The sequence below is a fragment of the Carassius gibelio genome, chromosome A24, assembly GCF_023724105.1.
Source record: "Carassius gibelio isolate Cgi1373 ecotype wild population from Czech Republic chromosome A24, carGib1.2-hapl.c, whole genome shotgun sequence".
Classification (NCBI taxonomy): Eukaryota; Metazoa; Chordata; class Actinopteri; order Cypriniformes; family Cyprinidae; genus Carassius; species Carassius gibelio.
The window spans coordinates 18,992,989-19,129,743 of record NC_068394.1 but is presented as its reverse complement, the minus strand read 5'-3'; the positions used below and the strand labels follow the sequence as shown (position 1 = coordinate 19,129,743).

The window sequence follows — 136,755 nt, the reverse complement described above, 5'->3', positions numbered from 1 at the left end:
TGGGGATTCGCTGGCCCCTCTACAGGGTGGGCAGGCTGGTTCTCAGTGCCCCCTTCTGGTGCCATTCTTCCCGTAAGTGAATGAGGAGCTCAAAAGATTGTGGAAGGCACCTTTTACTGCCCAAAACAAGTATTGCAGTTCCTCCACTCTCACCACTCTCGATGGTGGTGCCACTCTGGGGTGCGCAGGCATTCCCTCAGTCAGTGGCCTTGCAACTGTGTCAGATGGCTGCTGCCACTCTGCAGGGTGACCTGTGTCTCCCATCACGGGCCTGTTAGTATTCATCAGGCTTACAGAGCTTGTGGGGAGGCAGATTCTGCGCTCTATTACTCTATTACTGCAGGTCCATCAGGCCAAAGCCCTGAAAGACCTGCACGAGGGTGGTCATGACCATGCAGTCCTACATGAACTGTGTGCTGCGACATAAATCGCTCTTCGAGCGACGAAGGTGACCGCACAGTCCCTGGGTCATGCAATGTCCAATGGTAATCCAGGAGCACCACACTCTGGCTGTGTCTGGCCTGCATGAAAGAGCATGGTAAGGTGCAGTTCCTAAATGCTCCAGTGTCTCATTGTTTTTGTTCTCAAAACTTCAATTAAAGAGCGGTTTACTCAATCTCTGGGTCTCAAAAGGAGAGGAGTTGTGAATTGTGTATCACAGGGTCACTTCCCTCCTTCCAAATGGAACGGCACAGTTTCCAAGTGTTATCCAAGTCTTAATGTTGGGTTGCGAGGAGCAACTGTAGTTTGACCTTCTCTCTGTAGATCCAGGTCCTATTGTCTACCTTATAGGAAAGATCAGGAGGTCTACACAGGGCACTGGAGGGGTCAGCATATGTGGCGTGTTTGTATGGATCCCAGTTCGTCGTGCATCACCAACGTGACGTCGAGAGTGACTGATTGAAAGGGAACACATGTAACCCTCATTCCCTGAAAGAGGGAACTGAGATGGCAGGTCCTGTCACCACAGTTGCTGTACCATTACTGAGCTGCCTGGTCACCGGCTTAGCTCAAGCATGAATGAATGCATGAATGAATGCGGTGCACCTGCTGCCTATACTCACGCTGTGATCAGCTGCAACTGGATGCAATAATTGCATGCCAATGTGCATTGGCTCATTTATTTACACTCAAAGTGGATTGGTCTCTCAGATGAGATCCCAATTCGTCAGTCATCACCAATGTCACGTCTACTTTCCCTCTTTCACGGAACGGGGGTTACGTACTGTACACAACAGAGGTGTAACACCAAAGTGCAACTTTATTTCCTTTTCTTCATTTAGATATTTCTAACATATAATAAAATATTTTCTGATGCCTGGACAACAGAAGTGCTTTTAAATTGTTTTTTATTCATTTGCTGCATTGCACTTCAAAACAATATTCAATAAAAAGTTCTAAACTTTTTGAACCAAACCGACTAGCTCTGAAAAAACAAAAAAAACAAAACAAAACTGATGTTCAAGACTCCATTTAAGTGGAATTATGAACAAACTCACTATACTAAGATAATTAAATCTTTTTTTTTTCCTCTTTTGGGAAATATATATATTTTTTGTTATTAAAATCAAATCTTTTCACTTGTAAGTAACTAACTAGTAGTTCTGCCTACTGTTCAAGATGTCTGTTAGAGATTGCATCATCTGCTGTGTACAAACATCTGATAGATGTCTTTAAGATGTTATAAACCATAAACATATTAAAGACATTTTCTAAACATCTATCTGACATCTGATATGAAACATACTATAGACATATTGCAGATGAGCAAACAGTAATAAATATGACTTGCAGATAAATGCAGACGTTTCTGTGATATACATGTGCTATTGGAATGGTATGATTTTCATTTCCAATTGAATTTATTGTCATTTAAACAAATCTGGCATCCTTAAACTTGGCTAAATGATTGTTATTATTGTCTTTTAAATATGCCTTCTTTTCAGAAAACATTTTTATTTTCATTTATGCTTTAACTCTACCACATCCTATTTTAATCTGCTAACATTATCTAGATAGCCTGCCACAATTATGTTTGCCGTTTACATGGTAATAGTAACTTGTTACCATGATTTGGTAAATTTAGTTTCAGGATTCTGGGTAGTGTAGTTCTAAGCCAAACTTGTTGAAAAAAAGTGGACCACTTTGATCATTATGGCATCTAAAAATCATAACCATTGTCATTAACCAGCTATGTAGTTTATGGTACAGTAGATTATTCAGTTAAAATGCATACTGTTTCTTTAAAAACTGCCTTTTTAAAAAATGTTGTACTGTTCTCTGGTCCACGTATAATGTTATCAAGAATTTTACATAAAAAATACATCATAATTTATAAGTTATAGGCTATTTTCTGTCCTGTTAAGATCAAGGGAATTTTGATTTCTCAGTTATGACATTTAAGAAATGTCAAGTGCCATTCAAATTATACTATGCGTGCAGAAAGAAGTTTTACTTTAGCTCTGAAGAGATTTTGAATGCAGTTTCTGCCATGCTATTTACACTGTGCTGTTAGCAAAAAAAATTTTTTTTATATTTTATAATATTACATCAGTATTCACAAAGGCCATGCCAAATTATTATGATTTACTGCAAGTAAATGTTTATACTTTTACAAATGGTTATGTAAGTCTTGTTCCAGCTTTTATAGCTTGAAGGGTATGCAGTCACTTGATTAAACCTACTTGTGGCAGTAAAAGGAAGTTAAACCAACAAACCATGTTTAACACAAGTGTTTAAGTTATAACCATGAAAAACGTGTACATCGTAAAAAGTGTTACTAACTTAGGAAACACATAGACATTGACCTCACATTGCTAGCTCCGGGTTCTGAATGGTAAAATAAAAAATTACCTCTCTGGGCCCGGTGTCCTGACTAACCTTACAGACTGCAGACGTTATAACTAGCCATATATTACTTTCTGTTCTCACAAAAAAAAAAAAAAAAAAAAAAAAACCTGTATATGCTTGAAGGGAGAGTTCACCCAAAAATGTAAATTACCCCGTGATTTACTCGCCCTCAAGCCATAGGTGTATTCAGTATGACTTTCTTTTTTTCTGCCAAATACATTAGAAGTTATAATTATTTATTTATTTATTAATTAAAGTTAATAATTGCAGTGAATGGTTGTTAGTTTTCAACAGTGCAAAAAAGTCCAATAAAATTTCCATCCATCATAAAAAGTGCCTGCACGGCTCTGGGGGGTTAATAAAGGCGTCCTGAAGCAATCAATATTATATTAATGAAACAAAGAATAGATTTCTTACAGTTACAAGCATTCTCTTTTTTTTTCTTTTTTTGTTTACTCCCACCACAAACTTATACTTATTTTTGTATAAATGTAATACATTTATTTATTACCATAGCATAATAAATGAACATCTGCCTTTCCTACTGAATGAATGAGATATAATGAATGAACCAGCTCAACAAGGACAGGAACATAAATGAATCACAGTGTAGAGATATTCGATTGCTAACTCAGCAGTTGTACGCCTAGAGGAAAATTGAGGTTTCATAGATATCCAGGACTGCTTATATCAGCAGTAATATCCGTCAAATTACTACACTTTCATATTTTTAAACAAGAGGGGCTCTGGGTGCCCTTGTTAGTCTTAGACAAATATAGCAGAATGCAGCAATTATTTAACAAATTATTTTCTTACAATGTGCTCTGACTGGATGTTTAAGGGCACTGCAGTTTTAGTGTTGTAAGTAAGGTAACAATGCAGGGAAATTTGCTATATTCGCAAGGTGTTGGCAGGAATAAAACATAATGTTTAGCCTTGACTGGCAGGTGTGTGAGGAGGAGTGTAGGGAAATAGGCCCATGGCTGGATGAACAGGGATAATTGCAGGTGCCAGTCTGTCTCCTGCTCTTTAATGTGAACCTGTGGGATTAAAGTGGAAACTGCAGAGAAGAAGAATGGACTGGACACGGCTGCCAATAATTTGGGATTGTTATTAGGGACTATAAATTAGAGTGCCAAATCCCTGTAACAAAAGTTTCTCTCAAAAATTTAAGTTTCACCAAATTTATATTGTGTCATATTTTAAACATCTTTCAGGCAATTTTAAATGAGTTTTTTCTTTCTTTCTTTCTTTCTTTTTCTTTCTTTTTTCTTTCTTTCTTCCTTTCTTTCATCAGTTTGTATTTATGATTTTTCTTCTTTTTTCTTTTTTTCTGCGCACATCAAAGAGTAGACTACATCACTACTCAACTTCAGAGGTGTCTATTATTGGACACTTTCATTCTGGAATCATGGATGACTGGATAACTTTGATTCTACTATGACATCGGTGACTGATAACTATATATATATATATATATATATATATATATATATATATATACCGGTGTCATTCATTTATTGTTGTAAGTGAATGTTGATGTAGCTGATCTCTTCATCTCCTCCATATCTGTCTTTTACTAAACAATTGCACTGCTAACTACCTCCTCAGAATAGCATCAAAGATACATTTTCTAGAATGGGTTTAAGGCTGTATTGTGGGTGACGTGTTCTTTTCCTTCTATTTCTCTTTGATGAAGAGTCCATTTCTCACATCTGGGAAATCACTGACCCTGAGAGGGTTGTGTGTGAAATATGATATGAGACTGTTCTCTGAGAGCCCCTATGGGCCTGGACTGACAGCTGAGTGACAGGGGCCTGGAAGGCTCAAAACTACGGCCTGTTAAAGGCTGGAACAGCACTCTTCACTAGCCATCACAGCTGCACTCAACCATGCAGGGATGATTTTTTATTTATTTTTTTTAAATATAAAAAATCTTGGAATGGGTTAGAAGAAAGGAATATTTTATGAGAAAGTAACAGAGGCAGAAAGTTTTGTATTCAAATTGCAACATTTCCTAATTCCAAAATCAAAGGAAGTGATCAGACAATAGATTAAGATGAGTCTGTTTCTCCGCCTTGTTTGTTCATTTTTAGCTGCGTTTCTGATTTCATTCATCATCATCTTTTTTATTTAAATTATCTTCTGCTAAGGCCCTCATATTATTGCTGCCCTGCTGTAAATGGAGATATCCATAAAGTCCAACTTAACTGTAATATCTTGTGAAATGAAAAGCTGTGTGTTTATAATTAATCATTAAGAATCTTGCTTCTTTCCTCTATGCATAATATTGCTTTCTCCAATGAAAAGGTCATTTTATCTGAATCTAATAAATTACAATTTTAAAATTACATTAAATTAACAAACTATTTATTTTAAATAGTTATTTTAAATAGTAATCATATTTCAAAATTTCACTCTTTTTATGAAGCTCTTATGGGGAGGGTTAAAGGGGTCATATGAAGCAATTTATATTTTTCCTTTCTCTTTGGAGTGTTAAGAGCTCTTGGTGCATAAAGAAGATTTGTAAAGTTGCAAAGGCTAAAGTCTCAAATCGCTGCCCAATGTTCACGCAAAGAAAGAAGACGTAACTATTATTCTCACTTTAGTCTTGTTGTTGCCACCTGTGCCATGTTGTGGAGATGCTATGTTTCATTGTGAAAGCGAAAATACTATGTTTGGCCTTACAAAAGAGTACACAACTAGAAATCAGTGGTAAAGTTGTATATACAACACTGTTTCTGGAAAAGTTCAACTCAAATATTCAGATATGTCCAGCACATATTACAGAAGACGAGGACTGCTTCCTGAAAGAGTAGCCTACAATGCTGGTGTCTGTTTCTATAAAGTGAGGCAGTTCCAACTTTGCAAGGACAGTCTGGCGCTTCTGACATACAGTCTGTAAGTACATTTCCCTATCTGTAGGTCACTACGAGTTATGTTGAAGGACATATGGGGTCTCACTTGGGAGGCCAATCATCTCTGAATTTAAGAGAAAACACCAATGAAAATTGGCTAGTGGATTTAACATACCGGAGCCACTCCCTGTGCCAACGGGTATTCATAGGGCGACAGGTGCATCCGCTCATTAGATTTTTGCTTCGGAGCCAAGTAGTTGATGTATTTAGTCTCTACAAAGCCTTTATCTGTGTGGTCGAGAGCTGTTCCTGGTCGGTGTGACTGCGCATTACAGCGGTGCCCCTGTGACGGCGATTCCCCTGGGCGCTTTGGCTAAAAGAGCAGTTTCTAAAAGAGCAAATCACAGACGATTGCCGTGTTTTTCAAGATTCATTTCGTCCGTGTCCTTCTGGCTGCGCTCGTGGATTATTCATGCGTATATTGTGGGCGTATGAACATGGCAGCGCTTCGATCGCATCTCTCACTCGTCAAGGAGAGTGCAGAAGACCCCTCTGTCACCATCCGTCCCGATTTCTCTGGCTCAAGCATGGGACCGCCGGCTGGCACTCTGGGAGATCTGAGGGTTACAGATAGAGCTTCTCTGCCGGGCCACACCCCACAGACCTCTAACTCCTCCCGCAGCGCATATCCCGTGTGGCTGCGATTGATTCTGCTGGGCCATCGTATAGCGGCCCCAGCGTGTCTTTCGGTGTGCCGACCGAGGATCAGATGTCGATTAATGCATCGGGGGAAAGGTTATCGACCTCTGAGGATGAGGATGAGGCGGGGCTGCCCCTTCAGGTGGTGTCGCTGCTGCCGAATCTGACTTGGAGTTGTCGGCCATGCTTGCCCGGGCAGCCGTGAGTATCTTATTTGCCCGGGCAGCCGTGAGTATCAGTATTTTACAGCCAGAAGCCAGTCGTCTCCCTCTTCCATCCTCACCACCCTCGATGGCAGGGCAGCCAGGGGGTACGTGGACATTTCCCAGGTGGAGAGAGCAGTTGCAGTGCACCTGTGCCCACATAACGCCACCACTTGGAGGAATCATCCGTGTCTCCCGTCCAAGGCCTGTAAGCTGTCGGCTGCTCTGGCTGCCAAGGCTTACAGTGCTGCTGGCCAAGCTGCCTCTTCCCTGCATGCCATGGCTATCCTGCAGGTACATCAAGCCAAGGCGCTAAAATCAATGCATGAGAGTGGTACCGACCGAGGTTGATGCAGGAACTGTGCACGGCGACATGCCCGGTCAGAGTTGTGCTTTCTTTCCTGCAAGAAAGTTTGGAGCATGGGCTGTCACCCTCCACCCTGAAAGTTTATGTGGCTGCCATTGCAGCCCATCACGATGCAGTGGATGGCTGGTCCCTGGTGAGGCATGACCTGATCGTTAGGTTCCTGAGGGGTGCCAGAAGGTTACATCCTGGGACCTCTCTATTGTCCTGGCAGTACTTCAGAGGGGTCTCTTTGAGCCACTGGATTCAGTCGAGCTTAAATTCCTGTCTCTCAAGACAGCGCTCTTGGTCGCGAGCACTTCCATCAAAAGGGTCGGGGACCTCCAAGCATTTTCGGTAAGTGGAGAGTGCCTTGTGTTTGGGCCGGCCTACTCTCACGTTGTCCAAGGTTCCCACCACTACCTTCTGAGACCAGGTTGTGAATCTGCAAGCGCTGCCCCTGGAGGAGGCAGATCCAGCCTTGGCGTTGCTGTGTCCCGTAAGAGCGCTTCGCATATACGTGGACTGCACCCAGAGCTTCAGAAGCTCTGAGCACCTCCTGGTCTCCTTTGGAGGTCAGCAGAAGGGGAAGGCTGTCTCCAAGCAGAGGTTGGCCCACTGGATAGTGGATGCCATCGCCTTGGCATACCATTCCCAAGGCGAGCCGTGCCCCCTGGGGGTGAAGGCCCACTCCACATGGAGTGTGGCCTCCTCCCATGCGCTGGCGCATGGCGCCTCTCTGGCAGACATTTGTCGAGCTGTGGGCTGGGCGACACCCAACACCTTTGCGAGGTTTTACAACCTCCATGTAGAGCCAGTTTCTTCCCGTGTGTTGGGTAACAGGTAATTGGCGGGGCTGGCTGTTTATCATGGTTGCTGGGCCATTCCCTCTAACACGGAGATGTGAGCGCCTTTCTTCTCCCAGTAGAGTTCCCGGGTTGGCGTACCCTGGTCGAGCATTCTCCAGCACCCTCGGCAGTCAGACTTGGCGGAGCAGTCTGACACCAGGCCCAGTACTGGTGTTAGCATGCCTGAAGTTCCAGTCAGCCCCTGTACAGATAGGGAACGTCTCGGTTATGTACGTAACCCTCGTTCCCTGATGGAGGGAACGGAGACGTTATGTCCCCATGCCACAACCTTGAACTAGTCGCTTTTGCCAGGACACGTTCTCAACTCCTCAGCATAAAACCTAATGAGTGGATGCACCTGTCACCCTATTTATACCCATTGGCACGGGGAGTGGCTCATGTAAGTTAAATCCACTAGCCAATTTTCATTGGCGTTTTCTCTTAAACTCAGAGATGATTGGCCTCCCAACTGAGACCCCATATGTCGTTCGACATAACGTCTCCATTCCCTCCATCAGGGAACAAGGGTTATGTACGTAACCGACACGTTTCATATGTAAAGGATTAGTCACTGTTAGCCATTTGTTGCATCCAAAATATTTCATAAAAAGTCATTATAAGTCATTATAATCAGTATTTATGTCCCCAGTGGATGCAACAAATGCCCCGTTTGTAATGGGTTTTATTGTTTTTGTCTCGTCGAGCCGGGACACACGGCATCACTTTATGGTAAGAGGCGTAACATTTCCATCACATGCTTCAGTTATTCAGCCAATCCCAATGCACTGGATAGCTGGCCAATTAGAACACGCCTCGCTTTTCAGAACGATGAGCTTTGTAAAAATCGGCCCGTTTTAGAAAGGCGGGGCATAGAGGAGTTCTAAAAATATTTTTGAAATATTTAATATAAAACTTAAACAATTATTTAATTTGGAATATTTTTAACCCTTGTTTAGATTTAATTTACTAACAGTAATCTTTTCTTATAGGCATTGGTGTTGATGACATGTTCATTATGATTTCCAACTGGCAGCAGACTAAAGTAACTGATCCAGTGGAGAAGAGAATGGCTGAAACCTTCAAAGAAGCCCCCATGTTACTACTATCACTACATTGACTGATGTACTTGGTTTCTACATTGGGCTCATGAGTGAATTTCGCTCAGTTCAGGCCTTCTGCTTGTATACCAGCACATCCATTATCTTTTGTTACATTTATAACATCCTCTTCTTTGGAAGTGTTCTAGCCCTAAATGACAGGAGAGAGCAGAGTAACAGACACTGGCTGACCTGCTGCAAACTCCCAACACAGACTCCTAAAGGAAAATCCCTGGCATATGGTCTCTGCTGTGTAGGTGGCGACTATGACCAAGAAACCGGTGCTGAGAAACAACAGCCCATAGCACACTTTTTTAAATCCTATTATGGTCCATTCCTGACCACTGCATGGAAAAACACCACAACTTGACTTTTGTCAATCAAAATCTATCTTTCTCCTGGTTAGACCTTTACTTACAATTTGGTCAAAGCAAAAGCCTAAATCTAGACAACAAAAATATATTCATTGAGAATTTATCCTCTTTTTTCCTGCTCTATCCAGAGTTTAAGCTTGATGTTAATATCACAGAAAGCAACATCAATGCTTCAAGATTTTTTGTCCAGACTTTGGATATTTCTAATGCCAGTATGGAGATAATGATGTTCAGTGAACTCAGAAACACAGCTCAAAGCTGTAGTGCAGCTAAACTTCTAGTGTTCCACCCATCGTTCATCTACCTGGACCAATATTTGGTCATAGTTACCGGCACCATTCAGAATGTGGGCTTTACCACAGCTGTCATGTTGGTCATTGCCTTCTTATTAATTCCAAACTCGATCTGTTCCCCTTTGGTCATGTACTCCATCGGCTTAGTCGTCACCGGTGTCATTGGTTTCATGGCTTTACGGGGCATCAAGCTAGATTCCATTTCAATTATCTTCTTGGTGGTGTGCATTGGCTTCACTGTTGACTTCTCTGTGCATATTTCGTATGCATTTGTGTAAAAAAAGCATTTGCATTTGAGTAAAAAAATGACTACCAATGAGCGGGCAATTGATGCATTGTTTTCTCTGGGCTATCCGGTGCTTCAAGGAGATGTCTCAACAATAATAGGTGTGCTCATTTTGGCAGCATCTAAGAATCACATCTTCAGGATCTTCTTTAAGATCATGTTCCTTGTTATGCTTTTTGGTTTGGCTCACAGCATCATCTTCATCCCTGTGTTTCTGACCATACTGTCCTGCAGTTCAACCAAAGCTGGGAAGAGAAAAACAACTGTGCCTGATGTTATTCCAAAAGTCATCATGATTGAAAACAAAAGCATGCCTTACGATAACTATGCTTTTACTAAGGACAGTTCAAAACAGAGTACTCATATATATTATATTCCAAATAATAAGATGCCTTCAGGTTGGTGCCATGACCCTGACTTTCCATAGGAACTGAGTGTACTTTTTATGTAAATAAAACAGTCTGTATTCTTTAGTTTATCGGTGATGTTCAGGTTGCATGTTCTTACCGGGTCCCTTTGGCAGAGAAAGTGAGTAATTTCTATTGACACAGGTTGAGATGTATTATTTTTATTGAAATATTGTATATTATGTTTATTTTTTAAGTAAACTGAAGCAACATCAATTACAAAGTAATTGATAATACATCGCTTCATGCACATTTCACAACACTTTCAAAGTGCTAAACGCGGTTCTACAATCTAAATAGAAACATGAATTTGATATATTACGTTGGTTGTTGTTTGTGTCGTCGTAGTTCTAAAATGAAATGTCTTGTGAGTGGTGCTGAAAGGTTAATTAATGCTCTATCATGTTTGAAAATAACACAGCACCTAAATTAAACCCTACCCTAAACCTAAATTCTAGTGTTTAGAAACAAACAGAAAAATAAAATATATTTGCTGAACAAACCATGTCATTGTTGCTTGCTTCTACAAGTTTTTAACTTATTTCATGAGACTCATTCCTGAGCGCTCCGCAATTCAAGTGGAATCTGTACCAGGTGGACTACCGACTAAGTTTACCACATCAGAAAGCCATTCATATGGTTGTATGATAAAAACATTGAAATGTATTACATTACAAATCATGTGCTATAATAGTGGGGGTAGTGAATAACCAGCGTTCTCTTCCATCCTCAATACCACAACAGAGGTGAGACCCTTGAGCAAGGCACCGATCCCCCAACTGCTCTCTGGGCGCTGCAACATATGGCTGCCCACTGCTCCGGGTGTGTGTTCACTACTGTGTGTGTGTGTCCACTTGGATGGGTTAAATGCAGAGCACAAATTCTGAGTATGGGTTACCATACTTGGCCACACGTCACTTAACTTACCTCACTCATATTTCAGTTGGACACAGTAGTGAATTGTATCTATAGGTATATTTTTGGAATTTTGCAAAAATGTAGGAAGAGGCATGTTTTCTCAATGAGTGTTTTTACATGCACCCTCATAATGCAATTATAATGTGATTTTGACACCCTATAGGCTGTAAAATAGTGGTCTCTGCTAAGAAAACATATTTTTCAAGCATATCTTTGGGAAATCTAAGGATAAAAAATGGACATTAAGAATTACAGACTTATGTCATATCACATTAAAAAAACAAAGTAAAATTAATCAAGCTGTAGATTAAGCTTTAGAAGTATAAAGTAAATCTGAAAGCATTTTCTTGGTTAACACCCAAATTCGACAAGGAATTTCTTCACTTAATTTAGAAAATGTAATCTAGAATAAATTAAAATAAAAAATAAAAGAGAATAAAAAGTAATAACCCGGGCCACTGGTGTTAATGAAAGGTGAATATACCTCAGCAGCACAAGAATACTGTCATATGACATTAAGATAATGTAAATATTGCAACTTTTTGCATGTAATAACCAATGTAAACTGTAGATTATCAATTAACTGAGGATTGCTTTAGGAGCTGCGACATCCTATTCTATAAAATTATTATTTGCAAATATGACTGCAGTACACTCTCCTAGATAGCTTTTGCACACAAACCTAATATTTGATGATAGCAGATATCAGTCATTCCCAGAACAAAACCTTTTAGAGAGTTCTAAAATATAAGAAAGTCCTAATCTGAATTTATCATTTTTACAAATCATTTTAAGGCAAATCAGTTCACTCAGTGAACTGTGAATCTCTGGCTCTGTTTGTCAAGATTTTATTTTAGAAGGCTAGATGGGTCTATGCTAAATTATTGTATACACTGTTCATTATTAAAAAGTGTAAGGTTGTTTATAAGGGTCTGAAACCCCTCAGACACCCCTGGTCTCACCTGTCTTCTTCCTGCCTCAAACAAAGAAACAGAGGGGAGGAATGATTCATAGAATTTTTCCTCTATAAAACATGTCACACAACAGTCCCTTAAGATCGTTAATGCAATAATTTAACTTTAAATCAACACTGAAAATCGGTAACCTAAAAATTAATGCAACAATTATATTTATTTTATTTAAAAAAGGCTAGTATCTGTGAAAATAACTCTTTACTTGAACCCTTTTTTATAGGGTTCCATAAAGAACAATTCTTTGAATGTGCTATATAGATCCTTAATGGTGTTTTTAATGATAGTTTATTTTCATTAATATTAGTATATTTATATCATTAATATTAGTTTTATTAATATTATTTATTACAGTACTATTTGTTTTACACCTCTGTCTGGTCGTACAATATCTTATGGAGTTGTTTCATAAAAACAACAACAGCATGTTGTTTCAATAAGTACTTTTATTTATTGACGTGAAATTGTATAAAAAAAAATAAGCAACCGTTATTAGCAGAATACAATAAATAACAACTGACACTGAACATTAATTAAAATTTCAAGTAAAAAAAATAAAATAGAAACAGGAAAGTGTAATGAAGATTATCCTTTTCACTATCCTCGATGCCATTAAGTTCATCATTTTGGTGTGACTGAGTGGCAGTTTCTCTCTGCAGAGGATGAGGTTGTCCATTTGTTTGTTTGTAAAAACAATTATGACAATGAAGGCCAAAAGTAAAAACTGACAGAATGTGAGCCCTTCACAAAAAAGTGATAGTCATGGGATAGTTTAATTTTTTTTTTTTTTTTTTATACTAGGTCTGTTTGTGCATAAACCCAAGTACATTACATTTAAACACCACCCTTTTTCCATATTCCACTGTGTTCTTCCCTCAACTTGATATGTACCTCTCCCATCTCAGTGCGTGCATTCTATCACTGTAGTGCGTGGCGCCACTATGCTAGCATTTGGCTTAGCACCATTCAATCATTAGGATCCAAACGGATAGATTTAGAAGCCACCAACCACTAGATAACTATAATGTATGGTGGAAGAGCACTTCGCAGCACTTTGACCTAGGTGATGTAATATAAATCACTCCTGAAAACTCCTCACATTGGTTGTATTGACTGAAGTTAGAGGTTGAGGGGGAGTTTTCAGGAGTGATGATATTACTGCAATGAGGTCGAAAGTGCTGCAAAGTACTCTTCTGCCATACTGTCACAGGGCTGCTACAGGAACATGGAGCTAGGAACGAGGAGTTCATATACAAGGAGTTTAAAAACTGGGAGGCCTGGAGGCCAGTGCAAATCTGGGACAGGGCAGATCAGGAAGCCATGGCGGAGCAGGCAGTTGGGGTTGCCATGGCACATCAGTGGACCTGGGAGGCCATGGTGGATCAGCGGACTCAGGAGGCTATGGCAGATCTTCCGTGATCTTGGACCTTGGCATGGACTTAGACATAAAGCCACATATATAGACATATATATATATATATATATATATATATATATATATATATATATATTTTTTTTTTTTTTTGCAAAACAGACACCAATTTTTTACAGTGTACATGTGGAAATATATATATATATAATATATATATATATATATATATATATATATATATATATACATTTAAGTTAAACATACATACAGAATAATTTATATTTTCTGTAATGAATTAAGTTTTTGTTAAACAACCAATTCAAGAAAAGACAAGGTTTTCTAATGCACTGGCAAATAAACTGCTTCCTGCTGAATTTCGGAAGCCAGAGCATATCAAATAAAAGCTAAGCGAAAGCTGAGTATTTTGCATCATGTCCAGTTTAAATACTGAATACTGTTAAAAGTGTGATTTAAATAGGGGTTACAAGGCTAGATAGCACACTTAGTGTAGGTTATATTTTTAAGTTTATTTACTCAAAGTTCCCATTAAAGACCAGAAAGATTTAAAATGATGAAACACAAAACACTTGATTACTCAAGAGCTGTATTCCAGTGATACTGCACATTTTATGTTAATATGATACTGCACAGTTTGTTTTGGAGGATAATAATATCCCACTTTAGGTGTTTGAAACCAAAAATACTAGGTCACAGAAAACAAGCATGTGGTCAGAACCTTCTAATTACTACTATATATGTAATGTATCTATATACCCCTTGTAAAGATTCCCAATGTGAGAAGAAGCCCCTTTTAAATAAGTCCTGTCAGGACTCAGGAGCTAAATCAACATGTATGCTTGGATATATGATCTGTATATTATAACAATACCAAATGATCTTGTCAGATTGAGATTTATTGATAACGCACATACATTTCCATTTATGAACATATGGTTTAGAGACATTCGTTTCTATAGCACCAGCCTTGTACCCCTGAATAAAGGGATGGCACCACGATTGTTTGCTATGTGTGCTGTTGCAGTTCATTTAGACGCTTGAGTCATTTGCGTCCCTGACGCACGCGTTTAGATTTCGTACTGAACGTCTCATTGTTTACATATCTGGATTAAGCGCTCGTGCGGTGATGACTCATATTGCACCATGATTCATCCTCACGCAGTCGCATGAACTCATCCAGTGCTGTTCGCATCACTGCAGTATTTCCCTCAGTTAATGAAAAGCAGGACTGCGCACTTGATGTCTCCTCGAAGCAAACAGCTCTGTCCAGCTTGTGTTGTGCTTTGTTCAATTCAAGTATGAATGCTTGATGGGTATCACAGCATTGACTTGAAATTTGTATTTAAATCCGCGTTAGGGGCCGTTCGCGCACAGCGTGGCGGAGACGCGATTTGGAACTGTTTAAAACTTGACGCGACGCTTTTAGTAAAAGCGTGCCCGCATCCAAAGTCCAAGACGTCCGTCTGACGCATTTCTACCCAGACCAGAATAAACTAAATCATAGACAAAACTCGAGAACGCGTTCTGTGTGACTGTGTCTGTATCAGAAACAAACAGACGGAACGCAACATGATGGACAATCTAGAGAGATGGGGTTCTCCGAGCACCATTTAACTCAACTGGCGTCTGAAAAATAAATCAAATCAAATAAATAAACCCTTCAGATTTGACGCTGAACAAAACAGGGAGACACGACGCAAAGCTACCAAAGACGTCATCTGACACGAGTCATAGACCGACCAACAATTAAAAACCGAAGCCGAATGAAGCCGAAGTTGGTTTTAATGCACGTTTTGAACAGCTGAGGGCGTCTTAACCAGACGAGGTTAGAAATAACAGCGAGACACGACAACGGCGAAAAACGTCCGTCATACTTAATTCTGCATAGACCAAAAATAAATAAATAAATAAATAGCGCAGACGAAAAACAAGAATAAGGTCCTTTTTTTCCTCTCTGCTGATGTTTATGCAGTAGGCTATGTTTACAGCAGAGCTGTTATAAATGTAGCCTACTCCTGCCCATATCGAGCTTCTATTTGTACGGAAACCTTAATGTGATTTATGGTAGTTTTTAAGGTATGTTTTTTTTATGTATGTTTATTTTATGTCTAGTTTTTTTATGCGTGTTTTTTCTCCTTTCAGCACTGGATAGCTCCTTCAGCCCTACAAACACGCCCTCTGTCAAATGACTGACAGAAGAAATGACCATACACCAATCAAGGGCACTTTCCCAAACCTATAAGGTGATGAAGAAGACGCGATGTTTGTAGTGTTGAGAAGTCCGACTCATATCTCCGAAACGGTTCTTTCGACCAGCTTAGTTCAATGCAGCCGATTCCTAAGCCGTGGACTGGATAAGTTATCTGACCGAACAAGTCTGATTGGCGAATCGGTTCAAATGCTTCGTTTAAAAGAACCGATACAATGAATGATTCCTACGCGAATCGGACATGCACTTGGTGTTATGGCAAATTATTTCTACCGTTCTCATGCTTTAAGAATGGAGTGGACGAAAGAGGGCGGAATGTGTTTGTCATCTAAGTGTGAAGTGCAGACCCCCTGCCTCCGATAAATAGGATCCCCCCCCCCAACCCCCCCTTATTCGATCACGTCTGTTATGGTCCAGCATCACATTGTGAGGAGAGCGTCGGGGATCCTGCACATCTGCTGCGCTCCTGCAAGGAGATACAAGTCCGAGTCAGCATCACTTACACAAACAACGCAAACGAACCTGAGGGGAAAGGGATTACCGATGCATTAATTGTCTTCTGGACAGATATCGGGTATCCGAAATGCGGGAAAATTCCACAGGTGAAAATGCTGTGCTGATTTGATTCATTCTAGCTGTGATTTCTCGCATCAGAATTGGTGATCTGAAGCTGGTAAGGTAAAAGAGCGGGACTGAAGGATATGGCCATATTCCGGATATCGTTACTCTTGCAAGTGGGATTTGTTATAGGATCAAATTATAGATATGTGGAACATGATCGGGACCTAAAAGCAAAGCTGTCCATTTCCAATAAGCACAACAATCAGCAAGCGCACCTCCGGAAACTCCATTCGGGTTTAGCGCTGAAGATTGAGGAACAGGTACCCAGTGAGGTGACTGCGTTTCTGCACACAGGGGATTCCTCCACCTTAAAACACGCCAACTGCTCCAGGAGATATGAGCTGGTGGTGCTGCGAGGAAGGACTCGCGGAGACGCGCGTCACTCCATGCGCAGCGTCCTGGACACGGTCCTTCACGCCACAAACTTCCTCAACATGATCCTACAAACGAACAAGTCCAGACATCACAGCCCCAGACGCGATATGGAGTGGTACCACGCTCTGGTCCGGAGTATCCTGGAGGGAGACATCAAGATCCATCGAGCTGTTGTCACCTTGAGCACCGAGTCCCCTCCTGAAGGGACACCTGTTTACCTTCAGGCCACACGGGCAGGTGGAGAGATCATTCTCCAGGATTTATCCAGCACTGCCCACCATATATTAAAAATCAGAACGGCTGATACAGAGTGGTACCACGAGCATAAAAATAAAAAGACGACCCGTCTCCAAAAACGAGTGCTGAGTCAAGATTTTGCTTCTTTTGACGCGTCTGTGCGCAACGGAGAAAGTTATATTACCGACAAAACTCAGATTCACTGGTCAGTTCCGTATCTGGAGTGTAAAAATGGAAATTTCGTTCCCAGATGGCTCCTGACCCTGTCTGCCGGCTTCTATGGCCTTACACACAACCGAAATCCAGACTTCAGGTAATTTAGATAACATGGATTGTTCAGTTAATATAGTACGACATGATTAAGGTTATATAAATATTTTTTTTTACTCAGAAATTGCCACATTTCACAAACAGTTATGAAGAAAGAGCAAGTAACACAATGAATTAAATGTGAGATTTTGAAGTATAATTTTCTTATATAACTATCTAACAATCTTTATTTACAACTTTGAATTTTTTTATTTTTTTATTTTGTATTTTTACAATTTACAGCGCATGATCCACACAGGATCTGTTATTATTAGGATAACTGTTCTGTTTATTTGGAATTAGTATTGTTTTAATTCAGCTAATTAAATCATTATTAATTATTAATATAGTTAATTCAAGTTAATTTCAATAGTGTTTACAATACAAAGGATTTAAATCCATGTTTTAGTGTGCAGAGTTAAATGTGTCCAAACAATATCCATTATTAGAGAATTGCAACATTATCTAATGCAGTAACAATAATTGTTTTTCATAGTCTTATTGTTCAAATAGTTTGTATTTTATCCCTCGGATGATATTGGTTAGTATGGCAAACCATCACTGCAGGTGTAGAGAGTGCTTCTAAAAATAACCAATGCTGGTTGCATAGCAAGAAACCCCTTGGCCCCCGAACAATCAGCTCACTTCTCAATATACAAACACGGTCATTGGAGATGTTTGGACTGATCAGGCTAACATGGTGGAGATGTTGTGTTCAAGGATCCTCGACTCTGTTCAAAGATGAGTTAAGGGGCGCTGATAACACCGGAGCTCAGAGACAGGAATAGTTTCCTGTTTACTAATTAATCCCACAGGTACCAGCACCATGGACTTAGGTTTTACAGCCACGGTTGTTCATTATAAACTGGTATTATGAACTATAGCTTCTTTTGGGTGAATCATCTGATGTTATTGATTAGAATGCATTCATTGCATAGTTGGACTGTGGTGTGTAACAATTCAAGAACCAAGCTCAATTTGCAGCATATGGAAAAAATGGTGTTTATATCTGCCATCTTCAAATTCTCCAGTCTATCGTCTAAATGAGGAAAGCCAGCGCAATCCAGTGTCTCTATGGGTTTGTTCAGTAGTTATGCTGTAATTTGTAACCTCCCTGTGCAGGTCGATATTTGGCCAAGGCTTTGTCTTATGATGGCTTGTTTCCCCTGTGTGGAGAATTCCGAAACAGTTGCTGGCCATTACTTTAAGGTAGATCCATCTTCTTGTCTTTAGGCCCACTCTTTGCCACTTACTGTATATTTATAAAGGGGCAATGGGGGAGGGAAGGGGTGTTCTCTAAAGCAATGTCTCCGGTCTTCACTCTCAGGATACCTTTCAGTCACTACGATAATGAATAAATGATGAAAGATGTACAACAGCAACAAGAGGAACCTCTCATACATCTGACATTTTTAGATTAATGTTGCATGTTGGAATTTTTAAATGTAGACCTCATCATGGTGGACAAATGTATATTTATGAAGCAAAATGTTTGGGCTATGCAGGTGAAGTTAATTACTTCTAGTTGAGTCTTTCTTCACTTTGACAAATTCCATTATCTGGTGTATCTTGAGCTTATTGACATGTAGAGCACATGTATGACAATTAGTAAGTAGAGTTGTACTTGTGAGAGCGGTGTTCACCGCCAAACAATGTGAGGCTTTTGCGGTTGGTTGGCAGAATATCAATACGTGGTTGATATGGGGTTCTGAGTGTTTTTAGATTGTTGCTTTATGGTTGCTTGGGTCGTCTGTCGTTACTAGGGTATTGATAGTTTGTTCTGGGTGTCTGCTTATTGGCCCAAGTGTCAATGATGTGATCATCAATATTTTGTCAGGATCTATTAATGTATTCAAAAATGCAATTTACACATACTGTGAATTGAATAAAACTCTTGCATGTTATTTATATTTTTAAAACATTTATATATATATATTGGAGGCATAAAGTCAATGTGGCATAATGGTCTGGTTTCATAATAAAGGGTAGAATGAAATGAAAAATCCATATGGTACAAACAACAGAAAAGTATACTTGAAGCAGTGATATGTTTTAAAATATAATTTCTTTTGACAAGGTAATGCTAGTTTAAGTTGTAAGATGTTATGTTGTCCAACTCTCCAAAAACATAATATTATAGGTTATATTGATTAAGTAATAATCCATGATATATGTAAAAATGTGTAACACTGCTGTGTGTCCTAAATCATTTGAAAATATTTTGCTGATTATAAGCAGTTGTCTGGTATATGACTAATTATCAAATGTGGATTGCTCATGAGATAATGAAACACAGTGGCAAACCATTCTAGAAGTTTGAAATTAATTTGCCCTCTTGGCTCCTGATGAGCCACAATAACTGTCTGCATGGTTAAAACCCTCTGAAGTCGATTAACGCGTATAAACGTGATGAGGCATTTTCTCATGATAACGCCGAAATGAACTTAAATTACACTTTCAGTTTTGATCGTACAGATAAGAGCAATATACATCAATCGAATCTATAAAGGGTCTACTTTTTTATGTGAACAGACATAATAACAACAAAACTTTGTGAATTTATAAAATAAATATAACAAACAAGGTGTGCTGTCTGCAGCCTTTGTCTGCGCTGATCTTTATTTAGACACGCGTCATTAAAGTGAACTGTAACTCAGTGAATACTCAACGAAGAGACGAGAGATATATCTATAGAAAGCCTGACATGTTTACTTTTAAACTAAACAAGTGCTGTCGAAAACAAATATTCTGTGATAAAGTAATTCCATTCCATATGAAAACAACGCCATGTCCGTTTTTCACGTCTCCCTCCATTATCTTCTAATGAGACGACGCCCCCGCACTGGACGCGCTATTCAGATTCTAATGTATCACTGAAGCACACAGCTTGAATACACCCTCACAACTGGTTGGTTCTTCAAGTTTTTCTTTTTTTTTTTTTTTACTGTTTGCTTCACGATGAAAGGATTAAGACATAATTCACCCCAAAAAGATGTGATGTGGATTTCCTCAGAAAAAACAAACAAAAAAGAAGCGCTTCATTCAGCAGAGATCATAAACATGAGTAAGTCTCTTTTATATATATTACTTGTACTAGTTTCCACATAACGTTTTACTAGTTCGACTTTTTCTAAACTACAATTCCTGACTAAATGTATAATCAAGTGAAACATTATGAAGTTTCAATAACAATATACAATACTATACCATTCAAAAGCTTGATATAAATAATATAAATCTAACAAATAAATGTAACTGTAACAAATGTAAAAAAACAATGTTGTTCTTTCAATTTATCCCCCCCAAAAACTTGAAAAAATTATCTCAGCTCTTTTCAACATTAATAATAATAATAATAATAATAATAATAATAATAATAATAACAACAATATTTTATTTTATTAAATATTAAATATTTTATTTTTGTAGAAAATCAGATTGTCAGGATTATCAGGATTTCTAAAGGATTGTGTGACTGGAGCAATGTTAAAAATCAGCTTCGAAAGTCAACTTTGATTGTTCCTAATAAACAGTTTATCTGCACTCGCAAGTGAATACTAAATTAATTTGTGGGATAATTAAATATATTCTAAATAAACTACAAACATAAAATTATATAAATTTATTTTGTCCACACATTTTTTCTTGTAACTCCTCCCTCTCAGTCACACAAACCTTACTGAACGGCTCATTATGCAGCTCGTTATGTGGGCCTTTGTCTTCTCAGGTGTAAATCACAATGATATTCATTATAGTTGATGCCTACTCGCATATGACTTTTACCAACAAAAAGTATCTTAAAAAAATTTAATCAATGTATTGTTTTCTCTGAGTGAGTAAACAAGATGGTTTTCACATTATTTAGAAAGAAAAATTCTAGACTATAAGCTCCAGTTCTCAATAGTCCTGAAAAACCAATGTTCTTTATGTGTTTTATTGCCTTGTTCAAGTGATTTAACATTTTTAGTTTTTCACTAACCACGCATAAAACATTTTTTTTCTCAAAAACACAATCATGTACATACATGCTGCTCACATATTATTATAGCCCAGTTTGTGCTGATTACAGTGATATTAGAATTTAGCCATTTAGCCATATACTTAAAAAAGTATAAATGTCAGGGCATGACAAAACTTCTCCAGGCCCCAAAAATACCCTTAGATTTTAGAGGTTTAAGGCTATGTCCTTCTCTCAGAGATTCCTCTATTTTATGTAGCTTTGTATTTATATATTCATTTCTGATTTCATGTATTGAGATCTACTTTTGAACTTAGAAATGCATTTCTCAGTCCTTCCACAACTGCGACCATATAAACCTTGATTTGCAAGCTGGAGTACTGTCCCCAAAGCGCTACAATAATTTTGGAACTTCACAATTATTTAGAATGTTATAGCTTGGTGTAACATTAAGATTTGCCCCCTCATTCGAATTTAAATAACTGTTTGTATACATTAAATAGATCTAAAAGTACCAGAGCTTCTTTTCCTCTGTCAGATGTGAGTGAGGGCTGGATAGAGAGAAAAGTGAACTCTATTAAGGCTGTCCTGTCTGCCAGGGGCCTCTGGGGATACACAAATCCACAATGTCCTATTATAACCCACATGGGCTGTAGGTCCTCTGCCCTACAAGCTCCTGCCAAGAGCCCAAGGGAGCCTGAGTTAGGAATAGGCCAATTACTACTGACATGGTGGACTTAAAGAGACAGCGCTTTTTCTGCAACATCATGTGACATTTGTTTTCCAGTATAGGTTTTAAACGGGTTTGCAAGCATCAAAACAATAAAAAAGTTTAATACAGCTTTAATTTTTCTATACATTAGAATGTTTTCTGTTGTATTCATTCATTCATTCATCCATCCATCCGAGTGAACGTGAAAGTGACATGACATGACATTCAGCCAAGTATGGTGTGACACACACACACACACACACACACACACACACACACACAGACAGACATACACACACACACACACACACACAGCTATCCTTGTGGGGACTCTCCATAGGTGTAATGGTTTTTATACTGTACGGACCGTATTTTCTATCGCCCTACACCAGCCCTACACCTAAACCTAACCCTCACAGGAAACCTTCTGCATTTTTTGATTTTCAAGAAACTTCATTCTGTATAATTTATTAGCTTGTTTACCCGTGGCACAAGTCCCCATGAGTCTGTGTGTATTCAGGTTTAAGTCCCCACCAGAATAGAAAAACAAGTACACACACACACACACACGCACACACACACACACTCGGAGCAGTGGGCAGCCATTTATGCACACACACACACACACCCGGAGCAGTGGGCAGCCATTTATGCTGCGGCTGCCCACACACACACCCGGAGCAGTGGGCAGCCATTTATGCATGCACACACACACACACACACACACACACACACACACACACACACACACACACACACACACACACACCCGGAGCATTGGGCAGCCATTTATGTTGCGGCTGTCCACACACACACACCCGGAGCAGTGGGCAGCCATTTTTGCTGCGGCTGCCCGGGGAGCAGTTGGGGGTTCGATGCCTTGCTCAAGGGCACCTAAATTGTGGGTATTGCTGGCCCGACATTCGAACCCACAACCCTAGGGTTAGGAGTCAAACTCTCTAACCACTAGGCCACAACTCCCCCCCAATGTAAAAGAGTAAAAAAAAAAAAAAAAAACATTAATACATTTTAACCATGATTTACAGAACCAATCCACTAAAATATCATTCAGTGTATCAATAGTTTACATACCAAAAATCCTGTCAGGCATATTTAGAACAAGAATCATTAGATGACATTAAAAAGAGCCCCCCAAAATGAATTAATTATAATTTTAAATCTTTACCAATCTGTGCCACTACCCTTCAAACTACTAGCTTTTACCCATTTGTCAGTTTTTAATAATGTAAAATATAATACAATTTAATATGATCACATTTAGTTTTATATATTTTTATAAGCACATAATAAGCATGTTGTTTAATTTTGTTCATAAATATATATTTTATAGTGAATGACAATGAAACATTATATATTCAGATTTTGATATTTTATTTTCACAGAAGTTATTTGAAACATTAAATTAGACATTTTACTTGTGTATTTTTTTTCTATGTTTTTAAACTCATTTTTACTAAGTTTGATTTGATACATGAATTTGATGCATGATGCATACAATTAGATTTAAATATAAAATAATAAGATATAAAGTTTGCATGTCATTTTCCAAATAGTAAACAGTATATAGTGTATACAGTGCATTAACTGGTATTCCATTCAGAACATAGCTAATATGAATTCACTGAAAATGGCTACTGTTAATATTGATGTCCTGTATGACCTCTTGTCTGAAATAATCGAGTCCTTTGGGAGAAATCCATCCAGTCCTGTGTTAGCTGGAATTAGTTTTAATTTAATTTCAGTTTGGTATAAAAAAGGTTGGGGGCTCATTAAAAAGAAAATGCATGCAGACGGACGTCACCTCTTTTCATCCACAAGTGCTGTTATGCTAATGCAGTCCAAAAAGAAAGGAAGACAGTTAGATAAAATTCAATTAGCCAACAAAACCTGCACAATGAAACAGGAGACTGCTATACACACTCTCTAAAGAGCAAACTGTCATTCTGCCATGGACTTAATGAAATAGATGGATGAAGCATAAAGTATTTTGTAGTATTTGTTCAGGCAGCGACAGAATCTCAGCTAGCTTCAAGGCACATACCTATTGAATGGCAGATGATCTTAAAAACATCCTCTTAATAAATCAAGTGTACTGAAGCATTATGTTTTAGCATGATCTCAATGTCATGTTGTTCTTCTATTTTAAGGAAACAAAATGAGGGAAATGTGGGGGAAATGCATTAGGTTGACAGGACGAGTTTTCACTCAAGGCCCTGCTTGTCATCCATGCTTTGACACAAGCATCATTCCATCGAGTACTGTCGGCCGTTATCAAAATCTTTAATGTCAGCAAGCATTTCAGCCCTTACCCCATTGCCATTATCCAATACCATCAACAAACACGATATCTTCAGACATTGTTCCTTTACAAGGTAAACCTAAATTTTTTTTAATTGTGCATATATTATATTTTAACTGTAGAGTTATTTGATATTAAATTTACAGTTTTTAAATACTGTAAACGTACTAAATTGCAACTTAATTATAAATATATATTTGCAAATATATTTAAGTACATGAACTCATTAAATAGAAGGCTCCAGGCTCAGTCGGAGGGGCAGATATCCTCTGACCAGACGAAACCAGCAGTTCAATTCCAGGCTGCAGCAAAGTCAGATTGTGCAAAAGAATCATCTGTTTCTTGTGGTCTTGTCCCGGTGGTCGTCTGAGACAAGGTCTTTACAGGGGATCTGTACCTGGGGCTCATCTAGTAGTGTTCCTGGTTCTGGTTTGCCTAATTAATGCAGCCTAAAAACTATAAAGAATGTTGTGGTCAATAGTGTGAATGCAGCACTTAGATCCAATATCACTAATAGAGAGATACAACCATGATCAGATGATAAGAGCAGGTCATTTGTAACTTTAAGGAGAGCAGTCTCAGTACTATGATACGGTCTAAATCCTGACTGGAAATCCTCACAGATACCATTTTTCTCTAAGAAGGAATATAATTTTGAGGATACTACCTTTTTTTAGTATCTTGGACAGAAAAGGGAGATTTGAGATCGGTGTATAATTAACTAGTTCTTTAGGGTCAAGTTGTGTTTTTTTGATGAGAGGCTTAATAACAGCCAGTTTGAAGGTTTTGGGGACATATCATAATGGCAATGAGGAATTAATAATAATCAGGAGAGGACCTATGACTTCTGGAAGCACCTCTTTTAGGAGCTTAGATGGAATAGGGTCTAACATACATGTTGTTGGTTTAGATCAGGGATAGCCAACTCCGGTCCTGGAGGGCCACTATCCTGCAGAGTTTAGCTTCAGCCCTCATAAAAACTCACCTGCCTGTATCTATCTAGTAATCCCCAAAACAATGATTGCCTTGTTCAGGTGTGTTTAATTAGGGTTGGAGCTAAACTCTGCAGGATAGTGGCCCTCCAGGACTGAAATTGCCTATCCCTGGTTTAGATGATTTAACAAGTTTATACAATTCTTCCTCTTCTATAGTAGAGACTAAGTTGAACTGTTCCTCAGGGGATCTATAGTGCACTGTCTGATGTGATACTGTGGATGACACTTGCATGGTTAGAATTTGATCTTTAATAGTATCGATTTTAGAAGTAAAGTAGTTCATAAAGTCATTACTGCTGTGATGTTGGGAAATGTCAACATTTGTTGATGCTTTATTTTATGTTAATGTAGCCACTGTATTGAATAAATGCCTGGGGTTATGTTTGTTTTCTTCTTATAGAGATAAAAAGTAATTAAATCTAGCGGTTTTTAATGCTTTTCTGCAGGATAGGTTACTTTCCCACCAAGCAATACGAAATACCTCTAGTTTTGTTTTCCTCCAGCTGTGGTCCATTTTTTGGGCTGCTCTTTTTAGGGTGTGAATGTGGTCATTATACCATAAAGAAACTTAGTCCTGTTAAGTGGGTCAGTAAAGTACTCTAAAGTTCTATTTGCTTTTAAACTACTATATATTTTTTTTTTCTATAAACGGTAATTGACAATGTAATTAAGTATCAGAAAACATTGTATTCAGTTTACACTTAATTATTTTGTTTTGAAGTATTTTGTTGTAATAAGTACTCTTTTAAAAGTATGCTAATGTTTGATTTAAATGTTAAAATGAATTTGAAATACAATCACTTTTGATTTTGTTGCACTGACACTAACTTCATTGCATCTGTTGCAAAAAGTAATGAATTGTAACATCTTAAATTAACTGGATTTATTTAAGTGAGAAACACACTGCTGTTCAAAGGTTTGGGAACATTAAGATTTTTTTTTTTTTTTTAATGTTGTAAAGTTCTTCTGTTCATCAAGGTTGTATTTATTTGACCAAAAATAGAGAAAGAAAAAAAGTAATATTGTAAAATATTATTATAATAAATGATTTTCTTTTTATATTTTCATTCATCAAAGAATCCTGGAAAAATGATCTCAGGTTTCCAACACAGATAATAAATCATGATGTTAGAATTAATTCTGAAGGATCGTGTGTCACTGAAGCCTGGAGTAAGGATGGTGAAAATGTAGCTTTGCATCACAGGAATAAATCATATTTTAAAGTATATTAAAAAAGAAAACTATTATTTTAATTTAATAATATTTCACAATATTACAGTTTGTTTGTTTTTTGTATCTCTTATGAAATAAATGTTTCTTTGATAAGCAGATGAGATTTCTTAAAAGACAAAAAACAAAACAAACAAACAAAAGAAATAAACATTACAAATCTTAATGATCCCAATCTTTTGAACGGCAGTGTCTACATTCATTTATACTAGCAAAACTACTTTATACGGGTTAAATTAAGTAGAAATGGCAGTGTAGCGTTAACAAATGCTGAATGTGAATTTCAAACGGAACATCCAGAAGTAGGAGATATCATGTAGGAATATCTGTCATCCAGCTTTAAGTGGAATGCAACATCATCTTTTTGCTGTTCTCTATGATCAGCTGTTTGGTCATACAGAGCCCAAAATAGTCCTCGGAATGGAGATCTAATTAACTGCATTGTCTGGGTGCCATTCAGTGAGGACGCGTCTTATCTTATTTGGCTCGATAGCTGATATTTTGCTTCATTTCTACAAACAGGATTATACAATAAAAAAGGTATTTGAGGACATCAAAGGTATAAAATCTAACTTGGATTAGTAGAGCAGATGGCTCTTTATCAACACTGTGTGACATGGTATTAGTGTTGTGACAGTTATAACGTAATCACTCAATGCAGTCGCATTACACAAATCTTTTAACTAACCTCTGCCAACAGCAACAATACTAATTATAAATAATAATTATTATTATTATTATAATGATTATAAAAGGAAAATTCTACTGTAACCACTGATGACAGCTGTGTAACTGAGTAGATGATTAATTATGATAAAAGTGCACCTTTTCTACAAATATAGTTTGAAATGTGTGTCTCATTTAAGCAATAAAGCAATAAAAAGCCATAAAATGCATCTTTTTAATCAAATCATATAGTTACTGTTACAATTTAAAATTTGCCTTACCAAATGTAACACAATGTATCAACTATCTATCTGTCTGTCTGTCTGTCTGTCTGTCTGTATGTCTGTCAGTCTGTCTATTTTATTTATTTATTTGATGTTTATGTATTGTCAATTTGCAGGGCTGTCAAAAGTGCAAATTTAAATATAATATATACAAATGTATAATAAATATAATGTTAAATAAATTGATAACAATTTGGGGGGAAAATAGTTAATAGGCCTATTTTGTAACATTTTTATAAAGCAAAAAAGTAAATAACAAAATTTTTCCTATTTGATGCTTCTTAGAGGGCTTTTACACTGCGCTCGTTTGCTGCGATCCGAGCTCAAGCACGATTGTTCCCGGCGCCACCCGCAGCGTTGGTCTGCTTTCACACTCAATAGTTGTGTCGAACCCAGGTGCGTTTGCAGTCACCTTATTTCATCGCAAACGCACACGGAAAACGCATGGAGAACACAACGCGCCTGAGCATAGTTGTTATTTTGGTGCTATTATGCACAGTATAATAATTAATTTTAATAATTTTAATTTTGACTTTCAGGAGTGTGTGGAATCAACCTCGGCTCTCTAGTGTTTTGAGGAAACAATTATATCGACAGTGTTACTTATGCGCGGGATACTTTACTTCCTGAACAAGTGTGCACCCGAGTCCGTGTTGCTTGCACATTCACGCGAACGGCGCCACAGCTCAGGAGCAACCAAACTCAGACCACCTTCTCCAGGTAGTCTCGGGTTCTGTACCCCAGTGCGCACCAGGGTCCGATGACAGCGTTCACATTAGCGATTTTTAATGTGAACTGTGCCCCGTTCCGCACTAAACTACCAGTGTGAAAGCCCTCATACTCTATAATGTATTAGTCAAGCAAGTTAATGTCCTCAAGTCAGAGAAAATAGTCGTGCATTTTAACAAAATATAGATGCCTTGGTTGAGAAAAAAAAAAAAGAATAATAATAAAAATCTCAACAGCTCGAGTCATCTTCTCAGAGAAGATTGAAATACAATCCAATGTCACAGTCTGCCACAGTAATTACAGTTAATTTATACTAATCACAATAATCAACAGGATTTTCATCATCAAGACAAAATGATGGCATTGTTACCAATCCACTTTCTGTCTTGTAAGTTAATAATGACAATACAGAGCCATAGGTCCTATTTGACATTGGATGAAGGTTGTGGCTCTCCAACGCTTGATGAACACGGCCGCCAAAATTAGCACACTTGCTCGACCAAGGTTTCAATTAAGGTGAGCAGAGAGTATTCCATGACTGCACCTTCTGTGTCTGTCTGAGAGGAAGAAAGAGTAAAAGACAGGAAACAGATAGAGAGAAACACAGCTATCTATGTTACCTCAGGCACACCTCCTCTTCATTGCCTGCAGGACCAGCGTTCATCACAGTATAGCGTCTAATGATTTTTCTCCTTAAGTATATGAGAAAGATGGAGTCTGGAAGTTTAGCTTTACATCACTTGCACCAAATGGATTTACTGCAGTGAATGGGTAGCCTCAGAATGAGAGTTCAGACAGCTGATAAAAACAAGACAATAATCCACATGACTCCAGTTAATCAGTGAATGCCTTTTGAAATGAAAATAAATAAATAAATAAATAACGTAACTGCATTTTACTCAGTTAAGGTATACATTGAATTGGCATTTGTAATGATTGCTGATATGTCAAATATTTCAGTGTTTATTCTGTTCATTTTTCAATGTTTAAGAAAGTGTGGTAAAAAAATAATAATGCAATTTTAGCATTCAGGTCAAGTACTTACTTTGGAATATTGCTAATTTTTATCTGAAACCATCAGTTATGGTTTCGGTAAGCAATCAGCATGTTTGTGCAACTTTGGCTTGCTCGGAAATTCAAATTGAAAATGTTTAACTGCCAAAACTAATGCTATGATACATTTATTTAAAGTGGACATATTGTTTTTAAGTAGATTTTAATGCAGCACAGGCAAGCAATTAGGCAGAAGTGGCTGTTTAGTAGATGCCAGGCACGCTGATCTTTATGGTTATTCTCTTGCTGGCTTTCTATGTCATTACAAAGCTACACAGCCACTTCAGGAAGCATTACCTTATTTGGCTCATTTCCATACCGACAACCTTGTCCAGAGGTTATCAATCAGCACACTTCAGCCTAGATCCAGACCTAAGATTTGTTCCACCCAGACAGTAAAACAAACAATATTGCCCTGGTGGTCATTCACTGGCAAAAGCAGACACTGTTCTATGAAATCACATATTTGCAGTTCAGTTTAATGAATTTAGTGTCCAAAATGAAACACTAAACACTTATTGTATGCACTATGTACTCAACTATGTAGTTTAAGTTATTTTGTCATTCAACTTCAGGGTATAATACTGTATAACAGAACTTAACAAAACAGAAAAATCGAGCCACAACACAGTATCTGTATCTTAATTTATGCTTTTTCTTAACTGGCACCTGATTTGCATTTTATTCAGCCCATCTGAACATATATAAATATATGAACATTTATATATATATATATTGATTACTCAAAGCAAAACATATTTATATCAGTGTGAACAGGCCTTTTGATTGCATGGGCATCTGTGCTTCATAATGTTATTTCTCTCAACTGAGACTAGGATGTTGAACAAGCCTGTTCTTAATGTTCCGGCACGTTGACAGCAGGTGTGAGAATGTTGGTGCAGACAGCTGTGATGTGAAACAAAAATAAGCATGCTGAAGAGAGATGCATTTAAAGAGTCAGTCAATTATATTCTTTGAGTTTTTAATTCAAAGCTCCATTCAGCCAAACGATGAAGCCATAAAACATTAAAGCATTTTTGTCAGGCTGTACTGAATAAGTCCATTGCTATCAGTGGTGCCTGCAGGTGTATGGCTGTACACATTGTGCATACCATAAGTGCTCAGACTGACCTGAGATTTGCCCCGCAAACATTTCAGCTGTTGTTATAGGCCTGCGTGTCCAGTATTTCTGTTGACTGAACCAGCCATGCCATTAATTATCAGTATATTGCATGCCAAAATCAATTTCTGCATATAAATATTACGCCAAATAGAAGCAGAAAATTGTGCTATACGCACTGTCATGAGATCGGCTTAGCCTACAACAATTAATTTGTTGGCTATTTTACAAATGGGAATACAACTAATTCATGACAATGTTTTCAAGCAACCCGGAAAAATTATAGTGAATATATATATATATATATATATATATATATATATATATATATATAGCATTTGCTGCATGGAGAAAATAAAATAGGCTAATAAATAGTTCACATATTAGACAGAAATGCTTAGCAGCAAATCCTTTAAATTTTAAGGTATTCAGAACAGAGCAACATAAAAATCTGAAAACATAAGCAGCTATACAATTATAGAACAAAGCTTTATGTATATGCCATTAATTGTACACAATTATAAAATAAAACACAAATTGTAATGGGCCTGTTTTAGGCTTTTCCTTATTTTTATATTTTTTAGACATTCATCAATTATCGCCATCTCATCTTTAGATGTGTCTTTAGAGAGAAATGGACAGATTACATAATTAAAGGGGGGGTGTAATGCTCGTTTTCACTCAATATCCTGTTAATCTTGAGTACCTATAGAGTAGTACTGCATCCTTCATAACTCCAAAAAGTCTTTATTTTTATTATATTTATAAGAGAAAGATAGTCTGTACCGATTTTTCCCGGAAAAACACGAGCGTCTAGAGGCGTGACGTGTGGGCGGAGCTAAAGAATCACGATCGCCAGTAGGCTTTTGAGTTGAGAGCATGTGGAAGCTGTGACAGATCCAGAGGCTGAAATTTAACAAGAGCAGCATCAGCAAAGGCGGTATGCTACGTGGTATGTACTGAAACTGTATATATTTGCTTAGCGGTTTTGGAAAATGACTAAGTTCCACTTTATGTCATCTTTTTTCTATTTATTTTTTTTTTCTTTTTTAAGCTGTACATGTGGAAAGTGCAGTTTGATGACAACATCGCATGTTGTTTACTTGATGTGCTTACGCGCTGATAGCTAAGTTAACAACACAGAGATATTTGAAGCAGTTTTACTCACCGCATGTGGTTCCAACACACAATCGTGACCCTTTTCCGTTGGGACTGCATTATCCTTAAGAAATAAACGATGTGCAATCCGAAATGCAGGGAACAAACAAAAACACTTGCACAACTCCGTTGATGCTCTGTAAAAATAAACTCCATCCACTGGTCCCTTAATGCTGTTTCTCTTTTGGTAATCTGTGCAGGGTTGTCTTGCCCTGGCAACCAAAAACACACTTCTTTTGTGAATTTTCGCGACGCTCGCGCTCTGATCAGGCTGTGCACAGCCTCTCTCTGCTCTGCTATACGGGAGCGCACGCTCTTCCGCTCTCAGTGCTCTGCTATACTGGAGCGCGCGCTCTTCCGGCAGAAGAGCGCGCACTCAGGACCCATATAAGGAAATTCCGCTCCATCTAACGTCACACAGAGCCATACTCGAAAAAAACTTTCCGAAACTTGTGACAAACCGGAAGAGGTTTTTTTGGAACAAAAATACTCCTTCAAATGTACAACTTAATTTTTGAAACTTTGTCCATGTTTAGCATGGGAATCAAACTCTTTAACAGTGTAAAAAACTCAGTATGCATGAAATAGCATTTCACCCCCCCTTTAAAGATTCTATTTTTGATTTGAATTTTTTCACTTTTAAGTAGTAATTTAAAGCTTTCTATATATTTTTTTATCATGTCTGTGATGCAATTCGCTGAATTTAGGTTCATCATTGTGGAGCCCTCCTATTCAAGACTGAGATGACGGAAAGCGTTTGTTTTCTTTATTTTATAAAAGCACAACATCTTGTTGATATTGTGAGTGCACACAATTAAAACTAGACCTAGAATTATGTATTACTCTTACCTTTATGGCTCCGTAATTTAAGTTGTTTCCACTGAAAAAGAAATGCAAGTTATCAATTATTTTTACAATACAAATCACTGCAAAGGAACTTTACAGAAAATTAAGTTTCCACAATTTTTAGTAGTAGCTTATCACTGTCAGCGGTGGCTGTCAGTTCATGTGCATATGTCTCGATCGTCAGATCTACTACTGCATCTGGACCTGGACGTCTCTGACTACAATTTTTTTTTTTTTTATTAATCCAAGACATAGTCAACCAGACAATAAACTAAATAAAATTGTTATATGCTTGAACTATTTTATATGTAGATTTTATTTTAGGCAAGTTGTGATAATTTGAGAAGGCTAAATTGATCAAACATATAGGCTATGATCAATTCACTGTCTGCCGCTGGCCACTTGGTTGTAAATACTCCAAACGTTTTTCTAAATTATATATATATAATACAAAACGAAATATGATAACTTTTCATTACATACAAAACTATTTTAATAGCTGAAACAGTAGTATAAGCCTTTATTGGAAAAGGGGGAAAAAGACTGGCTAGGGCCTATATTTGAGGCCCGTGGCGTGCAGGGCTGTAATCCAGTTCATTCAATGCTCTGTGAGCATGCTCTTGATATATGTATTTTACAATTATGTTGAGTTTAAAATGTGTGACACATTCGTTGTGCTATCACTGATCATTTGGTACCCCCGATTGACTTTAGCAGTGACATAAATTTTGTGTTGTGCAAAGTTTACTGCTTCAGTTGTTGTGGCGTTCATTCACATTGTTTCAAGATTAGTGTAGAGTTCTCAGATACATTTTAAATAATTGATAAAATTGAAAAAGTTTTAGTGGCAAAAAAAAAAAAAAAAAAATTGTGAATGAGTACTAGTCAGGTGAAATCACTATTATACTTATTAGTAGGGGTGTAACGGTACGTGTATTCGTACCGGACAGTTTCGGTACAGGGCTTTCGGTACTATGCACGTGTGTACCGAATGACCGAATGCAATATTTTGTGTGCGGAACATAGGTACATTTTCGTGTTTCCAAACCAACATAGTCTCCGCGTTCAGCACAAATCCCGCCCTGCAGCTGATTCTAAGGCTGGTGACACACTGGATGCATGACTTGAGCGAGTGCGTTTCTGCTGCGTGTCAGTTGCGTGACGGCTGCTTCGCGTTTTCTGTGTCTTTACACGCCAGAATCGTGCCTGACGCGGCGCTGGCGCGCTTCTGCTACTGTAGAGCCCCTTTCACACTGCACGTCGGACCCGCAATATTCCCGTAACATTGCCTGGTCGCCTTCTGTGTGAAAGCAACCACGTCCCGGAATTGATTACCGAATCGAACCCGGGTCGGGGACATAGTAACATTGCGGTAATCGATCCGGAACGAGCGCTGTGTGAACAAAAGCCAGATCTAATTCGGTATCGAATGATGACGCGCGTTATCGCACGACTTTTTTACCGGCTGTTTTGAAGGAAGATCAACATTCGCGACGAAAACATATGTGCAAACTGTAATGAAGCAGAGATCAGTTAGTTCCTCACTTTCCGCGCTGACTCAGAGATCGTTTGCTTGCTTCAGTTAAAGTATAATGTGCCAAGCTTTGTCGACTTATACATTACACGTCACGCGCTGATGTCACGTGTCGTTGCGGGATCTTCAAGGGTTGTGTGTGAAAGCACGCACATATACCGGGTCATCACTGGCAGTGTGAAAGTGCCAAATCTAGCGAGCAGGGAACAATTACAGGAACACTTTACCCCTGTATTTGCCGGAATGGCAGTGTGAAAGGGGCTTAGGTGACATAGAGGGAGGCCGTCAACAGACCAGGATCTTGTCTTCACAACAACATCTATACTTCATGTTGAGCATAAATATAAAGTCTACTGATAAGTGGTTATTCATTAATTAACTATGCAATCCGAACGCACCCCTGGCTCACAGTGAGTGAGCAGGTGGGTTAATAACGAGATAAGCGATTATGATTGGCCAAGGCAGAGTCAAGTGTTTCATGGTAGCCAATCAGAGCCAGTGTTTTTACACACATGCCGGCATGTGTGTAAAGAATGGTATCAAAACATCCTGCAAGAGGGACTACTTCCAATGATCCATGAGAAGTTTGGTGATGATCTGTGCATTTTCCAGCATGATGGAGCACCATGTCACAAAGCAAGAGTGATAAAGAAGTGGCTCGAAGATCATTACATTGAAGTTTTGGATCCATGGCCAGGCAACTCCCCAGATCTAAATCCCATAGAGAACCTGTGTTCAGTCCTCAGAAGGCGAGTGGACAAGCAGAAGCCCACAAATTGTGATCAACTCCAAGAACTAATAAGGCAAGAATTGCCATCAGTTAGGAATTGGCCGAGAAAGGTTAAAACTCATGATATGCTTTTCATTTTTTTTCCAGTATACAGTGGAAACATGTGGAAAAACTATTTACAAATACTGAAGCAATCTCTGCTGTCTTTTTGTATGTCTCATTGTATATCTTTAAGATCCTGGAGAATTGGATGCTCTTTTCCTCCCTTTCTGAGTGCTGATGAGAGTGCAAAAGCTTTCTCTACTCTGATGACTTCGTGAAGAGTGAGACCAGACTTATTAAGAGTGTATTGATCAGCTTATTGATAATGTGTTGTTTACTGGGTGAAAATATCAATGAGGAAAATGCGAAGTCTTAATGGGTCCATGTAGACACACATCCACATTGGCTGCTATTTCATTTAGAACAAAGACAGAATTTAGGGCTTGAATAGACTTGTCGATCAATGGCGTTTCTGCTTTAAAATAAAAGCTGAAGAATCCTTTTACCACACTTTCAGAATTAAATTCATGTACTTGTGTGAAGTACTGTAATCATATATTTAAAGTTCCAGTGTTTTACGTAAAACATTGAGGGAAACTTTTTGCTTCTTTACAGTTAACAACAGACTAATTTCTTTTTTTTTCTCTTGTGCTCTATTATATCATATAGGGGTGTTGTTCGTGTGGACGTCAGCCTGCAGGATGTGGATATTGATCAGTGCTCTGCAGATGGCTGGTTTGCAGATGCCTGGCCTCACAGGTGCAACATCACCTCTATGAATGTGAGTCCAACTTGCTTCAGTGTCTTGATTGCAAACACCAACGTTTTGGCTTATATAACACATGCCAGGAGACCAGTAACCCTTCAGTGGATAAAAAAAAAATCTAATTAGAATATAACATTAAATGAAAAGTGGAAACCTCTTTGAAAAAGAGGTGCACTTGATTCTATAGAATGAGCATTTGTAGTGTGCTTCAAACCTAAAAGTATAATATACTGTAGATATTGTTAATAAAATAATAGACCAGTTACATTTAAAAAGAGTACAATTTCATGACAGTTTTTCAACACATGTACTGTAAGTACATTTTTAAAATGTGCACTTAGAGTGTCAAATAAAAAACTAATTGAATTTTAAATCATATTTTTTTGTTTTGCTTTAGAAATACACTTATTTTAATGTGTTGAATAGCATACTAAAGCATGTTAACTGTAGTGTTCTATTCGATGCTCACTATTTTAAATGTGCTAAATTTTAAATATTTAGTCATCACAAGCATGTAATTACAAATATACATGTTTCAATAAAAATTACGGTCACACTTTATTTTATGGTACAATTCTCACTAAAGTTCAGCTTATTGCATTTATATTAATTTAAACTATAATTACATTTTCCTGGAATGCAGTTAAGTTAAATATATAAAAACATAACATTCAGGTCGCACTTAAATACATTCTAACAAAATATATTAATTACTTAATAATTAGTCTTTTGAAAACCTAACACTTTTTGAAATGCTATGTGTATTTTTTATTTATATTTAACAAGGAAGTATCCAACTTGTCTATCTTTAATGAAACATAAAAGCAGAATGTCCGTGGTTCTTTGTTCCACATGAAAATAAATGTTGACTGGAGCTGGCAAGCTTTGAAACTTTAAAAAACAAGCACCATAAAATTATTGTTTAATTAAATTAAATAAAAGTAAAAATTAAATAAAAGTAGTCCACACAAATTCAGAAGTCATACAATAGCTTCTAAACAGCTCAACATTTAAGCCCTAAAATGGATTTATAGGGAGAAAAAAAAAAATGGTGTGTCAATGTCATTAATGCTAAAATGTATTAGATATAAATAATTGTTATGTCAGTTGCATCATGAGACACACAGAAACCAATGTTGTTTGACAACATTGACATCAAGTTAATGATGTCACAATGTTAATTTTTGGATGAACTATTCCTTTAATATCCCCATTTTGCTGCACAACATAAATAATTTGAACTCTTCAGGACCTCTTGCAACAGTCACAAAATCACATAATTGCTGCACAGCATGCCAGCTCACATTGTGATTTCCGCTCTTGATTCATGGTGTTCATCCTGCTGTTATTTTGATTAACAAAAGACACACACACACACACACACACACACACACACACACACACACACACACACATATACATACATATATATATATATATATATATATATATATATATATATATACAGCACAGACCAAAAGTTTGGACAAACCTTCTCATTCATTGTAGAGTCACACTGAAGGCATCAAGGGCTATTTGACTAAGAAGGAGAGTGATGGGGTGCTGCGCAGATGACCTGGCCTCCACAGTCACCGGACCTGAACCCAATCGAGATGGTTTAGGGGTGAGATGGACCGCAGACAGAAGGCAAAAGGGCCAACAAGTGCTAAGCATCTCTCGGGAACTCCTTCAAGACTGTTGGAAGACCATTTCAGGTGACTACCTCTTGAAGCTCATCAAGAGAATGCCAAGACTGTGCAAAGCAGTAATCAAAGCAAAAGGTGGCTACTTTGAAGAACCTACAATATGACATATTTTCAGTTGTTTCACACTTTTTTGTTATGTATATGATTCCATATATAATTCCACCTGTTTTAATTCATAGTTTTGATGCCTCCAGTGTGAATCTACAATTTTCATAGTCTTGAAAATAGAGAAAACTCTTTGAATGAGAAGGTGTGTCCAAACTTTTGGTCTGTGGTCTGTACTGTATGTATGTGTGTGTGTGTGTGTGTGTGTGTGTGTGTGTATATATATATATATATATATATATATATATATATATATATATATATAATTTTTTTTTTTTTTTTTTTTTATTATTATTATTTTTTTTTTTTACCTTCTGATTCAACAGTGAATGATTGATGTCTTAATGCTGTTAACCTGATGCTTGGTGGATTGCAGTTATAAAGAGAATAGATTTTAAGGTCTGGCTGCTTCATAATGGATGTGATGTAAAAGATTTCACAGGGTGCACTGAATAATTGACAAAGCTTTTAGTGTGCCCGGCCTCCTGATGGACACTGCAAAATATGAATGTGCGTGAGACACAGTTGAGCATAGCGCACATAGCGACACAGCATCTTAACTTTATTATGCAATTGAATTGTGACCTCTGTAATAATAGCTTCCATCCACCCCTCGTAACACAGATCTGGTGACGCTGACTATAAATAGAGCTCAAAACCGCATTGCAATCAGGAGTTTCATCATAGCAGCTTTGTACCAGAGCACCCCTCATTTGCAAAAAAGGTGTAATTCACTTTCATTATCTCAAATGTCTGATGCTGAAGCTGCAGCCTACATGTCACTCATCCTGTTCTTCATCAGACCAGGAATCTCATTAGCGAGACTTCCAGAATGTGTAATCCGAGACTGCAAATGCATTTAGCCATTGTGGTTGAAGGTTTGGTTTTGGATGGTAAAAAATCCTGCAACGATAGACAAGCATCACTATTATTATTGCTCATACTTGGGGTTAGTGATTTGAACAAATTATAACCCCCAGAACTAAGCTTCATAGTTAAAGTGTGGGCTACTAGAATGCAGCACATTGGTGACCTTCCAGAAGCCTAGAAAGCGCATGGACACCCTAGTAGTTCGTTTTAAATGCAAAACTCTGGTTGCATTATAAAAGACACAACATGAGTCGTTCGAGAGACCAGTATGGACAATGATCAGGAGTTTCAATCAGTTGAGAGACAGTTTACTGAAGACGGTGGTCTCAGCATTTCCAATGGAAGAAAAAAGTCATGTATCCATTCATATAGATTACTATTATGATGATCTAATTCACTTTTTGGTGGAATGGACTTTTAATAGAGGGACATAAATCTATCAAGCTTCATAAAAAATGCTGGTAACATAAAGACCATAGAGACCAATTCTCACTTTTAACTAGTTGCTTATTAGTATGCCTATTATTAACATATTGACTGTTTTTAGAACTTATAAAGCGGACATTCGACATGACCATATTCTACATCCCTAATCCTACCCAATAACTAAACTAATCAACTAAATTTATAATAAGTAGCAAATTAGGAGTTTACTGAACCGGAAGTTTACAATTATTGTTTTGTTAACAGCAAAAAAAAATGGACCTTAAAATAAAATGTGATCTTCATTTGTGTTTCAAAGATGGATGAAAGACTCAAGGGTGAGTAAATTATGACATAACATTTATTTTTTGGATGAAATATCTCTTTAACCCTAAAAATAGTTATTAATGCTAAGAATTCATATGTGGTAATGGAAATGTACATTACTGATCTATATAATTGCAAACATAATTGACCTTTAATAATTGATAGTAAAAATAAGAAAAAATAAGAAGAGACCCTTTTAAACACACATTTGAAAATGTATAAATGTTGAGGTATTTGTTTTTTTTTTTTCAGTACTGTACACCCAACCAGTCAAGAGTAAACAGCATATCATCTAGTGTTTGTAGTTAGTCACACGATCAGGCCAAAATTAGACAAGACAGACAAATATTCGCCAGGGTATAAATAGTCTGTGGAAAAGCAGACTAACATGCATGATTCAAAGACATGCACAAATTTTCTGTTTGGACTTTCCATTCATTTGTTTTGGCGAAATAGCTGTGCTATTTTCAGCGGCACTTTGAATTGATCTCTTCTTGGTGAGTCACACACCTGCTGGTTTTGCATTGATCATACACTGCTGTTATTGCTACTTTAAGCCACTGAACTTAATAGATGAGCCTGACTATTTGAACCTCCTCTGAAGTTTGATATTTAGAAATACATCCACCGGTGGAGTAATTACTTTTCGTTCCATTTAAGTCTCCCTGAAGGTTGTGTAAAAAAATAAATAAAAAATAAATAATGTGAGATGAAATATCTGTTGAACCCTTTTTCTGTGCTCGCTGTATGACAGGGATGTATGGTTTCGATAGGCTGCAGTAATAATGAGGAAATGAGGCAGAGAGGGGTTCAGAGGAAGTGCCATTAAAGAGAGTCATCATTTATTACCTTGTGCCTCTGCAGGCCTGATATTCTCTACTAACCTCACGGTATGGGTGCTTATGAGAAAACTACGCTTTCTTATGACATTCTGCTCTAAAAGTTGAGTTTGATTGAGTTTGCTAATTTTATATATGGGAAGAAATTCTCGGGTTTCAAAGAAGCAGGAAGAGGTGGCTTTAAAAGTAGATCAAACTACAGTAGATGAAAAATGTGAGTGGTTCTTGTAAAACCTGCCCACACAAAAACACAATAGGGTGTTTATGATGATTGCCTAAAGATGTGGTCGTTAGGGTCATTCTGTGTCGAATCAACCAATTTCAGAAACTTCCTCTGCTCAAATTTTGGATTTTGTCAATTCTTCTTCTTCTTTTTTTTTTTTTTCATGGAAGCCAAAATATTTAACACCATAGATATACAGGTGCTTCTCAATAAATTAGAATGTTAAGGAAAGGTTTATTTATTCAGTAATTCCAGTCAAATTGTGAAACTGTATTAAATAAATTCACATACTGAAGTATTGTAAGTCTTTGGTTCTTTTAATTGTGATGATTTTTGCTCACATTTAACAAAAACCCACCAATACACGATCTCAACAAATTCGAATATGATGACATGCCAATCAGCTAATCAACTCAAAACACCTGCAAGGGTTTCCTGAGCCTTCAAAATGGTCTCTGACAGTCATTGACTCCCTTCACAATGAGTTTAAGGCCGGGCATATACTGTGCGATTTTGATCCGATTTTGAGCCGAATTCTGACTTGTGCGACTCTTTTTCGGGTCGGGCCGAATTTCAGCATTTTCGTGCGTCGTTTGTTGTGCAGTGTACAAGGGGAAACGAGAGGCGATAAGCCTCTCCCGACCAGCAATCGGTTGGTCGGATGGATTTCTGACATGTCAGAAATTTTGGTTGCCTCTCGTGAGGTATTGCACTATTGAAGCAGGGCTACGAACTGATTTTCCAGTGCGTTTATCCCGGGAAAGCATGTTTATTCAGAAACAGCCACAAACATCCGGGTTCTGAGGTATCCTACGTGTTGATTCGGTTGATTCACCACGTATAGTGTGAGCAGTCAAATCGCAACTCAGCAATCGGACCGTACAGTGAGCGCACAAAAATCGTTAGCTTTGGCCCTTACATCGCATGCGATCTACCCGTACAGTGTGAGTTGGTACCGCAGCCTTATGAGAATTGTCAACTGGATTCAATTTTAGAGAACTTCAATAGGAATGCACTGAGGCTGGGATCAAGACATCAATAGCCACCACACACAGAAGTGTCAAGGAATTTGGCTACAGTTGTCGTACTCCTCTTATTAAGCCACTCCTGAACCACAGACAACGTCAGAGGCATCTTACTTGGGCTGAGGAGAAGAAGAATTGGACTGATGCCATTGGTTGCCATTGATAGCAAGTTTTGTTTTTCATTTGGAAACCAAGGTCCTAGAGTCTGGAGGAAGGGTCCCTTACGAAAGGAAGATATATTTACTAATATATTTCTTAAAACATATTGTGATATATTGTAATATATTATTTTCCCTTTTTATTTTCTAATATTTTATATATTTGAATACATTTAATAATATGATACATATATTATATAATATATTGCAAAATATACAAATGATTGCCGCTTTCAATATATTGCAATATATTGGAAAAAATAAATATATATAAGAATATATGCCTAATATATTACATGATATTTTCCAATATACTGCAATATATTTTTGTTTCATAAGGGGTGGAGAAGCTCATAGCCCAAGTTGCTTGAAGTCCAGGCTTAAGTTTCCACAGTCTGTGATTATTTGGGGTGCAATGTCATCTGCTGGTGTTGGTCCATTGTGTTTTTGGAAAACCAAAGTCACTGCACCCGTTTACCAAGAAATATAAGAGCACTTCATGCTTCCTTCTACTGACCAGCTTTTTGAAGATGCTGCTTTTATTTTCCCACTAAGATTTGGCACCTCCCCACACTGCCAAAAGCACCAAAAGTTGGTTAAATGACCATGGTGTTGGTGTGCTTGACTGGCCAGAAAACTCACCAGACCTGAATCCCAGAGAGAATCTATGGGGTATTGTGAAGAGGAAAATGAGAAACAAGAGACCAAACAATGCAGATGAGCTGAATGCCACTGTCAAAGAAACCTGGGCTTCCAGACCACCTCAGCAGTGCCACAGACCGATCACCTCCATGCCACGCCGAATTGAGGGAGTAATTAAAGCAAAAGGAGCCCCTAACATGTATTGTGTATGAAGTAAACAACAGGACAACAATTCACTAAATGTTTTTCTTTTCTTTTTTTTTTTCTTTATTGGTTTTATGAACTATTCTCATTTGTTGAGATAGAGAATTGGTGGGTTTTTGTTTAATGTGAGCCAAAATCATCACAATTAAAAGTACCAAAGACTTAAACATCTTCAGTCTGTGTGCGTTGAATTCATTTAATACAGAAGTTGCACAATTTGAGCTGAATTACTGAAATAAATTAACTTTTCCCTGACATTCTAATTTATTGAGAAGAACCTGTATACTGAGTAATCCACTCATTTGTGGAGGGGGATCAAAATAACCTGAAATCTGGAGCCAAATTACACTGAGGTAAATTTTACTTCAAGAAAGATGGCATTGACATTATGTTATTTTATTTTTTTTTACATATAATATGTCATTGTACCATAAAAAAACATCCTATATGTTTCAAAACTCAAAACTTTCTAGTTAGTCTAACAGCTTATATTGAAGCTAATCAACCAAAACGACAGGTTGAGGAATGTTGCACTTTATGACGTTATAGTGTGGCTAAAGTCTGCCTCTGCAGAAGAAGATCAATGCCTGCTTCTATATCATTGCCTTTTTAGTACCAACCAACGATTTGAGGACATAGTGGGTAAATAATGAGAGGGGCAAACACAGTTCTATGCAGAAATCAAATGATAATGATGGCTCCAAAGACAACAAGATGCTGTGCAGTGCCATGTTATGGAAAAACCATCTTTGCATTGCCTACCTTCTGATCCCAACATTAGGAAATAGTGGGTTAAGTTTATTTTGAATGAAGCTCCAGACTGCGTCAGTAAGAACATATCCATTTGTTCACTTTATTTTGCTGAGGATTCGTTTACAAACAAGGCACAATTCAGTGCTGGATTTTCAGAAAGATTGAAACTAAAAGACAATGATGTGCCTACTATATGGATACGACAGTAATGTGAGAATTGCTCACAGAAGTGTGAGCAACTGTTTTTATTACGTGGTCACTATTGCATTATTATTAAATATTGTTTGATATTTATTTATGTAGTATTTATGTTTTTTTTAACATAAATGATGGATTTAGGCTGTCAAACATGCACAGCTGTTAGCCAATCATAGAAGTGACCGTTTACTTCCGAGTCTACAATCTGCCATGGCTATTCAAACAGAGTGTTCTGATGAGGGGGGTTAAAACAGGACAGAATATGCTATGATATGACAGTGATAAATATAATGATATTATATTTACTCATATAAGTGTGCTGCACTATAGCAATCCTTTTTGATCTCAGTGTCTCTCAAAATCCAGTGTCGACCAGTGTCTTGTTTACAAAAGAATGCGCGGTGAAATGAAGCAAAGAAACACTCAATGTTTTACTTGTGTGAGCTGAAACTTGATTAAAAATGAACTTCATACACGCATTTCAAATATTTGAATCTGAAGGAAGGTTATGCAGAGAGACTGTGTTCATCCAAAACCAGGCAATGAACAACATTTTGTGATCTCCAAAGGCATGATTATTGCTTGGTTGATCGATCCGGTTAAGCGTCACTTATGTTATTTCCCTACTATGTCATTGGTGAATCAGTAAGTGGGGCTACAGACTTAGCATATGATATTCTTCCGTAGAGGAGGTGTCATAGACACATTCCAGGATCTGGTGTTCATTTGGCCTGGTGTCAATAAAAAACATTTATTTCAGTAACAAGGATGTTTTCCATTCTGAAACTTACAGGATATTATTTTAGTATGATGAACGCTTATATATCAAAAGCTCAAGTTAAAGTTGATTTCTCAATTCATGACACCTTTACGACTAACATATTCACACTAAAAGCCCCCAAAATTTGATTTAATAGGGACTTTTAAAGGAAAAAAAGAATGATTGCAAAGTGGCCTCTTTTTGAGTTGGCACAGAATGACCAGTTAGCAAAATTTGTGTCAAAAAAGGGTCTATTGTTAATCGTGTTGTGATATACAGTATGAAACACAGCTCCTAACCTCAGCTTTCTGTTGGTTATCACGCAAATCTGCATGAACAACTCGAACCTGTTGTGAAATCTGGATGGAGAAAACTTTTACTCTCACGTGCAATTTGCCTCTGAAATTCTAGGGCTTTGTTAAGATCACTGACTCTAAGAATGAGCTATATTAAGAGTGATGATTGCCTTAGCAAACTTGCACTGGGATATGTTGTTTTCTACTTTTATCCATAGGGTCATAATTTCACATTATAATTGTGTGTTCCGGCTGTCACAATGTCAACTTCTGGTTCATTCATGGTAAATTGATCTCCTCTTTCAGTCTGCTGTGATAATGTCGCTATTTATAGACCGTGTAAATGAATAGGATGCTGATGTGTAAAATTTATAGAGAGCACAAGAGGGAATGTGTGGCAGAGCCATAAGTGGAAACAAAAAAACTCATGAATCACATTGATTTGGTCATGGCAAAACTACCTCTGCCACACTCAATATATGACAATAAATTATATTGTAATGTGTGGCAACAGGCCAGCAATATCATTCAATAGCTGTGCAGTTTTTGTTGACTGCTTTGAGCAGTTTACTCCTGTATAAATGAATTAGTTTGATTGTGAGCTGTAAGTAGATTTGATTTGATGTAATTTTGTGTGGCTGCTATCCAAAAATTAATGATGGCATCAAAAAAAAAAAAAAAAAAAAAAAAAAAATGGTGACATTTTACAATAAGGTTGTATTAGTTAACATTAGTTAATGCATAAGTTATTATTAACTAACAATGAACAACACATCTGTTCAACATTAATTAATCTTTGTTCATGTTAACTTATTCATACACTAATGCATTTATATATAACGTTAACTAATACAACCTTATTGTAAAGTGTTACCGTAACAATAAAATCAAAAATAATAATGGTGGCAGTTCAAATTGAATATGTGAATAATCACATGAGTTGTGCATTGCTCATGTGTATTAATAAAGTATATGTTTTACAAAGACGTTAAAAAAGCAGATTATTGAGAGGTAAAAATTTAATTCATGATTAATCATGTCAGATATGGAAGCATATGGGTAGCAATATTCAATTTGGAATGTAATATGCAAAATGACGATGCAATATGTAAAATGGCAATGCATTTCTGTATTTACATTTTCATTTTCCAATACATATGTGCAACGTATGGTGCAAAATGAAAATTAAATTACATACTTTTTATTTGCCATTTCACACACTAGTTTTAATATGTAAAATGAATATTAATGTTAACGCTTTTTAAGTTGCAAAATGAAAATGAAAATGTCTTACAGAAATGATTAGATATGTATTACATGTTCAAGCAAAAACTGTGGCAAAATAATCATTCAAATGCTATTTTTCTGAATTGCATTAACACTCACAGTCAAGACACTTACGATTGCATTTTCATTCAGTGTCCCGCAATGAATGTAGCAAAATTCAGTGTGCACATTGAAAATGCAATTCGAGCCGATGTCAATCACTGCGTGAACAAGGAGGGGCTTGCAGAAGGTCAAGAGACTCAAGACTCAAGAAGAGGATTCAAGTGAGAGAACATGGACAAGACATTTGGTCCGTGTACGTTTTGATCATTTCGGTTTATGGCTTCAATATTTAATTCGCACTTGTGGGCGGAGCTGAAACGCTCCTTTCATCTGATTGGTCGACAACCACACATGCTTGCTACTGCTGCCCCATGTGAATGTGAGTGTGCATTTGTAGATTTACCACAGCAAAACTAAAATGTGTTTAAGAGTATGACTGACCAAATCACCCGGCTCGGTTTGCCTCCTCAAACTCAAACTGTTTTTGTTCCCCCCACTCTTCCTTGCAAAACAGCTCCAGATCGATCTCTTCTAATCATTCCAAAAGTTTCTTCAATTGGATTTAGGTCTGGGCTCACACTGTGTTCACACCGCCAGTAACTCTGTCTCTGCATGTTACTTGTACTTCAAAGTTTCTTGTGGATGTTCCTGTAATGTTATTGATGAAGATACTATGAACATTATTGAAAATGTGATCAGAGATGATATAAGATATCATGATAGTTTGACTAGAAATTAGTTTTCTTGATGCAAAAGTAGTAATATTCTGCTGTTGGAGGGTGCTTTTATTAGCCTGGTAATACCAGACTTTGCTACTTCACTTTGCTTCGTAGACAGAGTCTGGAATGGCATAATAGAGAAGTGTTTTCTCTCTCGCTAGGGGGCGCTTGTCTGAAGTTTAAAATCATTGGTTACCCGTAAGCCAATCAGATACGTTTAGTTATGACGTATGTTATGCGACTGTACAGCCGCATCGAAGGACAGACATCATGCATCGAACTCAAATCTATGATTGAACTTCCACTGTAAACCTGTTGTTAAACACTCTTCTTGTTCTGGCTTCAGTTTGAAAAAGAGTTGAATGTTCTCCATAACAGAGCGAATTGCATCCCGTGTCTCATTTCCCATTTCCACGGTCGTTTCGGTTTTCGATTTCTCTTACCTACAATGTTAAACTCAGCGCTTAGCATCTACGTCACGGCTCTCAGCCTGCCCTCTGTTCGTTGATTGGCCCGGCTGTTTCCAGACCGGTGACAAACAGAAAGCTCTGATGCTGTATCAGACTGAATACAGAAGCTAAATGAAATTGAGCGGAAGTAGGAAGTCTGACGTAGTCAGGCTATCCTTTTATATAAACTGCAGAAGAACTAAAACATTGAAATCGCACAATAAATTCTCTGTCCTGTCTTGCCTGCACTCGATACGGTGATGTGACACAGTCTTCAGTTTGTTGTTGCTGAAAAAAGTTTCTTAACATTTGCATAAAGTTAAATATTTGACAACTTTGTTGCATTGCTAGACACACCCACATCTGATTGCCAGTGGTCAATGTTTCTTGTACCAATAAGTCTGCAGCTCTGGGATGTAAATATGGAGCAGATAAAAAGCAATAGAAATTCAGCAGACATGATTTATGTCAGTTTATTGGAACAGGTTTGTGAGCATGGTTTAAGGATAAAGCTTATGGTGATGATCAGTGGAAACTCGAGCGAGTGTCAGTCCTCATGCAGCCTGACACAGGCACACACCGACTGTAGCAGTCTGGTGCTCACACTGAAAGCATGAGTTTTGATCATGACTGTTCACTCGGTTGGCACACTCCATTTTTTTCCCACACTGCTGGCCGCATTTGCTGCCAAATAACCTCCACATGGCAAATCCCGACTTCCTTCGGTGTATCTGAAGTACCCCTCACATTGTAATAGACACTATCTCCTTTTTGACAATGTATTCGTAGAAGACCTGTTTTAAAATTGAAGTGTGTAATATTGAGACTGAGTCTGAAAAAAAAACTTTTGTTTTGCATGTTGGTCACACTACATGACTGTGATTTGGCGGCTGCAGTTTTTCAAATGTTTATGACATTTTAATAGAGATGGTTTAGGGCAATACTCCTCCTCCTCCTACTACTACTACTAATAATAATAATAAGTATATATATATATATATATATATATATATATATATATATATATATATATATATATATATTGTGTATAAATAGTTTATTCATTCTAATATGCTGATTCGCTACACACACACATACACAAACACACACACTATCTATCAATGTTGTGCAGGGATTTTATATATATATATATATATATATATATATATATATATATATATATATATATATATATATATATATATATATATATATATATATATATATATATATATATATATATATATACATATACAGTATATGTGTGTGTTTGTGGAAAGTAAAAAGTAAAAAAAAAATCTGAATACGTTTAAATATACAAATAATTCATTTTAAATTTAAATCTTATGTGACAGTATAAATGTATTTTGAATAAAATTATTACTTTCTGAAAAAAAAAAAAAAAAAAAAAAAAAATATATATATATATATATATATATATATATATGTATGTATATGGCTTGGCAAGCACTTTTGTTGAGTTCCACAAAAGTATAAATTTATTTAAAGTGGAAAGAGTAATTAAATTACTGGCCAACGCCAGAATGAGCTCCCCATCTTCGGTTAGCGCTGCCCTTTTAAAAGCGGCTAATCAGTAGATCCACCAATCAAACTCCACCGACGACAGCCAATCCCGGCACATCATTTAGTTCACCTTTGTATGGGTGCAGCAATGCCTTGACAATCACCTACAAGTGGCTGGTGCTCCGGTGGGTGCTAGGGCCATTCATCTTCATAGAGAAGAGAGAGACTTCATCTGCTCTACAGCACCGGCAGCAGCTGCCCCAGCCGTATTAAAATAGGTGTCAACAGAACAGTGTGTAATTGACTAATGGCTGTTTCAATCTGATACCTGCTATCTGACTGGCCACCCGGACCACAGCCTTGTTTCCTGCCCCTCAGAGGGTGCGAAGTTGGCCACTCGTAATTCCTATGATTTTTGCTTTTATTTTATTATTTTTTTTTGATCCACTATAAACGTGTTATTATATATATTATATTTGATAATTTAAGAAACGTAAGTTATGTAATGTTTTTGATATGTTCATATGTAATGTATTTAATTATGTAATTCTTTTTGCCATTACTTCTATAAAAACATGCATATAGGTTACTTAAATTTTGAAGCTATCAGGATAGTGCATGTAATTTTGAAACAATTTCTTTATACATTATTTTATTATGTCCCACTAAACAACATCAAAACACAATAGCAAATATTATTTAAGATTTATGAAAATGTATTGCATTTTTTTTTTTTTTTTAAACCCTGAAGGGTCTCTGAGACCCATGGAAGATGTGTTATAAAAAATATCACATTTTGTTTATACCACTTCTCATTAGAAAAAAATGTTGGAAAATCATCCTGATCCTGAAAGGTTTTTTTTTTTTTTTTTTTGTAATGTATTAAAATGGACAGTGTGGTCTCTAAGACTTCAAACAGAATAAGAATAGAAGAGTTAACCCTTCAAAAAGAACACATTTTATTTAAAAATAGTACTAATTACAGATTTGAACTGCTTAAGTTTTAACTCCAAACAAATTTCAGACAGGAACCACTTTGGCAAGTTTACTTGAGTTTATTGAACACAATTTATCTTTGGCGGTATGGTTCCTTATGGGGGTTCTTACTCCCAGAATAATTGACATGCGAGAGCTTTAACATTAACCCCCAAAACATAATGAGAAGTATTATTGCCTGATGAAGAACCCCCAAAACCAATCTGTTCCAGTCCTGCAAGAGAAAATACATGTTATTGAGATATCTTAATGTGCCCTACTGGCGAAGGGGTATCTCCCTTCTAATGAGGCAGAAAATAGCGGGCTCTCTATAATTAAGGTAGTTGGTAAAACAGCGAAGGTATTTTTCCAGGGGGAGAACCGCAAATGAGCAGCATGTCCCTGAGCTTGGTATGAGTGGTAGGAGAGAAGCGTTCCTTGTTTCCTTCCTGCAAAAGAGAATAATAATGTTATAGAGAATCCTTAAGCCGTCTATGGTAGGAGAGGGGTGTTCTCTCCTCTAAAAGCAGGGGAGGAATAGCAGTCCCCTCTTATTTAGAGTAGCAGGGGTGTTCATTCTCTGCTGTAGAATGAACAGCAGTCCCCTGCAGCCAAAGCAGCAAAGGGTGTTCTCTCCAGCTGGAGAGAACAGCAGGTCCCTTTCTTCTGAGGGGGAGTTCGTCCATCGCTTGAGGGATAACAGCCCCCTCAGGTAACGCGGCAAGGGGTGATCTCCCGCAAGAGAAAACAGCAGCCCCTTTTATTTATTTATTTATTTATTTATTTATTTTTATATATCTCTCCTCCATATTCAACTTCTCCATCTCCAATAAAGTAGCAGGGGTGTTCATACTCTGCTGTAGAATTAACAGCAGTCCCCTGCAGCCAAAGCAGCAAAGGGTGTTCTCTCCAGCTGGAGAGAACAGCAGGTCCCTTTCTTCTGAGGGGGAGTTCGTCCCTCGCTTGAGGGATAACAGCGGCCCCCTCAGGTAACGCGGCAAGGGGTGATCTCCCGCAAGAGAAAACAGCAGCCCCCTTTTTTTTTTTTTTTTTTTTTCTCAACTTCACCTTCTCCATCTCCATTAAAGTAGCAGGGGTGTTCATCCTCTGCTGTGGAATGAACAGCGGTCCCCCGCAACTAAAGCGGCAAAGGGTGTTCTCTCCAGCTGGAGAGAACAGCAGGTCCCTTTCTTCTGAGGGGGAGTTCGTCCCTCGCTTGAGGGATAACAGCGGCCCCCTCAGGTATCGCGGCAAAAGAAAACAGCAGCCCCTTTTCCTGATGTTTTTTTTTTTATTAATTAGAGTTGCTCAAGGCTTTTTGTGCTGATATGACGTCCTGAGCTGTAGGCCTAATGTAACGTGGATACGCTGAAGAGGACCACCGACCCATGGCTTTGAGCATGGGTATGGAGACTATGGAAGCTGCGGTGGTGGCCGCGCCAATGCGAAAAGAGTGGCTGGTGTAAAGCGCGGGGTCCATGCCGCAAAGTAGGCATGTGGTTCGGAGACGTGAGGCAAACCAAGGCTTGGACATGGCTTCTCCTTTGTCCGTGATAAAAAGAGGATCTGTATGATAGGATTTACTGCGTGAGCTTAACAGCCGGTTCATAGCTAAGAGGGGGCAATATCCATCGTTAGTTTTAGAAATACTAATGGTACTCCCGTTACGATCTCTGTCTGTTTTTGAATGTTTCAGATAAATGGAGAAATGATCAGTGTGGAATGTTATATCATCGATTGTGAGATCGTGAGAGGGGTCGAAATTTTTGGAGTTGATCGTGAATTCCCCTCCTCTGAGAAATCCATAGAAGGCGGTGAGGAATGCTGCTTCTAAAAGCAGGTTTGAGTGCGGAGTGAACAGACCTGATCTTAATTTATCTACCATTGTGTGCACCTGCGCGCGAGAGAGCAGTAGTCGTTTGTCGGGAATTGCTGGGCTTTCCTTTTTTAATCCGTTGAGGAGAAGGCATATAGAAGGATTTTGTAACAGGCTTAGAGAGGAGGGATCTAAACATCTAATGTGAAATTGGATACCTGATATTAATATCTGGTGGAAGGCTTAAGTTTCCTGGATTCGAAGCAGTGCGTAATGAAGGCGCATACGATTGATATGTTAACTGGAAGATTAGGCACCGAGAACGCTTTGCAGAAATCTGAAAAAGACGACCACGCCGAGTCGTAGGTTTTGAGTGTTGTTTTAGCTAGCCCTGCTCTCATGTAGAGTGCGGACGAATTAAGATATTTTTTCAATAGTGTATTCATCCTAGGATTGTTTGACTGAAGTTCGGGCAGCCCAGCCGTGAAGGAGAAGCTCCCGGACACAGGCGTCTGAATTCCTGGAAATTAAACCAAGACAAAGAGTCAGCTATTTTATTATCCAGCCCAGGTATATGAGCAGCTTTAATAGTAAAATTGTTCATGATTGAGATCCAGGTTAAACGCCTGATAAAGCGGTTAATGAAAGGCACGGATGAGCGACCCTTGTTGATGATATTGACTGCAGCTTCGTTATCGCAAAACACGAGGATGCTTTTTCTAGACCATTGATCTGCCCATAATAAGCAAGCAATCACTATAGGATATATTTCCAAAAGCGCTGTCGACTGTATAGAGGGAGCCAGTTCTTTAAGTTCTTTTGGCCATCTTTCTGCGAACCATTGATTATTAAAAATTCCCCCGAACCCGACGGAAGGAGCTGCGTCGGTGAAGAACTGTAGTTTAACTGAAGATTCGATCTCATCGTCGTAGAAAAAGGAAATACCGTTCCAATTGTTGCATAGTTTTGACCAGAATTTTAAATCGGACCTGCATCCTTCGTCTAACGTAACCGTAGCATGCATACTCTCTACTGTTTTAGACAGGTCTAAAAGTCTGGAAATGAAGGAACGACCTTGGGGAATAATCCTCATGGCAAAATTGAGATGGCCCAACAGGGAAAGAAGATACCTTTTTGTTAGGGTAGGTGAACAGGAATAAGTTCTAATGAACCCTCTAATCCTTTCTAGTTTGTCTAGCGGAAGAGACGCTTGCATTTTTACTGAATCTAGCGTGATGCCCACGAAATCGAGTACGTGAAAAGGGCCTTTTGTTTTTTCCTCTGCGAGAGGAATGCCGAATTTGTTGAATGCTTTGACCAGGGAATTAATGCTGCGCAATGGGTTGGCATCTGGAAAGTCTATCAGCAGGAAGTCATCCAGCAGGTGAAGAACAAATGGTAGTTTGAAATTATTTAGCAGGATACAGCAAAGTGCTTCCGATAGTGTATCAAATATCTTTGGACTGCTTTCACACCCGAAGGTCAGTCTTACTGAAAAATAAATTTTTTCTCGCCACCTGACCCCGAAAAGGTGCCACTGAGAGGGATGTAGGGGCATGATTTTGAAGGCGTCGGTGATATCTGCTTTGCTGAGCCACGCTCCTCTGCCGGCTAATTTAATGAGTTTAATTGCGTTATCCACTGTAGAATAAGTCAGGGAAAAAGGTTCAGAGGGAATTAAACTGTTAATGCTAGGAACCCCTACAGTGGAGTGGGGAGCGGATAAATCAATAATTAATCGTTTTTTGCCCGGATATTTCCTCACTGCGACTCCTAAAGGGTTAATGCGAAACAATTTGAAAGGAGGTTGATCAAAAGGTCCGATCATGTACCCCTTCTCTAATTCTTTATCCATGAGATCGTCTACGGCCTGGGGATCTTTGATAGCTGACTGGAGATTTTTACAGATAAATGAGAAGGTTGGCATATTGGAAAGACCGGCTAGAAACCCGTGCATGAGCCCAAAAATGAGGTAAGACACGAAACAGCGATTTGGATGCCTTCCCAGAGCTTTGGATAGCTCTTTAGTGTTCACTGGAGTGTTTATTTCTGTTTTAAATATTTTGTGCGTCGTGGACAAGAAAACCTCGGGTGGCTGTTCCCACAGTAGCTGCAAGCATGGAAATATTTACAGTTATAACGAGTACAAACATTCTCGTTGAAATTGAAACAAACAGGGGTTTGTCTTCCAGGCTTCACCTGTCCTGTCGCCGGAGCGCTATCGTAGGATGACGCGGTCTTGGGGCAGAGAGAAGCTGAGTGGGATAACGAACTACAGAGGGAGCATGACAATGCTCGATGGCCTGTAAAATGTCTGCTGATGAGAGCTAGATCGACCACGGACCAGTCCAGTTTCTGATTGAAGCAGTGTATGTACATAGCGGCTTTGGATGAGACAGATTTGTGATATTCATAGAATAGTGTGGCTCCGTAAGACATAGCGAGATCCGATAAATAGCTAAATAGGTGTCTAATTCCTTCCTCCTGTCTGGATACTCTTCACAGATAATGTCTCTGAACACTCCGAAAGCAACATTGAATTCTGCCATGGTTAAACTTTTGGTAAGTCTTGGATCATTATCTTTAAGAATGACAGATATGTCTCCGCAATCCACAATCCTTCTCTCATTAGTTTCCGCACATAGCAATATTTTAACCAAGTTATGTCGTTACCTGACAGGATTTGAGCGCGCAGATGAGGAGAGACAGCAGCTGCTGGGGGGAAGAAGGGCAGTCCAGTGGAAGCGGCGGGTAGCGCTGATCCGAGAGATCTACTAGGAAGCGCTAAATGTAATTATCAATGAAGATTCGGGAGGAGCGCGTCAGATACTTAGCCTAATCATCACAGGTGGACCACAATCAAGTAATCAATCCCACAGTATAAATATCGCTGACTTACCTCTATCCATTGACGGTTTATCAGCATGCTGGTTCGCTTCGTCAGTCACCTTATCACAGACCCAATTTTCGTACCAACGAAGAGCGCTAAACAGGGGATTTATAAGACCTGCTGCTTTTGCCGGACCCGAGATCATTTCTACCCAGCCAAACACGGCCGTCGAGCAGCATTAAGCGTCATCGCGACAGCTGCTATCCTCGCCAAGCCACACATCGTGGCCAATAGACCGTGCAACTCCGAGCTCGTCTTGCTCGATATACGATCGTGCCGCCCGAGACCGAGCTCTCGTCGAGCGCTGGATTGCAGCAGAAAGAATCCAACCACGGCTCAACCTTTCACCACGGCGTTCCGGCCGAGTGGCAGTTTGAGGCCGCTTCCTCTAGCGGCGCAGACTAATACATTTCCAGGCGAAGACGCTAAAAAACAGGTTCTTCTTTTTCTTCATTGGATCTTTACGGCAGTTTGCATTCAAAGTGTTGCATCTAAAAGCAGTTTTGCGGCTAAAGTTTTGTTAAACTACGTCTTGACGTAGTTCCGTCTTCTTCTAGTAGCGTTTTATGGCAAACCAACGTAAAGGTGCATTACCGCCACCCGTTGATCCGGGGTGTGGATCCCGCATATATTTGGACTACAGATACACCGTTCCGTCGGATGATGATGCCACTTTTTAACCACGAAGCCAAAGGCATTAGGTTAGATTATTGTAATGCCTCGTTCTCAGGCCTTCCAGCTAAATCGTTGAGCAAGCTTCAGTATTCTGCCGCACGCTTGTACTTCTCCTCGCGAACACATTACACCGGTTCTTTCACAATTACACGGGCTTCCCGTAAACGTGAGAATTGATTTTAAAATTTCTATCTTAACATACTAGGCACTTCATGGGACTGCACCTGAGTATCTTTGTGAACTCATCAGTCCTTATATTCCTTCACGCTCTCTTCGCTCTCTCTTTCACTTCACCAGCCATAATTTGAGCTAAAGACCATGGAGGAAAGAGCCTTTTCATATAAAGCCCCTAAGCTATGGAATGTACTTCTTCTACACGTCAGATTTGCACCTATGTTGGGCGATTTTAAAAAGTTGATTAAGTCACATTTATCCAAGACTGTCTGTCTTTAATGAATTGTTGTATTGCTTTTGGCGTTTGTTTCTACAAATAAAATGCATTATTATTATTATTATTATTGTTACATTCGCCTTACCGCGCACGTTTAAACCTCACCGAAATGATACAGACATAAGTTCTAAAAAAAAAAAAAAAAAAAAAGTCTCTGGATAAAAGTGCCTGCTAAATGCTTAATTTAATTTAAAATTTTAATTTCCATGCAAGTCTTCTGGTAGGACCAAATCATTTAGGGACCTATTTTACCATTCACTGGCGTGATCACTCAAAATTAATCTAAAACGCATCTGCCCTCGTGTTTAGATGCAGGATAGCAAGCGTGAGTAAAATTACCATCGCCTTTTAAGGACCGTAATCCGAAAAAACCGGAAAGTAAATCTCTTTAGGAACCACTTGGAAGCCAATAGCACATAACTGCTGTTAACCCATTTGCTGCAAGCATCGCCAACGGCCCCAGTCTACGTTTCATTTTCACAGCACGTTAAACATCACTCTCTTACTTGATCTGGATAAACCGCGCATCAATTGAAGTCCAAAGACTTTGGCTTTTATATTTGACCAATATTTCGCTAAAACATAATTCCAGTGATTAATTTTCCATCATGTCAGGAAAACTATTCCTATTCCTGAACGGTAAACGTCAAAGTGTTAGCTCGTGGACAAATGTTGATCATGGATCTAGTCAGAAAGAATCATGAACAGAAACATCTTTATTTTGGGTATATAATTTCTGCCTCCATGCCAAAAATGGGGGGTGTCTGGTAAGGGGTTAACGTTACTGCTATAATCATGTCTTTCGGTACAACGCCTTACAAGACTAAAAAACATGCTAAATCGTTTCCAAAGGCCTCTGTTTCCACAGTCCATAATACAACGTGAAAACAGCGTTCCAAACGTATCCGCTCGGGAGTCCGTCTAAAGAGCCCGTAGGCCAAATGAGAGGAAAGATGCTTTTCCAACAGGAACATAATAAGGTGTACAAGGCCTGAGGAATTGTCAAATCAGGCAACAAATTGCTAAGCTGGTAACACAGTAGGCTACCCATCCATTTTTAGCTTGCCCCATCAAATATTACTAACACTTTTTACTCTTCCCACAGCCAACATCTACAGCAGCCGAAGCAAGTAGCCTTTATGTACCTCCTCACTGCCGCAGCGGTGTCTGCTCCCGCAGGAGCCTTTCCTGTACCTCCCCACTGCCACTGCAGTGTCTGCTCCCGCAGGAGCCTTTCCTTTATCTCCCCACTGCCGCTGCAGTGTCTGCTCCCGCAGGAGCCTTCCTGTATCTCCCCACTGCCGCAACAGTATCTGCTCCCGCAGGAGCCTTTCCCGTTCTCCCCACTGCCACAGCAGTGTCTGCTCCCGCAGGAGCCTTTCCTATACCTCCTCACTGCCGCGTAGTGTCTGCTCCCGCAGGAGCCTTCCTACTCCTCCTCACTGCCGCGCAGTGTCTGCTCCCGCAGGAGCCTTTCCTATACCTCCTCACTGCCGCGCAGGGTCTGCTCCCGCAGGAGCCTTCCTACACCTCCTCACTGCCGCGCAGTGTCTGCTCCCGCAGGAGCCTTTCCTATACCTCCTCACTGCTGCGCAGTGTCTGCTCCCGCAGGAGCCTTCCTACACCTCCTCACTGCCGCGCAGTGTCTGCTCCCGCAGGAGCCTTTCCTATACCTCCACACTGCCGTAGCAGTGTCTGCTCCCGCAGGAGCCTTTCCCGTTCTCCCCACTGCCGCTGCAGTGTCTGCTCCCGCAGGAGCCTTCCTGTATCTCCCCACTGCCGCAACAGTATCTGCTCCCGCAGGAGCCTTTCCCGTTCTCCCCACTGCCACAGCAGTGTCTGCTCCCGCAGGAGCCTTTCCTATACCTCCTCACTGCCGCGTAGTGTCTGCTCCCGCAGGAGCCTTCCTACACCTCCTCACTGCCGCGCAGTGTCTGCTCCCGCAGGAGCCTTTCCTATACCTCCTCACTGCCGCGCAGGGTCTGCTCCCGCAGGAGCCTTCCTACACCTCCTCACTGCCGCGCAGTGTCTGCTCCCGCAGGAGCCTTTCCTATACCTCCTCACTGCTGCGCAGTGTCTGCTCCCGCAGGAGCCTTCCTACACCTCCTCACTGCCGCGCAGTGTCTGCTCCCGCAGGAGCCTTTCCTATACCTCCACACTGCCGTAGCAGTGTCTGCTCCCGCAGGAGCCTTTCCCGTTCTCCCCACTGCCGTAGCAGCGTCTGCTCCCGCAGGAGCCTTTCCTACACCTAAATATATAAAAAAAAAAAAAAAAAAAAAAAATACCACACATCACCTCCGCCTAAAGGCATGCCATGCATCCGAGGTTGCGGTGATAGCATCATGTATCGACAATAGCCAAGACGATATTAGGCCCATTTTCCAACCAACGTTTTTTTTTTTTTTTTTTTTTTTATAATAATCATTAGGTGGCCTACCTTAAATCGGCTATCAAACCGCTCCGTTATCCCATCTCAGCACTGCATTTCCCGCTCGCCCGTGCTCTCAAAGGATGATGTGAGCCCGTAGGAAAAAAAAAAAAAAAAAAAAAAATTCACTGGACAAGCGAGATGACCGTAGTGCCGACTACATGAACTAGCAGTATTTAAATATAGTATTTATACTTAATACCAGCGTATCAGTACGTCCGAAAGTATATTTTTGGATTATTGGTGATTCCATAGGCTCTTTTCGTGCACCTGCATGGTCAAAATCGTAAATAGTAAGCTCAGACAGTATAAAGAATCTTTCTCTTACTCCACCCATGCACGATTACATCGTCGATATGTACCATCGATCTCACGTGCTGACAATGACCACATCGCCGATACATGGCACCTATTTGGGGTACACTGGCACAGGAAATCCAATTTATTTTTGCAAGCTTAATTTCGGATACTATGACTGCACCAAGATTTTTTCTGACTCATTATCGGAAGCAGCTCATTGGATTTGCTAAACAATTATTCAAGTAAGCCTCACAGCGTCTACCCTCGTAGACAAATAAATCATCTTTAGTATCGAACTCCCTGCCAGGCCCTGCAAGAGGGCTCCCGGTTGAACCAACCTTTGCCTTCTCCATTCAACTATCAGCAAAGCTTTCTCGTTTGACATCGCAAGTATTAAAATCCTGCCAGATGCTTTCCCACTTAAGCAATCTTGGACTTTCCATCCGACCACCAGCGAAGCTTACCCGATTAAAATAGGCCGATTAACCAAAAAAAAAAAAAAAAAAAAAAAAAAGACATTTACCTATCGAACACCAATGAGTACATTGCAGCCCAAACAAATTTTCCCTCCGATGGCAAGATGTACCCATCCAATACCGCAAGTTACGTTTCGCCAAACACTAACGGGCTCTTCGCAGATAAAACAATCTAAATTTTCCCTCCGATGGCTGGAGAGACTACCCATCTGGTGTCGCAAATTTTAATAAATATAATAAATAAAAATAAATATAGAAAATTAAATAAATTAATAAATAAAAAGACACCGGATGCTGGCCATAGCCTCCCGACCAGATAACCTTACCTTTTTCAATCCTATGGCCGGCAAGGCTTCTCTCTTCGATGCCAAGAGCTTGAGCTCCCATCGGATGCTGACGAGAGCCTCCCGGCCAGACAACCCCACCTTTTCCATTCTGCGGCCAGCAAGGCTTACCCGTTCGTTGCCAGGAGCTCACACTCCCTTCGGACGTAGGTGAAAGCCCCCGGCTGCCTGCTTTGCCATTCTGTCTTACGTACGGAGAGGTTTACCCATCCAATGCACGGAGTCAGGGGTCCCATTGAATGTAGGTGAGAGCTTCCCGGCTAGACAACCTTACCTTTTCCGTCCTTTGGCCAGCGAGGCTTAACCGTTCTATCCGGGAGCTAAGCTCCTGTCGGACGAAGGTAAGAGCCTCCCGGCCGGACAACCTTTTCCGTCTTTCAGCCAGAGAGGTTTACCCGTTCGATTCCTGGAGCTAAGCTCCTATCGGACGTCGGTCCGAGCCTCCCGGCTAGACAACCTGACCTTTTCCACCCTCGGCCAGTGAGGCTTACCCGTCCGATGCGAGTGCTCCCATCGGACGCTGGCGACAGCCTCCTGGCCAGCCAACCACGACCTTACCGCGTGGTTTAGGTTACAAACCTACAAGCAAGCTGTTCAAATGCTGCAAGTACCAAACACACAATAAACTCTCCTTCCTTCCTATGGTCGCCAAGGCTAACCCGTCTCTTGCCGGGAGTAGCAAACTCCCTTAAAACGCCGACGACAGCCTAACGACCACACAAACTTACCTTTTCCATCCTACGGCCTGCGAGGCTCACCCAGTTTTGTCCCCGCCGGACGCTGACAAGAGCCTCCTGGCCACCTATCGTTACCTTTTCTGTCCGCCATCCGGAGAGGCTTACCCGTTCGATGCGTGTGCTCCCTTCGGACGCCGGCGAGAGCCTCCCGGTTAGACAACCTTACCTTTTCCTTTTCTATGGTCAGCGAGGCTTACCCGTTCGATGTGTGTGCTCCCTTCGGACGCTGGCGAGAGCCTCCTGGACAGACTTGCTTTACGTTTCCACTCTACGGTCGGCGAGGCTTACCCGTTCGATGTGTGTGCTCCCTTCGGACGTCGGTAACAGTCTCTCGGCCACGCAACTTACCTTTCCATTTGACGGTAGGCGAGGCTTAACCGTCCGACGCTACGAGTCTCGTCCTCTCGCCAAATCCTGCAAAAAAAAAAAAAAAAAAAAAAAAAAAAAAGCTACCCTCAGCTACTCTCACATCTTTTAACCCCGTCTGGCGAGGCTTACCCGTTCGATGTTCTGAGTTAGAGGCCCCATCGGATGCTGCGAGAGTCCTCCCAGTCGGGTTTTCCTTTCCAACCCTCCCCGTCCGCCGAGGCTTACCCGTCTGTCGCGTGTGCTCCCTTCAGACGTCTGGCGAGAGTCTCCCGGACGGGCCTATGCTTGCCAGCCGCAAGCGAGTCTCATCCATCCGATGCCGTGAGTCGGGATCTCCCTTCGGATGTTGCCAGAGTCCTCCTTGTCGGGTAGCCCAAAAGCTTTTTATCTGCCAAACCGAGAGGACCCAGACGTCCGTCATCCTGAGTCTCAATCTCCTGTCGGAGGCTTCATGGGCCCTCTCGGTCAGCGTTAGGCCCTTCACCCACTGAATAGCAGGGGCTATCAGCCAGTAGGGCCCGTACGCCGACACCGTGACCTATTCCGGTCGAGGCAACTCGGGTCCTCCCGAGTTTACGTTTCCACTCTACGGTCGGCGAGGCTTACCCGTTCGATGTGTGTGCTCCCTTCGGACGTCGGTAACAGTCTCTCGGCCACGCAACTTACCTTTCCATTTGACGGTAGGCGAGGCTTAACCGTCCGTTCGATGTTCTGAGTTAGAGGCCCCATCGGATGCTGCGAGAGTCCTCCCAGTCGGGTTTTCCTTTCCAACCCTCCCCGTCCGCCGAGGCTTACCCGTCTGTCGCGTGTGCTCCCTTCAGACGTCTGGCGAGAGTCTCCCGGACGGGCCTATGCTTGCCAGCCGCAAGCGAGTCTCATCCATCCGATGCCGTGAGTCGGGATCTCCCTTCGGATGTTGCCAGAGTCCTCCTTGTCGGGTAGCCCAAAAGCTTTTTATCTGCCAAACCGAGAGGACCCAGACGTCCGTCATCCTGAGTCTCAATCTCCTGTCGAAGGCTTCATGGGCCCTCTCGGTCAGCGTTAGGCCCTTCACCCACTGAATAGCAGGGGCAATCAGCCAGTAGGGCCCGTACGCCGACACCGTGACCTATTCCGGTCGAGGCAACTCGGGTCCTCCCGGTCGGGCACCACAACCACGCTGCTCCTCCTCATCGGCCGGTAGGGCTCACCGTTCCAACGCCAAAAAGCTCCAGTTGAGCATCGGCCCGAGCCCTACCGACCGGGCGCCAACAACCACGTAGTTCACTAGCTGCAGCCGGTAGGGCCTACTCTCCCAACTCCCATGTCGCTCCCTCCGGAGTACGTAGGCCCTTCCACCCTGCCAACGAGATGACTTCTCAGAAACCAAATCAGCCCCCGCCAGTACTCTGCTTTTATGGGGGGGCATTCTTTAAACTGGCGGCTGTCCTCTTGTACATTTGCCTTTTTGGGGGGTACTCTAGTTTCGGGCAATTCCCGAGCTCGGAGCCCTTCCCCGGACAGCACGCCAAATACGCATACCATACCTCAGCTAATTATATGTAAGCGTGAACTAGTGAAATGTAATTATCAATGAAGATTCGGGAGGAGCGCGTCAGATACTTAGCCTAATCATCACAGGTGGACCACAATCAAGTAATCAATCCCACAGTATAAATATCGCTGACTTACCTCTATCCATTGACGGTTTATCAGCATCCCTCCTCCACCCCATCTCCTCACTTCAAGTTCACTTTACAATATACGGGGAAGGGGGGGTACTCTAGTTTCGGGCAATTCCCGAGCTCGGAGCCCTTCCCCGGACAGCACGCCAAATACGCATACCATACCTCAGCTAATTATATGTAAGCGTGAACTAGTGAAATCGGGGGAAATAGCGCGGTTAGATGTTAAGCTGGAAGTCTGTCCGTCGACGCCTGCCTGTGGTGCAGGAGAAGAGCGCTGTGATTCCAGCGCCTGGATCCTGTTGTCCATGGCGGAAAGGGTTCCTTGAATTGAGAGCAGCGCTGATAGAATCTTGTCTTCTCCTTGTACTGCAGCGAAAGAGGCACTTGCTGTTTTTCCTTTTTTTGGAGTTGGATCCGCTTGATCGGTGGAAATATTTTTTCTTTTTTCCGTGGCTTTACGGCCGGTAGACCGGGGAAGAGAAGATGGTACGTTGGTCGATGGGGGCTGCGGGTCTTGATTGACTTCTTGTAGTAGAGTCAGGAGCTGATCGTGATCCAGATTCGGAGGCACTTGCACGTTAAGTGTATAAGGTGGACAAAATCCTTTCTATAGGCCATTCAGTGATGGCAAACGGATTCCTCGCTGCGATCCTGGAGCTGCGTCTTACTAGCAGGGTTGGATCGATGTCTTCCGTGCCATGATTCTTCGGAAAGGATTTGTACTAAGATGTCCGAAGTATCCATGACCAGGAAGCAGCAAGTAAGAAGTGTAAAGAATGACATAAACTTAATTTGCATGCTGTTTAAGCTGTATCGCAATATTTGCGAGCCGTTGAGCATACTTACCAGGCCGTGGTGCCACGTATATATATATGTCCCGTGTCTAATAGGAGAGAGGGGGTGATTGGAGCGATTTGACAGCTGACCGCATCAGCTATTCACAGCCTTGCCTCCGTGGCCTGACTGAACTGAGGCTGCGCTCGATTAAAATGTATTATAGTTCAAGTTTATATCAAATGCAATATTTGAACCCACTTAAGGGGGGGGGGTGAAATGCTATTTCATGCATACTGAGTTTTTTACACTGTTAAAGAGTTGGATTCCCATGCTAAACATGGACAAAGTTTCAAAAATTAAGTTGTACGTTTGACGGTTTGTCACAAGTTTCTGAAAGTTTTTTTTGAGTATGGGTCTGTGTGACGTTAAAAGGGGCGGAATTTCCTTATATGGGTCCTAAGGGCACTTCTGCCGGAAGAGCGCGTGCTCCCGTAGAGCAGAGCAAAGACATTCACTTATCAGAGCGAGAGACCGAAATGTCACAAAAGAAGTGTGTTTTTGGTTGCCAGAGCAAGACAACCCTGCACAGATTACCCCCCCCCCCCAAAAAAAAAAAAACAGCATTAAGGGACCAGTGGATGGAGTTTATTTTTACAGAGCATCAACGGAGTTGTGCAAGCGTTTTTGTTTGTTCCCTGCATTTCGAAGATGCTTGTTTTACAAACAAGGCCCAGTTTGACACGGATTTGCACATCGTTTATTTCTTAAGGATAATGCAGTCCCAATGGAAAAGGGTCACGATCGTGTGTTGGAACCGCAGGCGGTGAGTAAAACTGCTTAAAATATCTCTGTGTTGTTAACTAAGCTATCGGCGCGTAAGCCAACAAGTAAACAACATGCAATGTTGGCATCAAACTGTACTTTCCACATGTACAGCTTAAAAAAAAAAAAAAGACGACATAAAGTGGAACTTAGTCACTTTCCAAAACCGCTAAGCAAATATATACAGTTTCAATACATACCACATAGAGACGTCCTGCTGTAGTCGTTGCTGTGGCTGCTGCTCTTGTTCAATTTCAGCCTCGGGATCTGATTCTGGATCATAAATATACGGCTGAATCTGACTGTTAGCCATGGTTTGTTTTGGATGATGGTTTTTTCCTCACGGTAATGTCACAGTTTCTAGCGCTCTCAAAGCAAAAGCCTACTGGCGCTTGTGATTCTTTAGCTCCGCCCACACGTCACGCCTCCAGCCGCTCGTGTTTTTCCGGGAAAAAATGGTACAGACTATCTTTCTCTTATAAATATAATAAAACTAAAGACTTTTTGGAGTTATGAAGGATGCAGTACTACTCTATAGGTACTCAAGATTAACAGGATATTGAGTGAAAACGAGCATTTCACCCCCCCCCCCCCCCCCCCCTTAAAGGTACAATTTAAAAGATATTTGCAGTAAAATATCCAAAAACCACTAGGCTAGTGTTATATATTTTGTCCAGCTGATTACTAACAATATCTCTAATGTTTTCAACTACTTGTAAATCATGAGAAAAATCCCATTCTAAACAGTTACACGGGGCAGTGCAGTCGCCTGTCAATGTCGTTAGTTACCCTTTGTTACCGCCTTTACTGACGTAGAAATCACATGACAACAGTGTCGTGGACAAATGCGGAAGTAGCTTCGCGACAAAATTCAACTAGAAAGAGATGCCGATCTGCTTGTGTTTTACTCGACGGGTGAGTTGTTCTGATTCGTATCTTTACAGAATACGTATGCTATTATAACGATCAGCAAGATTAGGGGGGCATACATGCCAACAGCGGGGCATTGTGTCTCTAGACCCGCACAAGGATGCTTCTGATCCATAGTCTGATCACATCTTTCCATTGACTTTGTATGTAATCTTCTCACGCAAATCGTTGAACTCACGGTCAATGATTTATCTTTCCGTCTGATTGATGGCTGTCAGCAGTTTGGTAGAAGACAACAAATCCCATCATTCCATGCTCCTTCTTAGCGTCATCAAACCACGTGATTGTTATTGTTTTGGTAGTGCGAGAAAATACTTTTAAGATTTCTTGTACACTACAATTGAACATTCAATTCAATTGAATGCATTTCTTTTTTAAAAAGAAAGACATTTAATAACATAGATTTTTATTTCATGGCCATATACTGAAGTGCTTTATATGCAACATTCATTGAAACTGTATTCATTTAGTATAGGTTTGAAATAGAATCATGCAAAATGGTTGCAGTTACGTTTAGACTCTTGAAACTAATTTTTGTAAAGTAAAACTGGTTTATTGCACAGCCAGCACAGTGAGTTCAGTCGAGTGTTAACACAGGAACCAAGGGAGCCAGGTCAGGAGAGGAGAGTTGTAGAAAGAAACCTCTAGTGACATGAGGATGGAACATGATGTCATCTCCCAGCATGAGGTCACATCAGGTGCAAAGAAGATCTCTGCAGTGGCAGTGTTCGCAAGCTAAATAAATAAAAACATGAGCTTCAGAAATACAGCTAAACAGAGGAGGGATGTACACTTAAATTATCAAATCACTGCTTCTTGTATTTTCCAGGTTTATCTAGTGTTAATCAGATTTTCTATGTCTGATCAACCAGTTTATTTATTTATTTTTCATATCTGAGAAGTAAAGGTTCATGACAGAACTTGATAAATGAACAATATTTAAAATATGTACAAACTGGTGCTGATTTTAAACAAGATCATGAATATTTCAGGGGTTTAGCAAAGACTTAAATTGTCTTGTCAGTTATGAGTAAATTTTATTTTTCAGTAGCAACGATTTGTTTGCGTACGCACACACACACGTACACACACACACACACACACACACACACAAATTTCATGTTTCATGTACCATTTTTTTTTATTATTATTCTTTTTTGTAAGGTTTTTCTCTTCTAATGAAGATGAGACACAGGAGAAAGCAATGTTAGAGGACTTGTGTTTTAGCCGGAAGGAATGGTTTAAAGTAAAAAAAATGCCTTAATGATGGATTTGTTTACTATAACACACAGCTTTCTAACACCACCCATTCTAACACCATGTTAGAATGTTTTATTTGTGGCTGAACTATTCCTTTGTCAAAACCATCTTACAAATCTGTGTGCAATCTTAAATTATTTGGTTTATTTCTTCAGGACAATCCTGATGTTACACTGAAACATTTATCCTAAAACCTAAAATCAGTGTATGTGGTTATAATTGTTTGACATTTCAATATATATCATTTATAGACTGTTCGTTGACCATGTTCACACGAGTCGTTTATTCATCTTCAGTAATGACTATATTTTTCCCCATGGTTATAACAGGGCTGTCAGTCAATTAAAATGTTTAAACTAATTACATGATGTGGCGATTCATTAATATAATTAGTTGCAAAATTAAATCGGGTTGTGAAAATATCTACAAGATTGAGTGTGCCATTATCGTGTAAAATGAGAAAAGAATCTAGTAGACGTTACAAAAAGTACCTTTAGAATGAAATATTTGATTTCATTCAGCATTAAAATGATTACACATAAATGTTTAGGCTACAACTGTCCTAACGTAATACAACATACATGCAAGAAGATAATTTTAGAAACATCTCAGTATATTTTGTTTATTCAATGAAAGTCATTGTTAACTAAAACAGCATACTATAAGAGTAGATATAACCATCTCACACATTACTGAATAGACACAATTCACACAGCTCTGACACACTCATACATACAGACATGGTTTTAAGGTACTGAATGTTTCCCTTTAAGAAAGAGAGTTGTTGTTGATGAATGGTTCTGCTGCAGTTTAAATAAATGCGACTGCTGAGTTTCAGTTGCAGTTCAGAACTCTGTGTATCTTTGCTAGCACTCAAGCTACAGTACATTGGTGACCCTGCCATACAGTTTATCAGAGACTGAAAGAGCACTTTGTTTACTTTCCCTGTCCAGCCTCAGAGATTCATATCCATCAGAGATAATAGATCACATGCTAGAACTCCTTGGTAAGCAAAAGCCATGCTTTCTGTTTAAAGGATTAGTTTACTTCCAGAATACAAATGGCTGATAATTTCCTTACCCCAATGTCATCCAAGATGTTCATGTCTTTATTTCTTCAGTCGAAAAGAAATTATGTTTTTTTTAGAAAAACATTCCCAGATTTTCTCCATATAATGGACTTCAGTTGTGGCTGAAGCTGAAGGTCCAAATTGCAGATTCAATGCAGCTTAAAATGGCTCTACACGATCCTACATTTATCCTACATCCTTACATTTACAACTGCATGATTTCTAGGTAAAAATATGGGCCATTTTGTTCTAACCAAAGAGCAGAAGGACTCATTGAAAAGGGCAAATTCATTCTCTGCCAGCAGGAAAAGACATTTCCCTGGTAACCACAGTAAGCAAAGCAGCGCAGCACCTGACTTTGAAACTTGCAGCACTCATATTTAATCAGTTTTAAACCATAGCCTTTTGAAGTGAAAGCTATATCTCAATTTACATGTATATTTTGTTTGTTTTTTACAGGAGCACTACACAAGTCTTCTCCCATTTACATTTCAGTTTTACATTTCAGCATTTAGCAGACGCTTTATTTGAGATGTTGTGATGTTGACGGATGTGTATCTCTGAAGGTGCAAGAGTTTTAGGAGCAACAAGAGGCTCAGTTCGCATTACAGGACATCACCACGGGCGACATGAAATATTATAAAGACGTCACAGCCTCATTTAATTTTTTGGTAAACTAAGTAGTATTTTTTAAAGGTATAAAAAGTGTGCTTGTTTTTCACAGGAAAACTTAAAGTATGTAATTTCTTTGCCACAAGTGGCACTAAATGTAATTGCAAAAATAATGACTGTTTCAAACTGGTTTCCAGAACACTGTCTGCCAAATGTACAGCCCCACCCAAGCTCATACTATTGGTCGTTTCAGTTTTGACGGTCACATCTTAGTTAGGAGACCAATTTTCATTACTAACTAACTGACAGTACTAACTACTAACTAACTATTAAGTACGACTTTTACTAGGGCTAGGCGATATGTCTAACGATATGATCATGTGCACCTAGTCAGTAAATCTGGTAACGTGATTACTACTAAATCGCCAACACCTGCTTTCAAATGGAGCGGCATTTAATAGACAGAAGCCATAGATCACTGACAAGCTACGCAATATCGTGATCTACGGCTCTGTCTATTAAATGCCACTCCATTTGAAAGCAGGTGTTGGCGATTTAGTGGTAATCACAGAACCAGATTTACTGACAAGGTGGGCATGATCATATCGTTAGATATATCGCCCAGCCCTAAATTTTGCCGCAATAAACTGCTAATTTGCTGCTTATTAATAGTTAGTTAAATAAGTTAAGTTAAGTTAAGTTTAGGTATGGAGTGGAAGTAAGGGATCTAAAATATGGTCATGCAGAGTAAGGTATTAATATGTGCTTTATAAGTACTCATAAACAGCCAATATGCTAGTAATGTGCATGCTAATAAACAGCTATTTAATAAAAACTGGTCCTTAAAGTAAAGTGTCACCAGTTTGGGTTGACCGAGATATTTTGAAATCACCACAGAGACAAAGTGTTTAAACTTTTCAGGGGAGTCAGTCTGTAGATGGCTTACTTATAGCTGTCTCTACAAATTAAGCTGAAATAGGAGAAGATACTGAAAATCGACTCATCGACTCTACAGAGACTTAATGAGCAGACAGAAACATTCTGCGCTGAATAGGGAAGCTGCAGAAAGCCACACAGAGCTCAATTTCCTGTTGCAATGCACCTTTTGTTTTTAATATCATCCTGGAAACTGCTAGACATCAGCATATGGAGCAGATGGATTTGTTTTTTTGTTTTTGTTTTTTCTCACCCTCAGCTGCTGTAGAGCCCACCCAAGGACTTGTATTAGCTCCAGATAACTAATCTGAACCCAGATCTCAGGACACATGATCTCTCAGTATGGACAGCTTTTGACCCTACAGGCTGGCCAACCCCTCCGTCCCACTGCATGTGTCTGCTTTACTCTGTTCCTGGATCTGTCGGCATGTAGATGCAGGAGTGATGGGCTGTATGCTGTGTGCTGCTGTTCTATGTTTAGAAGCACTTTCAAAGGCCCTCCTGCTGGTTTAGATGGTCACAAAAATAGATCCCCACCAGAGCGTTATTGTTTCTCTACTCCCAGGACAATTTGAGGTAGAGCTGTTTGTTAATGCTTGTATATTCTTCTGTGAAAGAGCATAAAAGTTGTCAAACAAACAATGTAAAGCTAATTAAAGCAACCTGCTATGAGGATAATAAGCATGTTAAGTCACCTTTATTTATGTAACGCTTTTAAAAACACTTTTCTTTTATTGATCGGATGAAAAATGCTAATTTTTTGAGACAGGCATTTTGGGTTTTCATGAGCTGTATGCCAAAATCATCAGTATTAAAACAATAAAAGACCTGAAATATTTCAGTTGGTGTGCAATGAATCTAAAATATATGCAAGTTTAATTTTTATCATTACATTATGGAAAATAATGAACTTTATCACAATATGCTAATTTGTTGAGAAGGACCTGTATATAAATAGATGTAGGCAGAGTAGGGGCAGATATAAGGATTATATTACCATGTGTGCTTAAGAAGAGGATATGTAATGGGAAGGGCAACAAGTACAGCATGCAAAACAGTCAGCTGATCAGATCCAAAGCAGCACTTTGCAAAGCACATGTTTTGACCGTGAAACACTGCAGCATCTTGAAACAAAGATGAAAGGTAAAAACCCTTTTTAGGCAGGTATAGATTTAAAAGTACATGATGTCCATCCATTTGCTTAACTTATTTGCAGATCAAATTCATTCTCTGATCTTGTTTTCTTTTCTTTTTTTGCACTGCATTGGCTACGTATTAAATCCACATTGCCAGATAACACATACTTTGTCAAAAATATCAGATATGTTTTACTTGTATTTCAACTTATTTTGTATGAGAAATTCCTGTAGCTAATTTTACATAATAATTACACAATTTGTGTAATTTTTGAAAAGGTTTTAATTTAGTAAAAAAATTTGCCTTATTAAATTAACTATTATTTATAAGCTTTTTTTTTTTTTCTTCTGGTGCCTGAAATGGAGGAATTTTGATAAATATTTTGCTAAATGTGTTTTTGGGCTGGTAGTGCTGGCACCTTTTGGGCCTGTCAAGGATAAATAATGGTGACAACAAAAGTGCCAGTAGGTGGCAGCAAGTCCATGTTTTGATAAATGATTTATTGAATCATTTATAATCAAACTATTTGTTCAAAGCTGCTGATTCTATATATATATATATAAAAAAAAAAAAAACTAAACAAATGAGTCCATCTGAATGGACTGTTGAATCACTGGCTCATTCGATTTGTTCACAATCTGATTCATTCAAGGATTGAAACACTGTGTTGCCATGCACTGTTGTATATGATTGTGCTGATATTCAGAAAAGTATATTGCTTGTGCAATGATCATAAAAATGTGTTTTTCAGTTCCTCACAGCAAAATAACATAATTGTTGTGTCAAAGCAACAGCATTTATTAGGAAAATAGTGTGTCAATAACAAATAATAATAAATTAATTTAGAATAAATGGAGGGATAGTTAATGAAATCTAGGGCATTTTGATTTGGAAGGTTTGCGTTGCTTAAAACAAACTCTGGTGCGATTGCTCTGTTAGTATGGTTAATTTGAATAAGTGTCAGCACTGCTCCCTGAACCTCAGTGCACACCAAACAAGCAGCCTTTTAAAGGGGTCCTATTATGCCCTTTTTTTTTTAACAAGATATAAAATAAGTCTCTGCTGTCCCCATAGTGTGTATGTGAAGTTTTAGCTCGAAATACCCCACAGATAATTATTTTATAGCTTGTTGAATTTGCCAGTTTTAGGATATGAGCCAAAATTCACAGTTTTTGTGTTTGTCCCTTTAAATAAAAAAATGAGCTGGAGCTCCTGCCTTTACTTTTCCGAAGAGGGTGGAGCTTTAAGAGCTCATGCTCCTGTAAAACAGGACGATTTCACATAATCTGACTGTATTCCTCAGTAAATGCAAATTTATGAATTACACAGATGGGAAGCACGGCTTAATAAAAATTAGCGGCATAGCTGGTGTCATTGTGCCTTCACATGCTCATAATACCATTATGAGCTCTACAAATTCAAGCAGGAGACTTCACATTGCTTTCATATGCAATTTTTAATTACCACATTCCTATTTATGATCATTCCGGTAGAACGTGAAGGCAGCATTGGTGAAAACAGGCAGATAAAATAGTAGCTTTAGCAACATTAGCCTTACAGAGAGCCAAGAAGCTCTCAACCTCTCCCTCAGTCAGAGCATCATCTGCTTCAAGACCACAACTATTTTCCCCCTTCCCAAGAAAAGCCCCCAACCTGCTTGAACTACTTCAGGCCAGTAGCACTCACTTCGTTCATTATGAAGTCTTTTGAGAGAGTGGTGCTGACTCACATTCAGATGAGTATGATGAACATATTGGATCCACTGCAGTACGCATATCGGCCTAACACCCAAAAATGGATTTTATTGGACTACACACCACACTTTTGACTGGCTCCTAGACTTTGCGACTGGCAGACCACAGTATGTTAGGATTGGAAATAGGACCTCAGACACTGTCATAACAAACTTTGGCACCCCACAAGGCTGTGTTCTCAGTCCCATCCTCTACACACTGTTCACACATAACTGTGTAGCCTCCCACAAGAACAATATCATACTGAAGTTCTCTGATGACACCGTAGTGATAGGACGGATCACTGGCAGGGATCAAGTGGCCTACAGGATGGAGGTGGCCAGTCTTGTGCTCAACACAGACAAGACAAAGGAGATGATATTGGACTTGAAGAAAAAGAGAACTCACCAGCCACTGTTTGTCCGAGAGCTTGAAGTGGAAAAGGTGAGCAGCTTTAAATACAATGGGGTCCAATACTGTGTGCATACAGTGAGAAACTGCAAGAGAGTGGTGAAGATTGCTGAGAAGATCATCAGGACTCAACTGACCTTTCTGCAGGCCATTTACCACAGCAGAGTCCACATAAGAGCTGCATCCATCATTAAAGACCCCGCCCAGCCCCAACACAGGTGCGATGTCTCTCGGTTGCAAACAGATCCACCCGAGTCTGGCCAACCACTCCAACTCTGCTTCATCACCTCAGTGTGAAGCCGCCATTCCCCTGGCCTAGGCCCCTGCCTCGACAGGATGTCAGCTCCCATATTAAGGAATGGCCAGGAATGGCCAGGAATGTGGACTGCCCTCAGTGAGAGGAGTTCGCCCTGGGACCACAGAAGGATCTGGTACGCTAGTGTGTATAAACGGCGTGAGCGCAGAGCTCCTTGGTGGTTGATGTAAGAGACCACTGCTGTGTTGTCAGCAACACATGGTGATCTCTTAGGTCTGGGAGAAAGTAATGTAGTGCTCAAAGCATGGCCTTGGGCAGATAATATGCCATGTCAGATGGCGGCCACTCCACAGACCACGGGCAAGATGGCCAATCATGTCCATCGCTAGCATTACGCGCCGACAAGGAGCTCCCAGCACCCTGAGACAAAAACCAAGGTTTTCTCCACATGTCCAAGGCACAGCCGCGTGACCTGTAGCATGCGAAGTGGGGAAAGAAAGCTGTACTGGAGAAAGCTCACTTTTATTGCTGTTAAACCTTAACCCCAGCTCTTTCATGTGAGCGATAACGACACCTCAATGCCGAACTGTCATCTGCTCTGATTGAGCTAATATCAACCGAACGGCAATCTGGTTAATTCATGAAAGTGTGGGGTGAGAGTGCAAGGCCAGAGGAAGAACCGTATTGGTAGGCTTTTGCCCCAAAAGCAAACCTGAGGAACTTCTGATGAGGAAGGATGGAGATTAGTGCATCTTTTTGATCGATCGTGACACACCAGTGACCAGTCCTCAAACTTGGTCTGTGCAAGCATGCTGAACTTCAGTCCCCTGACTGAGTGGTTCAAAAAACGCAGATCTAAAAAAAGGACACAACACCTCATCCTTCCTCGGAACAGTGAAGTAACGGCTGTAAGACCCGGACTCTGCAACGCGAGGAGGACCAGGTCTCCATCCTCAGTGAGTATCTACTTCTGTTCCATTACCAGAGCCTGATCAGGGATTCTGTGGCCTCTCACTACAGTGTGCAGGACCCACTGAGACACATTTGGCAGTAGTTTTGACGCTGGGGGTTGGCAGATCGCTCTCCTGAGGGCACTGAGGAGGGATGGGTACCGTGTAATGCAGTCTACACCATTCTTCCCCAGAGGGGCCTGCCCTCCGTGGTCCTGAGCCACAGCATCAAGACTCTCATAGCTGAAGTTAACCCAACACATTGACCCAATATGTGTAACCCAACGGTCCAACGGTTGGGTTAAAAAAAACACCCAACATTTTTTACTGTGCATGTTTGAATGCATATTATCGCTTGAACCGATTTGCTGAAATCAAAACAGGGGGACGATAATGGGTGAGCGCCAACCAATGGGATTGCTGTTTGCACATTAACTTCACCCACTACCGGAAAACCCGGCTGCTCTTAAAAGCTGAAGACTTCCATAGGAACGCTGTTATTTTGACAGGAAAATAGAACAAAGAATATTGTTTATATGTAGCACGTCAATTCTCTCTAGTCATTTTCTCTGCTGAACTGAAAAAAAAGGGTCAGCGTGTTACAGATGTAGAATCTGTCTCTGCAGTCATCTCAACCATGGAATTCCAGCAGCAGGAAATAGAAAAAAATGGTTTACCTGGGGAACTTTTTCTCTGGTACTAATACAAATTGTATCAGTAATGTGTTATATTACTGCGTTACAGGAAAAAAGTTATACTACTGTAATGTAATTACTTTTGTAACGCGATTCTCCCAATATAATGCTCTCTGGCCATTCTCTTGTGGCTATGGGTTTTCAAACCCTGATCCTATAAAAGCATGAAAGACTGAAATAAATCCCTTTTCTCTCTAAAGATGGATTTGTGTAAGTGTTCTATGATTCCATGCTTCATTAAAGCTGATGTTGCTGCTGTTCTGCTCAAATATGAAGCCTTTGGTCCTTCATTGCTTGTTAAGTGTGCGCTGGAGTGGATCGGTATTGAGCAGGGGTCAACATGTCTGCTTTGGACCCCGGACTGGAGTCATGAAACACTCAGGCCTGAAATACTGAGGACTATGATTACTATTTTTGAATTCAGCAAATGAGCCTGTCTTTAATTAAGATTAATTATTCATTGGCACTTGAGAGGAGATCTGTGCCAAAACTGTCCCTGTTTGTATATTATATATCAGAGGACTGTTTAAATCCGTTCACAGTCAAACGCACATTTTTCATATACTGAACCTGCTGAAAGCAGAACTGCAGCTCTAGAGTTGGCAGCCCAGCCTCCCCAGTGGCTCTTTGCTATTAGTAGAAAGTTATTCCTATGTCTGTATTGAAGCTGTGCACATCACAGAATTAAGCAGATAATTTCTCTCTCTGTTCCAAAACCTATGAATTCCCTTACTTTGTATTGCCTACTGAGGTAGCTACTAAAGCATCTTAACTGAAAACATAACACTGTAGCTGCGACTGAAATTGGATAATGCCAGTAGGTAATATATTTGATTTGACACTTACTTTGTGACTGTTGAAAAATAATGTTCTAGTAGAAATATCACTTGTATGAACTATATTAAGTACTGGTACTACATGGTTTGAAACTTTTTTTTTATTTTTATTAATATTATTATATTATTATTATAATATATTTTTTATTACTATTGTAATTGTGCAAAACGTTCATATTTTGTTTATGCAGCCTAATTTTTTTTTTTTTTTTTTTTTGAGTGTAAATGAGAGAAAAATAAGTACTTCATGCATTTCAACAAATTAACTGTCGGCTAAGGCCACTGCTTCCATAGTGTCCATCATCTTTTTGTTTTACAGTATTTATTAATATACTTTAGAAGAATATATTGGTCCTTTTATAAAAATCCAAAAATGAATGTAAATACAACATCAAAACATTTTTTTTTTTTTCCTTTTCCCAGGTGTGTTTTTCTTGCTTCCTGAGAGTTTTGATATTTCCATCCTCTTTTCATTCACAGTGTTTGCCTATCCCAGGTCATGGATTTGTGCTGGACAAGTATAAATGTCACTGCAAAAGAGGCTTTTATCATCCAAGCAGAGTTGCAGTCAGTGGCTTTAAAAGTAAGTTGAATGTTAAAATGTTATTGATCAATGTTTGTGCATTTTTATATTTTTTTTTAACACAACTTGCGATTTCAGGCAATCTTCAATAAATGTTATATAGCAGTTTATTATTTATTATTTATTAAAAACTGCATACTATAGGGCCATTTCTAACTATTGGCAGATAAGGCAGTTGACCTCTGCATTATCAAGTGTCACAGTGTGTCTGGTCTGTGTATCCCTGGGTGTCCACTAGAGGTCTCAATTCCCCTTATCGTTACTGTTCATTGTTTTCAGCTGTTTCCACTTTCATCATTTGCACCTGTCTATAAATACCTGGTTTGTTTCTGTCTTTGTTACGGAGTCCTTGTTTGATGTCAGTGTGTTACATGTCCGTCACCCCTGCCCTGCCCTGCCCTGCCCTGCCCTGCCCTGCCCTGCCCTGCCCTGCCCTGCCCTGTGTTCGTGTCCTGTTTATGTTCTGTTTTGGATTTACTGGTTTTGACCCTGCTTTGCTTGAGTACCCGTTTGGATTACCCTTATTAAAGATACATACCTGCACATGGTTCTCTCGCTTCGTTCCTGCAACGCCGAACGTGACAATCAAGGGCCTCCATAACTGTACCACAGTATAACATTGGTAATGGCATTTGTTTCATGTTTACATTAGGCACTCCCCACCAGGTACAATATTCTGATTGCTTGCATCTTGTTTTTAAGCCCATACATAATAATGTGTTTAAATACATTTATAATGTAATGTATTAATATATTTTTAAAAACCATCTTAACATTGCTGGTAGGTTATCATTGCATAAATTAATGCATTCTCTATTTTTTTTAATTCAAATGAGAAGAGTTCTAAAGTAATGCGGTGTCTTCACTGAATCTCACACACACGTTTAGTCACCAGCTACCATGGATATTTCCGTCCTCCATCAACACACACAACATATATGTGTGTATGTGTGTGTGTGTGTGTGTCAACATTTTAGAACATTAAAAACTTTTGAATGGGGTCATTTTCATTAATTCAGTTATAATTTAGTTAGTTATAAATAGCTAATTCAAGATAGTACTAAATGGAATTTAACATGCCTAAATTATGAACATTCCACAAGGGGGTATGTAAACTTATGTGCACAACTGTATATAGGTATACATACATACAGGTATATATAACCTTGCAACATATTGTAGCATAGGAAACATTATACACTTCACCTTTAAAATCCCATTGTTGGTGTCATTTCCTGTATATTTTTCTATATTAACTTGCAGCGTGGGTAATCACTGAGTGCCATCAATCAGCTAATGTAAAAAAGACACCTACAGTATTTTGTACAATTATTTCTTAGTGATAGCCCAGATCACTGTTTAATGGAAAGTAAAACTAATGAATGCCATGAAATTGTCATAGATTCGAGATGTGCAATTGAGGCTGAGACAACTGGTGCATCCATACTAACTGCCCAGATGGTGTGTATACACCCATCCACCCTGCCTAGCACATGAAATGGTGTGAGTTGCCTACTGATGAGTCCACCAGTGACTGGAAGGAGTGGTGGGCTGGACCACTTTAAATGTCACGTCTGGGCTGCTAATTCCACAATTATTTGCATTTTTTTGTTGGTGTGATTATTATATATGCTGATTTATGCAAGTGGTAAGATACAGCAACTGAAAAATGTAATGCAGAGTTGTTTAAATGAACATCATGCAATTTTATTTGATTTGTTTTCCAGGGAAAGTAAGTGGGAAGGGCACAGAGGGTTTGCCACATCACAGGAATGTTCCAGAAAGTTCCAGCCACTGTCTGCCCTGCCAAGAAGGCTGTGATTTTTGCAAGGACGATGTGCCCTGTGTGGACCGGGGTGACAGCACCCTGCGTATGGTGGTGCTCTCCTTCCAGGGCTTGTGCATGCTGGTGGATTTCATCAGTATGGTGCTGCTCTACCATTTCCGCAGGAACAAGGTGAGCATGTGCTGCTGGAGGGAGCTAATTAAGATAGCAACTGTTCCCATGAAGCATATCCTGTTCTTACTGACACCGGGATGTTTCCATGCTGAATTACATTACAATTAGTCACTAGTACTTCAAGTGTACAGTGTTCTATGTGTTAGGTGACATTTAATTCCTTGTTAAATTAGAAACAAAATGGCTGTGAGATACAATATATTTTTAAAAAGTTGCAAGTGTGATCTAAGTTATGCTTTGTTATACATGTCTGTGGCTACATTTCTACAAAATGATTTTACTTTGCTTTTTGGACATTTCACGAAACATTCAAAGTGAAAGAATTGGCACTAAAAGTGCTGTAAATTTATCCAGAACAGATGACTGTGATTTGTTGGTTGTTGTCCGTATTGTGGCAGTTCGAAAGTAAAATGTTCAGTAACTGATACTAAAAGCTTAATTGCTTCAAATATTACGTTCCACCTACACTCAGTTCCACCTACGTTTATTTCAGATGTAAACTGCAGTAAAAATGTATGTATAGGTACATTTTTGGAGTTTTGCAAAAAAATTAAGTTAAAGGCACATATTTCCAATGAGCCTTGGTTTCGTCACTTTATGCCATCTTCGTTTTCATCTGTCAACTCTGCTCAGTTGAATGACTAATTAATTTCAACATAATTGCAGAAGTACAATGATATACTAATCACTGCAGGTTGTGACTTTGCACTTTGGTTTTACTTCAGAATTTAAGGCAGCATGCCAAGGAATGTTATACTTTAAATTATGAATATGAGTTAATTAAGGGGATTTAAGCCAGAGACAGGTTGAGACACAAGCAAGGTTGATATACCTGTAGGACAGAGAGAATGGAGTTTCTAGGAAACTAAATGAATGGATTGCAACATTAGAGGGGAAGAGACAAAATTTTCAGAGGAAAATCAGAGGAAGGAAAAAGAGGTGTCATTTGTTGCAAACTATTACGTTAGGAAAGAAAAGGGAGAGATCATTAAAGCCATTCTTTACAGAGGGAACTTATTTTTTCTACAGTGTCACATTGTTTTCCATGACATCCTACTTAATGGATTATGTACATTCAGACAATCTTTATCACAAAATAAATGAATTATTTCAGTTAAAGGGTCATTTTAAAGGTTTATTTTAGAAGCGTATGCCACACATGCTACTGTTTCAGTTTGAGCAGACATGCAGTCTGTTGTCTGAGTAATAGTAGACTGGATACACACTTATTGTGAGGAAGGTTCATTAATCCCTGCTGTGAGGCGCCGTTTAGGCTGTCGATATGTAGAGCACTCAGTTTTGATAGTGCCAGCATTTTAATTTACTCTGGAAGCATGCTTCATCTGGGCGCTGTCTGAAAGCGATCCATAAATCCTGGGGAAGTCTAAATGAAAGCAATAGAGTTAGGATTAGAAATTTTGTTCAGTTTCAGCTCACGCTGTCAAGTGCTTGCCATTGGCCGTTTGATTTCAGAAAGCATTTGAGAGCCTATTGCCTCTTAATGTGATTCTCATTTCCTCCACTTTAAAGAAGACATACCTGAGCCAGCTGGCCAAATGAAAAATACATGCCGCAGTGCCACAGAAAAAATAAAAATAAAAATCCTTTTCTGTAACTACACAGTAAGTATCTTTGCAATGACACGTAAACTAACTATCATTCATTTGCAACTACATGTTAACCAGCTCTTATTAGATTTATAGATTAGGGTTAGTAGAATAAGTTAACATACTTGCAAAGTTACTTATATTCAGTAGAATGACTGTAGGGGACCAACATAATAAAGTGATAGAAGATTAAGTAGACAGTCTACAAATACTCTAATGACTGGTAGTTGACATGTAGTTACAAAGTTAAAATTATCAAAAAATGGATTATCAAAATAAAATGTAAAGCTGTGAAGGTTAGTCTGAACCAGAGCAGATTTATTCCAGGGCAAGGCTTCAGTGTGAAGAGAACAAAGATGAATCAACGTCTGTGAACACATCAGAATAGTCCAATGAGAATGCATTTGTGTGCAAAGAGATATGCACTAGTCACATTTGGATGGTTTTCCACTGACCCATTTCTAGCAAATAGTTTAAAGACAGAGGTTTTCCAATGTGATGTTGTTTTTTTATGTGTTTCAGAGTATCAGAGCGTCAGGACTCATTTTGCTAGAGGCCATCTTATTTGGAGCGATCCTCCTGTACTTTCCGGTAAGATTTAATGACTGCACCCATTTTTATTATGTACTTTATTACTTTAGGCATGTTAAAATTAATGCCACTTTGGTGACTAATATTCTTAGACTTGTGCTGCAATGTAATGTAGCCATTAGAAGGAGAATGTCTTTTTAATGACACTAATTTAAGCATTAAAGAAATGTTCTGGGATAAATTTGAGTTAAGCTCTATGGACTCCTGTCATGATCATGAAAGGTTGTTAAATCTGGTAATTTATGCATAAGTGTAAGAATAAAAATAGACTTTTTACATTAGAAGTCTGTCCACAGGAAGTACATAATTACTGCATACACTGAGCTCAGAAAAATGTTAAAATACAGTAAAATTCACATTTACAAAGGCATTGACATTTAGAACAATACAGATGTTCTCATTGAACATGATGCAGCATATGCACTGAAGAAATATAGGATAAAATAATGGCAGAGATTATTCACTGATGGACAGTCTCCATGTACATGTGTCGATGAGATATTCATTTAGAAATGTTGTTGTGTGCTTTATTCAGCAGAGCCTTTTGGCTTACAGTAATTGCAGTTTTTCTGGCATTAACATGAAACTGTGGGCTTGTATTAACATGGAAGTGTAAATATTATTAAAGTGAACTGATTTAGAGGTTTGTCCTGGAGTACAATAATCTTTGAAATGATGGTGGAATGATGATGGAAGACCAGCCATTTACTTGTCCTTTATGTGACTAATTATTTTCTCACAGACACATGTTGGCATACGTTGGAATCTGTTGTGTAAATGGGTGCCATGTATAAAACCAGAATATTTATTTATTTATTTTTTGTCATCTGATGTAGGCAACTGGCAATAAAAATGGTGTAATTTACATTTTTATTTAAATTAAATCTAATTTGTTATAATGTTAATTTTATATAGTTGAAATGGTATTATTTAAAAAAATATATTTGAATAAAATTTAATTTTATATTTTACGGTTTTATTTTAATTGTATTTAAAGTAGTGATGGGCATAGATTATTATTATTTATTTTTTAATCTAGATTAATCTCACTGTGATCTTGAAATTAATCTAGATTAAAATGGCTCATTCGTATTGCCATAGCTGGGGTCAGCGGGGCCCCGGTGAAGTTGTACCAGTGGGCCCTGTTTGAAATTGTTTAACCTGCTATCTGTCACCCCGTCCCGTATACGGGACGCCTACGTTGACTATACTATATTACAATCAAATCTAATCTAATCTTGACAAACTATATATCGTTGGAAAGGTCTAAAACTCCCAAATATATATTTTACCAATATTTTTTGTAAAAAATTATGTAGGAAAAGTAATAGATTAATTTATGACAAGAGTGCACCCTCAGAAATCTACATTACAAAAGGAGTTTTTACCTTTTTTAAAAAATAAGACTTCCTTGTTGCCTTTTTCTCTATCACATTTTAGAAATCATCAGAAGTTATATATCTCTTGAAAACATAACATTTCAAAATTCATCCTTTAAAACCCATTTTAAAATCAGACATTGCATTACCATGTAAATGGCACATCAAAATCATGTTACAAAATGTTTTCAGTCATGAATTTAAAAAAAAATTTGGTTTGTATCATGCACATTCAAGTCTATCTTCAAAAACGTGAGTGACAGTTAACAGGTTAATTTGTATGTTCGTTTATTTTTATTTATTTGTGATATTTAGACGATGTTTAAAAAATTTTTCAAGTTTGTAGGTGTCAAGGTACAGAAACCAAATAGTTAAATGTAAAATAGCACTGGATAGTCTTCAATGTAAAAATGAAATATACAATCAAACCTACATTTATTCAGACACCTTCAATATTTCTCACATTATTACAGTTTTGCTATATATATCAAATTATATCTGATGTCTGAATAATTAGAGGTCTTGGGAGTAACCCCCGGCCTGCGAGGGGCGATAGGGGTATGTGACGAGTGGGGTGGGGCTGAGAGCCGTAGGAACAGGAGCGAGGCCGGTGGAGTGATTGTAAATGAGTGACACCTGCTCGACCCACCGGTCTCGAGATGGAAGGATATAAAACAGGAGCGACGACAGTGAAGGACAAGGGAGGATCAGGCCTGGGTTTTAGTTGTGTTTTTTTTTTTTTTTTTTTTTTGCGTCAGTCGTCAGCGATGGGCTGATGCGCTGTTTTGTGTTTATTTTGATTATTAAAGTTTTATTTGATTGTCCGCCGGTTCCCGCCTCCTCCTTCCTGATGATTATGAAGTTTGTACATCGTTACAATTATATTTAAAAAATTTTATCTCAGTTAATGTTTATTTTATGATAACCAGTGTTAGGAACGTTACTTTAAAAAAGTAATTAGTTATAGTTAATCACTACTTGTTCCATAAAGTAACTGAGTTAGTAACTGAATTACTCTATAATAAAAGTAACTCGTTACCAGGGAAAGTAACTATTTGCGTTACTGTAAAAAATAAATAAATAAATAATAATAATAATTTGCTACATGTCAGAGAATGTGTACTTTTTTTTTCAGTTTTCACAAGTCAGTTGAAATGAGAAGAACAGACAGGTACATAACTTTCAATATTTATTGCACGTCAACAGACAGCAAGAGTTTTATCCTGCACTTCAAGTATTATCTTTGTAAGAAAAGTGATTTTGGCCACTAGCTTTGTAGATGCGTGTCACACATTACATGTACACATTATATGCACGTTCTTGCCTTTGACCACAAGGAATTTGAAGTAGTGCTTATATCTTCACCATAAAAAAAAGCCAACTTTTCATCGGATTGCTCCTGACTCGCCATCTCTGCTGCGAATCTCTGTGTAGATGTTGCCTGTGTGTGTGTGTGGCGCCGCTGGCGCGTGTGCCTGCATGTGTGTAAAAACACTGGCTCTGATTGGCTACCATGAAACACATGACTCTGCCTTAACCAATCACAACCGCTTATCTCGTCATTAACCCACCTGCTCACTCGCTGTGTGAGCCAGGGGTCCGTTCGGATTGCATTCAATGCATAGTAACGCACCGCATTTAATGTTCAGTAACGTTAACGGCGTTGTAACGACGGGAAAAGTAATTAGTTAGATTACCGGCTTAAGAGTACAGTGTCTTAAGAGTACAGTGTCCGGTGGGCATGACTGTCAAGCAGTTGGCAGTTTTGAGTATGCAGCTGCCGGTGGGCGTGACACTGGAACAGGGAATTGACCCTGATCCAAAACAAATAATTAAACATGCGTCATCCAATGCTGTCATCGCAACAAGTCCACAGAATTCCCTGGTGAACTCCATAAAAGGAAGATTCCTGTTGGCTAGGGTAGCGAATTTTGTGGTGGTTTCCGTAACAACCAAGGAAGAAACAAAATCTTACAAATGGAAACAAAAACGAAGAGAAGGGACGGGACGGCACTTTCTGTTTGGCCTGTTTTTTGTTTTGTTTTTTGTCACAGGTGTCTACTGTGCGTGAGCGAAGGAGCGAGGCGATGTATGAGAAATATTATCAGACAGGAGAAAAAATCAGCTAGGTGTCATAATATTAAGTCTGTAAATTTGTGTTAATGAAGCCTATGAGAATGCATCTGTTATTTTAGTACTGATTCAGTTCATTTCCCCTCTGATTCAGTTTGTAGTTTAATCTGAAGCTCAGAGGCTGATAGATCTGCCCGTTTACGACCTACAGTGTAGCTAATCTGAAACAGATAGAAACTCTGCCTGTCTGTTCTGCTGTGATTTGCTCCCAATCTAAATATAGATTGGAAAATATTATCCACTCCTTGTTCCTCTCTTCTACTTTAAATAATTCTAGTGTTATCAAGAAGCAGAGATGTATCTCATCTTGTTCCCCTGGCACTCTCTGTTTAGTAATGCAGTTTTTTTCAGCTCACACCCTTCTCCTACTGCTGAGCATGTCACATGCAATAACTTCACTCTATGGCAACTGGAGTAAAGTGGGGAATGTGGAGGGAGAGAGAGAGAGGGGGGGGGGGGGGGGGACTGTTACATGTGCACGCACACACACACACATGGTTTTCTGGCTGCCTCTTCATCCTTGTCCATGCAAAATTCATGGGTTACCTGTGTGAATTTTGAACCATCCACATATTTGCTTTATAATCCATATCTGATGTTGGTCATTTTCTAAATCTAATAGCCTGACAGCCTTATTTCTGGTAACTTATCAGGTTTTCCATTGTGTAACATGTAACAAGGACACATTAACTCTTTTCCTGCCAGAGTTTTGCTTTTAAGCTGACAGCTGGGACCAGAATTTTGGACCATATTGACAAATCTTCCATGACCCATAGACTATTATTGTATGAATATGTAAATAGAGATTAACTATGTATTTTTTTAAAGGCATAGTTCACCCAAAAACAGGAAAGGGTTTTTTGGCAGGAAAGGGTTGACCAAAAAAAAAACAAAAAAAAAAAACAACTTGTACATTCCAGGGAAAGAGATCCGATATAATTTTTCCAGAAAATCTGATTTCAGCATTCAGAAGAGTTTATTGTTACACAAATATTTGTTAACAGTTCCTCTCCCATTAGTATATTTTTGTTGGGCAAAATGGTGGAGCTTGCATTATTAACAGGAAAATGAGAACTATTGGAAAATAGGTCTTAGCTACAGGGTGGTTCATTTGGGATTTAAAAAAAGGGGGCTTCGGATAGATGCTTTTAAAATTCTCAATTTATGTTCCACTGAAAAAAATAAAACATCATACAGTGCTTTTCCTTTAATATTTGCTCAAATCCTGGAGGGGCCAATTCCAGATCTCTAATTTTCAAGCATATCTCTCATTTATCTCCATTGGAATGTGATTCCTCCTGTGTGCCTCAAATCCCTCATCCGTTTTACACACCTTTCCTCCATGCTGAGTATTTCCACCTGTGTGTGAGTGTGTATCCCCTTCACTTTAGGCTCAGCAGTCTCCTCTTTTTTTCCTCCTCCCTCTCCATTTGTCCTCTTCTTTCACCTCAATGTCCAAATGGCCTGGTGCCACCCTAACCCTGGAGCCTGGCCCTGGCACATCGGGAGAATGACAGACACACTGCTGTGCTCTGGTGTGTTTTGACTGGCACAGGATGTGGTGTGGTCTTATGCTTTTGGTCAGTCCAGGTCACTGCCTTTCCGTGGGTTAAGTGTATCAGAGAACACCCGCTGTTCTGTCTGTGCACCTGGCTTCATAATCTTAAACCAATCTTCCACCTTATGTTACCAGTCTATGTGAAAAAAAAAGAAGCACAGTTTAGCATAATTTACAAAGTACTTATTACAGCAATTACTAACTTTAAAAATATATACTTAAGTGTGAACTGGATGTTATGATTTAGAACACTTAACAGCATGTTTTTTAAATATATTTTTAATACATTGCTTCGCTTGCTCACTAATGGATATTCTGCTGTGAATGGGTGCTGTCAGAATGAGCTAATAAAATCATCACAATAATCTACAAGTAATCCACACCACTTCAGTCCATCAATTAATAGCTTTTGAGAGGAGCTTTTGAAGCAAATTTATCAATTTTAACAATTTTAACTTCAAAACATTGTTTCAGGGTGAAATTTGAATCCTCTATTTATAAAATTGCTTTCTCTGGTGAATATGTGTCTCATCAAAACTATGCACTGGTCAAGCACTGTTTACAAGTAAAATCAATCTAAAACTGTTCTAAACAAATATGCAGTGGATTCTGAAGTGAGAGCACCACATGGGATGGACTTTTCACAGGAGGAAGCAATTATTATGAATTATGGATTAGTATATTGGCCAGAAGCATTGGTTTAAATTTTAGATGCCTTCATAATGGAATGTTATTTACAAACACACAGCTTTTCACTTCACAAGACATTAATACAATTGGAATGTAATTTATTTTATTTAAAAATTCATGTAAACTTTAGCGAGCAATTAATGAAAAGATCAACTGGTGATTCTCCAACTCTGACACTCAGCAAAAGCATCCTAAAAGTACAGTTCTGCTCATGAGCTCACACCTCTTGCAAAATATGCAAACATTTTCTAATTGTAACAAAATTAGTGGGATCATAAAAAAATATTTTATTTTTATCTAGTCCTGTCCTGAATAAGCTATTCAACATACCCATGAACTCTATGTTTTTACCTGGATGATCCACATCTGTTTTCATGTTTTGTGATTGTGTTGTTTGTGAGTCTATTGTTTGTTCTGAGCAGTTAAACTGACAATATGATTTTGAGATCCATCTTTTCACACTAAGGACAACTGGGGGTCTCGTACACAACTACAGCATTAAGAGGGATGTAAACTTTTGAACAGGTTGATGTGTCATTTTGTTCTATTTTGTTTAAAGACTTTTTTTCATTTTTTTCATTTAGTACTGTCATTCAGAAGCTGTTCCCCACAAGACAAAATAAGTACAATTTAATCTAATGTTATCAGAAATATCTCAGTGGATTTGGTGATGATGGGGAAAGGAACAGTCAATGGCTCTGACAGAGAGAGAACCCTTTAATCCATGGGGCCCAAACTATAGATGTAATTTACACACTGCAAGACGCAGGGGACACAACACTAGCCATTATCTCCATTGTTCCTAACCTCCGAATGTGGCAAACTACTCACCACACCTTAAACATGTAAACACAGACATTATCACAGATTACAAACCAAATGGTTTGAAAAGAGAGAAAAGAATGAGACGAGCTGTAAAAGAATGAACGTATCATCCAAAATCTGCTTTGCCACATTATGAAAATTAAAGTAAAATAAATGTATGCATTTAGCAGACACTTTTATCCAAAGCGACTTACAGTGCATTCAGGCTATCAATTACCTATCATGTGTTCCCGGGGGATCGAACCCCCAACCGCTTGATATCACAATGCTCTACCACTTGAGCTATAGGAACACATGGAATCAAACTAATGTTAGCTTGGTATATATATATATATATAATATTATCCTTAGTAATATGCATATGCATGATTTTCTCAGTATTTAGATTTTATTTTTATTTATTTTTTGCACTGTCAGATTCAAGATTTTTTAATAGTTGTATCTCGGTCAAATATGGTCCTTTGCTAATAAACCATGAATCAATGGAAAGCTTATATATATTATATATTCTTATATATTCAGTGTGCTGTATCTCATTTTGTATAAAACAAAAATAAAAAAAATAGCTTTGAAAGATTAATAATAATAATAATAATAATAATAATAATAATAAAAACCATTAGAAATACAACCAAATATACTGAAAAACCAAACTACCAAAGATATATCCAAATGTGTAGGCCAGACTTTTTTTTTTTCTCCTTTACTTTGCACTGTGCACCTAGCTATTGCACAAGCTTTTCTTGACTCATACTTACAAAAGCACCTGGTGACGTTGTGTTCTCGCCTTCATGGATCAGAAACCACCAGACTCCCATGATTCACCTCCTTCCTTAATTAGACTAGCTCCAGGAATGACCTCTGCTAGCGCTTAATTATTTATGGTGTTTTGGGAAAAAGGTGTACACTCTCTTAATCCTGCACTTGTCCATCTGGTAAATGAGAGCTTAGAAGATTCCCGGGGGTCAAGGATGGATGGCATAAGGTCACTTCTACGAAACAAGCATTAGATCACTCAGTATAAGACCTTTAATGCAACTACATGATAATTTTGCCAATGATTGATCTAATGGATTGGCTAGCATTATGTTCATGAATAAAAATCAAATGTTTACAATGTTTCTTCTGCTTGTCTGAAAGACAGGAACCTATTGCATCATTAATTGCGCACCTATACACACTTCTCACTACATCTTCAAGAACGTAAAGCAATTTCTTGAAATATGTGTGGGTTTCCATAAAAACTAATACAGGATCACTAAGAAGTTAGTCTATGTTCTGACCTTGAGCTGTCTGTCTCATTGATCTATGCCTCAGTCAGCTTTATCATTTACACTTTTGAGCCATTTTAACGCCTGTCTACCAATAATAATAATAATAAATGTTATTCTTAACACCTATATTGTACACTTTGCAGTTTCGGCACTTTATTGTCATGAATATGGACCACTGTCATGGAATATGTCCCATTATGTAGGATTGAAACTGGCTACATTTACAAGCACAATTTTTGGTTAAATCGGACTGAATTGATGAATCTAATTGTAGTTTTTACATGAATGCTAAATAAAGTGATTGGGTTGATGTGCGCATTTATATGTCACAAGCTTCAAAGCATTTATTTTTTTTATTTTTTTACTTGAGCACACTGCACATATATAGAGTTTCTCATTGTTTGCACATAACAACCACTCTCCTATACAGTTCTTATGTTTTTAACAGCAGCATTAATATTTATCCATTTATAAAAATAGTATAAAATATAAATGGCTATGCTGTGCTGCTCAAACTTATCATTGAAAAAAACTCTCCCCGCACCTATGTTTGAGAATCCAAAACAAGGACTGGTGGGAGGTTGTCCTGCTCCTTTCACAATTGCCGAGTGAAAGGGGAAATATATAATGGGTCTCATTCATGAAACACGAGCAGAACGAATTTTTGTGTAAATCGCGTGTAAAGTGGTTTTGGCGTAAATTTTCGAATTCATTAAAACGTTCGTATTTTCCAAATGTTAGTTGGTACGAAATAAATCTACACCTGCTCCCAGCCACGCGTAAATAGTGCGTTTAACGTCTGAACGTTTTGCTCATTAATACAGCTGCATTTTAATTCACCTTAATCGGGTACATATTTACACAGCATTTTGAAAAAAATATTATATATATATTAATTACATACGGTTTTTCTTTTAACTTTTATTATCAGAGCCAGTAATAGGATATGTAATATGCTGCCAAACTTCCTTTTTTAGGACCTGATATGCCACTAGTACACTTGAAAATAAAATGTGGCGTTTTGAATGAACTTCTGATAATAAAACTTCAATTTCTGTAGCGGAGAAATGTTTCTTTTTCAGTCGCTTTTGAGAAGACATGTTGAAATCCTTCGTTTGGTGTCATAATATGATGCTCATATATAGTTGTCAGTCGGATTTAATAGGCGGGATTTATGGTAATTGAGCGTGAGCGTGCACGCGCGCCCCATTTACGACTGATTGGAATTCATTAACACACATTTCACTATCACATCTGACGTTTACAAAGTTTTTGTGAATCAGGAGAAGAGTTTTCGGGAAGTTCTCTTTACGCGCAAATCACTCAGATATTTACTCGTATATTTACGAATGTTTCATGAATGAGACCCATTGACTTTACGGACTTCCTCAAATGTTTTGACATTCTGTGTCTAACAATTCAATTATACAATTATTATAACACTAATCTGTTTAACTGGTATTCTATTAAAGTAAAAATACTTCATTATTTTAACATTTTATTTTATCACATTAATTCTTTAAATTAAATAAATAAATATATACATACATACATAGAACTGGGTAAAAAATAGATTTTTCGATTGATCGTTTTTTAACGTGGTCGATTCAAATTCGATTCTCAAAGGCCATGAATCAATTTTTTTCCATATTTATTTCCGCAGACGTTGAACGTAAGATTAGCATTAATTTAATTACAAAACTTCTATACTAGATGTCACCCTCTTATGTGCCTTGTGCAGTGTTACCAACGAACCTGTCATTAATTCATTCAGTTTAAAGCAGTGGTTCTCAACCCACGCCCGTCACAAATTCAAATGCGGCCCATATGCTGAACACACACAAAACTTTTGCAACTCACTTGATGAAAAGTTCAAGTAAATGTAAACACCATATACTACGCAGCAATCATGCTTAATTGAAGAAATGTGGCAAAACATCTCTGGAGAGAACCTCATATTATTAAATTTGAAAGTGCTTTCCATATTTGGATCAACATAGGCTTCATTTGTGAACGCACATTTTCTGCAATGTCGCGTGTCAAGTCATGCTCCCTTTCACGTCTTACAGACTGCATCTTAAACCCCCTAATACTTTCTGCGTCCACGAGTCCGTTATGGAGCGCTAGGTAGGCGTGACGTAAAAATCGCCATCAGAGAGTGTGTGCCGAGGCTCTGAGCAGACGACCACGCAGACAGGTACGCGTGGTCAGTAGTCTTCAAAAGCACAATTCCACATGTTCAGGCAGTGTGAAGAAGCCCATTGCCAATTGAACAGGAACCCGATCAGACTTCATTTTGATTCGGGCTTCATTTGTATCATTTTACACGGGCTCGGGCCGGGCTCGGGCTTGTGCGGTAAATGAGCGGTCATGTAATGTTTTTTGATTGGCGTGAGAAAGATGCTAAAACGTATGCTGATTAGCTGAAATGATTACGTTTTGGTAGCAACAGCAACTAAAGCAGAGTCTGAGGTTTGGAGAAGTTTTGACCTTGTTTATGATGAGAATCCTCTAATAATGAGCCAGAGGGTTATATTGCTGGATGCACGATCAGTCAGCACAGGAACGCACTGGAGCCGTCTACAGTAGATTCAATCATTTTCCTCCACAAAAACATGTAGGCCTTACCTAATATTGGTGTGTAAATGTTTTTCAAATAATAACTAAATATTAATTGAGTCTTAAATGCATAATGTAGACAGAGTAGGGTATATAAGCTAATGCATTATCATTATTTTATTATGTCAGGTTGTAAATGGGTTCGGGCTTTTAAAAAGCTGTCAGTCAAAATGTACTGGTCGGACTTAACTTTTAAAGCCTGATTACAGCTCTAATAGAAAATCTAATCGAGAATCAAAATCGAAAATCTAATCGAGAATCGAAATCGAATTGATTTGAGAGCTTGTGAATCGAAATCGAATCGATCTGGAACATCTGAATCGATACCCAGCCCTATACGTACATATTGTCACGATCGCTGCCGGAAGGAACATGGAGCCGTGGCATACACAAAATAGTCTTTATTAAATCTAAGATACGGGGTAAATTCAACTCAGGAGCAAGGAATGAGGAATCACATATGAACATAACTGACAGAGACAGACTGCACAGACTGTGGCTTAAGTACACAGGATAAAGACATGATTAGGGAAAATAGCTGAACCAAAAGGACAATCAAACACACAGGAAACTAGGTCGGGGCAGGCACATGGAGGGGACCTAGGAATAACTGTCCATAACCATGACACATTTGCCCCCTCCCGGAAGGCACGTCGTCCCACCGTAGAACAACAGGGGGGGGGGCATGGGTTGGAACTTGAGGGGAAGGCTCTGTAGGAGACCGGGCACCTGGGAGGGGGCCGGCAGACAGAGTCCAGGGAGGTGACAAAGGAGGGAGGAGCCAGTGAGGAAATAGAAGGAGCTAGGGTGGATCAGACAGAGGGAGGAGCCAGGGCGGATCTGACGGAGGGAGCAGCCAGGGAGGAAACAGGAAAGACTTGGAGTCCTAAGGTGCCGGAGGGATGAGGGAGCCTAGTGGACTGCAGGGCCATGATGGAGAAGAGCCAGAGCTTAGAGGCTGAAGGTGGACTCGAGGGATAATCTGGTCACGCAGACAACAGCAAAGGAGGAGGCAGGAGCCGGGTGGGCCCCCTATTTGTGCTGGCAATTTGTACTGGCAAAATCCCCCCTGGCACAGATCGCGAATGGGGATCCATGCCTCACCAGTGTCCACTCCAAGAAGGCAGCAAAATTCTTTGGAGGACCACCTTAATACGATTGCACTCTGTGCACAGTGTTTAAACTTGTATCATAGAAAGCAGATAACGCGTCGTCTGGGTAGCTGGTGATGTTGGCTTGCAGCAGGAAAATTCTAGTATGGTCCTCGAGAGCTTTGTCCCAGTCCTTCAGTAGGAGGAGGAGGTATTAAAGGTGAAGAAGGCATCCATACAGGGAACACAATGGAAACAAAACACTGACATTTGTTTCAAATGAGAAAACAAAAATGGAGGGGTAAACACAGGAGTAACGTTTTGAGGCAGGTCTTCTGTCAAGGAACACAGAGCCGTGGAATACACAAAATAGTCTTTATTAAATCCAATACCTGGGTAAATCCAACTCAGGAACAAGGAACGAGGAATGTCACAGGAAAACTACATGAAAGACATGACAGAGACAGACTGCACAGACTGGGGCTTATGTCCATCAACTTTTACCATTGTGTGATCAAGAGCATCTTGACCAGTTGCATCACAGTCTGGTAAGATAAGTGCTCAGTGCCCACAAGACACTTAAGAGGATGGCAAAAACTGCCCAATGCATCACAGGGAGACCACTTCCTGCTATTGAGGACATTCGGAGAAAACACTGTCTACATTGAGCTTGCAGCATTCTTAAGGACTCCTCTCACCCTGCCCATAGTCTGTTTAAACTCCTGTCCCCCTGGGAGGTGCTTCAGTAGCCTCCGGACCAGCAGACTCAGGAACATCTTTTTCCCTACAGCTGTCTCCTTACTGGATTCAGCCCTCTGACAGCCCCGCCCCCCCCCCCCCCACACACACACACAAAGACACAAACACACACACACTTCTCACCACTCGTCAACAATACTTCTGGTTTACAAACAAACAAAAAACTCTTTACCGTATGTTTCGGACTATAAGTCACACCTGAGTATAAGTCGCATCAGTCCAAAAATACGTCATGATGAGGAAAAAAACATATATAAGTCGCATTTATTTAGACCCAAGAACCAAGAGAAAACATTACCGTCTACAGCTGCGAGAGGGCGCTATATTCTGCTTAGTGTAGACTACAGGAGCACTGTGCAGCATCTCTGGCAGCATAGAGCGCCCTCTCACGGCTGTAGACTGTAATTTTTTCTGTTAGTTCATTTCTCTTGGCTCATTCAAATTCATTTTGATAAATAAGTCGCACCTGAATATAAGTCGCAGGACCAGCCAAACTATGAAAAAAAGTGTGACTTATAGTCCGGAAAATACGGTACTTGTTATTACTTGCACTACTGTCTGTTCATCCAGAATACAGACTGATCTGTTTGCACACTGGGATATTTTTATATGCACTTGTTTACTGTCCATTGCACTATTGCAGTGGTATTCAAGCCTGTCCTGGAGGCAACCCTGCCCTGCACATTTTGTCTGTCACCCTTATTAGACACACCCAAATCAGGTCTTGCTGTCTCTACTAATGAGCTGATGATTTTAAACAGGTGTGTTAGATGAGGGAGACATGCAAAATGTGCAGGGCAGTGGTGCCTCCAGAACAGGTTTGAAAACCACTTCACTAGTGTAAATGATGTTCATATGTTCATAGTTTCTTCTTATAGTGTAAATACACTTATTACATACTCCATATGTATAGTATGTTCATACACCTATCTGTATATCTGTATATCATGCTGATAGTATTTGAAAATCTGTAAATCATGTCTGTAGTACTGCCTTATCTGTATATTTATTGTACATTTGTAACATATTGTAGACACTGTATATCCTGTGAAATTGGCATAGCTGTAATTCATAGGCGGGGATAAGGCTGATGTCAACTCAATTCAATTGAATTCAAGTTTATTTGTATAGCGCTTTTTACAATACAAATCGTTACAAAGCAACTTTACAGAAAATTATGTTTCTACAATATTTAGTAGTAGCTTATGGTGGTGACTGTCAGTTTGTGCACGTTTGACAGGATTTTTAGAAAAGTTAATACAAGGCGTAGTTAGACAGACGATGAACATTATTAATATTATTAATTAATTATTATTATATGATGCAGTCACACTTGTAGCAATATTTGTTAGTTCTGTTTGTTGATTCAGGGTTAGCATCATCTGAGGTCCTCTGAGGGGTCAGCATCATCTCTTCTCAGGTGTTCTGGATCCATACTGGAGCTTGTGTAAATCCTGTGGCAAAACATAGAAACAAAATAGAGACATCATTAGCATAGCTGCTGATCCAACAAAGTAAAATTAGTTTAACCCAAGCTAATTAAGAAGAATGCTCATTTGATCAGATGCAACTACACACTATTCGAATGCTTGGCGAAAGAGATGCGTTTTTAATCTAGATTTAAACAGAGAGAGTGTGTCTGAACCCCGAACATTATCAGGAAGGCTATTCCAGAGTTTGGGAGCCAAATGTGAGAAAGCTCTACCTCCTTTAGTGGACTTTGCTATCCTAGGAACTACCAAAAGTCCAGCGTTTTGTGACCTTAGGGAGCGTAATGGGTTGTAACGTGGTAGAAGGCTAGTTAGGTACGCAGGAGCTAAACTATTTAGGGCCTTGTAGGTAAGTAATGATAATTTGTAACTGATACGGAAATTAATAGGTAGCCAGTGTAGAGACTGTAAAATTGGGGTAATATGATCATATTTTCTTGACCTGGTAAGGACTCTAGCTGCTGCATTTTGGACTACCTGTAGCTTGTTTATTGAAGAAGCAGGATAACCACCTAGAAGTGCATTACAATAGTCCAGTCTAGAGGTCATAAATGCATGAACTAGCTTTTCTGCATCAGAAACAGATAACATGTTTCGTAGCTTGGCAATGTTCCACAGCCTTGGATAGAATGTGGATCAACTCGCTGTCTATGTTGGGCCGTGTTGGTTGCTTCAGAGTGAGGAACAATGTCGCTTGGAATTTTGGAGTTTTAACCTTTAATATCTTTAAAAATTCAATAATATAGATGCAGAAATCCTTGTGCGTACTGCACATAGTGCTGTTGTGCTTTGGGCATCCCGGGTTTGAGTCCTGGCTTATGGACCTTTCCCAATATCATCCCCCTTTCTCTTCTACTTTGCTTCGTATCTACATAGTGTCCTATCATAATAATCAGGCCCGTCGCAACAAGGCAGGCAAACCAAGCAATTGCTTGGGGCCCCGAGCTGACCTGGGGCCCCAAGACAACGACTGGTTAAGAATAAAATGCAACGACACTGTGTGAGCGCCCCTTTGATCGTCAATGCAGTAACATGTAATGACACTGTTATTGGGATCCCCCTCAAGGGGGCCCCTCTCAGTTGTCGCTGACAGCAGCAGGCCAACCAAGTCAAGTGATCTCTGCTTTTTTTTTTTTTCGAACGGAAGGAATATGGTTACTGTAATATGTTTTGCCCCCAAATTCCTTCAAACGGCCCTGATAATAATCAATTAAATATCAATGCTATAGTTTTGTTAAGATGTTACAGATTTTTCAGATGTACTTACAGATTTTTCAGATGTACTGATTTATGAAAATGCAGTAACATGAAATTAGTGAGTGCTGACAGTGCATGTGTGTTGTTTAGCAGGTGTGTTCCGACATCATGATTTTCTGATGCATGAGGGCTCTGTCACATCCTCAAAGATGAAACATGCATCAGTTGCTTTTCTGTGAGCCTCTCTCTCTCTCTCTCTCTCTCTCTCTCTCTCTCTTTCAGATTCAGTTTTTCTGAGAAAAGTCATGGTCTCTTCATTAAGTTTGTCTCATTACTAATATTTAGAGTGGACATAAGTTCTCCAGGCGAACTGTGGAAATGTCAGAACTGTCTCTTTCCCTATTTTTTTTTGTACTCTTCTGACATTCAGCTAAACACCTTCATATCAAGAGTGAGGTTTTGGCGTTTTTTGTTGTTGTTGTTTGTTTGCTTGTTTTAAATGCTGCTCTAAATAACATATTATAGTGTTAATGTAGACATTCCTTGATGTCCTGGGCATTTATTTTAAAGAAACATTATATTTCCAATATTTAATAATTGTAACTACATGTATTCAGTGTATATAAATCTGATTATTGTGACTGGAATATTTTAATCACGTTACTGTACTCAATTTATTTTGAGTCAACTTGGCAACACTGCATATTTGGCTGAAAATATGGTTCTTTTGATTGAGAAAAAAATTTAAGATGGTGGCAGAGCCAGAAGTGTGTCCAGGGTGACACTGAACACCCCTGACATCACTTTGCATGTATGTCTACAAGATCTCTGTCAACGATCAGTTCATCTGTAAAGCATTTTAACAATCCTATATATCGTTGCAAATCACACTGTGCAACATGGATCTGATAAACTTGGGTACGACATGTATGCAGACTGTACAATTGTGAAACCTATTGACCCATAGGCTACGAAACACGTTACTGTAGAAGAATAAAACATCAGCATGCACTAGCGGTAAACAAAAAGAACATAATGAATCACACTGTACCATGATCATGCTGAATTTCTGACACTGTCAGAAAATTATCGTAGAATATCTTTGGTCGCAAGACCATGAAAACAGCCGTCTTTGAAGCTCTCTCACTGTACAACATAGGATCCCTGTTCTGGAGGCTTGATCACAGAAATCACCATGATTGTTTCATGATACCAGTCTTTCATCTGAGACAGCCGAAAATCGTGCAGTTTGTCCTGGGCTTAATATGTAAGTTTTACATACATTCCAAATCATAAACATCAAGACATTTTCTAAACGTCTATTTGACATCTGATAGGAAACATTCTATAGACTTATTGTAGATGAGCAAACACTCACTTTTTTATTTTTTTTGGTTGCATTATTGACACACTGTTTTTCTAATGAATGTTGTTCAGTTGCTTTGATGCAATGTATTTTGTTTAAAGCGCTATATAAATACGGGTGACTTAACTCAAGAAAATAGGCCTTGCAGATATAAATGCAGACATCAAATGGACGTCACCATGATGTACAGTATTTGTGCTTTCAGGGAAAGTCTCAGCATTCAAACTCTGTTAGTTTTATTAAGAATTTTAAACGATAAATAGAGTTAAGGTTCATGTTTTCTCCCATTTTGCCTCAGTTCAAGTGAAGCAGGAGTGCATTCTAATTAGCATGAAATCAACATGAATGGACACCCAAGGATATGTAAAAAGATACACTACAGCTTACTAAATGTATAGGGTCTAATGTAATCACTCAATGAGCGTTTCGTATTCTTTTTTTATAATTGCTATTTGCTATTTTCATTATAATTAATAAAACTGTATAAGTTTAACATTGTTTTAAAATGGTGAACTTGAATACAAATCAACTGTTAATTTTAACCTCAATGATAGGGCTCCCAGTATAGTTTAGTTTAGAAAAATTGGGAACAAGTAACATATACTTAATCAAAAGCTTGTTAATTATTCCAGAATAATTCTCACTTCAGTCTGATCTCAAAAGTTGGCAGTCCTTTCTGAAGTAAGTTGAAGTTTGAGGTTTCCTAACATTTACAAAATTCACCATATAAGTTAATGATATAACTTTTGCTTAAGCCGCTGGTTAATCAGATGATTGAAATAAGAGAAATAAGTTCCAACAGACTAACATCTGAACTCACATTAGGAATGTATATCTAATGTGGGGTAATGTGAAGTAGTCAGCAGTCGTTGCATTTATTCATGCTTTTTTATGCAAGGTTGGAGTCAATGTGTGCTGCTAGTAGTTGTTTTCTGTTATGGTCTGTGGACCCCCTGATTTAGCCTTGGCCAGCCCCTGGCCACCCCATGTAAAAAAAAAAAAAAAAAAAAAAAACTATAGCTCTACCACTGATTACAGAGTAAACATACTCTATTTATAGCAAGACCAAATATTGTGTAAAGGCTGAAAAAGTTTTAGTTATGTCACCACACTAACATATAGTATGAGATAACATATAGATATGAGTGCTTTTTCTTATCCTGGTTACTGTCTGGCTCTCCGTCATATCTTGCCACAGCAACTGCGTTTTGTTTGTGTTCTTAACTCCTCTGAGGAATCAGCCACTTACAGCACTGTGTGTTTTGTAATGCTCTGAGTGGGGTGAGACTTTCCTGCACAATGTAAAATATAGTCTCACCTCACCGATCCAGGCAACGTTGATTTCCGTTGGCTTCTCTCAACCCCACATCCCTTGTCTGACTCAGAGCTAGTGAGCCAAAATAAACACATGCCTGCATATTTTTCAACTGTTGTGGGACGGCCAATAATGCCTCTGCTAATAGGATTAACATGAACGGTCCCGAAAGGGGGGTCGTGGCACATCTGCAAAACACTGATAATTACGCAGCCTCAGATGTTTGTTCTTCTTTTTCTTTCATGTTTTGGATAGGGCTTTTGTGCCGACATTAACACACACACGCACACAAGTCAAGTTACATTAACTATCATTTATCTTTGTCTGATCAACTGGTCATCAATGAAAGTCCATCATGCATAAGATTAATCTTAGCTGTGAGTGGCATGCAGGGCATGATGGGTAACATACTACTTTTACTGTTTTTACATTTATTTATACTGTGCACAATGTGTGGATTTTCTGTATGCATGGAGCTCTTGGTTGACCTACTAGTATTTGCAAATATGTGCTTTATACTACCAGAACGCGCTGCTGTAATGTATTCCAGAATGCAATTTTGCTTTATTTGACCTTCAATTTGCAGTGTAAATCTGATAACAAAAATAAAAATAAAATGTTGTGCTAACATTTCCATTAAGTTATTAAAATTATGTTTCTCAATGTTATCTGTAACATGGAGTCAGAGACGTTCGGATCCATATGCAGTACTTAATAACAGAATGGTCAAACAGGCAATGATCAGAGGACAGTGTCAGGTATGCAATGGGATATCTAAAATCAGAACTAGTAACAAGCAGAGGTCGGGGCAGGCAGCAGAGAATCACAGTTGGTATACACAATCCAACATCAGACACAGAAGGAACAAACACAGGGAAAACACAAAGACTGAGAGTGACTGTGCTGCTTATATGTGTGTGTATTAGCTGCAGGTGTGTGTGTGTGTGCGCAATCAGTCCCAGGAGTCCTGAGTGGAGAGCCCTCTATTGGAGTTTATGGGCACTCCAGCTTATGATCGTGACAGGGGCCTGCCGTGGGCCTAACATGGGGAACAGCGTGTGGCCTAATGTGGGCTTAACTCGGGAACAGGAGCCCACCAGGGCAGAGCATGTGGTGTGGGAGCCCACCAGGGCAGAGCAGAGGACCACCACAGCTGAGTGGACGAGACAGAAGCCCACCACGGTGGAGCAGAGGACCACCACAGTGGGGTCGATGGCACAGGAGAGCAAGTCTGGTCAGGTAGGACTGAAACAGAGAACATGAACAGGTTAATGGCGGCCTCCGTGGCCGTGAGGAGGAGGTTAGGGAGTTCCCAAAAGGCCTTCATAGCCATGACAGGGCAGGCGGTGAATTCATGGATGACCTCGGTGGCCGTAACAGGACAGACAGTGAGTTGGTGGATGGCCTTCGTGGCCATTACAGGACAGAACGTGAGTTTGTGGATCGATACTACTGACACCTCCGAAGGTTCTGCAGCAGTTGCCGCCACCTCTAGGGGTTCCACACCAGTAACAGTCTCCTTGACAGCAACACAACATGCTGAGAGAACATTGCTGGGTGCAACAGACAGGATGTGACGAGACTCTGGAAGTTCAGCTGAGACGTGACGAGGCTCTGGATGATCTGTTGTGGTATGATGAAGCTCTGGAAGATCTGTTGAGACGTGATGGACTTCTGGAAGATATATAGTGATTTGACTGAGCTCATAAAGATCAACTGTGACTTGACTCATGACGTTTAACTGTGGTTTTACTTGGGTAACTCTGACTCATAGGTATTAATGGTGACTTGACCTGACCTTGGATTGTCAGCTGTGACTTGACTGGACCTTGGATGGTCAGCTGTGACTTGACTGGATCTTGATTCTGGAAAATCAACAGTGACTTGACTTGACTCATGAAGTTCTCATAGTGGCTTTACCTGACTCTGGACGATCAACGGGGACCTGACCTGACTCTGGGAAGTCAACGGGGACCTGACCTGACTCTTGTGCAATGGCTCTGGGTTGGTGGCCATCTTGTGCAGTGAAGCTGGGCTGGTGGCCATATTGTGCAGTGGCGCTGGGGTGGCGGCCATCTTGTGCAGCGGCGCTGGCCTGGTGGCCATCTTGTGCAGCGGCGCTGGGCTGGTGGCCATGTTGTGATGAAGCTCAGGTACATGGACCACAGAACGGAAAAAAGCTGAATGAAAATAAATAAATGACGAAGTGTTTCTGCTTGGTCCTGCTGTTACAAACAACTCCATTAAAACACAGTTAGGTTTCTTAAAGGGTTAGTTCTCCCAAAAATGAAAATTATGTCATTAATAACTCACCCTCATGCTGTTCCAAACATGTACCTTTTATCTTCGGAACACAGTTTAAGATATTTTAGATTTAGTCTGAGAGCTCTCAGTCCCTCCATTGAAGCTGTGTGTACGGTATACTGTCCATGTCCAGAAAGGTAAGAGAAACATCATCAAAGTAGTCCATGTGACATCGGAGGGTCCGTTGGAATTTTTTGAAGCATCGAAAATACATTTTGGTCCAAAAATAACAAAAATGACAACTTTATTCAGCATTGTCTTCTCTTCCGTGTCTGTGTGAGAGATAGTTCAAATCAAAGCAGTCTGGATATCAGGTTCGCGAACGATTCATTCAGTTCACCAAATCGAACTGAATCGTTTTAAACGGTTCGCGTCTCTAATGCGCATTAATCCACAAATGAATTAAGCTGTTAACTTTTTTAATGTGGCTGACACTCCCTCTAAGTTCAAACAAACCAATATCATGTACTCAAACGGTACATTGACTGAACTGCTGTGAAGAGAGAACTGAAGATGAACACAGAGCCGAGCCAGATAACAAACAAAACATTGACTCGTTCACGAGTCAAGAACCGTTTCTGTCAGACGCGTCCGATTCGTGAACCGAGGAGCTGATGACACTGCGCATGTGTGATTCAGCGTGAAGCAGATCGACAAACAGAGCATCTGAACTGAACTGATTCTTTTGGTGATTGATTCTGAACTGATTCTGTGCTAGTGTTATGGGCGCGGGTAAACCAAAGGCTTGAATCAAGGGCAATCATCACAAATGACGCCATTACTTCGAGCGCAAAAGAACCGGTGAAAAGTTTTCTTCAACCAGTTTATTGAATCGAACTGTCCGAAAGAACTACTGGTGATCCGAACACCGATGCAACCGGTTCTTCACTCGTGAACGAGTCAGTCTATTGTTCGTTATCTGGCTTGGCTCTGTGTTTATCACAGCAGTTCAGTCAGATACTGTTTGAGTGCATGCATTACTCCGGGATATTGGTTTGTTTGAACTCAGAGGGAGTGTAAGCCACATTAAAAAAAGTGAACAGCTTAAGTCATTTGTGGATTAATGCGTATTAGAGACGCGAATCGTTTAAAATGATTCAGTTCGATTTGGTGAACTGAATGATTAGTTCGCGAACCGGATATCCTGTTTTGATTTGAACTCTCTCTCATAACAGACACAGAAGAGAAGACAATGCTGAATAAAGTCGTCGTTTTTGCTATTTTTGGACCAAAATGTATTTTCGATGCTTCAAAAAATTCCAACGGACCCTCTGATGTCACATGGACTACTTTGATGATGTTTTTTCTTACCTTTCTGGACATGGACAGTATACCGTACACACAGCTTCAATGGAGGGACTGAGAGCTCTCAGACTAAATCTAAAATATCTTAAACTGTGTTCCGAAGATAAAAGGAGGTCTCACATGTTTGGAAAAGCATAAGGGTGAGTTATTAATGACATAATTTTCATTTTTGGGCGAACTAACCCTTTAAGTTATAACCTACACAATCATGCAAAAAAAAAAATCATGTTGTAAAGAGTAGCTTTTTTCAACTCCGACCTGTGGCAAAAGTGATACACTTTCTTTCTAGTAAAATTAAACTATTCCATCTTGATTGGATTGCTGTAACTCTCTGTACATTGGCCTACCTCAGTCTACACTGTCTTAGTTACAGATGGCACAAAATGCAGCAGCCAGATTGTTAACAGGAACAAAAAAAAAAGAGATCATATCTCCGACCTCAGAGATGTATAAAGTACTAGAGAACCATACTTGAGTAAAAGTACAAGTGCTCTATCAAAAAAGTGACTTGAGTAGAAGTAGAAGTGCTCTTTAAGCACCACACTTAAGTAGAAGTACTAAAGTATTCAACATTTTTTGTACTTAAGTATTGCAAGTAGTCTGTTTTAAAATTTACTACTCAAGTACTGAAAGTAAAAGTAGAAGTACTGTGTTATGTAGCTATTAAAGAAAGTAGTCAAAAGTTTGAACATATTGTTTTTACTATTTCAAATGATTAACCTAAAGGACAATTACAATTCCTTTGACTGTAACTTCTTGTAAACAAAAAAACGGTTACTAGGGTTAGTTAGCCCAATTTGCAAAATGATGTCATTAATAACTTACCCTCAAGTTGTTTCAAACCCGTAAGACATCAGAGGGTCATTTAGAATTTTTTGAAGCATCGAAAATACATTTTGGTCCAAAAATAGCAAAAACTACGACTTTATTCAGCATTGTCTTCTCTTCTGTGTCTGTTGTAAGACAGTTCAAAACAAAGCAGTTTGTGATATCTGGTTCGCGAACGAATCATTCGATGTAACCGGATCTTTTTGAAACAGTCCACCAAATCGAACTGAATCGTTTTAAACAGTTCGCGTCTCCAATACGCATTAATCCACAGATGAATTAAGCTGATAACTTGTTTAATGTGTCTGACACTCCCTCTGAGTTAAAACAAACCAATATCCCGGAGTAATTCATTGACTCAAACAGTACTCTGACTGAACTGCTGTGAAGAGAGAACTGAAGATGAACACCGAGCCGAGCCAGATAATGACTCGTTCACGAGTCAAGAACCGTTTGTGTCAGACGCGTCCGATTCGTGAACCGAGGAGCTGATGATACTGCGCATGTGTGATTTAGCGTGAAGCAAACCGACACACAGAGCGTCTGGAACCGAACTGATTCTTTTGGTGATTGATTCTGAACTGATTCTGTGTTAATGTTATGAGCCCAGGTGCAGCAACGCCAATGACGCCATTGCATCGAGCGCAAAAGAATCGGTGAACTGTTTTCTTCAACTGGTTTATTGAATCGAACTGTCAGAAAGAACTAACGTTACTGGTCATCCGAGAACCGATGCAACCGGTTCTTGACTCGTGAACGAGTCATTATCTGGCTCGGCTCGGTGTTCATCTCTCTCTTCACAGCAGTTCAGTCAGCACGCGCAGTCTCGCTTGATTCGCTCAATGATGTGCCAGCTTCATCAAACCTGCCATCTACAGTTCTGGCAGTGGTTTGTAATGCAATGATTCGTAACATTATTATAATTGTAACGAGTAACGATGCAGCACATAAAAAAAATATCGGAGTAAAAGTATTAAACTCAGCGAAAATATGTACCGAAGTAAAAGTGGAAGTAGGAGAAAAAAATAATACTCTAGTAAAGTACAGATACCGCCTTTTAGTACTTAAGTACAGTAGTGAAGTAGTTCTACTTCGTTACTATACATCTCTGTCCGACCTTGAATTATTGCATTGGCTCACTATAAAATTTTGAGTCGACTTTAATATTATTCTTTTTGCATACAAGCCATTGTATAATTCTGCCCAGGATTAAATGTGTGCTCTTATTAGGCCATATGCAGCCTCTGGGTCATTTAGATCTTGTGATCAGTTAATTTTATCTATCCCTCATTCTCATTGTAAATCCAAAGGTGATCAAGTTTTCTCTGTAGTTTCACCATAGTTTTGAAACAGTCTACCTTTGAACATCAGGGCCTCTCCATCAATGGATGCTTTTAAATACAGCTTAAAGACTTATTTTTTACTCTCTAGCATTCAATTGATACTGTGTATTTACTTTGAATAGTTGGTGTTCTATGAATATACATCTAGATTGATTTTGATACCTGTTTTTTTTTTTATCTCTATTTATGTCCTATTTTTCTCTTTTAAAATTCTGATTTATTTTTATTGTAAGGCACTTTGGATCAACTACGGTTGTATCAAACTTGTGCTGTATAAATAAAATTTGTCTTGCCTTGCCTTTTTGACTGCTTTATAAAATAATACTGACAAAATATAAGGAGCTGCTTTGAATCAGTTCCACCATTTACTTCACAAAATGAAACGTACTTTGAATCAGTTCAACCATTTACTTCACAAAATGATTAGCTGTGCTTGAAACAGAATATCTGCTGGTGACACAAGTAAATGCAATGGACAGACTTGAGATCAAAGCAGCTACAATGACACAATGCTTTGAAAATATCTTCCATATATTTTTATGAAAGATTTAATAAAAGGTCTTGTGGTATTATATATTATATTGTCTATAACTATATATATTGTTATATTGTCTAACACTTATCTATGAAAGGGCAACTGAATGACTATAACTAAAGGATTAAAACTGACAAACCACTCTTTCTAAGCTGTTTGAGGATGGAATGTGTGACAAAGAAGCACAAGATGAATTAATATTATTTTAGAAAAAAAAAAAAAAAAACACCTTGATTGATTGTTGCATTTATCTTAATGAATGCATGATTGATAAAAAAAGACCCACCCTTATTTTATTTTTCTTACAGAATATCCTGTTTTACTTAAAAAATGTCACATTGCACAGTGTTAAATGAGTAACCAACGCTGGACCGATTCTCATGTTGACTTTAAGTAGCAGAATTTGATAATGTGTAACTTCACTGTTCAATAATGTCAGCCTTTAAGATTTGTGTGGTAGCTGTAGAAGTCTGGTAAAGAGCTGTGAAGGTCTGCAGTGTCTGTCACTAGTTTTTCTCAACTTAATTATGACAGAAGTGTCCGTGCTGGAGCAATTCATCCACTCAGACTCATTTTTTCCATAATTAATCAAATAACAGAGCTTCCTGAGAAGTGAGCAGACTGTTGTTATTAGATTACACACAGAGCATTGCATCGCTGTTTGCACATTGAGAGATTGAGTGGAGGATAGCAGACGGGGGACAGGAGGACGGCACAGCTGTGAGATTCTGCTTCAATTACAGTTCACCTTTAGTCTCTCTCTCCCTCTGTGGATGCAACGGAAATACAGTGATGTGCTGGAATTCTCTAGTAGATACCTTGGCATCTGGCGGGTTTGTTTGGAGAACTATGACCAATGAGGATGATGGATGGACAGATCAATAAAAGCTCACATCACAGACACATCATAGAGATTGTTTGCATTTAGTAATAGGTTTGATGCTTGATGTAAATCTGGATAGAGTGATGAGCCAAAATAATTAAAAGTGAATTTCTGATTTATGTACCTTCAGGTGTTCCCAGAAACAAACAAACCAAAAAAAAAAAAAAAAAAAAAAAATGTTATGGGATGTTAGCTGTTAATTTGTTTATTGGGCAAATTAAACAATAAATAGATTTAAGGGGATGTTCACACAGAACACAACTTTGTATCTAACAAAAAACGCAAGATGCAGTTCTCAGGAATATTTTTTTTAAGCACAGCACAGAACACAAAGGTCTCGAGACATGCTTTTGAGATGTTATATGACAGCAAGATAGACAAAGCACCATAGCATATCTGTTGCATAGCATTCTTTCTTGCAGCAATGAATTACAGTAACACTTACACTATGTTGTTATCAATAGTTATCTGATGGTTTTTTTGGTGGGTTTTTTATTTAAATTTTATTTTTTTGCTAGGCTGGCTAGCTAGCTACAGCACATTTATTTTTATTTTATATATTTATGTATTTTTATTATTATTATATATATATATATATATATATATATATATATATATATATATATATATATATATATTTTTTTTTTTTTTTACTTTTTGTTGCTGTAAAAGACATCAGACTACAGGAGACGGCACCACTCCAGTACATTGTATTTTTGTATTTCCAAGGGCAATTAATATATTTTTTACATTTGTGAGGGCAATTGTTATAACTACCTTAATTATTGTATCTGTTGTCTTTAATGTCATATACTTAAATTTAACCAGATATTTAAATCAATCAAAATAAAACCTTTTTTTTTTTATTTTGTTTTATCTATTTTCAGTCAAGGACAAAACAGCAGGGGACTCATATCATCCATCATCTTTATCTGAATAAATAGATATATAGTTATTAAAATAAATGCATATTCCATTTGAGCACTTGCTTGTTGTCTTCCAGGTGGTTATTCTATACTTCCAGCCGAGTGTTTTCCGCTGTATCCTGCTGCGGTGGGTTCGTCTGCTGGGATTTGCCACAGTCTATGGAACCGTCACCCTCAAACTCTATAGGTACAATAATTATTACATTATAAAAAATGAGTCACTCTTCCAGATACATGTATAACTTAAAATGTTGTTATTTTGGTCACAGTCTTAGTAATAAGTAATTATTTAGTTTGATAAAATTCTAGAATGAGATATTGAGAATGGCTTATCTGAGCAGAAAAGATGATCTGTAACAAGTTATTTAACCATTACTAAACCAAAATAAAAAATATTGACAGCAACTTTGGACACTGTGTTGTATAACAAAATTTGTTCATTTTAAATGAATTTATTTTTGGAATAATAAAATATTCTTTAAAATAAAATATAACTTTTTTTAACTAGACTCTAAAATGATTTTATAATTTTCTATTTCAAGTAGTTGTTGTCTTTTTCTTTCTTTTTTTTTCATATACACAAGTATGCTTTTTAAAAATTCTGAACCTCCATGACTTTGCATACCTGTCATTTGTGTGTGTTTTTCTCCCCATGTGCTCCCTCCATGTCCATATTTGGTTTTCCTGTTCCTGTCCTCGTTCAGTTCCAATTTTCAATCATTTGTCCCAGGTTTTTTTCCAGTGTTCATTTTATCATTGATTCCAGGTATGTCTTTTCTTCCCCTGATCAAGTAGTGTATTTAAAGTCTTTCCTATTCTCAGTTTCCCTTGTCGGGTATTGTTTGTCGATCTCCAGCTACATGTACGTGTGTGTTCCATGTTCCTTGTGATTAAAAATTATAAAGATTGTGTTTTTGGTAATTCTCCTGCGTTCTCCTAGTTCCTTGCTCCAACACAGTAGCACAGCATGATAGAATACCGGAGCTAAAAAAAAGTGAGTGCTGTCTTTTCCCTGTGTTTGTTTTTCTGCTTTTTACTGTTTTTTCCCCATGGCGATGGAAATGTCCACTCGTTTCACCGCCGTAGCTCGCCTGAATCTCCCCTCTGTTGAGTATTCCTGAGAGTTCTGAAGGGCTGGCTGCAACAACGGCCCTTGATGACTTCACCCTCAACTAGCTGTTTCATCCCCATGTGCTCCCTTCATGTCCACATTAGATTTTCCTGTTTCTGTCCTTGTTCAGTTCAAATTTTGTAATTTGTCCCATGTGTTTTCCATTGTTCATTTTGTTATTGATTCCAGGTGTGTCTTGTCTTCCCCTGATTAAATTGTGCATTTAAAGTGTTTCCTGTTCTGAATTTCCCTAGTCTGGTATAATTCATCGATCTCCAGCGATGTGTGTGTTCAATGTTCCTTGTGGCTATGGATTGTAAAGATTGTGTTTGTGGTAATTATCTTACATTGTCCTAGTTTCTTGCTTCATCACAGTGGCACAGATTCACAATTAGATCCAAGATGTTTTGTTGTTCTACGTGTTGGATGTTCTTTGTATAACTGTCTACGACAGACACATGCTTCTAAGCATAGGTTTCTACGTCGCGAAACGCAAACCGGACTTTGAGTTCTTGAAAGCTGGCATCTTGTTTACATACACCGCATCAGAGCCCTTTGTCTGGGCTGTACGGGTGCGACCGAGGAAACGTTGCCAGAAAAGAGGGAAGAGAGCCAGTGTCCTTGTCAGACTCAGATGTCATCCCCTCCGACCCCTTCTCCCATTTTGCTGGCTAATGTTCCGTCACTGGACAACAAACTCTGTGAACTTTGGGCACGTATCTCATACCAATAAGAAACAAAGGACTGCTGCATTATTTGCTTCACAGAAACCTGGATGTCTGCAGCTTACAGGGTTCTTCGTGCACCGCTCGGACAGAACGAAAGAGCTCACAGGGAAAAGCAGAGGTGGGGGCATTTGTTCCTTTATCAACAGTCATCATAGTCGCAAAAAGACAACAGAAAAACGAAGTTGAAGAACCATTCAATACCAACGATGCAAGAAGCATGTGGCAGGGCATCAATATCATCTCAGACTTTAAAGGGAATAATCCAGCTACTGTGAACATTGCCGCCTCTCTAACGGATGAGCTAAATAACGCTTTTGCTCATTTCAATTCTCACAACACTGCCCACACAGAGCGTGCTCCCACGGCTGCTGCAGAAGATGTGAGTGCACTCTACGTCTCTGTCGCAGATGTAACCCGATGCTTCCAAAGGGTAAATACCCGTAAGGCATCCCAGGCCATGTGCTTCGAGCATGCGCATTCCAACTAGCCGGTGTTTTCGCAGACATTTTTTTTAACTGTCTATCTGTGGTTCCCTCATGCTTCCAATCTACCATTGTGCCCATACCAAAGAAAAACAAAATCACATTCTTAAATGACTGGAGGCCTGTTGCTCTCACACCCATCTTCAGCGTTTTAAAGTGTTCTTTAAAACACACCCATCTAAAGTGTTTTGAGAAACTCGTCAGAGACTACATCTGCTCTGTGCTGCCTGTCTCATTGGACCCGCTACAATTTGCATATCGCAGCAACCGTTCTACAGACGATGCTATTGCTTTCACCCTACACACTGCTCTCTCCCACCTGGAAAATAAGAACGCCTATGTGAGAATGCTGTTTGTAGACTACAGCTCAGCATTTAACACCATAGTGTCTGCCACACTTGTTGCGAAATCCAGACTCTGGGACTAAACAGATCTCTGTGCAGCTGGATCCTGGACTTCCTGACAGGCAGAAGTCAGGTGGTCAGAATGGGCAACAACACTTCATCCCCGCTGACCCTCAACACTGGTGCTCCTCAGGGCTGTGTCCTCAGCCCACTCCTGTTCTCCCTGTACACACATGACTGTACAGCCACACACAGCTCCAACGTCATCGTCAAATTCGCTGATGACTGTTACGGCCAGCTCGTAACCGCAACAAAGATGGGACAGCCACACCACTGAATTAATATAATTAATATTTATTACAAAATCTAGGGATTTACACAAAACAAAATGCAGACAACGATCGATCCCAAAGCGAGGCAACCGGAGGCCAGCCGGAGATGAAGTCAACTCTCCGTGCCTCCTTTCATTGCATGGAACCACAATATTTATCTCCACCTCCTAATGGGAGTTAGGTGTCCTGTATCTCTGCGGCTGCCTACAACACAAGGACGATCAAAACCAACAAATACCAAGAAAGAAACAGACCCTTAACTATCACCAACAACGATGAGATGGCCTACAGAGAGGAGGTGAGCACCCTGACTAAATGGTGTCAGGAGAACCACCTCTTACTCAACATCGACAAGACCAAGGAGCTGGTGGTGGATTTGAGGAGACAGAGCAGAGAACACACACCCATCACCATCGACAAGACACCTGTGGAACAGGTAAGCAGCTTCAAGTTCCTCAGCGTTAACATCAGTGAGGATCTCACCTGCTCTACACACACTGATGCAGTGCTGAAGAAGGCACATCAGCGCCTCTTCTTCCTGAGACGGCTGAGGAAGTTTGGAATGACCCCCACAATCCTATCAACTAGCAGACTGAGGGATAGCTTTTTCCCTCAGGCTATCAGACTAATGAACAGTCAGAACTGATACACCCTACAGCAGTGGTTCCCAACCTTTTTCCTTGGTGCCCCTCATAATATATATATATATATATAAATATATATATATATATATATATATATATATATTAGTGCTGTCAATCGATTAAAAAAAATTAACTAATTAATCGCACAATTTTTTAAAATTAATCGCGATTAATCGCGATTAATCGCAATTAAAAGACTGAAACTTTTTGGATATGTAAATGTAAAATGTAAATAATTAATGTAAACTCAAGACAAAGAAACTATTTAAATTCAAAATATGATTGTTTATTGGAATTTTTGTTTAACTTGTAACACAGATTTTCTCATGTAAACAACATACCTGCAATAAACCATCAATATTCTCCAAATTAACTGTTGGCTTGAAAGCCATATTTATTACAGAAATAAAAACACAGGCATGTAAGTGCCATTTGAATTTCAAAACAATCAATGCCAATAAAAAACAAAAATGATTTCCATGTTGAATTCTAAGTGGACTGCAAAAAAATTCCAAAGTATAGTCATTGCCAGTGCTTTAAGTGGGCCGGTACGCACCAGTACTCAGTACCGCCTCTTCCAAATATAGCTCTTGAGCGTACCGCCACCTCTCCGTGCGCCCAGAACGTGCTTGTAGCGAACCGGTACGCTCATTTGGACATCTGTTTTAATAGATGTTTTAATCTTTTACCTGCACTGCCGATTTTCAGAGCGCCCTTCACAATGCAAGCTTCCTAATTCATCCCACCCAGAGCAGAAACTACATTACCCATTCACCCTTAAGTTATACAAGTGAATAGCGCGTGTGTCGCTTTTCCCACTGTTAAGTGTCAACAACTCAACGTGGCCGGAGAAGGTGTGTGAAACTCGTTGTGAGTTATACTAAAGCAAAATCTTGAGTATTTATTGTCTGATAAACATTAAAAACTGTCTGCGGAGGTTGAGTCGTCCTGCAGCCCCCGCTGGCTGTTCATTGGCTGCAGCATCTTTTTTCTAAGTTCTAAAAAAATACCATAGACGGCAAGGCACAAATTTAGATATTCATTTATCTAATTAATCTATAGCCTATGCACAAAGACAATATGATCTTTTTGTCCCCTTTTTGTTTTAAAGCTTGATGAAGAGAGAGAGCGCAAGTTGCTGCAGCTGAGGAGGACAGTGATGCACGCGTACAGGGGTGATTGACAGTTCGCGGCACTGTGTACAAAAAATACTCCGCTACACAATTATTTCGTTATTTCGTTTAAGCTTATTAACGTTAGCGTTACAGAAAGGTCTGATTTACGCACTGTTACAGTCATTGTTTTTTTTTTTTTTAAACAATGACATTTGAGTTCATGATTTTAATGTTGCTGTTTCTTGTGGCAGACTGAAGAGTAGGCTAATCCGGCAGAGTTTTATACTGAAACTTTCCGTCTCAAAGTCCTTCCTTGGTCTTATCCATATTTCTTTGCACGTTGAACACACATAGGCCACAACTGGAAATAAAAAAAAACTGCAACCGCGTTAATTGCGTTATTTTTTTTTAACGCATTAAATATTTCAAATTAATCGAATGCGTTAACGCGCTAATTTTGACAGCACTAATATATATATATATATATATATATATATATATATATATATATATATATACAGTATTGTTCAAAATAATAGCAGTACAATGTGACTAACCAGAATAATCAAGGTTTTTAGTATATTTTTTATTGCTACGTGGCAAACAAGTTACCAGTAGGTTCAGTAGATTCTCAGAAAACAAATGAGACCCAGCATTCATGATATGCACGCTCTTAAGGCTGTGCAATTGGGCAATTAGTTGAAAGGGGTGTGTTCAAAAAAATAGCAGTGTCTACCTTTGACTGTACAAACTCAAAACTATTTTGTACAAACATTTTTTTTTTCTGGGATTTAGCAATCCTGTGAATCACTAAACTAATATTTAGTTGTATGACCACAGTTTTTTAAAACTGCTTGACATCTGTGTGGCATGGAGTCAACCAACTTGTGGCACCTCTCAGCTGTTATTCCACTCCATGATTCTTTAACAACATTCCACAATTCATTCACATTTCTTGGTTTTGCTTCAGAAACAGCATTTTTGATATCACCCCACAAGTTCTCAATTGGATTAAGGTCTGGAGATTGGGCTGGCCACTCCATAACATTAATTTTGTTGGTTTGGAACCAAGACTTTGCCCGTTTACTAGTGTGTTTTGGGTCATTGTCTTGTTGAAACAACCATTTCAAGGGCATGTCCTCTTCAGCATAGGGCAACATGACCTCTTCAAGTATTTTAACATATGCAAACTGATCCATGATCCCTGGTATGCGATAAATAGGCCCAACACCATAGTAGGAGAAACATGCCCATATCATGATGCTTGCACCTCCATGCTTCACTGTCTTCACTGTGTACTGTGGCTTGAATTCATAGTTTGGGGGTCGTCTCACAAACTGCCTGTGGCCCTTGGACCCAAAAAGAACTATTTTACTCTCATCAGTCCACAAAATGTTCCTCCATTTCTCTTTAGGCCAGTTGATGTGTTCTTTGGCAAATTGTAACCTCTTCTGCACATGCCTTTTTTTTAACAGAGGGACTTTGCGGGGGATTCTTGAAAATAGATTAGCTTCACACAGACGTCTTCTAACTGTCACAGTACTTACAGGTAACTCCAGACTGTCTTTGATCATCCTGGAGGTGATCATTGGCTGAGCCTTTGCCATTCTGGTTATTCTTCTATCCATTTTGATGGTTGTCTTCCGTTTTCTCTCTGTCTCTCTGGTTTTGCTCTCCATTTTAAGGCATTGGAGATCATTTTAGCTGAACAGCCTATCATTTTTTGCACCTCTTTATAGGTTTTCCCCTCTCTAATCAACTTTTTAATCAAAGTACGCTGTTCTTCTGAACAATGTCTTGAACGACCCATTTTCCTCAGCTTTCAAATGCATGTTCAACAAGTGTTGGCTTCATCCTTAAATAGGGGCCACCTGATTCACACCTGTTTCTTCACAAAATTGATGACCTCAGTGATTGAATGCCACACTGCTATTTTTTTGAACACACCCCTTTCAACTAATTCAACTAATTGCCCAATTGCACAGCCTTAAGAGCGTGCATATCATGAATGCTGGGTCTCATTTGTTTTCTGAGAATCTACTGAACCTACTGGTAAATTGTTTGCCACGTAGCAATAAAAAAATATACGAAAAACCTTGATTATTCTGGTTAGTCACATTGTACTGCTATTATTTTGAACAATACTGTATATATATATATCGCTGTGGACTTCCAGTCTGTTGCGTGACTTGTTCTTAGAGCCATAAGGGTACTGAAGGCTGTCTCAGAGAGGTAGGCAGTACTGAAAGGAAGAATGATCTTTGTAATGGCATAGTTTGTGAGTTTAGGTGCGACAACAGGTCCCCTGGCTATCCAAAGCCTTTTGAATCCATTCTCCTGGAAGTACTTTTTTGACAGTGAATCAGTTTGTAGTTCAGTGAGCTCATCTTCACAGCCAAGGTATTCCACATCTTCAAACCTGGATGTGAAGGGATCCATAACCCACGACTCCTTAGATAATCCTTCAACATCCTCAAAGAGGGACTTTATAATTCCTTCTGTAGCGCAGTCACGTGACGGCAAAACTCGGCATGCAAAGATGCACACACGGTACCCCCAGAATGTTGAAGCAGCAGTGGAAAGTGTTGTAAATGTCCCTGTGACATATTTCCAGCCCTGTACTCCAGCTTGCGCACAAAAGCATCGATTGCTTCTTTGCACTTCAAGTCTTGAAGACTTGCTGTCGTTTGCCAGTTTTTCACCACAAAAGACACATCCTGACCGAGGCTTGTCTTGGCCTTCAATAAAACCAAAATTTATGTAGGTTTTGTCATAGTGTCTTAACTTTTTCTTCGCCTCTGAAGAATCACCACATTTACGTTTCTCTGCCATTTTCCTTTTGTTTTTGCCGTTACTATGACAACAAGCACATTGAGCAAGTGACACACAAAATTTTAATAATTTTATATAAGAGATAATTTTTGACTGCCTTATCTTGGCATTGTAAGCATCTGATTTTTAAAAAAAAAACTTAGAAAAAATATTTTTATATAAAATTATCAGTGAAACATTTTATGCATCTTTATTCACCTCAAAGCATATCCGCTCCCGTGACCCCCCGTGAACCCCAGGTTGGGAACCAATGCCCTCATACTCCCACAATATGGCATGCCACACACTGCACTTTAACTTTAACAGTTCAACACTGGACTATACATACACACTGCATTTAATACAATAACCACTGGATACCATCCGATGCACATCCATGACATTTCTTTATCCAGTTCACATACAATCTGTTCCACCTTAGCATATTTTTACATAATGTAGAATGTGTACATTCTGTGTATAATGTATAATGTGTAGTGCTAACTATGTATGTACATATTGTGTATAATGTGTGGTGTTAACTGTAAGTATGTCTAATAGTGCACTGTGTGTAATGAATATATGTATGTGGATATTGCACATCTTCATCTGTTGAAGTCTGTATGGTTATATGTTCATTGTTTCTGCAATTGCTGGCGCAAGCTCAGAAGAATTTCACTCACCAAGGCACATGTGATGTGGTGATGTGACAATAAAAGTGACTTGACTTGAATACCATTGTAAAAAAAAAGAGGTACCTTTAATTGTACTGAATGTGTGCTTGTGTACTTGTGTAGAAAAACAAAAACCTAGGCATCTAGAAGCATTGTTCTTTTGATTTTAGTCTTGAATTAGGCCTACATACACACTACGCTATAGCTTTGTTATCCCTATTACATTTCATATGCAAAAATACTTAATTTCCTGTGTGACCTTGATTTAGCTGCCGTGAAACCCTTTTAAGCACAGTTAAAGTTTGTATTATCTGTAATTTTCAATTAAAGTAAATGTCCTATAAAATGTCATAGCTGTATGTTCCAGAACTAGTTCATCAGGGTAAAGTACATTTTAAACTACACACCAAATTGGGAAAATAAATAACAGGAGGTACCAAAATGGCCTCAGTGTATTACATTTTATTGAATGGTTTAGACAACAAAATCTGGTCTCCAGAAGAATAGGATAAAGGAGGATCTTGCACAGAGCATGCACAGAAGAAAATGTGGGCTTGATGGTATGATATATGCTGAATGCTTAATGGCATTCATAATTAAGGCAACAGAAATTAATTAATTATCTTCAGATCTGGACAGAAATGTGATAATACTTCAGTGGGGTGAAAATTTACACTTTGCTTAAATCTTTTTTTTTTTTTATTATTTTTTTATTTTATTTTTTTTACGAGGCATTCATTAAAAGTTTTTTTAATACTTTAACAAAACATTTTAATAAAAAACAAAAAACAAATTCTGATCCAATCCCACATCAGTTCCAATATGGAAGTGATGATACAATGGTTGTCTGTGTTTTTCAGGGTTCTCAAAGTGTTCCTGTCACGCACAGCTCAACGGATCCCCTACATGACCAGCTGGAGAGTGTTGCGTCTACTGTCTGTCATTCTGCTGATTGTGTTATGGTTCGCAATAGCCTGGACTGCCGCTGTTTGTCAGAATCCAAACAGACATCTCTCTCTCATCAGTGTGGGCCTCACCACTGATCGGCTACAGTTCAGCATGTGTCTGCTGGACCGCTGGGACTACATGATTGCTGTGGGTGAGTAAACCTGTTACTTTGGAGCTTGTATGAGTTTTTGGCATTTTAATGAGCACAAGCTGGAATAAATTACTAATGGAATCAAACAGTCTGGATAAAATGCTTCCAAATATGGACTCTTATTTAATGAAATTAAGTACAGAGAATCTCATCAAGGCACTGTTTAAATGAATTACTGACACAAAACTTGAGCTTATGGGTCATTCACTCACCTTACTGTCATTCTAAACTCATATGACTTTATTTCCTAAATGGAACACAAAAAGCAGTATTTAGCTAAATGTTCCCACTGTTCTTTTCCATATAATGAAAGTGAATGGATACTAGGGCTGTCGAGTCAAATCTTACATGTACATTTAAAAAAGTGCAGTTCATATGAATTATGAAATAAAAGACCAATAAACTGTATTTAAAGAGGGTACACTTTTATTGTACTGGAGTGTGTTATGCAGTATTACATTTAAATTTAAAATATTTTAAATGCACAAAATTATAACTTAATTACAAATGTGTAATTACAAATATATTGAAATACATGACATAGATTCACACCTGTATTTAAGTGTTAACATATAGTGCTGTCAATTGATTAAACAAGTTTTTCTGAAATTAAAAGTGATTAATTGCAGGAATGTTTTGAATACCACTACATTTTAGAAATATGTTGTTAAATGTGACTCATGTATAACAAATAGGCAGCATTAATCTCATTTTTGGTAACTCCATGACTTAACTGATGACAAAACTACCATCCTTGCATCCTCTTATTTTCGTTTGCAATTTAATATGGAATTATACAGTGCACACCACTGTGTTTGTACTGTGCTACATACACAGTATAATGTCTGACAAGACAGGGAAATTGGTTTTTACTGACATATGGCCTGACAACATCTCATCTGGCCACAGTTCACTGTTATTTTACTGAAGCTCCCTCATCTAGAGCATGGCGCGGAGGTCAAATTGGAGTGAACATCTGAAAACACTTCTGTTTAATGTGGACATAAATACATTCTCCGTCTAAATAAACTCAATTATTGCCAAGAAAAAAAAAAGAGACAGAAGCAGCATTTGCGAGTTATGTGGCCAACCCTAGCTGCATTTATTGTGTTAAATAAATCTAATGTGTTAAACTGAAAAATAAAAGTAAATAAATAAATAAATGACAAAAATAATAATAACAATAATAATAACTGCTACATGCTAATTTTGACAGCACTAGTAAGTGTATTCTTTAAAGTATATAATTTGCATAATAAGTTACTGTTGTGGAGGGCATTATCAAAACAATATCCATATCCATCAGTTGATCAGAAATCTATCAGTTTAAATACAACAGCTTTAGAGCTGATCGGTATTACCTACATTTTACCGGAGTTAAATTTATGTTAATTTGACTCCAGTCTAAGCTTGAGTTCCTTGATGCAAGTTGTTAAGGTAGGTGGAGGAAACACTGAAGTGGAAGGTGTGCTAAAATAAATCTGAATGCCATCAGCATAACAGTTGAAGTTAAAACCTTAGTGTTTGATTATTTGTCTAACTGGTAACAAAGAAGAAGCCCCAAGACAGAACCTTGGGCTACACCAGAAATTATGGATTTGGTGGATGATTTGTGCTTCTGGTAAATAACAAATTGTTGCCTCCTTGTCAGATAGGAGGAAAACCAGGCAAAGGCTGTGCCAGAAATTCCAGTTACTGAAAGCCATGACAGGAGTGTCTTATGACAAACAGTTTCTAAAGCTGAGCTGAGGTCTAACAGAAGGATTATTAAAAATAATTAACAACCTTAACCAGGACTTTTTCTGTAATGTGTAGCTAGAATGGAAGTATTCATAGATGTTGTGTGCTGATGAATAGGCCTGTAAATATAACTGTAAATAGAAGACCAAGTCAAAAGCATTGCAATATTGGAAACAACAGTCTGTTTATTCTGCTCTGTTGTGTATACTATTAATTTTGACAGATGATATATGTCATTCTGATATGTTTTTCATACAAAAAAAAGTAATAATAAAAATAATAATAATAATTCTGCACATTGTAAATACTGTTTGCTGCATACATTGTGAGAGTAGAGTATGCTAATCAAAACACAACAACTGTAGTAGATCATTACAGGCCATGATGTTTGTAATACAAGCCAAGGAAGTGATGAATCAAAGCTGCCTTGGCATTAATTGCAGACACATAGCGAATCTCACAGGAAGCATCAGTCGGGCTGTGACGAATCAAATTCAGCACAAATGTTTATCATAATGTCGTATCCTCAAGAATGGCAGATTTGAATGTACCCAATCTTACACCTGGACCAGTAAGCATCAGATTGACGGTGACAAATCTTCACTGGGGGACATACGTTTATTGATGTCAGGTCATCTGACTGGGTAATATTGTGTAGGATGTGCCAATAGGGGATGGAGAATTATAAAACTTTGGACTACCTTCCACTGCTTCATCTGCAATTGTCTGTCAAGAAGTGTCCAGAGAATGTAAGCAAATCTAGATGGATTTTATTGTATTTATTGAATATCTCTTTTCTCTATCATTTTCAATCTAGCACTATATTAGTTTGTAACAAAGTTTTTGACAGCCACATCACTCTCTGGTCGATCTGGGCACTGGAAAGTCCCATGTACTTGTCAGTTGGTGTTAACTTTATACTACCTCTCTCAAACAGCTGAGTTCCTGTTCCTCGTGTGGGGTGTCTATCTGTGTTATGCGTTGAGGACGGTCCCCTCAGCGTTTCATGAGCCACGCTATATGGCCATCGCATTGCACAATGAACTCATCCTTTCTTCCATTTTTCACATTTTAAGGTGAGTGAATGCCACCAAGGACTTACTCATTGTTCTCCAAGAAGTGGTGTGACCATCTCCCAACCATGTAACATGCGAGTATTCTCTACCAAAAAAAACGTATTTTTATTAATATTATTAATATAATATTAATATATTAATATAATAGTATTATTGTTAGGTATTTACAGAAATTTTGGAATATAATACGTTTATGAATTATACAAAACACAATTGCTTTGTTTACTTTAAAGAAACAGACTCACATTTAAAATATTTTTTTTTTATATAGTTGGACAAACATCTGTCTTAAGCCCCATCCACATCTGGTTTCAACTGCATACAGATATAAATAACTTACACATAATTGCAGTGATTGGGGACTGAGGCTTTCAAGTTCAAGACAACACAAAAGCACCTTAAAAGTTGTCTATATGGCTTGTGCTCCATATTCCAGGTCATATGATTTATGTGAAGTACTAATCTAAATATAAGCTGCCATTCTTTGAAAATCTCCATTTCCAATGGGATGTTAACCACTATGACGAGATCACTGAGTCCTAAGAAACGTCAATCTGTTTCATTAATGGAAAATCCTCCAAAGAAATAATTCAGAGGTTAGGATTTCTTGAAGCTTTGATGAAATTGCATTCATTAATTTGCTTTGAGATCCTTTAATAATCAGAACCAATTTGGATACTCTGCAAAATATAGTCTCTCTTCTACTGTTGCATTATTGCACTAAAATTATACATTAAGCTTACTGGTTTGAAAGGTTTCATCTAATTTATTATTATCCCTTTTGCCCTTTCAGGCACACTTTTGACAGAAACCAATGACATGACATCATTCGAATATCAATTCAGTTTAGTATTGATATTTTTCATTAAGCTATCAGCTCTGGCATTTTGGCAGTGGTTAAAACCCTCTTGTGCTATTTGAACAATTGTAAAGCTTTTTAGTTCTTATGTTAATCTTAAATGCATTTTTTGAGGAAGCTCAGCTTCCCCTGCCCGATGGACTGACACTGCCTTTTAAAGAGTAGGTTTAGAGTTGTGAAGAACATGAATATCTAAAACAGTAAAGATGCATTCATTCAGGCAGGAACTTGAACTCTTATACAAGATAAAGGAAGTTGACTTCAAAGGCAGGGCATGTGATTTTTAGAAGAGCTGCATCGCTTGCTGCTCTTTCCAGTGTTTCTACAGTAATTAATTACAGAGCCATGTTCATAGTGTTACTTAACTATCTGTATTTTGGTGCAATAGCACCCATGTCCTTTCATCATAAAAAGTAATTAGTGCATTGTGGGAGTGTTTTCAGCATATACGGGTTCTTTTGTAGCTTACCTCAGGAATCTCAGAAGGTGATGTAATAACAATAAGAGGAAACTTTATTTTCTGCATACGATAAATTGGATGTTTCTCTTATCGCTTCAAACCTTTGTTCTATTCGAATGTAAAGTGCCCTGCGAAGTGGAAATCACAGGGTATTCTGCAATGATTCCAGTTCGAAACAAAATAAAATGTTAAATTCAAAGTTCATTTAAAGGTGCTGTAGGGAACTTTTGTAAAAAAAATATTTTTTATATATTTATTTAACCTGTCATTATGTCCTGACAGTAGAATATGAGACAGATAATCTGTGAAAAAAATCAAGCTCCTCTGGCTCCTCCCAGTGGTCCTATTGCCATTTGCAGAAAATACATCGCTCCCGGTAAAAAATAACCAATCAGAGCTGCGGTCCGTAACTTTGTTTGTGTTCAAAATGTAGAAAAATGAACATAATAAGCGAGTACACCATGAATCCATTTTCCAAACCGTGTTTTTTGCTTGTCCTGAATCACTAGGGTGCACCTATAATAAGTGTTTATATTCGGACTATTTTAGATTGCTTCGGGGGTACCGCGGCGGAGTAACCCAGTACCTTTGTGATTCTTCATAGACATAAACAGAGAGAAGTAGTTCTGGCTACAATGTTCTTCCGCAAGACGCAAGCAGTTCTGTTTATTAACCGCTAGAGCGTCAAAAGTTCCCTACTGCAGCTTTAAGTGTGTGAGACGTGAACTTAAATTGTATTTATTTACAGAGGTATATGATGTACTTGTTTGTGTGTGAAGTCGCTGCACAGCACAAATCCGTGAATGAATGTTGCAAAGTGAGGTAAACTTCAACAGATTTCCCATGCTCAAGGAGTAGGTAGCAATGAACACTGTGCAGAGACTATGTCAATGGGAACACAGTTCATGCACGGAGCTCACTTCTAAAGAGCTGATTATATGAATCAGGTGTATTAATAAAGAGAGACATGCAAAATATTTAGAGCTGGGGGGCGCGAGGACTCGAATTGAGAACTGCTGCCCTACACCCTTCAACCCTTCAAAGATCTAACTCTCAAGGTTAAACCCTTTGAAGGAATTGGGGCATAGGGATGAGCTCTTCCTGATGGATTTCAGGGATGCAACAGCGGATGGACAGCCCTTAAATTGACTGACTCCCTGATTTGTGCCCTGACTAGTAAACAAGGGAGCTGATTTAGACACAGCCTGTATTCTTTACAAATAAAACTGTCCCACAATGCAATTGTGACTAACTCATATGAAAAATGTTTATTCAATGATGGCAAGCAGCCATAAATACACTTTTGTTCAGTAGTGTAAAAACAGTGATTAGAAACACATCCATCTCATTAAAATGTTAGTTCAACCAAGAGAATCGAAGGATACAGAGTATTGAAGGGTTAGCTTTGCTACATTGCAACGTCAGAGGTAACTTTTGAGCATCAATCAACGTTCACACTGAGATCTACTAGAAATTGATTTAAACTCAGTCATTGTGAATGGGGCTCTGCTCGTGAAGTTCAGGTGTGCCTCAGGAGTGCTCTTCATGTGGCTTGAGTTTTAAATCACTCACTTAATAGGTTTCATTTAGTAAAAATCCTGTTTTTGTAGGTACAGTAGGTGAACATGTAAACATGCGTTGTTGTTTTTTTCATTCTATCGCCAAAAACAAAATAAAAGCTGTAGATGATTATTTTTTCATTAAATCCACCCACAGGTTCACTCTTGCCCCTGATCTGCACCCAGACTGGATGTTGATGCTATTCTTTGCTCATACACACTTGACAGTGACTGTCACTTTGGGGTTACTGCTTGTGCCAAAGGTAATCCCAGCAATCATCTTTCCACTGAATCATTTATTAGCTATAATAATTTTTATTTTATTTTTTAGAATCCCTTAAGCACTTATGTCTTTCCCACAGTTCTTGTTTGCGGGTACTCATCTAAGGGATGACATTGTTACAGAGGCTTATGAAGATGAATTGGACATGGGGCGGTCAGGGTCATACCTGAATAGCAGCATCACATCAGCCTGGAGTGAGCACAGTCTGGATCCAGAGGATATACGGGTAGGTGCCCTGCTTTCTTTCAGGATTCCTTTTCCCCTTGACTCTCTCCTGTCTTAGCAAATAACTGAAATGTCATAATCTGCAAAAACCCTTGACCCCTTGTCACATAACTGACAAACATACTGAGGCATGACAGTTTTTTATTGCAGACACCAGAGGAAATGGGCCAGCTATGTTCTATTAATGGCTGTGGCATAAGGTCTTGCGACAGTCTTTGGGAAAAACGTTCCAACGTGAGCAGAGGTTTTTGTTTGTTTGTTAGAGCTGAAGAAGTCTCTCGGTGAAACCCCAAATTTTGTTAATAGGAAGGGAATTTTGTTAATGGGATAAAGTTCTGCTCTTGGTATAATTTCTGTTGATAACTTCAAGACACAGTTGTAGTAAATGCTTTGAAGTTCTTCAGAGGCTATTTCAGACCTAAAAATAATATATATATATATATATTTTTCAAATTTGACACTGACCCAGACTGTCCTGTCTCTAAATAGTGTAAAAAAGCATGTTGGTCTGTCTAACGTCTTCAAGGCACTGTCTTTAGTTTCAAATAATGACTAGTTCTGCATGTTTTCTGTGCAGTAGAGTGTCTGCTTCACTTTAACTAAAGTCATTTCATTTTTATGCTTTACATCTAGACATAAGTTGTGAGTTAATGACCCATTTTTTTCTTCAAATCCACAGGAAGAGCTGAAGAAGCTCTATTCCCAGCTGGAGATTTATAAGAGGAAAAAGATGTTGGCCAACAATCCTCACCTGCAGAAGAAGCGCAGCTCCAAAAAGGGCCTAGGTCGCTCCCTCATGCGCCGCATCACTGAGATTCCAGAGACAATGGGCCGCCAGTGTAGCCATGAGGACAAGGACCTGGGTGAACATGGGAGTAACCGCAACAGCATCTGTGTCCTGAGAAAGAACCCTTTTGAGCCCACACACTCTGTTAAGCCTGCCAAAGATGAATCCTTGAAGAGCAAAGTCTTCTCCCTTAAAAAGTCCCATAGCAGTTATGACCATGTTCGGGACCACAGTGAGGATTCCAGCAGTTCAGTTACTGACAAGATGGAAGTCGTAAACACAGAAGGCTCCCTTCTTGAAACCCTAATGGGCAAGAAGCTGGTCAAAAAGTCCTGTGAGAAGATTGATGCAGCCCGTGATTCAACAGAGTCAGTTCCCTTGGTGTGTAAGTCAGCCAGCGCTCACAACCTGACAGCTGATAAAAAACCTATTCATCCTAGAACATCCATGCTGCAGAAATCTCTAAGCCTTATTGCCAGTGCCAAAGAGAAAACACTTGGTCTAACAGGAAAGGTCCAAGCTGTGGAGGATTCAACAAAGAAAGCTAATCAAAAGAACAAGGATACCAAGACCTCAGCTGAAGCTGAAGAAAAAGAGGGTTATCCAAAGATGATTGTCAGTCAGTCGGTGGAGTACAAGCAGACAGCTGTCAAAACGGGTATAATGAAGCCACAGATTACTGGAAGCCAGCCCTCCATTTGCACAGAAACATCCAAGGGGAAAGACATGTATGACCTCTCAGAGGTGTGCCCTTGGGAAATGGACGACTTGCCCACTCACTCTGAAAACAAGATCAAGAAACACGTGTCTATTGCCCCAGAACAGACCACCACAGTCCATGGAAGTAGTAACAAGGCGACAAAGTCACAACAGCAAAAGCATAAAGGCACAGAGCAGTCAACCTCTGTGGCCAGACATCCAATTCAGAAAGTTTCTGACAGAACAGACATATGTCCATGGGAGGAAGGAAATGAGGACCATGGTCAGGAAATGGGGCCAAAACCTCACTCCAGTAGTAAACTTGCCACGTCCCAACCCCAGACATCCGGAGAGGTTGTCACGGTTTTAAAAGCTGAGGTCTGTCCATGGGACTTTGAGGAAGTGGCGGGCAAGCCAAAGAACTTAGATTGCTCCCCTGATCAGAGCAGGCCAAGAAAGGACACCACACCAACTGAGATCAAAGGGAAAATAAGCTCCTTGCCTACTGAAGTTAAGGGCAAGGGTACAACACCTACAGAGGGCAAAGCAAAGGGTGTTCTCTCCGAGCCTACTAAATCCAAGGGTAGCTCACTTCAGCTGCTCTCTAAAGCAGAAGTGTGTCCATGGGACTTTGAGACTGTGTCAGCTTCCATCTCTGAACAAAACCCTTGTTCTCAGGTTTCTAAAACAAAGGAGACCCATGCTAAAAAGAAGGGAATTTCTCCTGTCAGAAAGTCAGAGATGGAAAGAGATAATGCAAAGGGTCCTGATTATGACAAATTTAAATCAAACACAAAAGACAAGTTAACCTCTGGCAAAACAAAAGAAATACCTGCCATCCAGTCTAAACTGGCGGAGATTTGTCCATGGGATGTTGATAGTAGTCTGGAAATTGTCTTAATGGAAAAACAAAAAAGCCCAAATGTTGCATTAGCAAAACGCAAGCAAGCAGAGGCATGCCCTTGCGATTTTGACGCAACTAGTAAAGAAGTCAACTGGAGCACCAGCTCATCCACTGGCAAACAGAAAAGTTCGAATTCCAAAGGCAGAGTTACTAGTGGTGTTAAAATGTCAGATGTCTGCCCATGGGACTTTGATGAACAAGAATCAACAAAAAAGGCATGACACTTTACCTGAGTGAGCCGTTAGTTAGTCCTCATTATATGTGCTTTTTCTTTCATAAATACACCATGGAATAAAATCTTATTTATGGTGATTTGGAGGAAAAAACTAATCTACATGTCACACAAGCTGCCTTTCTCTTCATTCTTGTGTTTTCCCTTTGTGTGTGTGTTTTTTTTTTTTTTAATTAAAAAAAAAAAAAAATTTCTAATAACTCACCAGGCATTCCAGATTTTAAAGTATTGGTTGAACCTTTAAATAGAAATGTAGTTTACAATTATGCAACTCTTTATGTGCAATGTAAACAAGATGCCTATACAGACTACGTTTATCCTCCTTAACATTTGAAGTCTCATAACAGATGCATCTGTAGCCTCTCCTTGACTGTGACTTCTACAAAATATTGTACAAATACCTGTTACATAGTAAGGTGTGGAAAATGCATGAAGTGTCATGGAGTAAGTCTGATCCATTTCCTTTTTTTCTTTCATGTCATACATTACTGTCTGGTTTGAGAAAAAATTAATATATGCCAAAGATAGAGGTAAAATCCAATAAATCTAAGAAATCAAACCTCAACAGCATAATAGAATTCATGTGGCTGCTAGAAAATTAGCCTGTAGCACTTTAATAAAGAACAAACTTAAAAAGCCAGACGTATACTGGACAGAGTTCCATTCATATTTGCCCTTGTTTGTTTTTTTTTGGCCTTGCAGTTTTGCAGTGAGATCATATGTGAACATCTGCAACACTTTTCTTGTTTTCTTGACTAGAAACAAAAAACTAGAAAAAAATAATAAAAATACATTCCCGATGCTTCCAACTTTGCTGATATATTATACTGAATGTGCCTATTTAAATAGTCTTGTACCAGTCTTACTTTGAATTGGGAGATGTGAAAACTTTGTCATAGCCCATGTTACAAATACTTACTGAAAAACTTGATGAAAATCAGCATCTTATTTTTGAAAAGAAATTAAGTTTAGTTTATATATTAGTAATGTTCCAAAATTGTAAATGCTTTTTGAAAGGGGAACGCTATAAAAAAAAAAATAAAAAATAAAAAAAATTATAAATAAATAAACAGTTCATGGGACCATAGATTATTTTCTTTTAGCGTATGGCACAATCATTAAGGTTTCTGCCTGTAATGTCTTTACATTTTGTCTTTTACAAATAGAACACTCATGACCAGTGTTGGGTGCATCGCATTACAAGTAACAGGAGTTATGCAATCAGATTACTTTTTTCAACTAGTAAAGTAACACATTACTTTTTTTTATTTAAAAGAAAATATCTGAGTTACTTTTTTCAAAAAAGTCTCCAGTCCCCATACTGGGAGAAATCGGAAGTAAGGAGGTGTTGTGTTAACATGATGTTACTGTAGTTCTAGAATAAATGTAAATGTGCATTAATTCATCCCACTTGCAAAAAACAGATTAAAATTAATTAAAACTCAAACTCAGAATATGACGCAAACCTGCAATAATTAAATATGTTAAATAACACAAATGCATTTAATCCCATTTTATTAACCAATGTCTTTGCTGTTGACCTTTGAGGATCCAGTTCAACCATACTAAACAAAAATGACTTTAGATAAACTAAGAATTTTGCCTGTTTTTTTTTTTTTTTTTTTTTTTTTTTTTTTTTTTTTGTTGTTGAACCATCTTCTAATGTGTTCTGCTCTACAGATGTAAATGTACTTTTCCTCCAGCCTGAGGTTTATTCATTATACTTTTTGGTATGAAAGAGCTTTGACATTTGCTATAAATAGAACTTCTTATATTAAAAACAATCAAGCCCTGCTCATATTTAAAAAGTAATGCAAAAATAATGCAATAGTAATGTAACACATTACTTACCATTAAAAGTAACTAAGTAACGTAATTAGTTACTTTTTTAGGGAGTAATGCAATTTTGTAATGCATTACTTTTAAAAGTAACTTTCCCCAACACTTCTCATGACAATGTATGAAATATCAAATTCCAGTCTATCCTATATCAAATTCTAACCTAAGCCTCAATTTCTTTAAAATGTATCTACATTTTATGATGATTAGTTTAAAAATAAAAATCTTGCTCTTACCATATAGATTTTTTGGAAAATGCATTGATATCTTAGGAGTAAATTCTAAAACATCCCCAGTGACCAAAGTGAATTCAACAATTTACTAACAAATGGTGTCACACTCCTATTTCTCCACAGTGGGTTAAATTTACCAATGACTTCTGGATCACAATTTAACTAAAACTCATATAAATATATCCTCCGATGCTAATATTTACACAGATGGGTCATTCCTGTTCTGCAGTGATTTATACGTTTTTTTTTTTTTTTTTTTTTTTTCAGATATATGTTCTGGTAAGGCTTTACATGATTAAGTAACAGTAAATGTAAAAAAATAATAATTTACAGAAATTTAAAAAAAATAACTTAATTGCTCAGTGGAATTTAAAAGAAAATAACAGAAATCATTTTAAAATGCTGATATTATAATACCAAATTCAAACAGCAAAGAATGTTTTAAAGTGAGATACAGTAAACCAACTAATACTACAAAACATCACAGATGATTCATCGGGTCTATTGCTAATACTCACTGGCAATGATGACCTGGCTTTTAGTGATGTTTAATTTGACCAATGTCTATACAAATTATAACAATATTACAAATAATATAATAAATTCAACTTTTTTTAAAAAAATTTTTGGATTTGAAGAATTAGAAAAAGCACCTGAATATTTTTCTATAAATTACTTGTTTTTAATTTTAATCTGTGAAAAGTTGAAACGTGATTTTTTTACCTTAAAGAGTGGTTTCTACCAGATTTAAAGGAATAGTTCACCCAAAATTTAAAATTCTGTCATCAATTACTCACCCTCATGTCGTTCCAAACCAGTAAGACATTTTCTGAAAAAAATGTAAGATATTTTCAATGAAATCTAAGAGCTTTCAGACCCTCCCGTCGACAACAAGGGTCCTTACACAATCAAGACACCGTAAAGTACCAAGGTCAGCACCAACAACGCCACATGCTCACGTCATGGTGCTGTCATGAACACGTGTCCACAGGTGACGAAGTATAGACGACAATTTGGAACAAAGTCATTATTTTTGTTTTCTTTGTGGAAAAATGTATTCTCGTAGCATCATTGACCACTTATTGAACCACTGATGTTACATGGACTACTTTGTCGATCATCTTGATACCTTTCTGTTTCATGTAAGGACCCTTGTTATCGATGGGAGGCACTGAAAGCTCTTAGATTTCATCAAAAATATCTTAAATTGTGTTTCGAAGATAGACAAAGGTCTTACGGTTTTGGAATGACATGAAGGTGAGTAATTAATTACATAATTTTCATTTTTCGATGAACCATTTAACCTTTAACTCCTAAAAATGTTTTGGTATAATGTATATTTGTTGGTTCAATTATTTTAAATAATTATTTTTAAAGACTTGAATCAAACCAGTTAATTTAGATGTTACTGTTTTTTAGAAATGGATAGTATCTGGAAACTTTAATTGTAATTCATTCCATGTTCATTTAAATGTGATACGGCAATAATAATAAATAATAAAAAAAAATGACATATTTCCATCTTTCAACATTATACGTGTTATGAAAATGTATTGTCAAGTAGGAATGACCCAGGTAGTACTTTATTGGCTACAAACCAGTAATCAAGCGAAAATCTACTTAGAATTTATATGCCAAGATTTCTGCTATTCCCTTCAGGATATGTGCACATGCATTTCTAGGTTCACTAAAGGTAACTTTCAGTAAACCATAGTTCAACTGCTCCTTAAATGTCTAGGCATCTCATGCTACTGTAAAAACAGAAGGCTTTCTAGAGTCTGTTCTAAATGAATGCCTAAATGGATGTGTAAAATCGACCAGCTTTGTTACATAGAGAATGTTTCTGGGAATGGTTGTTGTATAGTAGTGCATAGTGCATCCCTCTAGTTTACAAGTTTTACCAATCTGCAGGTCCTCAGCTGATCTCTATGTAGTATGATATAAGCACTCAACTCATGACCTGTTAATGGTAACCTTGCCTAATACACGGTCTTAGTGCAATGTTTAGTTCAGTTTTTGGAGTTTACAGAAGTGATTATCTATTTATGACTTGATTTTGGTTATTTGGCTCATTTACTTGGGCCCCACATGTGTACCACCACTGTCACATGTCGGGGGGACACTCCTACTACTAATGCGGTGTTGTCTTAGATCTAACTCTCATTGCTTTTGCATGATAATGAGAAGTTAGTAAGACTGATGTTTTACTGCCCTTCATAGAACTTAAAAAATAATATCTGATCTTTATTGGACTGTTACAAGTTGTATAGTGAGTGAAACTGTACCCTACCCACTGCATTATGTCCTAGTTATATCAAATGCTCTATGACAAACTCATAGCATACACATATGGATATATTTGGTAGATTTATATTGTGTGATATTGTAATAGCATGTACATAAAAATACCTCCTCTGCAATAAATATTTCTACAAAAAGCAATTCTGTGTTGACTTAATGAAATCAAAAGGTTTTTTGTAGAAAAATTAATTTAGCTTTTTATTATACTATAATGACTTTTCACAATAATATTGTACAAACTGGAGCTATTCTTATTTTTTTTTTTCAGGTAAATCTGAAAGCATTGATAAACCCTATTCAATCTGTTGTACAGACAAAGCAACAGAATTAAGTGTGTTCAAAATATGTCCATTTTTATGTTTTTGCGATCTTGGGGGCTTATTCATATGAATTCTTACAATTTTCTTTGTACGTTTTATACAGTCAGCTTACGCCCCAGTGACAGTTATGTTTAGGATTTAGGGGTTTGGTGTGTATACAGGTGCTTCTCAGTAAATTAGAATGTCGTGGAAAAGTTAATTTATTTCAGTAATTCAACTCAAATTGTGAAACTCGCGTATTAAATAAATTCAGTGCACACAGGCTGAAGTAGTTTAAGTCTTTGGTTCTTTAAATTGTGATGATTTGGGCTAACATTTAACAAAAACCCACCAATTCAACATCTCAACAAATTAGAATACTTCATAAGACCAATAATAAATAAAAAAAACATTTTAGTGAATTGTTGGCCTTCTGGAAAGTATGTTCATTTAATGTTCATGTACTCAATACTTGGTAGAAGCTCATTTTGCTTTAATTACTGCCTCAATTTGGCGTGGCATGGAGATGATCAGTTTGTGGCACTGCTGAGGTGGTATGGAAGCCAAGGTTTCTTTGACAGTGAACTTCAGCTCATCTGCATTTTGGTCTCGTTTCTCATTTTCCTCTTGACAATACCCCATAGATTATCTATGGGTTTCTGGTCTGCTGAGTTTTCTGGCCAGTCAAGCACACCAATACCACTGATATTTAACCAAGTTTTGGTCCTTTTGCAGTGTGACCAGGTGCCAAATCCTGCTGGAAAATAAAATAAGCATCTTCACAAAGCTGGTCAGCAGAAGGAAGCATGAAGTGCTCCAAAATTGGTGCAGTGACTTTGGTTTTCAAAAAACACAATGGACGAACACCAGCAGATGACATTGCACCCCAAATTATCACAGACTGTGGAAACTTAACACTGGACTTCAAGCAACTTGGCCTATGAGCTTCTCCAGCCTTCCTCCAGACTCTAGGACCTTGGTTTTCCAAATGAAATACTAAACTTACTCTCATCTGAAAAGAGGACTTTGGACCACTGGGAAACAATCCACTTCTTCTTCTACTTAGCCCAGGTAAGACCCCTCTGACGTTGTCTGTGGTTCATGAGTGGCTTAACGACAATTGTAGCCAAATTCCTTGACACGTCTTGCATGCCTTGACCCAACCTCAGTCCATTCCTTGTGAAGTTCACTCAAATTCTTGAATCGATTTTGCTTGTGTTGGGTTGCCTATTGGGTAGGTTTAAGGGAAGAAGATATGGTCATGCAGAATATGTGCTTTATACATACTAATAAACAGCCAATATACTAGTATTGTGCATGCCAATACTGTATACTGGCCATGTTTATATTTCAGCTAAATATGGTGCTAGAAATTCATAAAACTCTTAACACAAATTTTAAAACTATCTCTTCACCATTGCTATTACTGTCTCAGCACCGGTTGCTATTATTACTTAATTCAAAAATAGCTCTGGAATGTAAAAATGTTGCAATGGTTATCCTTATGTCAGCGGTCACAATTGAAAAAAACATGCTTCCTGTTTTCTGTACTCACACTGAACAATAATTTAGGGCAGGGGTGTAAAACTCGATTTCTGGAGGGCCGGAGCACTGCAGAGTTAAGAGTCAATCCTAATTAAACACACATGACTCAACTAATAAATTCCTTTGGGGTTATATGAAAACTACTCTGGCCCTCCAGGAACTGAGCTTGACACCTCTGATTTAGGGCATTCACTTGTACAGTTCCTAAACTTAGGTTTGTACAGAACCTAAAACAGTTCCACAAAGATCCCTCATAACTGCATCTTACACTGTTTCAAATATGTTGCATTTGCCAAATCTCTTGACTGGTTTTATATTGTGATAATTATTTTTGCTTTCATTAATATTGACTGATCTCCCCACAAAGGCTCCAGCTAAGTAGCCATGGCCAATTCTCAAAGTAACTTTGTATCCTAGCAGTTTTAGCTCTCTCAAAGGTTTGTTTACTTTGAACTTAAAGGAAGCCTTTAAACACCTTCATTGTAACCACTTTAGGATATTCATATGCACGTTTGGCTCAGCTCCTGAAAAAGCTTTTATGGCGATGCTGTAGTCTTTCTGACAGAGATCAATTGGTGTAGGGAAAGTGGATAAGACGATATCAGGTTCTTCCTCATATTTCTGTCAATAGCCAAGCTGCTGAAGATCAGTCCAGTAAACTGCTGTACAAATGTGATGTGAATACTTGATCCCAGTTCAACCACTCAAAAGTGCATATCCAACTAGATTTTCAGAAGTTTACCAATTGGGCTGATTTTGTATCACAGACCTGTAAACCCTGCTGGATGAAGACATCTTCTGTAGAGCTGCTTTATAGCTGATTCAACTGATGAATTTTCCAACATCAACACAGTTACTGAACTAAATCAACACTAATCTAGCTGAATAACTTATCTGTTTATTACTGTAAAGCTTAGCCCTCAGGGTATTTGTAACTTGCGTTTGCAAAATATTCACACTCACATACAAGCATGTGTGTGTATTTATATACAATAATTATACACAATGAGATGTACACAAATATTTATTATGTAAATACAAACTTTTATTTTGGATGCAATTAATCACGATAATCGTCTCAGCCCTAGTTAGAATATAGCTAGCATATATAATAAATATAATGAAATAATTTCATAGTGCCTAGACCTGCCAACAAATGCTTATTGTTAGAAGAAAACAAAACAATCCTTAGACATAGACCAACTGACCTCAATCACACCGGCTCCCTCAGAATCAACTGGCCTGCCAATCTCCTGCGGCTGCTTCTCTTTCTCTCTGCTAAAATATCTTTGAATATCCATCTCATCTGCTCAGTGAATTGAAGGATACAATGGTAATAGCATTAACAGGGATCCTATGACATTTAGTTTTCAGTGACAACAACATTATATGGGATTGATATTGTTTTAGAATATGCCTATTATGGAGATAGGTTATATTATTGGCAAATAATAAAGAGTTGTGATTAGCTTGCTAAGTTAACCCTTTCTTGTATTTTGCTTGTTCACTCTAGCTAGACTACAGTTTTCCATAGCAAAAGAGAATATCCCCTTTCCTTTACCTCAAGAAAACGTAGCTAATGGTATGCAGGTAATTAAAAACAACGTACAATTTCAATCTGTATCACGACAATTAGTAATATTCCTTTCGCCATTAGCATGTGTATCGGTGTTACCAACTTATTTCAATGGAAAGTAGCTAAACCCCACCTGAAAAGTCGCTAAATGACGTCATCCACTAATTAGCATATTCATGACGTAGGTGCATCCCATTGTCTTGCCTCCCTGTGCCCACGTACAGAATTTTAATGCATCCAAATTCTCAATAAAACTGTTTTTATTACTATATTTTAATGTTTCGGTTGTCAGACAACAGAATTAATATTATAATGACTGAAACGCGGTCCATTAAAACTACATAACCAACTCTCAAAGATCAATCTGCATTAACATCCTACTCATGGCATTGATTAATGAAATCAAATACTTATACTAGTCAATGGCTGATTTCGGCTACACTTGCATTTACAATGGAGTTAGAAGCAACAGAATATCTTTTTTTAACTGAAAGTGCTGCTTCTCTCTGCACTCGCTGAAGAGAGAGAGAGAGCTCACTTTCATGCGGCAGTACTGAAGAGTCTCAGAGACTAAATAATGTTTGTCCAAGAAAGTCGCTAGATTTGTCTCTAGTCACTTTTTGGGGGGTCTGAAAAGTTGCTAAGTCTAGTGACAAAGTCGCTAAGTTGGCAATGCTGGGCAGGAGGGTGCATACCAAGTTTAGACCAAACTAGAGTAACGATGAGACGAGATGAATCCTCCAGTTACTTGCAGCGCTCCGGTCTGCAGCACCCTGAAAGCTGCCAGTTCACATTAATGCAACAAGACAGTGCGGTGCATCATCTTGATAGCACAACGACTCTTTGTACTTCTGTCCAACTCTCAACATTTCGCCTATTTTTTTTGTTGCTGGATATAGATCTTTTGTTGCGTCTAAATACGGTTGTTGATAAATTGAATTGTTATTGACTGTTGTTGTTCTTATCATTTAGGGGGGCTTATGAACATTTTAGGGTGGCTTTTAAACGACGTCCCAGCTACACATACTTAATCAGTGAATAATTACATATTAACAAGGGATGTTAAATGGGGTGGCCAAACTACAACCTATTTGATTACTGTAGCATTTTTCTCACCTTCCAGCAAATTCTACAATCAATCTTTAACTATCCTAAAGGTTTAATGACCTATGGGCACTGTGAACTCTTTGGTTTGCCAGTCTTGATGAGCTGTAATGTAAGGTAAAAGCATACTAAAAGAGTATAAACAAATCACTTTAGCATTGATTTCTCTTTTAAAGAGCACTCTGTCAGTGGAACGAACAGCCAATCAGTACGGTGAGACTGGCCTCTCTCTACACTGGCACAAATGCAAAAGAATGTTGTTTCAGATTCACTATCACAAATCACATCTGTGTCTAAACGATGACTGCAGAGGTCATTTCCTATTTCATAAATGTTCATATGTATCATACATTATGAGTAGCATCTTATTTTCTTATTTTTGCTTTAATGACAGCAGCACTCAAGCTTCATGAAACCTTACAATCATGTTCACCAGCATGATTTGAGAATGTTCCAAAAAACATTTTGTGAATACACAAATTAAATCTAAATGAATAATATTTTGTCGCAACGTGTTGTGAGGATAATGTAATACACACGACTACGACGAATAAAGGTAGTAGTCTTTAATAATCCACCAGGCAATAATGTACAGAAGAGCAACAGTCCAAACACAATGCTAACAATGAAGACACCGGACAACCAAGCACAAATGGGACTGAACTAATATACACATGATAGTTACACTCACACACCTAAACATAATGACTAAATTAATTGAATAATCATGATAACAAATAAAACATGGCCAACTGTAATGAAACACAAAGTGTCCAAACCAAAAGTCTCCATTACAAGGGGTTCGAGAGCACTTTGTAGCGACCAGTTCAATCAAAACTAGTTGCTTATTAGCATTTATTATTAGAATATTGTATGTTTATTAGTACTTTTAAAGCACATATTAATGCCTTCTTCTGCATGATCATATTTTGCATCCCTTAATCTACCCCATACCTAAGATTTAATTCTGAAAAATTCAGTTTATTGAGGCAAAAGTCATAGTTAATAGTTATTTAATAGAGAGATTTGGTCCTTGGTCCATGAAGTGATGATGATGAAAGCGGTGCGTCTACACGCAGCTGCTTCTCTCTTTTCTGTCAGAACGGTGTTTTCCCCTCTGCCAAGCGAACAACGTGAGTGCTTCCAACACGAGTCTCTTCCTTCAAGCAGACCTCCACCCGAGGAGCTCTGGTGGAGGGATTCCTTTACAAAACAGACAGAATAAGTTATCCAAGTACATGCATGCTTTCCCACAGTGCAGAGCTTACAGCTAGAGTGTGTTTCTGTAACGCAGTTGGGGGTGTGTCCAATGAATGTCTCTCCTCAAGCAGGCATCACATAAGAGGATGTTAACAGAAGAATTCTCTATTGAATAAACAGAGTAAGTTATCCAAATACATGAATGTTTTTCCTTAATACAGGGGCAAGGGCTTACGGCTGGAGCGTGCGTTTCTGTACAGCAGACGGAAGTGTGTTCAATCTATGTCCGTCCTCAAGCAGGCATCACATGAGAGGACATTACCAGAAGAATTCTCTATTGAATAGACAGAGTGAATTATCCAAGTACATGTATGTTTTTCCTCAATGCAAAGACAAGAGCTTATGGCTGGAGTCTATTACTGTAAAACAGACAAGGGTGTGTTCAATGTATGTCTCTCCTTAAGCAGGTATCACATAAGAGGACATTAACAGAAGAATTCTCTATTGAATAGACAGAGTGAATTATCCAAGTACATGTATGTTTTTCCTCAATGCAAAGACAAGAGCTTACGGCTGGAGTCTATTACTGTAAAACAGACGAGGGTGTGTCCAATGTGGCTCTCCTTCAGGCAGGCATCACATAAGGGGGCGTTGGCAGAGGAATTCTCTATTAAACAGACAGAGGAAGTTGTACAAGTGCAGTTATGCTTTTCCTCAATACAAGACAAGAGCTTACGGCTGGAGTATATTTCTGTATAACAGACGAGGGTGTGTTCAATGTGTGTCTCTCCTTAAGCAGGTATCACATAAGAGGACATTAACAGAAGAATTCTCTATTGAATAGACAGAGTGAATTATCCAAGTATTAGACAGACAGAGGGAGTTAGTATACAAGTGCAGTTATGCTTTTCCTCAATACAAAGAAAACAGCTTACGGCTGGAGTGTATTTCTGTAACAAAGACGAATGTGTGTCCAATGCGTCTCTCCTTCAGACAGACATCACACAAGAGGATATTAACAGAGGAATTCTCTATTGGACGGACAGAGGAAGTTCTACAAGCACACACATTCTTCCAAAATGTAAAGATGAAATGTCCACATTCAGCACCTGAAATCCCTCTTCAGTGACAGCGAATAAGAATAAAATATGGAGAGTGCACGGCGGTCAATACATATAATCCCCACACACTGCTATCTCACTTAAAGCCCATACGGTGTGACACATCAAATCAGGCACTGCATATCCACTCTCTCAGTGCAATAAGGCCAGCACTCACCCCACGATCAATCCTTTCACTGTCGTACTGAGTCCGTTCTCATCTCATAACGAGGGAATTCGGATGCCTCCTTACTGGCACAATAAACAGAGCTTTCTCAGCATCGCTCACACTCAGAAGAAGAGAAACAAGAATTCAATGATAACCCAATCCAACCACTCTCAAGTGACGCTTACACTCATAATTAATACACTTAACAACGTCGTCTTCAGCTCAGTGCGGGTGCATACATTCAATCAAAACTGATGTCATACTACTTATCTCCCTTCCGACGATGATAGTGTTCTCCAGTCTTCACTCAGTCTCCATATCTCACTCGCCTTCCAGCATTTGACATCTTCAACTCGCGTTGCACCCTCAATACAGCCACGCTCTCACAACACTTCTCAGAAACCTGCCCGAATCAGCGACACCACCCAAGAACGACTTCTCTGCAGGGAGAACCCCGCAACTGTCTCTTCGCTTTCCCTTTTGTACACTCCAATTTCCCAGCCTAAATCCCCCACACCTGATGTGTATCGGTCATTATCCGCCGTTGTTATGGTGATAGATACACAACCGGAACCGTCCTGATGTTAAAATGACACCGTCCCGGAGGGAACACAACTTCCACGGAGCTTAGTTCCGCTTCAACTCTGTCACTTCGTGACATAGTCATCTCTGTTCAGTTTAAATAGTGTCTGTGCATTTATTTGCAATCAAGTTAACGATATCGCTGTAGATGAAGTGACCCCAACTATGCAAGCCAGAAGCGACAGCACCAAGGAACTGAAACTCCATTGGTGACAGAATGAAGAAAAAAACCGTGGGAGAAACCAGGCTCAGTTGGGGGGCCAGTTCTCCCCTGTCCAGACGAAACCAGCAGTTCAGTTCCAGGCTGCAGCAAAGTCAGATTGTGCAGAAAAATCATCTGTTTCCTGTGGTCTTGTCCTGGTGGTCCTCTGAGACAAGGTCTTTACAGGGATCTGTATCTGGGGCTCTAGTTGTCCTGGTCTCCACTGTCTTTCAGGGATGTAGTGGTCCTTTCTAGGTGCTGATCCACCATCTGGTCTGGATAGGTACTGGATCTGGGTGACTGCAGTCACCTTCTGATCTGGATTCAGACTGGATCTTGTGGCTACGGTGACCTCGGAATAAGATTGAAACAGACTAATATTAGCGTAGATGCCATTCTTCTAATGATGTAGCAAGTACATCGGTGGTAGGGGAAGTGTTCCCGGTTCCAATTTACCTAATTAATGCATCCTAAAAATCCATTAACGGATTTGGATATGAAAAGCATATTAGTATGTTATGTGTATGCCAGGTTAAAGAGATGGGTCTTTAATCTAGATTTAAACTGCAAGAGTGTGTCTGCCTCCCGAACAAGGTTAGGTAGGTTATTCCAGAGTTTAGGCGCCAAATAGGAAAAAGGATCTGCCAGCCGCAGTTGATTTTGATATTCTAGGTATTATCAAATTGCCTGAGTTTTGAGAACGTAGCGGACGTAGAGGATTATAATGTAAAAGGAGCTCATTCAAATAATGAGGTGCTAAACCATTCAGGGCTTTATAAGTAATAAACAATATTTTAAAATCAATACGATGTTTGATAGGGAGCCAGTGCAGTGTTCACAGGACCGGGCTAATATGTGACCAATCACGGAAAGTAGGGACACAAGTCGGTTCTGGGGCAATTTGAGTTATTCACATATTCTGAAATTGTAGTCTCCAAGCTTTCCAACGATGTGTAACACATGGAAATCGGATAATATTTGGAGAAGTTGTGGCCATTTGAAGGTAGGCACTCAAAAAACCTCAAAAAGCAGAAAATAGCCTTTAAAGATTGTGCAATTCTCACTGCTGCGAGTGACAATGGGGCTCATTTACATCTCATTTACCCCCTGCATAGCAACGACAGACACAACGGGAAAAATCGGACCGCATACTATTAATAATAAAGGAGAATGTGCATTGTAAATGTCAGTAATTTATCTTTTTTGACTTTTGTAAAAATGATTTAGAGGCTGAAATATGTGAGTTTTATCTTTTAATAAAAAATCTTTAATCTTTAAAATGTGGCCATCATTTTTAATGTTATTATTTTAATGTTTTTATAAACAAAAAGTACATATTGATGCTAATTTTATTTGTTATTTGCTGGTTTTCTACATATAACTTGGTGCATTGATTTCATTGTGTAGCATTAGGACTTTTTTAACAGGATTCTGTGATAACCGATGAGCTAGCTAATAACAATAGGTAGATATGGGAAGGTCTATACATGGAGTAAACATGAGATAACGTGTACGTGTTCTTAGAATGAACACAAAACGGCAAACTTTGATGTTTATGGAAACTCACCCCATAAGAAACAGAAAAGTATTCTTGCAGATCCGAAGTTTGCACTGTTGCCTCTAAATGTTATGGATTTTCCCCATTTCTCTGTCTTTATCCCCATCAAATGTTACTATCGATATAGCCTCTGATATCTTATGGTCCAACTCGTCTGACGCTGGTCCAATACATTCTTCCTCGTCGTCATCTTCGCTCAGTTGTAGATTAGGGATATTATACAGTCTTATTATGCCGCTTTCATCTTCGCTCAGATCGTCTTCAGAATCAGTGAGCGCTTGTTCGCTAGAGCCGGCCAGAGCGCTGCATAGTAAGTAGCAACGCTTCCCTCGGAGGGTGGGGGCAATAAAAAAAGAAACAAAAGCCGGCTTATCCAGTATGGAAATACAGACAGACAATGAAACACCCATACTGCTTGCTAGAATCTCCGACAAACTAGCTGATTTCAACCTCAAAATGTACGCTTTTAAATATACCAATACTGCTATCTCAAACACGGAGAGGCGTCTTTGTGATCAACTAACAGATTCTGCAAAAAAAACAAAATCACCAATTTTGAAAAAAAACGCTTCTTTCTCATTTTGCTCGAAAGTTGTGCTGCCGACTTGTGTCATTGGTTTCCAGGACGGGTCACAATTATTTTTTTTACTTCTGCTTTTATCCTCCCCTGCCTAATTCCCCTGTAACCACCAGCTCTCCATCTGATCGAGGTTAGGTTGGAAATTTCTCGCATAACAGTCTCATATGCTGGACCTATGATGTTTTTGTTCTGTTCATAGCAACCACCTT

General features: G+C 38.8%; 2 protein-coding genes and 1 long non-coding RNA gene across 5 annotated transcripts; 1 reads left to right on the top strand and 2 right to left on the bottom strand.

Moving 5' to 3' along the window:
• The first annotated feature begins 16,165 nt into the window (after window positions 1-16,165).
• LOC127946374 (probable G-protein coupled receptor 158) lies at window positions 16,166-122,450 on the top strand. Its single transcript, XM_052542912.1, has 11 exons — window positions 16,166-17,292; window positions 35,335-35,446; window positions 74,014-74,116; window positions 75,844-76,073; window positions 78,206-78,274; window positions 104,172-104,281; window positions 113,196-113,434; window positions 116,112-116,250; window positions 119,286-119,391; window positions 119,491-119,637; window positions 120,316-122,450. Exons 1-11 carry the CDS (start codon window positions 16,448-16,450, stop codon window positions 122,245-122,247), a joined length of 4,032 nt encoding a protein of 1,343 aa, XP_052398872.1. The 5' UTR covers window positions 16,166-16,447; the 3' UTR covers window positions 122,248-122,450.
• LOC127946375 (uncharacterized) lies at window positions 49,751-53,557 on the bottom strand. The gene is made up of 2 exons (XM_052542913.1): window positions 50,025-53,557; window positions 49,751-49,771 (listed from the first exon to the last, which is right to left on the bottom strand). Exon 1 carries the CDS (start codon window positions 52,727-52,729, stop codon window positions 51,215-51,217), a length of 1,515 nt encoding a protein of 504 aa, XP_052398873.1. The 5' UTR covers window positions 52,730-53,557; the 3' UTR covers window positions 49,751-49,771; window positions 50,025-51,214.
• A 9,249-nt stretch (window positions 122,451-131,699) lies between the features above and the next one.
• LOC127946510 (uncharacterized) lies at window positions 131,700-134,245 on the bottom strand. 3 transcript variants are annotated; one of them, XR_008151108.1, is made up of 4 exons: window positions 133,634-134,245; window positions 132,927-133,022; window positions 132,424-132,689; window positions 131,700-132,358 (listed from the first exon to the last, which is right to left on the bottom strand). It is a non-coding gene; the product is annotated as an uncharacterized LOC127946510 (long non-coding RNA). The 3 variants fall into 3 exon arrangements; XR_008151106.1 differs by having other exon boundaries at window positions 131,700-132,689; window positions 133,634-133,745; window positions 133,888-134,245; XR_008151107.1 differs by having other exon boundaries at window positions 131,700-132,689.
• Window positions 134,246-136,755: the final 2,510 nt, after the last annotated feature.

What these genes read in the sequence shown, in the direction of transcription:
- LOC127946375 (XM_052542913.1), bottom strand. Translation starts at nt 52,729, where the DNA reads ATGCACGGGTTTCTAGCCGGTCTTTCCAATATGCCAACCTTCTCATTT.
- LOC127946374 (XM_052542912.1), top strand. Translation starts at nt 16,448, where the DNA reads ATGGCCATATTCCGGATATCGTTACTCTTGCAAGTGGGATTTGTTATA. An exon ending in GGACTACATGATTGCTGTGG is followed by an intron (nt 113,435 to 116,111) that starts GTGAGTAAACCT and finishes TCTCTCAAACAG; the next exon opens with CTGAGTTCCTGTTCCTCGTG. An exon ending in GGTTACTGCTTGTGCCAAAG is followed by an intron (nt 119,392 to 119,490) that starts GTAATCCCAGCA and finishes TCTTTCCCACAG; the next exon opens with TTCTTGTTTGCGGGTACTCA.